Source organism: Carettochelys insculpta, chromosome 3 (assembly GCF_033958435.1).
Source record: "Carettochelys insculpta isolate YL-2023 chromosome 3, ASM3395843v1, whole genome shotgun sequence".
Classification (NCBI taxonomy): domain Eukaryota; kingdom Metazoa; phylum Chordata; order Testudines; family Carettochelyidae; genus Carettochelys; species Carettochelys insculpta.
The window spans coordinates 208,802,616-208,919,304 of record NC_134139.1 but is presented as its reverse complement, the minus strand read 5'-3'; the positions used below and the strand labels follow the sequence as shown (position 1 = coordinate 208,919,304).

Below are 116,689 nucleotides of genomic sequence, written 5' to 3'. Positions count from 1 at the left end.
CTCCCTTCGCCTGGCGTCCCCGCGGGGCTCCCCTCAGGACGTCTCCCTTCGCCTGGCATCCCCACAGGGCTCCCCTCAGGGGCACATGGGCCTGTCATGCCCTCGAGTGGAGAGCTGCCATCTGTGGCGTCTGCACAGCCTGGTGCGCGCCCTGTGCCCGACGCTGAGGGACGCGGAGCTGCCTGCGCCAACTGCCTTAAGCTCCCTCGCCGCTGCGTTGGCATGTGCGAGAGGCCTAGAGCAGCTGCCTCGCCTGGGCTGTGGCTGCTGGCTTGGGGTAGTGCTTCCAGGTGGGGTTTGGCCCCAATGCGTTGGGTGGAGTGGGGAGGGTGGGCTTTTCCCTCTCCTTCCCCTCCACCTTTCATCCCCCGCTGGAAGGAATTTCCATATCTGCTAACCGTGCGCCCCCAAGATTCATTAGGGGTTTAACAAGAAGTCCTGTGGCACCTTATAGACTCAGAGATGTTTTGGAGCATGAGCTGTTCTGGGCAAAGACCCGCTTCGTCAGATGCACGGGGGGGCGCGGGGTGCGGGGGGGATCAGAGGGGTATTTAAAGAGGGGAGGTCCCAGAAAGAGGGAGGACCAGAGCTGACAAGGTCTATTCAGTCAGGGTGGAAATGGCCCAGTATCAGTCATGTACATCAAGAGAGGGGAAAACAAGTCAGATAGTCGGGGGGATGTGGCCCATTGTCAGAGTCTAATGTGCAGTTGTGAATATCCAGAGCAGAGAAGCTGCTTTTGTAGGGGGACAGCCGCTCCCGGTCGCTGGTTAACCCTTGGTTGATGGAGTCGAATTTGCAAATGAATTGCAGCTCAGAGATCTCGCTCTCCAGTTTAATTGTGAAATTTTTTGTTGCAGGACGGCTACTTTTAAACCTGTTACTGAGCGTCCAGGGAGCCTGACGTGTTCTCCTCCAGGTTTCGTACGTTACCATTCCCGCTGTCTGATTTTTAATGTCCATTTATTCTTTAAATACGCCACTGAACCCTGACTCCCCACTCACGCATCTGACGTAGTGGGTCTTCGCCCACGACAGCTTCTGCCCCAAAATCTCTGTTAGTCTATAAGGTGCCACAGGACTTCTTGTTGTTCTCGAAGATACAGACTAACACGGCTCCCTCTCTGGTACTTCTTATGGGTTTAGAGACCTTCCCACTGGGTGAGCATCCTGCTCCTTCTTGGGATCTCAGCCCGGTATCTAACCCCCCCGGGAGCTGTGTTTGACCCTACGGCACCCAGCCCCTTGCGGCACTCAGCTCTGGAGACGGTCTGTCTAGAATCTATCACGTTGGCCCACAGGGTGAGGGGCCCGGGTGGCACCTTCCTCTCTGGGTACTTTGGGATGATATTTTGAGCTTCAGGGTGGGGGCTGGACTTGATGACCTCCTGAGGTCCCTTCCAGCCCTGGGATTCAATGATACGGTCTTGTTATGGCCACACCTGGACTTCTTACCTCAAGTGCTGTCAGATTTTCCTCTTAACCATCTCCCTGTGATTTCCTCTATGCCACGTACCTCATCTCCTGCCGTGGCCTTTTAGCTCACTAAAAGAGCAAGCAGTTTCAGAAACCACCTGTCTCCACGGCCGAGAGCTCTGAGGGGCCCGGGCTTTGGACAGACTTTCGAGGTGGGTCTCTGGGCGTAGCATGGTTTGCTACCACACAGCGGGGGCTGTGCCTCCCCCAGGAGCATAGCGGGCTCGGCCAGATCCCAGGGGCCTGCTGCTGAGTCACTCAGGGACGTTGTCGCGGCTGAGGCCTGTGGAGCTGCTCCGTGGCTCTTGCTAAACAGCGTGCCTTGGTCTGTGCCCTCTGAGCAGTGGGGGCCGTGGCTCTGCTGTGCTCTTTCCAGGCTTGGCCTCCCCTCACCCCAAGGCTGCTCTTCCCTGGGGTGGCATTACCCACCCTGCACGGTACTGGGGTCTTTGAGCTGCATCCGGCGATGGGCGCGCCACGACTCCCTCGCCCCGCTTGGCCCTGCTCTGTGCTGGATGTTGGGATGGAGCAGGACGGGCGGGTGGTTTGCCCATGTGGCCCTGGGTTGCCCCAGCATGCAGCACAAAGCATGGGCCATACGGCCACCGAAAACGTCTGGCCGAAGGCTGGAGAGGCGCGTGTACCCCCAGCAGAGCTCACGCAGGGACGTGGCTCTCAAGGAACCGCCCACGGTGAGAAACCTCTCGGCCAGGTCGGGCACTTGGCTCTGCATTCAGGGCCTCAGTCACCCTGGCCAACCTCCGGGGCCGCTGGGAGCCTGCTGTGCCCGCTGCCTTTGGGGGCAGCCTCTGAAAACCAGGCATTGCCTCTGACCATCGAATGCCAGAATGTGGCAGCTGTCGGCCGCTGGCTCTGACACCTCTGGCCTCAGCGCCGTGAACGGCTCCGGTAACTTCCCCCTGCGGTCCCTGCGCCTGGAGCCGGGGCTGAACACGCCTGTGCCCGAGGGGCTGCAGAACCCGGCTTTAACAGCTGTTTCTCAAATCCCAGGACAGCACCTTGGGCAGTTGGCCAGTGGTGAGCTCAGGTTGTTCCCCTGCCACCCTGTCTGCCAGCCCTGCCCAGCCCTTCCGCTCATGGGTCGGCAGGAGAGGTGTCTGGCTGCCTCCCTCCACGTCACCAGCTGCACCATGAGGCTGCAGCTCAGCTAGGTGCTGGGCTTGGATGGCTTCCCCAGCAAGACAGATCGGCGCGGCTGTTTTCCGCCAGCCCAGCAAGCCTGCTGGAAACGTGCAAAGCAGGACTGGAAAGGGGCTCGTCCCTGCCCCCGGCCAGGCCGGCCGTTATCCTGCCTGGTGTAACCCACACATCTCTGTGAGGTTCACTGTCCCTTGCAGTGGTACCTAGACCACGTCACAGAGGAAGAACTTCCCCCCTACAGCCTAAGCTGAGCACCAGCTGGTTTTCGGCTCACGTTGTGGAGGTGCCTGCAATAAGCTCCAGGGGTCCCAGGTTTGAGCCTGCCTGAGGGCAGTTACGCTTGCACCATCATCTTCTAAGCGCCCTGAGGGCTGGGGCTGGGCGATGTTAGGGGGGAGCTCCTCCGGCAAAACCTGGGCATGGGTGGAGCTGGGTCTGTCCCATCTGCATCCATACAGGGCCAAGCCCAGACACTGGGCAGCTGGAGGCGCCTCTTTGGCATGAGATTTCAAACCAAGGACCCCCCAGCCCCGACGCTCTGTGACAATTGCACTCTGCCTTCTTGCTGCCACGTCCAGCGTGGCGCTGCCCCGTGCCACGGCATGGGGGAAAGCGCTTGGAGGGCCCAAAGGCTGGAGGGTGCCAGGCACGGCCAAGCTGCTGTTCACCGCTGTTTGCCCTCCGCAGCTCGCACGTGCTGCATGGACAGCAGCATCCCAGAGCCTGTTGCCTGCGGTGTGGCACCAGGCGTGGAATGCCCCCAGCTCAGGAGGCGCCTCCGTCTGTTACACAGAATGTGCATCCTCTGGGGAAACGCTGGTCCCTCCCTCGCCCTTAGCAGCCGGGAGAGGCCCATTATGGGCCAGAAATCCAATCCGGCTCTAATGGAGGGGAGGGGCCGTCACGGCACAGATGGCCGAGCTCCTCCAACCTACCAGGCAAGGGGGACTTGGTCCAGGGCTGTAGGGAGCTGGCTGGCCAGCTGCCTTCCAGAGCCACTGAGCGAGCCATGGCTGTGCCGTTGTTCCAGTCTCTGGGCTCACGCGGGGCTGGATCACAGCCCTGTAGGACGGGAAGAGCCCTGGCGAGGTCATTGGGCCAGTCGCCAGCGTCCTTGGAGAAGGATAAGAGGTGTTGATCCATGACACCTGGTCTCTTAAAGTCAGGCCAGTAAACCTATTCACCAGTCTCCCCATGGCCATACCACCCCATCAGACCAGGTCCTTCCCCAGCAGCCTGGGGGGAGCAGCGAGGCCCTGCCCGGGCAGCCAGCAGACCCCTGCACTAAGCACTGGAGCTGATGCGTCTGGGGCAGCTGGCCGGCATGACACGAGCGAACCTCGGCTCAGCTCCCAGCGTGAATCCAGCCCAGGCCGACGAGAGACCCAATGTTACCCCAAGTGCTGGCGTCTCAGGGCCTGGGTGAAGATGGTCTCCACTGGGTGCCCATGGGGCAGGGATGTGCACCACCACCACCACCCCGTTCTCCCTGGGCACTAGCTGCCCTGACAGAGGGTCAGACAGGTCTACAATGTGACCACTACGGCAGGGAAGGAGCCAGCTGCTGTTGGCCTGGGCTAGACAGGATGTGAGCAGCAGAAGGGGACCACTGCATTCAGGCCCAGGGGACAGGGGTTCTACACAGCCTCTGCCTCAGCACAACCGGACTCACACGTCTGTCTGTCTGCAAATGCCCTGGGCTTGGCCAACCCTGGCCAATTCTTTCAGCCTTTCTTCATAGGTCACATTCTCTAGTCCTTTGATCCTTTTGTTGCTCTTTTCTGGACCCTTCCCAACTTCTCCACATCTTTCTTGAACTGCGGTGCCCAGAACTGGACGCAATACACTAGCTGAGGACTAACCAGCGCAGAGTAGAGCGGGAGAATGACTTCTCGTGTCTTGTTCACAACACACCTGTTAATGCATCCCAGAATCATGTTTGCTTTTGTTGCAACAGCGTCACACTGTTGACTCACATTTAACTTGTGGTTCACTATAACCCCTAGATCCCTTTCTGCCATACGCCTTCCTACACAGTTGCTTCCCATTCTGTATATGTGAAACTGATTGTTCCTTCCCAAGTGGAGCACTTTGCATTTGTCTTTATTAAACTTCATCCTGTTTACCTCAGACCATTTCTCCAATTTATCCAGATCCTTTTGAATTTTGACCCTGTCCTCCAAAACAGTTGCAACCCCTCCCAGCTTGGTACCATCTGCAAACTTACTAAACGTACTGTTGATGCCAATAACTAAATCGTTGATGAAGATATTGAACAAAACCGGTCCCAATACAGACCCCTGAGGAACCCCACTTGTTATACCTTTCCAGCAGGACCGAGAACTTTGTGGTTAGGGTCATAAACCGGGCCGGGGGCCAGCCCGGAGCTGGGAAAACAAACACGTGTAACCCTTTGTAAACACCTCCCACCCACCATGCGCTGTATGGGGAGCAGCGTCGCCTGCCTCAGTTTTCCCCGTGCACCGTGATGCTCTGGCAGACCTCTGTCCTGTTCTCACACTGCTCCCTGGCCTCTGCTGCGCCCCACTGTGTGACATCAGCAGCTCCGAATTCAGTGGCACTCACATGGGTTGACCTCCCACCCGGGGGCGGGGGGGAGTCCGATGGGCTGAGCAAGGCCCGAGTTGCTGCCTGCAGTCGTGACACGTTATTGCAATACTCCATTCTGAGCATTCCCCCCCTCCCCGCAACCAGGCCTTAGCGACTGCAGGACTTGGGGCTGTCACTGAGCCGTGGGGAACCTACTGCAGCCTGGGCATCGGCTCTCATGGCCACGCTGGCCCCACGCACTCGCCGAGGGCACCCCCAGGCTCACCAGCAGAGCAATGCAATGGGGGTTGAGCTTCCGCGGTTAACTTAAGAAGCCCAGCTAGTCTATACACTGTCAGAACAAAAAGCAGCCAAGTAGCACTTTAAAGACTAGCAAAATAGTTTATTAGGTGATGAGCTCTCGTGGGACAGACCCACTTCTTCAGCCCAGAGCCAGACCAGACCAGACTCAGTATTTGATTATCTTTTTCTGATTTGTCCTCCTTGCTTACTGTTTTTGGTTCTCTGTGTCTTAAATATTGAGTCTGTTCTGGTCTGGCTCTGGGCTGAAGAAGTGGGTCTGTCCCACGAGAGCTCATCACCTAATAAACTATTTTGCTAGTCTTTAAAGTGCTACTTGGCTGCTTTTTGTTTTAAGAAGCCCAGCGGGAGCCACGCTAAACTGCCCGACTGCGGGTGCGGGGCGGGGTGTGTGTGTGCTGCCGTCGACCCCGGTGTTCCTTGCAGGCGCGAAGAGTAAGGGACGGTCATGGGCAAGTTTCTCCTGTCGCCCTCCTGCTGCAGGAACGGTGGCAAAAATCGATTTTTTTTTTTACTCTGGTGCCATGTATCTTACAGCAGGTTTTCCCCGCGCGTAGCCCTGGTCTAAGGCCGAGCAGCTCTGGCTTTACACCATCCCATCTCAGGCGCTTTAAAGAGCTTCACCCCAGGTGGTAAGAACCCTACCGCCACCCCGGGGAGGGGGTTAATTGGATTTCCTAGCACCGCTGGGCCATGAGGTTCAGCCGAAGGTGATGCCTTCAGCCAGGTGGGGTGTGGTTCAGCTCTGTGGCCCTTCTGCTAAGGATAAGACCATCCTGACCCCTGCGTTCACCCCTCTGTGACTTTAACCCCAGCCAGCCAGAAGGGCTCACGTTGGCAGAGCCGGACTGTCCTGGGCCCCCCCCCGAGGCAGAATAGGCCTGTCTATGTCAACACGTCGGCTCCTCAGGGCTCTGCCCTCCGTTCGCTGCTGGACGTGGGGGCGAGGGCGTTGGGCTCTGCTTCGTCTGTGCAGGGTACTGGATGCAGGGCTGGAGGGCTCTCCCGGCCTCACTGCCGGAGCCGCCACGTGATGGCTGCAGCCCCCGGCAGCTGCATGGCTCATGCTGACGAACCGGCCCTCCGGCGATGAGCTCATGCCTGAGCGTGCCGCCCTCGGCCACTGTGAAACGGGTCTCGCTGGCGGGAACAGCTGGAGGCAATGCCGGCTGCACTGAGCCAAAGGGGCTGAGCTCCTGCCCGGGCAGGGACGTCCTTGCTGGCTGGTGTCAGCCCTGGTGCGCACATGGTCACAGGCACCTCTACAACAGTCAGAGCGGCCAAGGCCGGGAGGGACCTTTGTGATCACCCGTGTCATGCTGGCTGGAGCCCCCCCCCCAAGCAATCCCCGAAGCAGAGCTTCCCAAGGCAGCCCTGATCAGGCCTGTCGATGGGGCTGGGGGTGGGGCAAGGGGCAGTTGTCCCACGGCCCAGCGATTCCAAAGGGCCTGCAGCTCTGGCCCCCATTACTGCAGGAGTGGTGGTGCCCAGAGCCCTGGGCCCTTTCAGTCACCGCTGGAGCAACACACCCCACGCCCTGGGCAGGGCTGTGGGCTGGCTGCCCCCAGGTCTGTCCCTTCCACGTGAGGCCCCACCCCTTCTACCCCAGGCCACTTCCCCTCCCAGGAGTGCAGATCCACACACCCGCTGGCACACCCTGCCCCTTCTACCCCAGGCCGCTCGGCCCTGCCCTAGATATTGGGCATGGTGGGGCATCCCCCTGGTCCCTCAGTACCTCGCTCCAGTCACCAGTGAAGTAGGTTTGCCGTTAAAAGCTACAGTCCTGCTGTGCTCCGCCAGCTGGGCACTGACAGCCTCGGTCGTGCTGCGGGAGTGACACCGCGAGACAAAGAAAGCAGAGGTCAACTCGAGTGACTGGCTGAAATGACGCGATGGCGCCAGGGACCCTCTAGGGAGAGCAACTCCAGGCCTGAATAATAGAGCGGCGCAGCAGGGCACTGCTGACCTGAGGAGTTAGTGCTAGTCTGTATCCGCACACCCACACCCAACGCGACATCCTGGGGCACCTTGTGCACTAACCAATGTATGGGAGCGTAAGCTTTCCGGGGCAAAGCCCCACTTTGTCAGCTGCATGATCTGACGCAGCGGGTCTCTGCCCACGGAAGCTTATGCTCCCATAAATGTCGGTCTATAAGGTGCCCCGGGACGTCACGTTGGTTTTCCAGATACGAGGTGAGCTGGCTAAAAGAGAGGTAACAACACATACAGATAAGTATCAGAGAGGTATCTGCACCAATGCCATCATCACAAGACCTAACATCAACCATACCATCAGGGGCTCCTTTACCTGCACATCTACTAATATAACATATGCCATCATGTGCCAGCAATGCCCCACTGCAATTTACATTGGCCAAACTGGGCAGTCTCTCCATAAAAGAATAAATGGACATAACTCAGACATCAGGAATGGTAATGGACAGAAGCCTGTGGGGGACACTTCAGTCTCCCTGGACACTCAGTGGCAGATTTAAGGGTGACAGTCCTGAAACAAAGAAATTTCAGAAGACAAACGGAGGGAAAAATCTCTGAGCTGCAATTTATTTGCAAATTTGACTCCATTAACCATGGATTAAACACAGACCGGGAATGGCTGGCCCCTTACAAATGCAGCTTCTCTGCTTTGGGTGTTAACACCTCCACATTAGATTCTGACAATGGGCCACATCCCCCTGGAGTTATCTGACTTGTTTTTTTCCTTTTTTGATACCTACTATTGATACTGGGTCATTTCCACCATGCTGAATAGACCTTGTCAGCTCTGGCCCTCCCTCTTATGGGGACCCCATTCTTTAAATACCCCTCTGACCTCCCCCCCACAACTCATGCATCAGACGAAGCGGGTCTTTGCCCACGAAAGTTTATGCTCCAAAATATCTGTTAGTCTACAAGGTGCCACAGGACTTCTTGTTGTTCACGTAAAGATAAACGCTCAGGTTTCAAAACAGAGAAATGACTAGCCATATTCCCCAGGGTCTGCAGTGGGACCAGTCCTATTCCACATAGGTGTAAAGGACCTGGAGAAAGGGAAAACCGATGAGGTGGCAAAGCTCGCCGATGATACAAAACTGCGCAGGGTCATGAAGTCCAAAGCAGACTGGGACGTGCTACAAGGGGACCTCACAGAACGGAGCACCTGATTAAGAAAATGACAGGAGAAATTCAAAGCTGATAAATGCAAAGTAATGCACGTTGGAAAGCACCATCCCAACGCAACATGTAAGATGATGGGGTCTGAATTAGCTGTTACCACTCAGGCGAGTTTCTGGGCTCAGTGTGGTGAGTGCTCTGAAAACATCTAGTCCATGTACAGCGGCAGCCAAAAAGCCAAAAGGACCCAGGGACGCATTGGGAAAGGGCTAGAAAAAGAGCCAGAAACGTCTCCTCCTGCCCTGGGTGAAACTGTTGGCTGCCCACACCCTGTGTGTTGCATGCAGCCCAGTCAGACCGTCTGGAAAAAATACAGCAAACGGCATCACGCATGAGCGTGGGGCTGGAACTGCATCCCTGTGCTGAGCGCCTGGGACTTTTTGGCTTGGAAAAGAGACAACTGGGGGAGATGGGACCATGGGGGGGGTGGGCTATAAAAAATCCCTTATTTACTCCTTCTAAAGACAGTGAAATTACCAGGCTCCAGGCTTAACCCACAGAAGGAAGGATTTCTTCCTAGGTGAACAGACAACCTGCGGAACTCCCTGCCAGGGGATGCCGGGAAGGCTGGAGTATAATGGGGTCCGGGTCCTGGAGGAAGATGGCTATGAGCCAAGCTGGTCCAGGGTTCAGCCTCCTGCCCCTAGTGATGGAGTGAGTTCCAGGAGGGAACCGGGCCCATGCGGACGCTGTGGGGATGAGCCTGACAGGCGATGGGGGCAGGGCTGGGCCCCGTGAAGGGACTGATGCGGCGGGGGTGGGGGCGGGGCCGTGGGCGGGGCCGGTGAGCTATGGGGGCGAGGCCTAGGACCGATGGGGCGGGGCCTGGGGCGGGGAGCGAGGGGGGCGGGGGCGGGGGAACAATGGGGCGGCCCGGGGGCGGGGAGCGACGGGGGCGACCCGAGGGGCGGGGCCGGGGAGCTATGGGCCGGCCTGGGGGGCGGGGCTGGGGGCGGTTCGTAGGGGGGCGATGGGGCGGGCCGGTGGGCGGAGCCGGTGGGGGCGATGGATCGGGGCCGAGGGGGCGGGGAAGGTGGGAGCGATGGGGCGGGGGCGGGGCCGAGGGGGCGGGGCAGGTGGGAGCCGAGGGGGCGATGGGTCGGGGCCGGGGGGCGGGGAAGGTGGGAGCGATGGGGCGGGGGCGGGGCCGAGGGGGCGGGGAAGGTGGGAGAGATGGGGCCGGGGCGGGGCCGAGGGGGCGGGGAGGTGGGAGCCGAGGGGGCTGGCCCGAGGCGGCGATGGGGCGGGGCCGAAGGGCGGGGAAGGTGGGAGAGATGGGGCCGGGGCGGGGCCCAGGGGGCAGGGAAGGTGGGAGCGAGGGGGCGGGGGCGGGGCAGGTGGGGGCCGAGGGGGCGGAGGGGCCGGGGGCGGGGCTGAGGGGGCCGATGGGGCGGGGCCGGGGGGCGGGGCCGAGGGGGCCGAGGGGGCGGGGCAGGTGGGGGCGAGGGGGCGAGTCCGGGGCGGCGATGGGGCGGGGAAGGTGGGAGCGATGGGGCTGGGGCGGGGCAGGTGAGGGCCGAGGGGGCGCGGGGGGGCTGGCCGGGGGGGCGGGGTAGGTGGGGGCCGAGGGGGCGGGGGGGGCCGGTGGCGGGGCCGAGGGGGGCGATGGGGCGGGGCCGGGGGGCGGGGAAGGTGGGAGCGATGGGGCGGGGGCGGGGCAGGTGGGGGCCGAGGGGGCGGGGAAGGTGGGAGAAATGGGGCCGGGGCGGGGCCGAAGGGGGGGCAGGTGGGGGCCGAGGGGGCTGGCCGGGGGGCGGGGCCGAGGCGGCGATGGGGCGGGGCCGAGGGGCGGGGAATGTGGGAGCGAGGGGGCGGGGGCGGGGCAGGTGGGGGCCGAGGGGGCGGGGGGGCCGGGGGCGGGGCCGAGGGGGCCGAGGGGGCGGGGCAGGTGGGGGCGAGGGGGCGAGTCCGGGGCGGCGATGGGGCGGGGAAGGTGGGAGCGATGGGGCTGGGGCGGGGCAGGTGGGGGCCGAGGGGGCGGGGGGGCCGAGGGGGCGGGGCTGGGGCGGGCCGCTCCCGCGCGGTGGCAGCGCAGCCCGGACCCGCGCGGTGAGGGCGGGAGCCGCGGCCCGGACCCACCCCCGGTGCTGATGCCGGTACCGGCCCGCTCGGCCGCCCCCCGCGAGCCCCGCGCCTGAGCCCGGCCCGGGGCGATGCGGCTGCCCGAGCGATGGAGAAACTGGCCGCGGGGCTCGGCCGCATCAGCTGGAGCTCGGGGGCGCTGCCCCTGGACGTGATCGTCAGCAAGTGCCGCCTGCCCACGCTGGTGCGCCCGGGGCCAGGTGAGGGCGGGCCGGGGGCGGGATCGGGGCCGGCGAGAGGCAGGACCAGGATCGGGGCCGGCGTGGGGCGGGATCGGGGCCGGGATCGGGGCCCGCAAGAGGCAGGACCAAGATCGGGGCCGGCGGGATCAGGACCGGGATCGGGGCCGGCGGGATCCGGCGAAGTTCGGTCCCGCGGGGAGCTCGCGGGGGCCGGGCCGAGCCGGGCGGGCGCTGCGGGCCCGAGGACGGGGCTGTGCCCGAAGGCGCACGGGAGCTGCCCGCAATGCTGATGGCAGCGGGAGGAGGCGGAAGGCCCTGGCCCCGGAGCAGGGGCACCCCGGCCCCGCCTGCCCGCAGGGGTCCCCGCGGGCTCCCTGGAACAGCTCGCAGCGGGGTCTCCTGCAGGAAGGCGACATCTGCGGGGCGCTCTGGGCCACCGGGAGAACTCACCCCCCAGCCGTGTAGGACCTACAGTATTATTGTCACAGTTAGTTACTCGCATCGCCATAGCGACCGCGACCGCCTTGGTTTGCCTCCGGCCCGCTGGGCTGGGGCCAGGCCCCCTTTCCTTCCCAGCCAGCGGCTTCCAGCCCCAGTGCTGCGGCTGCAGGGCTCCCGGGTGTGTGCTGTGCAGTCGTGCATGTCCATGTGTGCAAGGGCACCTGTGCCAACGTGTTGCTGCACACGTGCCCGTGTGTTCGTGCACGCACATCCAGGTGATGGTGCACGCGCATGTCCCTGTGTGTGCCAGGGCACTGTGTCTGTGTATTGGTACATGCGTGTCCCTGGGTGTGCTGTGGCACAAGTGTCTGTGTGTTGGTGCACACATATGTCCCTGTGTGTGCCAGGGCAGGTGTGTCTGTTTGTTGGTACACACATATGTCCCTGTGTGTGCCAGGGCACGTGTGTCTGTTTGTTGGTACACACATATGTCCCTGTGTGTTGGTGCATGCACATCCATGTGTTGGTGCGCACATATCCCTGTGTGTGCCAGGGCAGGTGTGTCTGTTTGTTGGTACACACATATGTCCCTGTGTGTGCCAGGGCACATGTGTCTGTTTGTTGGTACACACATATGTCCCTGTGTGTTGGTGCACGCACATCCATGTGTTCATATGCACATATGTCCCTGTGTGTGCCAGGCCACACGTGTCTGTGTGTTGGTACACGCATGTCCCTGTGTGTGCTGGGTCACGCGTGTCTGTGAGCAGAGCCGCTGGTGGGAGGTGCAGCTCGGAGGAGCCCGGCGCCGGCTGCCCTGAGGACTGTGCAGAGCAGATAATGGGCTTAGTGGCTTGGTACAAAGCAGCTGCATCTCTCACAATACTGGGCAGGAGCTTTCTCAGCCGGGTGGGAGGAGAGCGGAGGGGCCGAGCGGGCTGTGGGCTGGCGGGGGGGAGCTGCTTTTCTCCTCGGTAGCTCACTTGGCTGCCAGGTTCTTTCCTTGTGACTGGCTCGCTCCAGAGAATGGCTTCTGTGCCTTTTGTCTGCCAGCCACTCGAGGCCCCAGCTTGCTGCAGGCCGGGCCGGGCTGGGCCAGGCAGGGGGAGCCAAGCCTGCTGGGGAGGGCCCAGATGCCAGTGGTGATAAACAATCCCACCAGTCCATGGGGCAGGGGAGGGACGGCCAGCTAGGAGACTGGAGGAGAAAACGAGCCCAGGGGAATTCAGGCCGTGTCCAGCAACTGGCGACCAGCCCCTTTGCTCCGTCCCTGCAGACCGAATCGGTCCGGGGCCTGGAGAACAGACTCACAGGAGCAAAGTGACCGGGCTGGAGGTGAAGGCTGGTGGGGCTTTCCCAGCTCCTGACGGTGGGGGTTAGCTCAGCCATCTCCCACACCTGGGGCCGGCCTTTGGCTGCAGCCATGGAGTTGGGGGCGGGTGACTCTGGCATGTACCTGTTCAGCTTTGAGGCTTGGCTGGGTACTAGTTTCATGGCAATGCCACGGAGGACTGTGGACTGGTGTGTTCCTTGCAAAGCCCAGGGGCTGCCTGGGGCACAGCTGTGCTGCTGAGCTCCAGGGAATTGTTCTGTCCAGCTTGGCACACCCAAGTGGGGGCCAAGGCAGCTGTGTCTCCCCTGCTCGTCTCCTTCTCTGGTCCCCATAAGAGAGCCCAGTCCCCAGGCTCCCAAGAACCACAGCTGCCTGACAGGAAACTTTCTTGTAGCGCCTCTGGCTGAGGAGACTCACGGAGCTGCCTCGATTGGCTGGAATTTCATGAACTGCCACATTCAAACTCTGCTGCGCAGACACCCAGGTTCTTAGTGGTGAGGTGCTCCCTGGGAGTGCCCTGGGACCTGTGCTGGGGAGCCACCTGCTTGTGTCCAGTGCCCTTAGGTTGCAAACTGTGGCTCTTTCCTCCTGGAGCCAGGTCTCCAAATCCCACCTGCGATCTGAGACAGGCACAGGGCTCTTTCCTGCTCGTTCCAAAGCGACTGGCATGAAGGTTGTGCAGGCAGAGCTGCGTCGTCGGCTGTGGAAAAGTGGGGCTGGAAGGCAGCAGGTAAGCCCGGACCATCCCTGGCAGGTGGGCGTCCAACCCGTTCCTGAGACCCCCAGAGGTTGACATCCCACAGCCTCCCCTGGAAGAGGAGTCCCAGGCTTAGCTAACTTCACAGCTTGAAAGGTTTTTCAGCTATTGGTGAAAATCCCCCGTTGCCGCTTGTCAGGACAGCTGGAGCACAGCTGCTCATCAGCCGTTTCCTAACAGCCCCTCACCTACCTGAAGACTGGGCTGAGGGTCCCGCCGTCTTTCCTTCTCACCACTGAACATGCCCTGGTTTTTAACCTCATCTCTCAGGATTTGCTCCCGTTTGGTTTCTCTCCCCTGGCTTTCTCCAACTTGTCACCTGTTTCTGAAGCGTGGCACTCGGAACGGGACACACTGCACCCGCTGAGGCTCGCCAGGGCTGAGCGGAGGGGAACAGCCTCCGGCTGCGGACAGTCAGCGCGCCAGAATGTTAGCCTTTTTTTGCACCGGCACCACACTGTTGGCTCATATCCCATTTATGAGGCGCTGCAAACCCCGGATTCTGTGCAGCAGTGCGACGGCTTGACCAGTTGGTCCCTGTTTTGCTTGGATTTTTTTAACTTCCTGAGTGCAGTACTTTGCATTTGTCTTTGTCGACTTGCTGCGGGTTGATCTCAGATTGATCTCAGATGAATCCCCCTGTTTGTCAGGCGGTTTAAATTTGACCCTTGTGCTCCACAGTGCTTGCAGTCCCATCCTGCTGGGTGTGAGCTGCAGATGTGATACATGTGCTCTCCACTCCATCATCCAAGTCAGTCATTAACATAGTGAATTGTACTGCATCCGGACTGATCCTAGCACAGACCCATTAGCTACAAGCTCATTAGCCATCATGAGCTACAGATAACTACTCTCTGAGTACCGTCACCAGGGTGAGCACACACCTTATACTAATCCCATCTAGATCACATTTCCTTCCTTTGCTTAGGGGACCGTCAGCTGGGCCAGTGTCGAAAGCCTGACTGAGATCTACAACTCCCCAGGCACTCTCTGGTCCCCGTTTTACAGACTGGTCCTGTGTTTGCCCTTTGCTCATCCCCCAGCACCTCACCTGTCGGCCTGGCGTTCTCGGAGCTATTTGCTACCAGTTCAGAGATTGCTCCACGCATGAATGTCCCCAGGCTGTGCTGACTGGGACCCATATATCGTATCTAAACGTCTGCACTCCTGATCTTTACCTGATTTCGCTTTCTTCCTTCCCTGGTCGTTAATATCAATCGTGGCAAGTGTCTTTGAGCCAAGGCTGAGGCAAAAGAGGCATTAGACACCTCTGCCATCTTGATGCCGTTGCTGGTTAGCGCTTCTGCCTTTCCTCTCCCAGACTGAGCCCTGGTCTACGCCGAGAGCGCAGAGTGTCAGCCTCAGAGACCCGCTCCGCCCTCATGACCGTCCCGCACTGTGGACATGCTGGTCTGCAGGTCCAGGGCTTGGGCTGCCCAGGCCCAGCCTAATGAATATGGGGGCCCTATGCAGGCCAGACACTTCACCCCCATGCGCCACCTGGGAGCCACGCAGCAGCTCTGCAGGGGGGGACTGTGCTTAAGGCTGTGGGGGCAGAAACAGCACAGGGAGGCGGGTGGGGGAACAGGTGGATTGGGGCACTGGAGGTGGGGGACAGTTGAAGCAGGAGACGTGAGGCCGGGGGCTTCAGCTGCTTCGGCTGGGACTGAGGGGCTGGAGGACTGGGCTGTGGAGCTGGGAGGTGGAGCGGTGGGGGCGAGGGGCCAGGGGATTGAGCCACCAGGCTGGGAGGTGGGGCGGAGGCCAGGGGATTGGAGCTGCTTAAGGCAGCGCTGTTCTCGGTGGACCCAGGCTCAGCTTAGGGCACTGCTTAGTGGGGGGCACCGGGGTGCCCTGCGCAGCCACGTACGCAGCTTAAGCCTAGGGATGGCCCTGGGCTTGTTTGGATGTCTGGTACCCCAGAAGGGCTACATGGTCATTACTGGCTTTTGGGAGAGGCTCAGCCAGGGTGCCTGCTCCTTCGTGCATGGTCCAGGTTGGGCGGGGGGGCGCACCTCAGAGGAGGAAACTGAGGCGAGGGGCTGGGAGCACCACACCTGGCCAGCAGGGGCCACTCAGGGCAGTCCTGCACTGCATACCCTGGGCAGCCGGCTGTCCGCGGAGGGTTTGCACAGGTCGACTAGAACTCGGCCCACACCCTGTCAGGCCATCAGGCAAGGTGCAGAGCAGCCTTTGGGGGGCACCCAGCACTGGGAAGGGTTGGGCCCAAAGGGCCCGCTCCGTAGTCCATTGGCAAGCCCTCCCCATCCCCCCAGGCCAGTCAGCTTCTGAGCAGGCCCAATGGGGCAGCAGCTGGGTATAACAGGGGGCGTGAGCTGTGAACCCCGCCGGGCGTCATCCCCAAGTAACGCCTGTCTCGGTGGCCCTGGTGCCCTCTAGCGGCTGCTGCCCGCAGGAAGCCTAAGAGCTGTCCCAGTGCTAGTGTTGGGGCCTGGTGCTCCTTGGGGGAGATGGACCACGTTGTAGCCGATGTTCCCTCTGCTCTTGCCCATCCATGTGAAGAATCAGTTGTGTTCCATGCGCTGAGGTGAGTGCGGGTGTGCACCGCCCGGAGAAACGCAGGCTGCCGGCTGGGGGCGCTCTGCTAATCCGCTTGGGGGCATTTGAGTCCCTCCTGGGTGGCTGCTTCCAGGGAACGCTGGTTGCATCCCTCCCGGTGAACGCGGAGACGCCTTCCAGGCTGGAAGTCGGCTGCTTGACGGGAATGCCTGTGGGCCCCAGGTGCTCTGGGCTGAGCTAATGACAGAGGCTTTGCCTGTGTTAGCAACTGTCACGTTACCGGTTCACTGGTGGATCGATTTCCACTTCCTCTTGGCAGGCAGGGGCGGGGGCTGCTGCTCGCCTGGTGTCTGCACTCCAGCTCCTCGCAGCAGCCCCGCGGAGGTGGCGCAGATTGTCCCGTCTCTGCAGCTGGGATTGGCTGGCACAAGGGCTCAGTGCCCCGTGACGGTGACGGGTGCATGGTCAGTATCCTGATATGTACAGAGGTGGTGGCTTTGTGGGGTTTGCCTTAAAATCCATGACTATAAATAAGTGATCTTGTAACAGGAGTGAATCAGGCAGCAGAGAGTATCTCAGCTTGCCCCTTTCTTTGCCTGCGGAGCACCTGATGTTCTCCCCCTCGCTCCTGGGGGCCCACTGCTGGGGTCTCTTAGAACCGTAGAATCCTCGAGTTGGAAGAGACCTCAGGACATCATCAAGTCCAACCCCGTGATCAGAGCAGGACCAACCCCAACTAATCATCCCAGCCAGGGCTCTGTCAATCCAGACTTAAAAACCCCGAGGGATGGAGATTCCACCACCTCTCCAGGTAACGTATTCCAGTGCTTCACCTCCCTCCTGGGGAAAGCTTTTCCTAATGTCCAACCTGCGCCTCCCCGACTGCAGTTTGAGACCATTGCTTCTTGTTCTGCTATCTGTCACCGTTGAAAACAACATCTCAACTTCCTCTTTCAAGCCCTCATTCAAGAAGTCGAAGGCTTCTGTTAAGTCCCACCTCACTCTTCTCTTCTGCAAACTAGATAAATCCCTCAGCATCTCCTCATAGTTCATGTGCTGCAGCCCCTTCGTCATTTTGTCGCCCTCCATTGGCCTCTCTCCAGTGTGTCCAGATCCTTTCTATACTGGGGCTTTCAGAACTGGACACTCCAGATGTGGCCTCAGCAGTGCTGAATAGAGGGGAATAATCACCTACCTAGAGCTGCTGGCAGTGCTCCTACTAATGCACTCCAATATGCCATTAGCCTCCTTGGCTACCAGGGCACACTGTGGACTCATATCCAACTTCTCATCCACTGTAATCCCCAGGTCCTTTTCTCCAGAACTGCTGCTTAGCCAGTCGGTCCCCAGCCTGTAACAATACTTGGGATTCTTCCTCCCAAATGCAGAACTCTGCTCTTGTCCTGGTTGAACTGCATCAGATTTCTTTTGGCCCAGTCCTCCAGTTTGTCTAGTTCACTCTGGACCCTGTCCCTACCCTCCAGTGTATCTACCTGACCCGCTACCTTAGTCTTATCTGCAAATTTGCTGAGGGTGCAATTCACGCCATCATCTAGGTCATAAATAAAGATGTTGAACAATACTGGCCCTAGAACTGAGCCTTGGGGCACTCCACTTGAAACCGACCGCCAACCAGACACTGAGCCGTTGACCGCTACCCATTGGGCACGTCATCAAGCCAGTTTTCTTTCCATCTTAAAGTCCATGTATCCAATCCGTACTTCCTTAACTTATGGGCAAGAAAGTTGTGGGAGATGGTATCAAAAGCTTTGCTTAAGTCCGGGTAGATCACATCCATTGACTTTACCATGTCCACAGAGCCAGTTACCTAATCATAGAAGCTAATCAGATTGGTCAGGCACGACTTGCCCTTGGTGAATCCATGTTGACTCCCCTCTTCCAAGTGCTCCAAAATGGATTCTTTGAGGATCCCCTCCATGAATTTTCTGGGGAGTGAGGTAAGTCTGACCAGGCTGTAGTTCCCCAGGTTGTCTTTCTTTCCTTTTATAAAAATGGGCATGACATTTCCCTTTCCAATCAGCTGGCTCCTCTGCTGATCTCCAGGAGTTTTCAAAGATAATGGGCCTATGGCTCTGCAGTCACACCAGTCAACTTCCTCAGCACCCTCGGGTGCATTTGATGTGGCCGCATGGATTTGTGCAAATCCATCTCTTCTATATAGTGCTGTCATGGGGTGCGAAGGGTCTCCAGGCTCTGCCCTCATCTGCAGTCAGATGTGACTCTCACTCAGCAAGGAGAACAGGAGGGTTATGCGGTGACAGGGACACAGAGTAGCAGAGGTGTCACCACAGAAACCTGAAGCTGTCAGTACCATTCCGCTTGGGGAGAAGGGCCCAGAGGGTTCTTGGGCTGGGCCCCTGGCCCCTCTTCCTCCCAGACCAGACTGTCCCACTCCACAGCCCAGTTTCACTGCAAACCAGCCAGGCCCCTCCTCCCGCCTTTGTAACCTAGGCTAAAGGTGCCACCTGGTAGCCCAGGTTACAAATAGCCACGGGCCCCATTGCCTACATGTGAGAGATCATCACCACTTTCCCACCACTGCTACGCGCTGGTGCTGTTTCTGGGGAAACTGAGGCACACACCTGGTGTTACTACAGGCCAGTAGGAAACACACACAGTCTAACCAGGGGACTCAAATCCTCACACACCCCAGTTTGTCACAAGTTCGTAACCTGAGGGCTGCCTTCCTCCTCCACGCACTGTGCTACCCGGTGCGGTAGTCTGGGAGCTGACCTTGTGTGTGCAGGCAGAGGCAGAAAAAGCATTGAGTACTTCAGTTTTCCCACATTGTCTGTCGCCAGGCTCCCATCCCCATTCAGGAACGGCCCCACACCCTCCCTGAGCATCGCATCCCCATCAGCCAGTCTCCCTCCCCAGCCCCGGCTCTTTTCTGTGGGTCTCCCTCAACTTCCTAGCCGCTGTCTGCTGGCAAGGAGCCTGGAACCTGGGCCTCCACATCCCCCCCCAGCCCTGCCTGCGTGTCCTTCAGCCGGCGGGGCTGTGTGAGCCCCGGCACATCCCTCACACAGCCAGCGAGAGCTTTCTGCCTGCATGCTCCCTCCGAGCAGCAACGGCACAAAGGGGATGTCTTTGCCGCTCAGGCCTACTTGCCAGCAGCTGCCAGAAGGGGCCGGGTGGATTTCAAGTCCTTGGAACTTTGCAGCTTTTCCCTAGTAACCGTTGCTGAGGTTCATACAACAACAGCCGGGGAGGGCTCCCTGCCTGCCACCCGGCTCAGCACAGGCTGCTGGGGAGCCACAGCCCTGGCCTCCCAGCTGCCGTTCCCACGGGCGCTTTGGGAGGGCACGGACCAGTGAGCAGAGGGTGCAGAGCAGAGCAGAAGAGGGGAGCCAGCCCTGGGGGGATCATGCTGAGCTTTGCCCCTCTCCAAGGAGCTGCCTGCGGAGGTTTTTAAGGGGTGAAGGAGCCCAGCTGGGTGGGACTGGGGGACGTAAAGCTTCAGGCAGTGGGTTTGGACCTGAGCTGGGCCAGACACCACAGAGTGGGACTAGACCCTGAAACTGGCCCGGCTGAGCGTGGGGTCAGGAGGACCGAGCCTGCCCAGTGTGGGGGAAAGGCGAGCGGGTTCCCAACAGCTCTGCCAGCGCCATGCACCGCTGCTGTGTCGTTAGCCACCCAGGAAAGACAGATCCCTGCCCCGGAGTGTGGCCCAGCTCCTCCCCCAAAGGGGCTACTCAGGGCATTTGTATCCTCCTTCCAGCAGTGGCAGGATGTTCCCAGTGTCTCAGATTGGGACAGGCTCTGGTTGTGCTTTCCTGGGAGGTCACAGGCTCATTCCCAGCTGCCTTTGTACCTGGTCTCCTCCAGTCAGGGTGACCAGGGCTTCTCCAGCAGTGCAGTGATTAGCGTCTGCACTGAGGACATTTGGGTGCTGTGCCAAGGCCCTCCTCTGACACAGGCTTCCTGTAGGACTTTGGTCATGTCACTTACTCTGCCAGGCCTCCATTGCAGGGCGGGAGGGTAAATACGTTGATTGTGAGGTGCTGAGGGGACGGTGCCCAGTTACGTGCCTTGGTGTGTATGGGTAGCAAACATAACTCGAATGCGTGTGGTCAGGGCAGCACTGTGTTCTGATAGGAGCAGTCTGTGTGACAGATCTGAGCTGCACAGCAAAGCCTGAAGGGCCAGTGTGCTTGTCACATTGGGCGGCTTCCCTCACACTAGGGGTGTGTGTGTGTGTGTGTGTGTCTGTGCACAAAGTCACGGGGGCACCTTTCCTCAGGCCTGCTGGATTGCGCCGGCCCTTTTAGGGCCCCTGCTTGAAACCCAGCTGGGCCCGAGAGCCGCTCTTGGGCTGGAGGCACATGGCTGCCGAAATGCCGACTGTCCAGTGAGGGGGTGTTCTCCTTGCTGTGGAACCAGTGTCCTATTGCAGCACTAAGGGCTGCTGTGCTGCGGGGGGTGGGGCGCTGCTCTTCTCTCGGTGGCTGTGATAAGACAGACTTTCTGGGCACAGCTACAGAATCACTCCAGGTCCCTTTGATTGGAATTTGCGCCACTTACAGCCCTGGGCTGGGATCTCCTTCTCACTAAGGCAAATCCAACCAGCCTCCACAGCCCCTCCGCCAGCCCCACTGGCCAGCCAGAAGCCACCCAAGCAAATCCACAGATTGCTGTTCTGGTCTGGCTGTGGTCTGAAGAAGTGGGTCTGTCCCACGAAAGCTCATCACCTAATAAACTATTTTGCTAGTCTTCAAAGTGCTACTTGACTGCTTTTTGTTTTGACAGATTTCTCAGCCGCTCTACGAGCCCAGACCAGCAGCCCCCACCTTCATGTGAGAGGCTCAAATTTGACTCCGTTAACCAAGGATTAAACAGAGACTGGGAGTGGCTCGCAGCTTACAAAAACAGCTTCTCTGCCCTGGGCGTTAATATCGCCCCATTAGACTCTGACAATAGCTCACATCCCCCTGTCTGCTCAGACTTGTTTTTCCCTCTTTTGATAAGTGCTGGTTATACTGGGCCATTTCCACCTTGCTGAATAGACCTTGTCAGCTCTGGCCCTCCCTCTTACTGGGACCCCATTCTTTAAATACCCCTCTGAAACCACCCCACCCCCACTCATGCATCAGACGAAGCGGGTCTTTGCCCACGAAAGCTTATGCTCCAAAATATCTGTTAGGCCGTAAGGTGCCACAAGACTTGTTGTTGCTCTTACACCCATTTCACCAAACACCACAGATTCTTCCAGACCCCAGAGGGCCCAGACCCAGGTCAATGGATCTTACCCAAGCAACACACTCACCAATTCTTTAGATCTAATACCTAAAGATTTATTAATACAAAAGAAAGAACAAGGTTGGAGAGAAGAATTGTTAAAGCAATACTTCACATGCATCAGTCACAACTACTGATGGAGGTCAGTGATGTTATTTGCTGATTCTTGAAAGTCTCTGAAAGGTCATTTCAGGTTACATAGATTCAGTCTTTGGAGCCTTGTAGATCCGGCCTGCTGGGGTCCACATGCTGGGACATGGACCCTTGGAGAGCAAAAGACAAAGGATTCAAGATGAACCCCACCATTGTTCACTCTTGTAGTTGTCTCTGGTGGCCGAGATAGTCTGTGCTCCACCAAAACGAAGCAGCAGAAATGTAGCACTTAAAAACTAACAAAATGATTTATTCAGTGATCAGCTTTCGTGGGTCAGACCCACTGCTTCAGATCACGTGCGATCAGTTTCAGAAGTGGGTCTGTCCCACGAAAGCTCATCACCCAATAAAGCAGTCTTTCACATGCTACATTTCTGCTGCTTTGTTTTGGCTCTTCTATGTTCAGGGACAAAGCCCCTTCTTCTTCCCAGAGTCCCTTGAGAGTCTGCTCCTGCCTGACTCAGGTGGGCGGTTGTGGCAACCTGCCACTGGATGGATCCCAGGAGCCAGGCTCAGATTTCTGAGACGGGCCTGTTCCTTTGTCTCAGTTCAGGTCACTTGACCAGTGGGCTGCATCCCATTGACAAGTCCCAAGCACCTGGAATGTGGATTTGGTGTCTGAGCACCTGGTTTCCCCCCTATTGTTCAGCCCGATGGCCCAGCTGGGGGCTGAGTTCACACCCCTATTGTGAAGCTCAGTACTCAAACGCTGCCAAATCTATAACTTTACCTACATACAGGATACAGACACGTAAGTAGCACACAGCGATTCAGGGCATCATCAGCTTTCATTAGACACCTCACACGGCCCCCCGAGCACAATATTGGGGCCCAGTACCCACACTGGGCATTAAAATGGCTTCCAGACCCAATATAAAAATCCAGTCACGTGACAGGGTCAGTGCTGAGCCCGGTGCAGCACTAGGGGGCGCTGTGCTGCAGGGGGGGGAGCTGCTTCAGTAGGGGGCGCTCTCCTCTCAGGGTCAGTGCTGAGCCCGGTGCCCCAGTGCAGCGCTAGGGGGCACTGTGCTGCAGGGGGGGAGCTGGATCAGTAGGGGGCGCTCTCTTCTTGGTGTCAGTGCTGAGTCTGGTGCCCCACTGCGGCACCAGGGGGCGCTGTGCTGCAGGGGGGAACTGGTTCAGTAGGGGGCGCTCTCCTCTCAGTGTCTCTGCTGAGCCCAGTGCCCCAGTGTGGTGCTGGGGGGCCTGTGGGGGCACTTTTCCCAGTGCCCAGCATGGCACCATGGGGTGCTGTGCTGCAGCTGCTCTCTGGCCGGAATGAGGCCGACACTGCTCCCCCCCTCACTGCAGCCCTGCCGCCCCCTTCCCGTGGGGCTGTCTCCGAGCAGAGCTCAGTGGTGGGACTGGGTGTCAATAACGTTGTCGCTCCAGCTGGGCTTCGCGGCTGCTGCTTCGGCTATTTAATCCGAACAAAGAGGCGTTGCCAGGGCAACTTGCCACTCTTGGCAGCGGAGACCTGCTCATCCTTCGGGGCAGGCGGGGGAACAGGCCCCGAGATGGCCTTGCTTGAGGGGCGCCTGTAGGCAGCTGGGGGGAGGGGCGCACTCGCTTGTCCTGTCCCTGCTGCCGCTACTGGACCCGGTGCCCCGGGCCTGACGCAGTGCGCGGATGCAGAGGTGCCTGTGAACCGTGCACCTGCCCTGGGCCCTGCATGCAGTGCTTGGCCACGAGGGTCCTGCTGCAGCCTCAGCCAGAGGGCGAGGCAGGGAGAACTGAGCATCCTGAGAGATGTGGCTTGGTGGGCGGACGGGCGTTTGGAGCCGTGGCTGCGTCCCCCTTTCAGCACCCCGGACTCCGATTGCTCCCTAACCTAGGGGGGAATATTCAGGGGTTCACCATCGGGTTGTCCTGGAACGATTCCTTTGAAATTCCTGTGTCACGCCCAACCGGCCGAGTGAAGGAGCCCGGTTGTGAGGGTGGCCCCCTTCCCAGCCCAGCAGCCGGGCCGCTCAGGTGGCTGCTCATGGTGCAGTCACCAGACGGCTCGCACTGCAGGCTGGGCGGCAGGGTCCCCAGGCGGGCGAAAGTGGCCAGCTGGAAATAAACGAGAGACGCAATGGTTTGGCTCAAACAGCAGCAGTACGGCCCCAGGTCAGAGACTTGGGACCCTTCCCTGCGCTTCTCTAGAGCCTTTCCACCTTAGGCCAAGGGAAGCGGAGGAACTGAAGCACAGAGCAGCGAAACGGAGAGGCCGGCTGCTGAGCTGGGGCTAGGGCCCCGGTGTCTGCTCAGGAAGAAGTGACGGCTGCTGGGTGCATGTTCCAAGTGAAGAGGAAGGCACTGCCCCATCAACCAAAGGGCATTGTGCAGTGGGTACCGTGAGGAGCAGCCCAGCAAGCTACGGAGCTGTCCAAACGCCCGGCTCGCCGCAAGTGTCTCCTGATCCCCAGAGCCGTGTGTCTGACTCTCTCCTGCTGGCCTGGGGCGACATTCAGCCTTTCCCTGGGGGCTGCCCTAGTGCTGGGGGAGTCGGGGATCTTGTGTGGCCTCATGTCCATGAGCTGCTTTGATGAGCTCTGGACACCGGGGACTAGAGCTAACCCGGGTCTGAAGGGAGTTCCTGCCCCCAAGGGCTCTGATGTGCCCTGCAATATGGAGAAGGAGTCATTGTCATAGAGTCACAGAATCCCAGGGCTGGAAGGGACCTCAGGGGGGCACTGAGTCCAGCCCTCTGCTTCAAGCAGGATCAACCCCAGCTAAGTCATCCCAGCCAGGACCTTGTCCAGCCAGGACTTAAAAACCTCGAGGGATGGAGAATCCACCACCTCTCTGGGCAACACATTCCAGTGCTTCACCTCCCTCCTGGTGAAGTAGTTTTTCCTAATATCCAACCTGCACCTCTCCCTCTTCAACTTCAGGCCATTGCTCCTTGTTCTGCCATCTGACACCACTGAGAACAGCCTCTCACCAGCCTCTTTAGAGCTCCCCTTCAGGAAGTTGAAGGCTGCTATTAAATCACCCCTCAGTCTTCTCTTCTGTAAACTAAACAAACCCAAATCCCTCAGCCTCTCCTCATAGGTCTTGTGCTCCAGACCCTGAATCATTTTTGTTGCCCTCCGCTGGACCTGCTCCAGCACATCCGTATCCAAAGTGGTGGGGGTGGGGATGCCAGCGTTCCATGGTGCCAGCCCTGCAGCACCTTGGCTACACACCATGCCCGGTTAAATGGGCGCACACCCAGTGCGGACACGCCACTCCTCCGTGACTTGCTCGGTCTGGCTTAGCTTGCGCTGCAGCCTCCCGGCTGATGCGGGATTCCTGCCAGTTATGTGCTGATTGCTAATTAAGCCGCAGGCACTCCCTGGAAGGGCTGTTCTTGACCTCCACTGACAGACCACAGATCCTGGTCCAGCCCCTGTGCCAAGCTGGGCCAAGGGATCTTTGCTCATCGCTGGCAGGTGTTGACCCAGCCTGGTTTTAAAACTGTTGGCGGGGGGTTGAGGGGGTGGGGAGCCTGGCCCCAGAGCCCAACCACTCATGCTGCCACTGATTGCTGAGCTAGTGGTCTTGGCTTGCAGTGTCTGCTGGTACCGGCCAGGGCTGTGGAGAACAGGTGACCCTGGCCTGGTCAGAAGAGCCTGGAGATGGCTTCGGTCCCCTGCTGCCTGCTTGTCTCAGGACAAAACAAGCCCACCTCCTGCAGCCTGTCCTCCTAGGTCAGAAAGTTAGAAACCAAACATGGAAAGGGAAACGGAGGCACAGGGAGGGGCAGCTGTGTACCCCAGGCCAGCCAAGGAGTCAGGCGTCCTCTGCTCAGCTGTGTACCCCAGGCCAGCCAAGGAGTCAGGAGTCCTCTGCTCAGCTGCTGCCGTGGTCCTGCCAAAACCGGGAGGCTTCTGTGGAGTCTCCTAGGTGTGGGGTGGGGGGGTGAGGAGTCCGGGGCTCTGGTTCTTGCCCTCTGTGTTCCCCGCCTCCCCAGTAGCCCCAGTGAAATGGACCCATGGCAGGTCCAAGGGCAGGGCCTTCTCTGGACTCACTGCATAGGAGGCCCAGGGGGTAGGGGCGGTGGGAGTGGGGCAGCCTGGCCCTGGCACTCTGGGCTGGCTGTGACAGAGGTACAGGGTGCTGGGTGGGAGGTGTGGCTGAGCGAAGGCTGGTGTGGGCTGTTCAGAGCTGGCTGTGACAGAAGCTGTAATATTTAGAGGCCTTTCTGAGCACATCTGAGCGAACCAAACCGAGGCAAAGTGCTTAAACCTGGGCCATTTACAGCCAGGCTGGGGTTTTCGTCTCACAAAGGCCAGCCAAGCCAGCTGCAAAAGTCCCCCTGCCAGCCCCACTGGCCAGCCAGAGGCTACACAGGCAAACCCACGGATTCCCCAGCAGTAACAATGTTCAACTCAGCAGTTTTCCTGTGCAGGCGAGAGCTTATGAGAACCTATTTCCCCAACTCCACACAGGTTTTCCAGCCCCCAAAGGGACTAGCCACAGTCCCAGGTCCATATATACTTAGGTCTGACCCAGACGAGCACGCTGGGCTGATCCTGGACAATCTAACACCTGTAGGTTTGATAACAAAGAGAGGAAGAACAGGGTGAGAATAAAAATTGTTAGTGGTAGGTTATATATATCAGGTGCGGCTATCGCTGCAGGGTGCAGCCGATGGCACGAGCTGCTGTCTTGAAAGTCTCTGGACACACACCCTGTGAGGGACGGATCCAGCCAGATGAAGCCTGGGCCGGGGTTTTAGGGCTAAGGACACAGCTGGCTGCAGCCAGGGTCCTCGTTATAGCCTTGCGGTGTGGAGGAAGGTGCAGCTCCTGAGCTGGCACTCAGTGGAGGATCTCCTGATCAGGTCACCCGCTGGGGCGTTCTGCCACCAGCCGCGGGGCGAAACAGCCTGGCTCAGTCGCCCTCAGCTGTGGCGCCGAAGTGTCTGGGCCTCTGTTCCTTTGTTCAGCCCGTGTCACCTGGCTGGGGAGGTGATCAAACCTTCCATTGTGAATCCTTAGCGCTAAAACTTTTCCACTACAGCCGCGGAGCCAATGGCCATAACGTCACATACAAACACAGCACAGACGTCCAGGTACCACAGGCAGCCTCAGGGCATTGCCAGCGTTCAGTACACACCACCCACCTGGTGCAAACTTAGTGCAGTGGTGACAGAAATGGTTTTATATTACTGTAAAAATCTGGTGACAGAAGTGGAGGGGGCAGCCTGGCGCAGAAAGCTCAAGGCTGGCTGTGAGAGAGGGGCAGGGTGTGGGGAGGTGGGGCACAGGCTGGTGTGGGGTGGTCAGGGCCGGCTGTGAGAGAGGCGCAGGGTGTGGGGAGGTGGGGCACAGGCTGGTGTGGGGTGGTCAGGGCCGGCTGTGAGAGAGGCGCAGGGTGTGGGGAGGCGGGGTACAGCCGGTGTGGGTTGCTCGGGGCCGGCTGTGAGAGAGGCGCAGGGTGTGGGGAGGTGGGGTACAGCCGGTGTGGGTTGCTCGGGGCCGGCTGTGAGAGAGGCGCAGGGTGTGGGGAGGTGGGGTACAGCCGGTGTGGGTTGCTCGGGGCCGGCTGTGAGAGAGGCGCAGGGTGTGGGGAGGTGGGGTACAGCCGGTGTGGGTTGCTCGGGGCCGGCTGTGAGAGAGGCGCAGGGTGTGGGGAGGTGGGGTACAGCCGGTGTGGGTTGCTCGGGGCCGGCTGTGAGAGAGGCGCAGGGTGTGGGGAGGCGGGGTACAGCCGGTGTGGGTTGCTCGGGGCCGGCTGTGAGAGAGGCGCAGGGTGTGGGGAGGCGGGGTACAGCCGGTGTGGGTTGCTCGGGGCCGGCTGTGAGAGAGGCGCAGGGTGTGGGGAGGTGGGGTACAGCCGGTGTGGGTTGCTCGGGGCCGGCTGTGAGAGAGGCGCAGGGTGTGGGGAGGTGGGGTACAGCCGGTGTGGGTTGCTCGGGGCCGGCTGTGAGAGAGGCGCAGAGTGTGGGGAGGTGGGGTACAGCCGGTGTGGGTTGCTCGGGGCCGGCTGTGAGAGAGGCGCAGGGTGTGGGGAGGCGGGGTACAGCCGGTGTGAGTTGCTCGGGGCCGGCTGTGAGAGAGGCGCAGGGTGTGGGGAGGTGGGGTACAGCCGGTGTGGGTTGCTAGGGGATGGCTGTGAGAGAGGCGCAGGGTGTGGGGAGGTGGGGTACAGCCGGTGTGGGTTGCTCGGGGCCGGCTGTGAGAGAGGCGCAGGGTGTGGGGAGGCGGGGTACAGCCGGTGTGGGTTGCTCGGGGCCGGCTGTGAGAGAGGCGCAGGGTGTGGGGAGGTGGGGTACAGCCGGTGTGGGTTGCTCGGGGCCGGCTGTGAGAGAGGCGCAGGGTGTGGGGAGGCGGGGTACAGCCGGTGTGGGTTGCTCGGGGCCGGCTGTGAGAGAGGCGCAGGGTGTGGGGAGGCGGGGTACAGCTGGTGTGGGTTGCTCGGGGCCGGCTGTGAGAGAGGCGCAGGGTGTGGGGAGGTGGGGTACAGCCGGTGTGGGTTGCTCGGGGCCGGCTGTGAGAGATGCCGAGGGGCGGATCAGGCTGGACCCCACCCTCAGGGCTGTCCCTTCCCCTGCAGGAGAGCACGTGGAGGGGCTGAGTGAGCAGGACGTGCTCCTCATTCACTCCTGCCGCCAGTGGACCACGGTGACGGCGCACAGCCTGGAGGAGGGGCACTACGTCATTGGGCCCAAGATCGACATCCCGCTGCAGTACCCAGGTACTGGGGGGGGTGGGGGGAGGATCGACATCCTGCTGCAGTACCCAGGAGCTGTGTTTGTGTGTGTGTGTGGGATCAACATCCTGCTGCATTACCCAGGAGCCGGGGGTGGGGGGGGGGGATGACCTCCCACTGCAGTACCTGGGTACCAGGAGCGGGGGAGGGGGGATGACATCCCACTGCGGTACCCGGGTACCAAGAGCGGGGGAGGGGGGATGACATCCTGCTGTGGTACCCGGGTACCAGGAGGGGGCGGGGCGGGGTATGACATCCCGGGTACCAGGAGGGGGGGAGGGGGGATGACATCCCGCTGTGGTACCCGGGTACCAGGAGAGGGGGAGGGGGGATGACGTCCCGCTGCGGTACCCGGGTACCAGGAGGGGGGAGGGGGGATGACGTCCCGCTGCGGTACCCGGGTACCAGGAGCGGGGGAGGGGGGATGACGTCCCGCTGCGGTACCCGGGTACCAGGAGGGGGGAGGGGGGATGACGTCCCGCTGCGGTACCCGGGTACCAGGAGCGGGGGAGGGGGGATGACGTCCCGCTGCGGTACCCGGGTACCAGGAGGGGGGGAGGGGGGATGACGTCCCGCTGCGGTACCCGGGTACCAGGAGGGGGGGAGGGGGGATGACGTCCCGCTGCAGTACCCGGGTACCAGGAGGGGGGGAGGGGGGATGACGTCCCGCTGCGGTACCCGGGTACCAGGAGGGGGGAGGGGGGATGGCGTCCCGCTGCGGTACCCGGGTACCAGGAGGGGGGAGGGGGGATGGCATCGCGCTGCGGTACCCGGGTACCCGGGCGTGGGGTACAGCTCAGCCAGGCCGTGGCTGAGTGCCGTGGGCAGCCTCGGTTTGCTCAGCTGCGAGCTGCCGCACAGAGGTGAAGGTTTGCGCCGTGCGTTGAGGCCCAGGGAAACGGGGGCAGGGGACTGGCGTCCCGCCGGCGCGACGTTAGTTCTCAGCAGTCAGCCTGCTCGGGAGAGTCCTGGCTCGCCCGTGGCTACGCCGGGCCCAGCTCCCTGAGGTCACCGAGCCAGCCTGGGAAACCACAACTCCGGGCGAGGCGCAGGGCTGCCAGCCCCTTTGCCCTGCGTGCAGCCTGCCTGGCTTCTGCCAGGGCTGAGCTGGACCCCGGGGGGAGCAGCAGCTGCCAGGCTGGGCCCCTCGCGCGGCAAGCGGAGGGGGTGGCCCTTGGACGCAGCCTGCTCAGCGGGGCTTCCCAGAGGGTGCTGGGAGCTCAGGGCAGAACCTGCGGCTCCACGCTGGTGTGAAGGGGAACCCAGATGAGCCAGCGCCGAGCCGGTGCTCGATTTTGTGGGGGTGGGGGATGCCTGGAGCTGTATGTTTAGGTGCTGAGCTGTGGGGGCGGCGGGTGTCTGGTGCTGTACGTTTAGGTGCTGAGCTGTGGGGGTGGGGGTGCATGGAGCTGTACATTTAGGTGCTGAGCTATGGGGGCAGCGGGTGCGTGGAGCTGTACGTTTAGGTGCTGAGCTGTGGGGGCAGCGGGTGCATGGAGCTGTACATTTAGGTGCTGAGCTATGGGGGCAGCGGGTGCGTGGAGCTGTACGTTTAGGTGCTGAGCTGTGGGAGCGGCGGGTGCCTGGAGCTGTACGTTTAGGTGCTGAGCTGTGGGGGCAGCAGGTGTCCGGTGCTGTACGTTTAGGTGCTGAGCTTTTGGGGTGCGGGGTGCCTGGAGCTGTACATTTAGGTGCTGAGCTGTGGGGATGGCGGGTGCCCGGTGCTGTACGTTTAGGTGCTGAGCTGTGGGGGCGGCGGGTGCCTGGAGCTGTACATTTAGGTGCTGAGCTGTGGGGGCGGCGGGTGCCCGGAGCTGTACGGTTAGGTGCTGAGCTCCCTGCAGCTGGCCCGGTGAGTGCCCGAGGGCCTGCGCTAAGCCCAGCCCCCGGTAATGCATCCTGCTGATAAATAAATCATGGGCCATGGACGGGGCGGGGGAGTGACTAACGACCTGTTCCAGCAGGAGCCGGGGGCTGGGCAGGAGGCAGCCCCAGAATGTGGTCACCTGCTTTACGGCCCATTCCCAGGTCAGCGCTGGCGGCCCAGACGCAGCAAAGGGGCTGCAGTGCCGCCAGGCTGAGCCCCAGGGCTGCTCTCCCGCTCCCTGCGAAGGCTCCTGGGGAGTCAGGTTCCATGTTTGTATGTTTCCTCGCTGGGCTGGGTGAGAGGGTGTCCTGCCCCCCCCCGCCCCCCGAGAAAACTAACACTCCTCAGTATTGACCTTCAGCCCCCCCAGCCCCCGACCAGCCCAGCACTGGGCACCCCACAGCTTCTCAATCCAGCTCCCTGCCCCACGGCTCTGCCAGTGCCCCCAGTCCTGCCCGCAGCCCCCGGTTACCTCACTGCTGGGGCCCCCAGCTCTGCCAGTGCCCCTCCATCCAAACCTGCAGCTCCCTGCCCCACGGCTCGGCCAGTGCTCCCCAATCCCGACCTCTTCCCGCCCCCAGGTGCTCAGCTCCAGGCACATCATTCTTGGCCTCCCGCCAGCGACCGTAATGGCGGAGGGCCGGGCTGGGGCCTGGCCGTATCACCGCCCCGCTGGGGCCAGCGGGATTCACTGCACAACTCAGGGAAGGGAGAGCCTCACCGGCACCAGAGGGCCCTGAGCCTGGCCCTAACGGCCCTCAGGGGCTCACGCTGCCCCATGACCCCATGGCTGGGGGTGGAGCAGAGCATCCGTGGGCGGAGCTAGGCCTAGATGTGGGCGGAGCTCCCTTCAAATCTCTCCTTGCACCTCTCTGCCGTGAGGGGTACCAAATCAGGGCGATGACAGGGCCCCCGGTGAGCCCGGACCACTGCCTCTCTCTTTGGCCAGCACTGCCCCCCAAGGTCTGCATCTACCCAGGGTCTCTCGTCTTCCCTTATCAGCGCCCTGCGGGTGGCCACCAGCTCTTTGTTCAGCTCCTGCGTGGCCCGGAGACCGCTCTGCGCTGCAGCCCTCCTAGAAGCAGCCTGGCTCCGTGGCCAGGACGGTCCAGCTTCTGTTCCTCGCCCGGCTGTGAACTCATCAGCCCACCTTGGGCAGGGGGTGTGCTCCCCTGTGTACGAGGCGGGGCCAACCCCCCCCGCAGGGTGGCCTCTGCATGCCGGGTGACTGCTGAGAGCTCGGGGCCCCGGTTTCTCGCGGGGGCCGTTTCTCTGCCGTGGGGCCGGGAGCCGACGGCTGGTAAATCCTGCCTGTGCAAATGCAAAGGGTGTTTTCTACTCGCTTGTGGTGCGGGCTGGGGGCAGATGGTGTTACGTGGGCCTGGGGTCGGGGAGAGGGGCAGCTCTAGGGAAACCCCACCTTCCCAGAGCCTGCTGCTGGGTGAGTCGTGTGCACACACGGCCAGGTCTCTGCCATGGCACAAAACTGCCGGCTGGATGTTGCCCGAACAAAACACACTGGAGATAGGCCAGGTGGCCTCTAAGACGAGACCTCTGGGCAGCTCCTGGCGCAGGAGTAACAGCACCTGAGGCGGGATGAGCCCCAGAGTCTGTGATACCCGTGTGTGGGCGCCCCTCTGGCGGGCCGTGCACTGGGCCTGAGTGAGCACCCGCACCTGTGGTCAGGCTCAGCAGCGGTGGGGGAGGAGAGAATTTCAGCCCCGGGCAAGGCACCAGCTGACCCTCTCCCAGGTGGCTCAGGGAGCCCGTGGCGAAGTGGGTGCGTGGGGATGTCATTGCCCTGGTACATGGTGCGGGTTTCCCGATGCCCTGCAGGTCCCCGCAGTTTCCCTCAGACTCCCGAGGCAGCATCAGTGCTCAGCATAATGTGAGCTCCCAGGGGACACCTTTGTTCCCCGGGAACGGGACAAAGGGGGTAGGTGGGGCTTGGCCAGTTGGAAGGCGGGGAGCCTGGCTGGGCAGGCCCTGGCTCGGGGCCTCCTCTCCCTAAGGTGGATTGTGGTGGCTTTCTGGTTCCTGGGCTGACACCTCTGTACACGCAGCAGCCTGTCGCCTGCTGACCTGTTCGGTGCACCGAGTGAGTCACTCCTGCCTGCGGGTGGGGACAGGCTCGGGGGACCCCCACTCCCTGGCGGAGCCAGAGCAGCCGGGAGCAGGAGCCTTTGCAGGGGAGAAGCAGATGCTCCAGGGTGCACCTGGAGCTGCTCACACCCCGTTGCGTGTGTAGGGTGTGCTCGGCGTCCATCGGTGCGCGTGTGTGCACACACGCACACACGCACGCACGCACGCGGGGGTAGGGGGCAGGGAGGGCTGTGCTCCAGGCCCCGCTCACTACCACCTTCCGTCCGTATTGATCCCATTGATTCACTCAGCTCCTCACATGTGCGTCTCCTGCGGCCGGGTAGCATCAGTCAGAGCTCAGTGACCGGAACATGCTGCTGTCAGCTGAGAGGCGCTGGAAGAGCCGGCAGCCGCAGGCTCCCAGCCGAGCCGTTAGCTGCACCCGAGCCCTGTCAGAGTCAGGAAAGGGGACCTGGCGAGAAGAGCTCTCCACCCCTCATGGCCTGCCTCAGAGGAAGCCCAGGGGCTGGGCCTGGGGCAGGAGGAAACTTTCCCTCCTGCATCACCCCTGGGTTTGGCCAGGGCGAGGAGGCCGAAGAGTGAATGTTTTAAACACAGCGCACTCGGGGGTTGCAACGGAGAGAGGCCAAAGCACCTGAAGTGCTGAGCAAACAGGCAGCCACAGCCCCGGGCTGGGGTCCTTCTCTTACCGGTACCCGAACCAGCCACAGCCCCAGGCTGGGTGCTTCTCTTACCGGTACCCGAACCAGCCACAGCCCCGGGCTGGGGTCCTTCTCTTACCGGTACCCGAACCAGCCACAGCCCCAGGCTGGGTGCTTCTCTTACCGGTACCCGAACCAGCCACAGCCCCAGGCTGGGTCCTTCTCTTACCGGTACCCGAACCAGCCACAGCCCCAGGCTGGGTGCTTCTCTTACCGGTACCCGAACCAGCCACAGCCCCAGGCTGGGTGCTTCTCTTACCGGTACCCGAACCAGCCACAGCCCCGGGCTGGGTCCTTCTCTTACCGGCACCCAAACCAGCCACAGCCCCAGGCTGGGTCCTTCTCTTACCGGTACCTGAACCAGCCACAGCCCCAGGCTGGGTCCTTCTCTTACCGGCACCCGAACCAGCCACAGCCCCAGGCTGGGTCCTTCTCTTACCGGCACCCGAACCAGCCACAGCCCCAGGCTGGGTCCTTCTCTTACCAGTACCTGAACCAGCCTCAGCCCCAGGCTGGGTCCTTCTCTTACCGGTACCCGAACCAGCCACAGCCCCGGGCTGGGGTCCTTCTCTTACCGATACCCGAACCAGCCTCAGCCCCAGGCTGGGGTCCTTCTCTTACCGGTACCCCTCTGGGCAGCATCTATCCTGCCAGCAGCCATCTGTGAGCTGTGCTGCACGAGCAGGGGAGGGAGCCTGGTCATGGGCGCCCCCTGGCATTCGGCCAGGGCTGGGCCAGGGCTGGGCTTGGGGATGGCGCTCTGCTGGGAGCCGGGGGAGGCTGGGGATTGGGGAGCTGCTGAAGAGGAGGAAGGAGCAGGTCTCTGAGGAGCCAGTCAGGGGCCTGTGTCTGTGGCACCTGTTCCTGCTGGGCAGTCTGAGGGCCTGGCTGTAGCAGACTGAGTCCTGAGCGTGTTTGGGGTAAGTGGCTGGGGGGTGCAGCACCCGGGAGCACATGGGGGCCGAGGGGGCTGGAGCGGTGGCCCGCTGCTCCCTGCTGGCAAGGGCTGTGCATGGCTGTACCCGCCCGCGGCAGGGAGCTGACCTTAGGTCGGTGCTAAGTGAGCCCTGGGGACACCCCCCAGCGCCACAGCCTCTGCTGAGCAGGAAGTATTTGGCCGCGGCCCATTGATCCAGCCGGCCCTCCCTCTGCTCGGGGATTTCCTGCGCTCTCGCCGTGCTGGGCTGGGGGTGGCTTTCCCATAAACCAGCTGCCTACTGCTGTCTGCCCCCTCCCCCAGGGCCAGGCGGGCCCCTGTGTGGCGAGGGGGAGGTTTGGAGTCCCCGGGTTCGGTTGCATGGGTTTCCTACTGCCCTGTCGTGACACCAGGTGGGTGCCTCAGTTTCCCTGGGCACGGCAGCAGCGCGTAGTGGGGACGGGCGTTTGAGTGCGGTGACTTCTCACACGTCGGCCAGGGGGCTCCAGGCCATGCAACCGGGGCAAGCCGGTGCTGCCTTTTGCTGGGGAAAAACAACAAAGGTGGGAGGAGAGGCCGGGCTGGATCGGAGCTGGGCTGGGGAGTGGGGCAGTCTGTGCTGGCTGGAGAGGGAGGAGGGGGGCCAGGGCCCGGCTCAGGGACCCCTCTGGGCCCCTCTCCCCAAGAGGAAGGGTACTGACGGCCGCTGGTTCCTGTGCTGACAAGTCTGTTCTACGCTGCGTCCCCGTCAGCTCATACCCGCTGCTCTCCTGCCGAGCGAGAGCCACGGCCGCCTGCGGGTGGCGGCAGGGAAGTGGCTGGGTGGGACTCCGTGGGCTGCGCTGCTCTGGGTTTGGCCCCACAGCCCTGCCCTGCCCCACAGGCCCTTCCCCAGCCCAGCTTTGGCTGTTCGCCCTGTGCCCGCCGAGGGGGCTGGACCACAAGCTGTGTCGTGGCGCCCAGCCCCGGCTGTGCCAGCGAGGGACCCTGGGCGTCTCTGGGCACAGCCGGAGGCGGTCCTGGGCCTGTGCTCCCAGAGGGCATCTCCCACCACGGCTGGGCCCGTTACCCTCCGCTGCTGGCGGTGCTCTCGCAGGGCGGGAGACCCAGGCTGCCCTGGGAACGACCCCCGTGCTTGCGCTGTGGGGACCCCTTCCTGGGGATGCGGCACGCAAGGGCGCGCGGTGCTGTCTGCTGGGGTTCCTCATGGGCAGGGCCCCTGGCTGTACCGGGAACCCCTCCAGGGCTGGCATGGACACCTCGCTCGAAGGCCCACGCTGGGATCCGGGGACGGGGGATCCTGCCTGGGGCTGTGGCTGTGGCTGCTACCGTTAACCAGGGCTTTGGCCTGGCCCTTTGCAGGGAAGTTTAAGCTGCTGGACCAGGACCGGGACGTGCGCGAGCCCGTCCAGTATTTCAACAGCGTGGAGGAGGTGGCCAGCAGCTTCCCGGACCGTGTCTTCGTCATGGAGACCATCGCCTTCAGCGTGAAGGTGAGCGCGGCCGGCGGGGAGCAGGTCCCTGGGCGCACGGGCAGTGCCGGGGATGGGGCAGTCACCGCAGGGGGCGATGCTGGGATCCCGGCCATGGGGAGCCGTGGGCCTGGCCTGGCACAGGTGGTGGCGAGTCCTGGGCATTGGGGGTCCTCTTCCATGGGACCCGAACGCTTGGTTGGTCCACAGCCGTGGCTGTTTCCTGCTTGGGCCTCATGGGCCCCACTCACCCCACGGGCCCCAGTGCCCTGGCACCCAATTAGCCCCCTCAGTGCCTCCCAGTGCCCAGCCCCCACTCCCAGCCCCGTTAACCTCTTGGTTCCCATGACCCCTGGCCCCATTAGCTCCTCAATACCTATGAACCGCCCCGTACCTAGCCCCCCCCTCAGCCTTGTTAACCCCTCGGTGCCCATGTCCTTCCCAATGCCCCCGCCCCCCCCGCCCAGCCTTGTTAACCCCTCGGTGCCCATGCCCTTCCCAGTGCCCCCCCCAGCCTTGTTAACCCCTCAGTGCCCATGCCCTTCCCAATGCCCCCCCCACAGCCTTGTTAACCCCTCAGTGCCCATGCCCTTCCCAATGCCCCTGGCTCCCCTCAGCCTTGTTAACCCCTCAGTGCCCATGCCCTTCCCAATGCCCCCGCCCCACCCCCACCCCCCGGCCCTCTTAACCCCTCGGTGCCCATGGCCCCATTGCCCCATTAACCCCTCAGTGCCCATGCCCTTCCCAATGCCCCCCCCCCCGGCCCCATTAACCCCTCGGTGTCCGTGCCAGGTGGTGTCGGGGGAGTTCAGTGAGGACAGCGAGGTGTACAACTTCACGCTGCAGGCGGGCGACGAGCTGACGCTGATGGGCCAGGCAGAGATCCTGCGGGCCAAGGCGGCCAAGGAGAAGTGGCGGCTGCCCACCCTCCTGCGCCGGCTGGGCAAGGCTGGGGCGCTGGGCGGCAAGGCGGCCAAGGGCAAGGTGCCCTGCCTGATCTGCATGAACCACCGCACCAATGAGAGCCTCAGCCTGCCCTTCCAGTGCAAGGGGCGCTTCAGCACCCGCAGCCCGCTGGAGCTGCAGATGCGCGAGGGCGAGCACACGGTGCGCAGCATCGTGGAGCGGGTGCGGCTGCCCGTCAACGTGGCCGTGCCCAGCCGGCCGGCCCGCAACCCCTACGACCTGCACGCCATCCGCGAGGGCCACTGCTACAAGCTGCTGGGCATCATCTCCAGGACGGTGGTGCTGTGCTGCATCCTGCGCCTGCCCGCCCCGGTGCCCTTCCACCTCCTGCTGCTGAGCGACATGCCCCGCTTTGCCCTGCCCGAGGGGCTGCTCTGGGGCGACCCCCAGCTGGAGAAGCTGCTGCGGGACAGCGCCGCCCTCTGCCGCGAGCGCTTCGACCCCGACGAGTACTCCAAAGCCGTGCGGGAGGCCCGGCCCGACCTGGCCGAGGAGTGCGCCAGCCCGCGGCACGTCCGCCTCTGCCTGCAGGGCTGCGCCCGCCAGGAGCTGGCCCCCGCCCTCCAGCGCCTCTCGCTCTGCCTCTATGGCGGGGGCGCCAGCCACGCCACTGAGGAACCCCCGGCCGGGCCACTGCTGCCCCGTCCCGAGCGTGCCGCCCCAGCCGAGCTCTCCGAGCCGGAGCGGGAGTACGTGACGCCCGACTGGGCCGAGCCGGAGGCGAGGACTGCGGAGTTGCCAGAGATCCCCTACGAGGAGCTCTGGCCCCACCTGGAGAGCTTCTCGGAGCCCAGCAGCAAGCTGCTGGGCCTGGGCAGCGCCAGCAAAGGGCAGCGGGACCTCATCTCCTTCGGCCTCTCCTCTCCGCTGGGCTCTCCGCACCGCCCCCCCCAGCCCGGGGAGGAGCCAGGGGGTGAGGTGCCACCGCCCATCCCGCCCAAGTCTGAAGCGGTAAGTGCTCCCTTGCAGGGCCGCCTCCACGAGCGGATAACAGGCTTGGGCCCTGGTCCCCAGGTGCACCCGATGCCCCACAGGCTGGGCATCCTTGGCACGTGCCACACCCAGGGTCCCCGCGCTCCTCCAGCAAGGAAGAGTATAACCCAGGGAGGTCCCAGGAGTCCTGCCCGGCCTCCAATATCTGAGCCTGGGTCAAATTGTTCTTCACTCCGTGCATTGCATGGCCCTGCCCTGGGCGCTGACCCGGCACCTCTCAGCCACGCCAAGTCCCTGAAGCGTCTGTCAGTGCCCAGGGAGAGAGTGGCTAGGTCAGAACAGCCCGGCGCTGGGTGGAGACAAGGTGGAGCTGAGAGGCTGCCGTACCAGAAGCATGAGGACATGGGGCAGAGTGGGGCGGCCTGGCTGGCCTCAGGCCCCACCGAGGCTGCGTCCCTCAGCTCAGGGGTCGTTCCCTCGGCCAGCGTGGGGCAGAGCAGCCTGGGGGTTGCGGCAGTGGCTCATCGCTGGCACCATTAGCCAGGGGCGGGGCCTGCGCAGACGTGGGGTTCGTGAGCTGCCCCAGACCCCTGTAATCCAAGGGTGTTTCTGGGGCGCATTTCAGTGGAATTGCTTAGAACAGGGCTAGCTGCAGCCAGGGCTGGGGGGCCCTCCCCTCACAGAGAGCACGTCTGCTACCACACCAGCAGTCCCCTGATGAGCTCCAGCTCCCCTTGTGCCACAGCCAGTCCCCTCTTTATGGAGCTGCCCAAGGGGGGCGGGACTCAAATCTGGGACTTCCAGCGCTCAGTGCAGGAGCTGCCACAGTTGGAGCTAAAAGCCAGGTGGCGCTCACCCGCGGCCGTAGAGGAGACGCCTCCCCTCGCTCTGTAAGTGGCCAAGGAGCCCCTCCTTGGGACAGTGCCCCCCCCCCGGTTACGGAAAGCAATCACCCCAAATCCGAACAGGCTTGTCCAGCCCAGGTGAACGTGAACCTCCAACCTGGCCCAAAAGAGCCTGCCGGGCCCTTCCTGTAGCCCCCAGTGTCCAGACAGGTCTGGAGCAGTGGCAAATTAGCCATGTTAGTCTGAAAATGCCTTTATTGTTCAGCCCAGCTCACCACGCTCACCTGCCCAATAGCCACACGGCTGGCGTGCTGGCTGCCCCGGCTTTAGGCCCTAAGAGCTGAAGGGTTACTCGTAAACAGCAAGGCTGTGAGTTGCAGTTGCTACTCAGCTACGCAGCCCCGGTGCAGAGGCCTTGGCACAGGATGTAGCAGAGGTGGAATAACAGGTGGGTTGAAAGTGTGTCTGGCATACGCCCTCTGTGCGGATGGGCCATTCGTCCCTGGGCGTTTCAGTGCCTTGCGGAGCTGCTCCGGCAATGAGGAGCCAGCGTGAAGACATGGAGGCGTGCCCAGGCCCCGTTAGACCCTGGGCCGTGTGGAGGGAGGCCGTTGGGCTCGCTGTGTAACAGGACAGCCCCCAACGGAGTTTGGCGTTGCGTGACCAAGTCTCCAGGCCATGGCTGAGCCAGGTCTTTGCAGGTGGCCACTGTGGGCCCCACCTGGAGGGTAGCTTGGCAGGAAAGTCCAGCCAGTGCCCCCCAGGCTCCATGGCCCAGTGAGGGCGCTCGATGAACCAGACACGCTGGTGCTGCTCCGAGGTGTCACTGCAGGGGCTGACGTGTGACACAGGCACACACCTCATGGTCACATCATCAGCCTGGGCTAAGAGCCTGGGGGGCTCAAAGGCGCAGAGGGGCTGAAGGAACAACCCCTCCTGTTGGCCAGTAGGATTTGAACCCGGGACCTTTGTCACCGCCCCCACTAACTCCAGGGGGAGGGCAGGGCCCAGCCCACGCTGCCTGTGGGTGAGGCTGAGCTTATTCTGTGATGGCCGGCTGCGGGCAGGGGCCGAGGCTGGGGGTGACACGGGGACTTGGGCTGGCTCTCGTGCCTCCCTGGAGCCCAGTTCTCCTGTCTTGGGGAGGGTCTGGCTGGTGTGGGTCTCCACTCCCTGCCCCTGGGGCAGCTGGGGGTGGGGTGGTTCTGGCTGTGCCTCACTCCCAGGCCATGTGCTCCTCCTGCCCCTCAGCTGACGGGCACCCAAGGGGAGAGGCAGGGCCCCCGCAGCTCCTGGGCACCCACCCAGCTCAGGCGCAGCCAGGGACAGCCGCCCCTGCGGGAGGAAACGGGCCAGGCCCAGGTCTGAGCCAGGAAATGCAGAGAAGGTCTGGGAGCAGCTCCGGCCACCCCCTCCCTCCACCGTGCCGCACCCTGGCGCTGCTGGGGGGCAGCAGCTCCGAGTCAAGAGGCCCTGCTGTGGGGAGTGGGGGCTGGGCTCTGGGAAGAGGGCAGCTGGGTGTCCAGCCTGCAGCACGGCCATGAGCCTTGCCTGGGGTGCAGCACCGGCAGGGACAGAAGCAGGCCCGAGGCCAGAGCTGGGGGGCGGGGGTCATTTCCCTCGACCAGGCCGGTCCCGGGGGTATTTCTGCCTGGTGCCAGCAGCTGGGCTCGGTGTAATGCACCTGGCAGGGCTGATGTGGGGGCTGATGAAGAGGGCTAGGCAGTTGCGGGGGGGGGAAGGGGGTGTCTGCATGTGACCAGGCACCCAGGGCTGGGCAGGGGCGTGGCTGGGCCCCCTCTAGCCCCAGCGCCCCGTGTTTTCCAGGTGAAGGAGGAATGCCGCCTGCTGAATGCACCCCCCGTCCCGCCCCGGGGTGGCCGGCCCCACGCCACCGCCAGCCCGCCCGTTCCCCTGCGCATCCCCAAGCTGCAGCCGGCGCCCTCGCCCAGCCCCAGTCTCTCGTACTACTCGGCCGGGCTGCACGATGCGTGAGTGAGCGCGGGGCCCTGGCCGGGCGGGGGCGGGGGAAGTTTACGCCAACCGGGGCGGGGGCCCTTTTCGCCATCACCCCTGTCCTGGCCAAACGCCCCCACCTACAGCGCCCGGCTCTGCTCACCGGCCGCTGCTGCGGCCTGCAGCCTCCACTGCCTGCAGCTGGGGAAGGCCTAGCGGCTCATACCAGCACGCAATGCTATTGAGAGAGAGAGAGAGAGTGTGTGTGTGTATGTGTGTGTGTGTTACCGCTATAGCCCTGCCCTCGCCTAGTGAGACCCCGCCTGTGCGTGGGTAAGCCAGTCACACCCAGGCAAGGCTGCTGTTGCCTAGAAATTAGGCACAATTGGGCCCCCGTCAGTGTGGGGCCTGCTCCTGCCCCAGTGTGCCATCCAGTCCAGTCACTCAAGGCTGGGTGGTGGGTGGGTGGGTCTCTTATCCCAGCCCTGGGAGATCCCCCGCTGCCCCCTAGGTTACTTGGGGGCTGGCCCATCTAGGAGCTGGGGGGGGTCTGGCCCTTAGCCCCACCCTGTAGCCGAGCTGGTGTGAAGCAGCTCAGAATCCCAGTGCTGGAAGGGACCTCGGGGTCATCGAGTCCAGCCCCCTGCATAAAGCAGGACCAGCCCCAACTAAATCATCCCAGCCAGGGCCTTGTCGATCCTGGCTTAAAAACCTCTAGGGGTGGAGATCCCACCACCCCCTCAGTAACACATCCCAGCGCTTCACCTCCCTCCTGGGGAAATACTTTTTCCGAATAGCCAACCTCCCCCTCCCCCTCTGTAGCGGCCATCCAGCCATCCAGCCCTGGCGTTCTGCCCGTCTGGTGCGCGGCAAGGCCCTGCTCCGGGGAGGCTGGCAGGGGTCCTGGCCGGGGGCAGCCCAGCGGCATTCCGGCCGCCAGGCACCGGGATGAACAGGACCCGAGCGAGGATGGCTGCGGCCGGGCCGGGGCACTGGGGCGGGCGGTTTAGAGCCAGAGCAGCTGCCGGCCGCGCTGCCACTCTCTCTCTTCCCCGCAGGTCAGGGCCGCGGAGCGGGAGCTGCTCACCCTCCCCGGACTCCTACTCCCTCTACTGCTACCCCTGCACCTGGGGGGACTGCAAGGCTGGGGACTCGGCCCTGCCGCCCAGCGCCCAGCCCAGCCAGCCGGCCTGGTCGGAGCCCTGGACCTACGCCGAGCCGGGCCCCAGCGTGGCCAGTGGACGCTCCACGCCCCTGCTAGGGGGCGACGCTGCCGCCGCCGTCAAAACCTATCACAGCTGCCCCCGCCTCAAGGCCCCCCACCCCCCGAAACGCTTCGCCCCCTTTGGAGCCCTGAACCCCTTCGCCAACCCCGCCTACTCCCCCAGCCCCTCCTCCTCCGCAGAGTGGCTGGAGGTCCCTGCCGTGCCAGAGCCCCTGGACCCCTCGGAGAACGCCTCCCCTGAGGCGGAGCGGGCCGGGGCCTGCCCAGCCCCCCCACCGCGCCCCCCCAAGAGCCTGGAGCCGGAGAGCCTGGTGATCCGCAGCGCAGCGCCGCTCTCGTCCACCATCGTGCGCGGGGCCGAGGGCGGCGTCACCCGCGTCTACCTCACCCAGGGCGTCATCGAGGTGCCGCCGGCCTCGGCCCCGCGCAGCGGGCCGGGCGAGAGCACCAGCCACGTGCCTGGCGCGCCCCGGCCGAACGGCGACGGCTCGCCCTGGCAGCCGCCCGCCGACCTGGCGGTGCTCTCCGTGGAGGAGGTGTCCCGCTGCCTGCGCTTCATCGGCCTGTCCGAGGACGTGGTGAGCTTCTTCGCCCGCGAGCGCATCGACGGCAGCATCTTCGTGCAGCTGCCTGAGGAGATCCTGGCTGACGACTTCCGCCTCACCAAGCTGCAGGTCACCAAGATCGTGCAGTTCATCAAGGGCTGGCGGCCCAAGATGTAGCGGGACCTGGGACCTACTGACGGACTTGGGCCAGGGATGTGGGGCCCAGCTGATGGACTTGGGCTGTGGGCATGGGGCCCAGCCAACTGACTCGGCCCGTGGACCTACTGATGGACTTGGCCAGGAGGCGTAGTGCCTGGTTGATGGATTTGGGCTGTGGACGCGGGGCCCAGCTGATGGACTTGGCCCGTGGACATGAGGCCCAGCTGGTGGATGCAATCTGGCAGGGGGAGTGAGGTGGGCTTCATACAACGCCTCAGTGCCCAGGCCAGGCTTCATGGGTAGACCTGGCCTGTCAGTGTGGGGCACTGCACAGCGACCCAGCCCATGGGGTCCAGGCCAGTGGGCATCCCCCTGTGTAGACAGGCCTGCCCAGGGACATGGGAACAGCTCCCTGGACCAGGGCCTTAAGGCAGGGGAGCCCCTGCCCACCTGGGCCACGCCGCACGTGGGCACGCACATGGGCACATGACCAGCACACACGTTCCCACTGCCCACTCGGGCTGCCTTTGTGTGACCCTCCTTCACCCCACCCCCAGCCTCGTGGCCATGGGCAGGGGCTCCCCTGGCTGTGGGCCTCCATGTGCCACAGGGGCCACAGTCCCATCCCCATTACCCCTGTGTGTACAGCAGGGGACCCGTGGCTACCTCTGCCCGGCACGCTGCCAGCCTCTTCCTGTGTCCAGAGCCCCAATGGCTGCCCTGTCTCCTCTCCCCAGCCAGTGCCTCCCGCAGGCCATGGAGGAGCACGTGGGCGGCAGGGCTGGACATGGAGCCAGGACTGGGCCAGCACCAGGCAGGAGGGGGTGGCTGTGGGCACAGGGAAGCAGGGCGCAGTGCCCCTCAGAAGGGCTCACAGCCCTAGGCAGGAGGGATTCTGGCTGTCTGGCAGGGCTGAGTGGGGCTGGTCTGACTATTAGTCCGTATACACCCGGCTCACCCCAGCCCACCCCACCCTGTCAGCCAACCAGAGATGCCTAGTGACCCCCCATGCCCAGCCCTCCCCGCTGCAGTGCCAGTTTGCTGTGGGATGTCTCCGGGGCCCCAGAAAGCCCCTGCATGGCCGGGCTAACACCCTCGTCCCCAGCTCAGCCCGCAGGCAGCACGGTGGCTGACGGGGGTGGAGCTGCACCCCCATGGCCCAGGCCCAGCAGCTCCTGGCATGACGGCGTCACCCACATCTCCCTCAGGCAGGGCACCTCCCTAGGAGCTGCAGGGCGCTTCCCGGGGGGCACTGTAGGGGTGTCTGGTCAGCTGGCAGGGTAAGGCCGGACCCACGCGTGGGGGGCAGGGAGAGGTAAGCCTGACATACACCGTCTCGGCCCAGTCCTGGCATGGGGGCAGCAGCCCCTCCCTGCTGGCTGGAACTGGGCTGGCAGCTGCCCCTCCCCCTCCCAGCAGTGCTGGTGCCAGGTGCCTTACCCAGCCCTTCCCACTGCACTGCTGCCCCTCCCCCTCCCCCTCCCGGCAGTGCCGGTGCCAGGTGCCTTACCTAGCCCTTCCCACTGCACTGCCGCCCCTCCCCCTCCCCCTCCCAGCAGTGCTGGTGCCAGGTGCCTTACCCAGCCCTTCCCACTGCACCGCTGCCCCTCCCCCTCCCGGCAGTGCTGGTGCCAGGTGCCTTACTCAGCCCTTCCCACTGCACTGCCGCCCCTCCCCCTCCCCCTCCCGGCAGTGCTGGTGCCAGGTGCCTTACCCAGCCCTTCCCACTGCACCGCCGCCCCTCCCCCTCCCCCTCCTGGCCGTGCCGGTGCCAGGTGCCTTACCCAGCCCTTCCCACTGCACCGCTGCCCCTCCCCCTCCCCCTCCTGGCCGTGCCGGTGCCAGGTGCCTTACCCAGCCCTTCCCACTGCACCGCTGCCCCTCCCCCTCCCGGCAGTGCTGGTGCCAGGTGCCTTACCTAGCCATTCCCACTGCACTGCCGCCCCTCCCCCTCCCCCTCCCGGCAGTGCTGGTGCCAGGTGCCTTACCCAGCCCTTCCCACTGCACCGCTGCCCCTCCCCCTCCCGGCAGTGCTGGTGCCAGGTGCCTTACTCAGCCCTTCCCACTGCACTGCCGCCCCTCCCCCTCCCCCTCCCGGCAGTGCTGGTGCCAGGTGCCTTACCCAGCCCTTCCCACTGCACTGCCGCCCCTCCCCCTCCCCCTCCCAGCAGTGCTGGTGCCAGGTGCCTTACCCAGCCCTTCCCACTGCACCGCTGCCCCTCCCCCTCCCCCTCCCGGCCGTGCCGGTGCCAGGTGCCTTACCCAGCCCTTCCCACTGCACTGCCGCCCCTCCCCCTCCCCCTCCCAGCAGTGCTGGTGCTAGGTGCCTTACCCAGCCCTTCCCACTGCACCGCTGCCCCTCCCCCTCCCCCTCCCCCTCCTGGCCGTGCCGGTGCCAGGTGCCTTACCTAGCCATTCCCACTGCACTGCCGCCCTTCCCCCTCCCCCTCCCAGCAGTGCCAGTGCCAGGTGCCTTACCCAGCCCTTCCCACTGCACTGCTGCCCCTCCCGCTCCTGGCAGTGCCAGGTGCCTTACCCACCCCTTCCCACTGCCCCTCGCCCCAGCAGTTACTGGGGTCCCACAAAATGCCGCTAGCACCCTGTGGTCTTGGTAAGGCCCCCGCCCATGGCCCTTCGTACCAGTGCCTGAGGCTCAGAGCCACATCTTCTGCTTCCCACGCACCCCCCCAGGAACAACGGTTGCCAGCAGCCGCTGCTGGGCTCCGTTGTCAATTCCCGGGGTGCTTGGCTGGGGCTGCACTCGGCCACATGACCTTAATCCTTGTGGATTAGTGAAATAAAGGTGAAACGGGAGCCCTGGAGGGGTGTCTGCAGGGTGGGGGCCCAGGGGGTGGCTGATGGAGGCTGGATTGGGAGGGGGCCAGAGGCACGCCTGCTGTCCCAGCCAAGCCAGGGAGCGGAGGCACATGGGTGCATCGAGCCTGCACGCTTGGCCTGGAGGGCCTGACCCTAACCCTAACCCTAACCCCGCCCCACTAGGCAGGAAGGCTGGGGCCAGAGCACTGCCCCTCAGCCAAGGGCCCCAGATCCCTAAGGCCCACGCGACAGGCTGTAACCTTGGAGCATCTGGCAGCTCCTCTGGGGGCAGGCCTGGTCCTCAGACCCCAGCAAGAGAACAGAGCCAGGCTCCAGCAGCACGAGAGCAGAGGTTAGAGCTCTGCCCCAGGCTGAAGGTGTGGGCCCTTGAGGGATGCAGGCTCCCTCCAGGCAGTTGTGCTGGGAACTGGCTGGGGGCAGAGCGGGGAAGGAGGGAAGTGTGCCACTCAGAAGCCAGGGTCTGACTTGCAGGATGATGGGTGGGGTGGGGTGGGGTGGGCACACCCCACACACAGCTGCCCACACCCCCAGGGAAGCCAAGGGGACATGACTTCAAAGCAGAGGCCCAGGGGAATCCAGCTGGGCTGAGGCTGGAAGCAGCTGGGGACAGAACAGCCCAGCAGCAGGCCAGGGTGAGGACCAGCGAAGAGGAGGAAGCATCAGAGAACAGGAAACGTCTCCCTGAGGGCAGGTGAGGCTCCTGGCAGGGGCAAGGAGCAGCGGGCGCCCTGTTCTCACCCTAGACAGGCAGCAGCTGCGACAGGCACAGGGAGTGGGGCAGGCGATCACTGACAGGGCACAAGGATTTACAGCCTTACCCTTTAAATTACACTCCTCTGGGGCAGCCCCTCCTGGCCTGCGGGGGATGGATCTGCAATTACCAATTACCGGAGGCTCCATCTGCCACTCTCACCCTGGAGGGGGCCACAGCCAGCTGGGAGCCTGCAGCGGCTCTCAGAACTATGGAGCAACACAAGGCAGCTGCATGGGCAGCTCCCCTCCCACCCCCATTAGGGCCAGATCCCTTCGGCAGCTTGCCACGGCTCAGCAAGCTGCCTGCAGAAGGGGGCTGCCCCAGACAGCCGCAAGCGGTGCAGGGTGCTGTGTCTGCCCTGGGAGCAGCTCCTGCCTGCTGCACGGGACCGCCTTGGACGGGCCCTGCGGCCTCATGCCCCCATTCAGCAGCCAGAGGCCAGAAACAAGAGATCAGCGCTTTATTTTTAAACACTTGCCCTGCACCCTGGGAGGGAGCGGCGGCCCTCGGCACAGCACGGTGGGCTCAGAGGCTGAACGCAAAGCCTTCTTCCATCTTCAACCGCCAGGCCCAGGGTCCAACCAGCCTCGGCCCAGCGGGTGCCTGAGACAGCAGCAGCTAAGGCACTTGGCAGGCTGCAACCCTGACAGTTCAGAGCTCCCCAGCCCGATGCACGGAGCTAAGCCGAGACGCGAGCGGCTCGGGTGGCCAGCAGGCTCTGGCCTGGCTCGCTCTGCAAGTGCAGCAGGCTGGAGGCAGGGGACAGGCTCAGTGGTGGAACTTCTTGCTGGGGTCATTGGCGTAATCCAGTAGCAGCTGGCACGGTGTGAACTGGTTCCCGTAGACGGCCTCGTACTTGCGCAGCTTGTCCACCAGCCACTTGGCTCCCACTGTGTCTGTGTATCTGAAGGGACCTGCCCAGAAGGGGGGTGAAGTCGGGGGGCTGCGCTGTGCCGCGCCCAGCCGGCAGATGGGAGAACAGGCTGGACTCGCCCCTCAGGCTGTGCCCTCGTGCGCAGCTCTGGCTGCCCTGCAGGGGCACCCGGGGCCGGGCCGTACCCTGGCTTTTCAGAGGCGGTTGTGGTTGAACCACAAGACTGGCCAGGCTGGCCCACAGCCCTGCACCCTGGAATTCCAGTCTAACTCAGACGCATGGCCCCCGCCCGACACGTCCTGCGTTGGCAGGCGACAGGTGGGACCATGGAGCTCGGCCCCAGGGCACTTCAGCAATACGACAGGGTCGCTGTGTCTGCAGCCAGGTTTCAGCAGCCCCCCGCCCGGCCCTGGCAGGCTCCAGGCGTGTGGCTTGGCAGCATCCTAGACACCACCTGCGGTGAGCCAGTTCCCGCACAGTGCTGGGTGCTTACCGCACCCACTCTGCATCCCAAAGGCCAGTTCAGGGTGCAGGCAGGGCTGGCAGCAGAGCCAGGGGGCAGACACGGCACCTCTCCCCGTGACGGGCTCCAGCCATGGGCGCGGGCACACAGACTGCAAGGGCGAGTCGCTCGTGAGAAGGGTCGTGTGCACGCTCCAGCCCGGCTGGAGGGGCCCCCTCGGGGGGGGGGACGCAGCGTCAGGTACCGGAAGCTTTTCTGGCCAGCACAGCTACCCTGCCAGCGGCGCAGGCACACACGCTGGGGCCCAGCGAGCACAGCGCCCCTGGCTGGGGCTGGCAGGCAGCACCAGCAGCCACAGCCGTGGGGCACGGGCTGCGCCCTAGGCCAGAGCTAGGCCTTGGCACTCCTGCCACACAGCTTCTTCCAGCCCCAACCGAACTCTCACCTCCCAGACAGGGCGGGAAGCCCAGGCCAAACACGGCCCCCATGTCGCCTTCCACCGGGTTGCTCAGGATCCCCTCCTGCAGGCACATCACGGCCTCGTTCACAAACCTGGTCACCAGGCGCAGCTGGATGTCCTCCTCCAAGCAGCTGCAAGGCAGGGATGTTGCTCAGACCCCAGAGCAGCCCCTGAGCAGGGCAGAGGGGCAGCCTGGGGACCGGCCTCAAGAACCAGCCCAGAGCCCCAGGGCAGGGCAAGAGAAAGCCATGTCTTGCGGGTGGCCACCGACCAGGTCAGGTGGAGTAGCATTAGGAGCTGCATTGAGACCACAGGAGACTGAGCACCCAGCTGACAGCCAGGCCAGGGGCCCCCACGCCAGGGCAGAGAGCCACCAGGCCCACCTCCGGCCATGCCATGGATTGGAGTCAGTGCAGCTCTCCTAGAGAAGCAGCAGGGCCCCCCCGTGAACTAGCACCAAGAAGCCTGGGCGTGGGGGTCAGGGGATGTCCTCTTGAGATGCAGCACACCCCCACGGCACTGAGCACCCACAGGGAGACCCCCGCCGTGCTGTGCTACCAGCACTCCCCGGCACGTAGAGCCGAGAGAGCAGCTCCCCCCACCCCCCAGACTGCCCCCAGCTCCTGGGGCTGCTCTGCTTGGAGGCCCAGCACAGCCCTGGTGACCGCAGCAGATGACAAGCTTCCATGCTGGCAGTGCCTGGGGTGCCCACAGCCAGCCCCGCTCCCCTCCCCACCAGCCCAGCTCCCCTCTAATCTTTGCCATGTGCAGAATAAGTTTTGTTGCACCCAAGGCATGTGCGGATGTGCACCACCAGAAGAAACAAAGCCCAGCCGTGGGCGCACTGCTGATCAGCTGGGCACCATTGGAGCCTCTCCTGCGCCCCCGCACAGCCCACAGGGAACACGGCCCCCGGCCACCAACTTACACCTCGGGCTTGGAGGGCACTTTGAACTGGGCCAAGAGCTCATCCATGCTGGAGTTCACGCTCCTGTTCTTCACCCCTGGCTGGTACACGTAGAATCCCTTCCCTGCCTTGCGGCCTGCCGGGGAGGGGAATGTCAGTCACTGAGCCGCCTCGGCCACTCCCACAGGCTGCTAAGCTGGTCTGTTCCTCTGCCCACACAAGCAGCAGGTGCCTGTGGGTCAAGAGGTTTCCCCAAGCTCCAGTGGCACTGGAGAGCAGCGAAGGGAGGAGGCTGTCTGGAGACAGGGGAGTGCAGGCGATCAGAGGGCGGCCAGGCGGAGCTGCTGGGCCTGGCTGAGATGCTCCGAGGCAGGAGAGGCTGGGTGCCGGCTGCACTGCTCTCCCGCCAGCAGATCCTGCCAGTAACAGTCCATCAAGGTACAAGCAGGAGCCTGCTGGGGTCACGAGACAGCCCCAAAGTACAACCAGTGACCCGAGTGCAGCCAATAGCCCACACCCACAAGCCAGCTGCCCTCCCCCTACTGCAAAGTTGTGGCTTGCCCAGCCTGCAACACTCTCCCCCGGGTGGGCACAGCTCAGCAGCGGTTCTGTCCGCTGCAGCCTGCTGGGCCTTTCCTTGGCGGGAGAGTGGCCTTTGGTGGCCACGTGCCAAACCCACGGCTGGCCAAGCAGCCCCCATTCCACCGCTGGCGAAACGGAGGCAGGGTAAAGAGCTTGCCAAGGCCTTCTGTCAGTGGGGCGGCCGGAGCTGCTGGGAGCCTGACCCAGGGAGTTGGGGGAGGCACGGCTGGCCGCTCACCTAAGAAGCCCTTCTCCACCATGCGCTTCAGGAGCTCCACGTTCCCGCCTCCGAAGCGCGGGCCAAAGGCCTGGCCCAGATCCTCTGCCACGTGCGCAGCCACGTCCACGCCCACTTCGTCCATCAGGGTGGCGGCACCCACGGGAAAGCCGAAGCTGGTGGAAAGCGCGTCCACTTTCTTGGGGTCCGTGCCCTCCTGCAGGGGGCAGAGGGGGAAGCCCACGAGCATTCAGGAGAGCCCTGGCTTGTGGAGATGCAGAGCCTGCCCCATGGGCCCTGGGCAGAGGCAGGCCCAATCCCCGCTGGTATGTCACAGCTTCTGGCCAGTCTGGAAGGGACCCAGGCCCAGTGGCTCACACCCCCTGCTCAGGAACCAGGACTGGCCCAAGCCGAGGGGGCTGCCAACAGCTGGGGCGGGCCAGGCCCGAGGCTGCAGCCAGGCAGAAGGTCCCTTCCAGATCTCACCCCACAGCATAAGGGCTCAGTGCTCTTTACCGTATCAACGGAGCAGTGAGGAGCACGGGCCCCTACTGGGCTAAGGTGCCCGGCCTGGGCGCACGGAGCTTCCGTCACGCCTGAGCGCAGGTGTTTAAACCTCCTTGAAGGAAAACGTTCGCCCTCTTCCCCCCAGCGACCTCCAGGCGTTACGCAGACGGGCAAACAGCCCCCGTCACGCCACTGGGGAAACTGAGGCGGGGTAACAGGGCTGCCCAAGGCCTTCCAGCAGTGCTAGAGACGGGACCAGACCCGGCTGCTCTCCCAGCTCAAACCCTGCTCTGTTCAGGAGGTATTTCGGCCACTCAGTCCCTCCTGCCCGGGCTAAGGACTGCCCTGCCCCCTTGCTGTGTAACGCCGAGTCCTGCTCTAGGGCCGGCCAGCCGTGGGCTGCAAGTGCTCCGTGAGGTCTACAAACCCTGCAGGCGGCAGCTGACCCAGCTGAAGGGGCGTGGGGAAAACAGCTGAAGGACGAGGCGTAAGCGACTTGCTCTCACCCATGCGGCGAGCATCCCAGGGCAGGTCATTCCCCCACCCACCTCCCCCGGTCAATCCCTGGTTAAGGTGCTGGGGACAGGGAGCTGCCCAGCACTCAGCTCTGTGGCACTGGCTGAGCGGCCTGCCTGGGGGGGTGCCCGGGCAGGAGAGCCCTGTGGCTGGCGGCACGTCCGGGCAACAGCCCGGCACACTAGCCAGGCACGGGGTGGCGGAAGGGAGTCTGCTCAGAGGGTAAGGCTGACGTGAACCCCACCTGAGGAGCAGATCCCAAGTCAGCGACAGTCAGGGCTCACTTTTTTCCACACCCCCCGCTCCTTTATCACCAGCTGCTGGGCTGGCGGGGGTCCAGGGCATGGTGGGCACGTCCTCAACCTCCCAAAACAGGCACTGGGGTGGCTACTGCATGCCAGGCCCTCGGGCACAGAATTCAGGGGAAGCCCAGCTCCGGCTGGCAGGGGCCGGGACCAAGTGCACCCAGGGCCCTACACTTGTGCCAGCTGTAGGCTGTCCTCCCCAGGCCTCCACACACCCCCTTCCAGGGCCCAGCTGGGCTCCAGGCCAGCCCGGCTTTGTAGGGAGCAGCAGGGTGGATCCCTGCCCCAGGGCTGTCTCGCAGCACACACTTCCAATACACACCTGGAGAACCCGGACCACCTCCGCCAGCATCGGCCCCAGACAGCGGGTGGTGTAGAAACCTGGTCCGTCCTGGGAGGGGGCAAACAGGATGCGTCACAAGCACGGCAAGGCCCCGGACGCGGCAGAGTCCGAGCTCAGAGAGAATGCTCCAGGACCAGCTCCCAGCACGGCCTGAGGCTGGCGGAGTCCTGGAGCTGCACCACACGCTTTACAAGGCTGCACTCGGCACTGGGGGCGGATGGGGCAGGTAATCCACGGTCCCCGCTGGGGACCCGACAGGAGGGGAGATGTCCTAGCCCAGGCAACAAGGTGGCACACCCCCAGCTCAAGGCAGAGCGCTGCCCCCACGGGCGCAGGAGCTGGGCTGCAAAGGAAGGAGGGGCAACGAGGCCCAGGGCTCGAGGGCTCCGGCTGGCAGCCGAACCCGCCGCCCGGCCAGGTGACAGCCTAGGACAAGGGCGGCGTTGTGACGCAGGGCGTCGTGTGGCAGCCCTGGCACAGGCACATTCACCAGACCACTGCCTTTCCCTGCTGCGTGGCTCCCCGCAGGTCATGCCCATCTGCCTGCTCCTTTCTCGGGCCGCTGCGGCGGGTTGCACCTCTTCCGCAGCCCAGCTCCGCCCTGGCCTCCTGCACCGTGTCCGCCCCATGGAACTGGAGCCAGGCCACTCTGCCCAGGTGACCTCCCGACTGACAGACGCTCACGCACCCGGCCTGCACCTCGCGGGCTGGGGAGCGGCTGCAGGAGGTCGACCCAGGCACCGGTCCCTGCTCGGGGTCTCACTGTCGGTTGTAGCCTCCACAGAGGTGTAGGAGATGCTGGAAGCCCCCAGCCCTCCAGCAGCAGGACAAATGGAGCCCTCTGCCCCTCCGCTCCAGGGAGAGACTCCAGGGCACCTCAGACCTGCCACTTCAGCACCAGCCAAGTCCCAAGCCTCTGCCATTAGCCTGGGAGCAACTCAAGCCCCAAAGGCTCCACACGCCCACCTAACCTCGTGGCTCACCCAGCTCCTGCCTCTGGCGCCAGCTGCCGCTTGGGACCCCCGGGATCTCCCGCAAGAGCACGTTACCTTGACCACAATGACGACCTTGCCCTGCTTGAGGCCGACGGCTACGGCGGAGGCAGCTGTGTGCTGGGAGGTTTTGTCCGTGGTGATGATTTCCAGCAGCTGCATCTTGTCCACCGGGGAGAAGTAGTGCATGCCGATGACCTGCCGGGCCAACAGAGGGGTGTGAGGGTCCGAGTGCTGAGAACGAGGCACTGACTGTGCTTTGCAGCCGCTAGCCGCCATGCTGAGCCTGGGGTCCCTTCCTGACAGCCAACGTGGGGCCGGCTCTGCTGGAGGACCCTGGCAGGGCCAGACTACAGAACTGAGCTATTTGTGACAGCCAAGGGCTCGACTCCACCCCAGGTTTTCCTGCGGCGGAACTTCTTCCTCCCTCCAATGGCTGGAGGTCGCCGGTGGTCAGAGGCTCCCAGGCCCTCTGAGGAGCAGACCTGTGGTGTCAATGGGCTGACTCGTTCCCCTGGGGTAAGGGACACGACCTTCCCCAGGGCAGAGCGAGGCGGAAAAGCGCCGCCTGTGCAGAGCCCTTTCCTCAGCACGTCGGGCCAGCGAGCGCAACGGAACCAAGCACACGCCTGCCTGAGTCTGCGTCCTGCCAACTGACGGCAACGGCGAGACCGGCCACGCGGCTTCCGGCTGTGCCTGCAGCACGGTGAGACCGAGTGCGACTGACCCGCAGCGTCGCAGTGCCAGCCAGCCCGCAGCAAGACTCTCCATCAGCGCGGGCAGCACGCCCGCCCTGCTGGGAACGAGCCCTGCCCTGGGGTGCCCACCTTACCTCCGTGTGTGTGCGTGTGTGTCAGTCAGACACATGGGCACCTACGACCCCCCACCCGTGGGCAGCTGGTGCTAAGGGGGGGCCGTACAGTGCTCCCCAGGTGCTGCCACAGACCCCTGAACCCTGCCAAGGACGGGAACGGGCCAGGAGGCGTTTCCGGAAGGGCCGTTTGTGCAGCGGTTTCTACCTCTGCGCTTCCTGCTAAGGATGCAAACGGCTTCAGGGAGACACGAAGCTGGGGGAGGTGGTGGTGGCCTGGGAGTGGGGCTGCCTGTTTAGCGCACCACGGATGGGGCCCAGCTGGGTTTTAACACTGGGGGGTGGAGCAGGTGGTGGAATCTGCGCTGCCATCCCAACAGCAGTGGCCAAGCTCGGATCCCCCACAACCCCCCAAGAGACCCAGTTTGACCCTGCCACCGAAGCGGGGGGACACAGCTCCCCTCAAAGGAGGGCGCCATCGCTGCCTCAGGCCGTCTGCAGGGGTTCAGACACTGGAACCAGAGCAGCCCCAGGCGCAGAGCAAGGGTCCCGCTAGGCTCCTGCCAGCTTGTGAGGATTGCGCACGTCATGGCGGTTTTCAAGCGCCCGCATCCCCGCTGGCCCATCAGAGGTCGAGGGACACAGGCCGTGGGGTTGCGCCCTGCCCTTCGCTACCCGCCACAGAAGGAGCCACGTTGGGGTGTTAATCTCCACTTGGCCAGGGGGCAAGTCACGGCTCTGGGAACGGGAACGGCACAGCGGCAGCAGGGAAAAGCCGCCAGCTGCTGAGGGGAGCCCCGGGCTGTAGTGGGGGTTTCCTGCAGGCGCTGCTGCAATGACCTGAATTATAAGCACAACCCCTTCCGGCTCCAGGCACTCAGAGGTACGGCCAAGCCCCCGCAAAAGCTCTCCGCTCCCAGGCCCGTCCGGGGCCCCGCTCAGCGCTAACGTCTGCCCAAGGCAGAGGCGCCTCGGAGAGCGGCAGACTGCAGCGCTCGTTAAACAGCGTTAATCAGTCCCCTGATTTCCCACTGGTTGTCCACAAAGCTGTTCCACTGGCGAGTGAGCCAGCAGGAGGAAGCGCAGGCGGAAGCTCATTTGCAAGTGTGAATGAACAATCTGCATTTCAGATGAGCTGGTATTGTGGGGAGCGCAACTGGGCCGCCCTTGGCACAGTCACTCAGCTCCCCTCCCCTGACCCCCCCCAGCTGGGCGACCGGCTCAGCCCGCTCCCACTGACTCCGGCTTTGTCTATGCGGCTCGGCCGAAAGGGCAGCCGTGGTCGCGGCACGGCCGTGGGGGAGAGCTCCCCCAGCGCGGGGGGCAGCCTGCTCACATATGCTTTACAGGCTGTGCCTTGCTGTGCTTGGGGTTCAGGCCGAGGGAGAAAGGTACAGGCACATGGACCTGCTGGGACTCTGCTGCGCACAGGCGGGTGGGCAGGGGACGGGGTGAAACCATCTGAGCAGAATGTCTCTTTGTCGGGGAGCTCAGCCGGTACGTGCCCTGAGAGCGCTCGACACGTCTGTTTCCTCAGCGCCACGGCCTCCCTCAGCAGCGGGCTGCTCTCGTCAGGCACACCCTGCGCGCACGACGGTACCTGCGCCTGCTCCCCCCGGCAGGCTGCTGAGCTCCCCGCTAGGGAAGGGGAGCCCTTGCCGTCAGCCACAGGCTCGTGTCAGAGCAGCCTTGGCTGGTGAGAACGGCTCCCAAGGACTCAGAGCCCGGCAGTTCACTCACCCGCCTGCTCGCCGCGGAGCGACAGATGCGAGGGCGCTGCTCAGACCGCGGCAGTCTAGGGAGCAGGGCACCCCAAGCTCTAGCCAGAGCGGGCATCACCTCGCCCAGAGCATGGGGTCCAAGCCACCAGCCAGACACCCACAAGCCAACTCTCTTCAGCAAAGGGGGGAACCTACAGCCCACGGCCACACCCGGCCCCAGCCTGCTGTGATCCGGCCCCAGCTGGCCCAGGAGTAAGACGGGCTTATTCCGCAGCCAGTGGCCTGGGCCAGGCCATGGGGGTGGCTCTGTGCACTGCCATTTCTCCCTGTCACCCGGGGAAGCTTTGTCCCCTGCCCTGCCCGCATCCCCGCCCCCCCCAGGCCCCACTGGCCAGGAAGCATGGAGAACAGTACCTGCAGGAGCTGCCCCAGCACCCCAACTCGCTGCTCCAGCCCTGAGCTGCCTCCTGCACCCTAATGTCCACCCAGACTTCCACCCCTGAGCCCACTCCCCCGGGGCCGCCTCCTGCAGCTCAACACCACCGCCCCTGAGCCCAGTCAGACACACCACCCCCCACCTCAACCTGCCGCCCTCCTCCCACCGAGACCCTCATTTTGGGGCCCACCCTGGAGCCTACAGGACACCCCAGAGCCTGAGCGCTGCGAGGCGAGCCAGCGCTCCCGCTGAAGCCCTGCGAAAAGCCTTGGCACCCCTCTGCTGGCTGGAAGGCAGGCAGAACCCCGGCACCGCGCCAGCGAGGTGAAGAGGCCAGTGTCTAACATGTAATTCCCCTTTTTCCGGCTTCTCAGCTGGGGCCCAGGCCAGCAAGGTCCAGTTTCATGCCCCGCCTTGTGTGTGGCCCCCAACGGATTTTAATGTAGGTTAGTGCCACGCCCCCCTCCCCATCCCGCAGCTGAAAGGAGGTTCCCAGCCTCTGATCCACAGTAACTCAGAGCCCTCCCCCCGAGTGCCCCACCTCTGGCCAACAGCAGGCCTGGACATAAAGGGCCGGCTGTGCCTCCACACAACACGAGACCTGGGGTGCCCAGCGGCGTTCCCAGGCGGCAGGTTTAAAACAAACAGGAAGAAGCGCTCCTCCTGCCAAGCTGCAGCCGGTCTGCGCAACCCCTGCTGGGGACGCGGCAACCACCACAGCATAATGGCGCCCTAGAAAGAACTACATCGGCTCAGGGAGGACGGGTCAGGAGTGGCTCGTAGCCAACACGGTCAGGGACAAACCACGGAGCCTCGGTGTCCCTCAGCCCTGACGGCCAAAGCTGGACTGGGCGAATGTGGCTGAGCACGGCTCTGCTTGGTCCCTCTGCAGTGACTGGCAGCAGACGGGCCACTGGGCTAGACAGCCCATCAGACTGGCCAGCGTGGCTGACCTCATGGCACGGTCTTGGACACTGAAGGTACTTGAGCAGTGAGGCCGCCCCTGCCAGCTCTGTCCACATATCGATACCCCATCACAGGGACCCAGCTGCACCAGCCACACCATCAGGGGCTCATACCCCAGCACATCCACCACGTGCCAGCAACGCCGCTCCACCCTGCACACCGCGCAAACCTGACAGCGAAGGGCGAATGCACACAAATCCAACAGGCACCGGCGCGCGCACAAACCCGAGCGTAGGGGGACACCAACCTGCCCGGACGGCAAAAATGGCCCTGAAACAGGCCGTCTCCACACGCAGGGATTTTACCACCAGACTATAAAGGGAGACATCTGAATCGGAACCCGCCGGCGTAACAGGGATCTCCATTATCTTACGCACGAGACGGAGAATTTCCCCAGCTTTGATGCTCACAGGAACGGCGCCCGTCCCACCTCTCCTGCAGGGCTTATTAATGACAGGTGACCACCCTCCTGGCGCCTTTCCTTCCTCCTTTTCCTCCCCTCCCTGGCTGTACAAACCCTGGATTCTTATTGCTGCTCCAGGTCTGAGGAAATGGGTCTTACCCAATTACCTTGCTTACCCAACTAACACATTTGTCAGGCTTTAGGACTGCTCGAGTTTTTGGAGAAGCTACAGGCTGACCCACCGAGCCCGGTCTTTGACCAGCCAAACAGCCCGGGCTGCAAACCCGGGTAAGGCACCCCTTCCAGCCCGCAGAGCACTTCTGTGGCTCTTCTCTGCCCCCTCTCCAATTTCTCGGCACAGTTTTCGAGTGCCGGCACCAGAACCGGCTGCGACATTTCTGCACTGGTCTCGCCCAGGGACGCTGAAGACAATGTCATCTCCCCGGCCCCAGTAGCCAAAGGCTGGAAAAAGCGAACATGAGCGTCCACGTTCCACGCAGGAAGTGAGCAGTCCTGCCTGTGCGGCTCTACGGCTCCCTGCTTCCCACAGCAAACCCCGACTGGAAAGCTAGCCAGCGGCTGCCGCTCTGTCCTAAGTCGCCACCCGGGAACCGCAGCAGCGTCCTGGGTACTCACCTTTTCCGGCCTTTTGCTGGCAGCAGCAATTTGACTGATTGGGAGAGCAGATGTGTTACTGGCAAAGATACAGTGAGGAGGGACCACCTAGGGAAACAACAGGCACCAAAAATCATGTGTTCAAGCACCACCAGCAACAAACTCTGAAGCAGGTAGTTTGGCTTCAAGGCCTTGGCAATTTGGCCAGGACTCCCAGGGCCGATTGTGCGTTTCTAGCACCAGCCGAGAGCTCTTTCAGAGCACAGCGAAAGGAGCCTCTCAACACCCCATGAGGCAGGACAGTTTTACAGACAGAGACTGAAGCCAGAGATGTTCAGCAACTCCAACTCAGTGGCAAAGCCAGTTCTGACATCCAGCCCTGTGCTGGGACTGCCAACACCAGGCTCCTCCTCCAAAGGGACTGATCCTGCAACCTGACAAAGTTATTCCAGTGCTGGGCCCATGGGATCTGCCAACACACCCCCAGCGGGTGGTCAGGCACCACATGGGCCCAGAGAGCAGTTCCTTTACCACAAGGAGCACTCGGCGGGGGGCAACGTACAAGGAGGAGGGAAGCAGTGAGCTTGTATGAGAAGGTAAACAAGGGGCTGGGGGGGGGGGGGGGCGGGGGGGATGGTGTCACTGAGACGCCTTGTTTGTGCTACAACACCCCCAGAAGGGAGCTGAGAAACTTTTCAGCACCTCCCAGAGGGAGGCGGAAAGTCAGACAACAGCAGCCACAAGAGACAACACCCGCCTCCTTCCTGGTGACTAGCGAGCTAAGGTGCATCTCTGCCAGGCAGCACGAATGGCGCCTCTCAGAGCAGCCTGGGCAGAAACACCGAGGTGGGGCCGGGCGAGCTCTGCCAGACACGGAGCAGGAGCGAGGTGAGGTGAGGTGCGGGCTGTTTGGACATGGCAAAACTCACCGCTTCCACCTCCTTCAGCACTTTGTGCTTGATGCTGAGGTCCTCAAAGACGGCTTCGATCACCATGTCGGCCTTGTCGAAGCCCTTGTAATCCAGCTGCCCTATCAGGTGACTGAGCATCATGTCCCTCTCGAAGGAGTTCAGGCTCTTCTTCTTCACCTTGTCATTCAGCCTGGGGCGGAGCAGGAGCTCGGTTAGAGCCTGGCCGGCAGTGCTGGGGAGTGCACCCTGTGCATCAGTCCCTCCCTCCTGCCCAGCCAGCTGGGGGTCTCTGACTCCTGCATCGAGTCCCGCCCAGGGTCCTGGCCCACCTCTTGGCTGGCAGAGGGAAGCTCTTCTGGCAAGCGGCCCCCCATGCAAACAGCGACACTTCATCAGCCTGCAAGGGCTCGGGTGGCACAGCCAATGCTCAGGGCCTCACCCTAATGCTCCAGAGGGCAAATACGCATGCATCCATCTCGGGGCCCACGGGGCAGCGAGGAGGACCTGGAAATGAGGCTACACAGCCCCCTCCGTGGCACGCCGGTCAGGGCAGGCCAGATTTGTCCCAGCAAGTAGCCGGGCGCTCCCCAGCTCACAAAGTGGGCACGGCAGGGTGGGGAGTGGGGAAGGTGAGTGGGAACAAGTACCTGCTAACCAACTCCCTCCGAAAGGCCATGGGGCTGCGCGTCACCGGAGATACTAAGGGGAACAAGGGTACAAGCCCCATTCCCCCCGGTAAGCGGAGACCCGGTGCAGCTCACCTTGGCAAAGCGCCCTTTTACGGGTAGGTCAACCCTGGTTCTAACTGCTCCCACCTGAGAAACAGGCGCAGGGCCTTCCTACAGGCCTGCTGCCTAGAGTCCCGCCGGTCTGGGGACGCGTCAGTGCCCAGGCACTGGGATGCTTGTGCCAAGCCAGCCTTTAACGCCTTCCCCCAACGGCGTGCACAATTAGCGGTGCTCTGCCTAGCGCGGGGTAGCTCATGAAACAAACACCCCCTCTGCCGTGGTGACTGGAAATGCCCCTTCACATGTGGCAGGCTCCAAGGGATGGACGTGCCCCTCACTCCTGCTCCATTAGCAGTGGCAGAAGTCCCGCCCTGCCGCTCACGTACCCTTTGTAGACCTGCTGCTGTCCCCTGCCTAGCCCTTGTAGCGTCGTGTCCTTCAGAATGGTCGTCACGCCCTTGTCCACAGACACCTGGGCAATTCCAGCTCCCATCAGCCCTGCTCCCAGCACAGCAAGGGTCCTGCAGCAACAGGGGAGGACACATTAGAATTTGCTTTATAGTTTGTTAAAAAACTGACCCCCGCCACCGGTAAATCTTACCGTAAGCATAGACGCCCCCCAAAACACTACACTGCAGAGTACCAGTGTGAGGCCTTGCAGCAACTGCTCTTATGACTGCTGTCCACTTAGCAGCTCCCTGTAGTTTGTAACCTATCCCTTAATCCAGCTTTCTGTACCAGATGGCTGGAGCCTAGCTAATGTGATGCCAATTTTTAAAAAGGCTCCAGCGGCGATCCTGGCAATTACAGCCTGTTAAGTCTGACTTCAGTATGAAGCAAACTGGTTGAAACTACAGGAAAGAACAGAATTGTCAGACACAGAGTTGAACAGTACTCTTTGCCAGCAAGTCAACGTGGTTTCTGTAAAGGCAAAATCATGCCTCACCTATCTACTACATTTTCCTGAAGCGGCCAAGAAACATGTGGACAAGGGGATATAGTTTATCTAGATTTACATAAGAATGGCCACACTGGGTCAGACCAAAAGTCCATCTAGCGTAGGGTCCTGTCTTCCAACAGCAGTCAATGCCAGAAGCCCCAGAGGGAATGAAGAGAACAGGTGATCAGTTGATCCCTCACCCGTAGTACATTCCCACTCAATGTCCAGCTGCAATCCAAAGAGCTGACAGACTATAGGAATTGTTAAGAAAGGATAGAGAAGATGACAGAAAATATCATATTGCCTCTCTATAAAACCCAAGCTATGTCTACACCTTGAATACTGTGGGCAGATGGGGCTGCTTCATCTAAAAGGAAGATATTTTGGCAGTGGAAAATGTTCATAAGAGGGCAAGAAAATAGGTTAGGGGTATGGAGTGGCTGCCATATGAGGAGAGGTTAATGAGACGGACTTTTCAGCTACGGGGGTATGAGAGAGGTCTATCCAAGCATGACTGGGATGGAGAGTAAACAAGGAAAAGTTTTTTACTCCTTCCCAAAACACAAGAACTAGGAAGTCATGCCATTAAATTAATAGGTGGCAAGTTTAAAACAAAAGGAAGCATTTCTTCATGCAACGCATAGTCAACTCGTGGAACTGCCTCACAGAGGGTGCTGTGAAGGCCAAACAAGGAGCTGGATAAATTCATGGAGAGTAAGTCCACTGATGGCTGTTCGCCAGGCTGGGCAGGGCTGGTGTCCTTAGCCTCTGTTTGTCAGGGCTGGATCACTTGCCAATTCCCTGTTCTGTTCAATTCCTCTGAGACAGACACCTGGCACGCACTACTGTTGGAAGACAGGACACTGGGCTAGAAGGGTCTTTGGTCTGATGCAGTATGGCCGTTTTTATGTTGCACAGGGTGTGCCTAACTGACCCAGCTTCTCCATACAGCAGCTCCCTGGTGCATTCACCCTGCACGGGACCCTTGTGGACAGTAGCACCCGCACTGTTGTACAAAACACTCGTGCCCAACGCTGCTATGCCAGGCATGCAGGCCCGTCTAGCCACCACTAAAGACTGCTTCTGGAGCAGCTAGCCCTGGGACAGCAAGGGACAGGCAATTCTCTGCGGTGCACAGGACCTCCCCCAAGAGGTGAACACAGCTGAATGGCTTGTTAATAGCAGCCACAACGTGATTCAGTTCAGCATCCCTATGGTGGGGAAGGGACAAGACACCCCAGAAACCCACCACACCAGCAATCGACTTCCAAAGGGGGAATGACACAAATGAGGCTTGTTAAACAGAAATTAAAAGGACAAAACTAAAGCTACAAGAATGAGATGCCTGCAAAGCCGCACTGACACTGCTAAACACACCTACCAGGCTCCAACTCAAGGCACAGAGCACAGACACGGCAAATTAAAAAACAACCGCCACAAAAACCCCAGAGAGGGTCAGAATACATCCCACAATGCCTAACTGGAGTCGTTAGAGGCAAAAAGCCATCGGAAGTCAAATCCTACAGAGGAAAAGAAAAGGGAAGAAACTCTGGCAAGTCAAGCGTGAAAGTGTGATTAGGCAGGCCAAGAACAATGTCATGAACGACTCTCAGACACACATACTAGCATTGACAATTAAGCATCTCAGAAGCAGGAAGCCTCAAGACAGTCTGTGGGGCCACTGGGCAGTAAAAGTGCTACGGAAGCACACAGAGACATGACCTGCAAACTGCACGGGGTGCGTGACTCTGCCAGACCAGGCACCAGCTCATGCTAAGGCCTCCAAGCCTCACGGACCACTGACCAGGGCATTGCTGGGAACCAGCCTGCCGGCGTTCTGCATGGGACTTTAATCCTCCTCCTGTTATAATGGCAATGGGTCCCATGGGACCCCAGTCCTGCTGCAGGGCTCTACGCCATCCCCAGAGGGGCAGGCGGGGGGGCTCTCCAGTTTGACTCACTGTGTGTTAGGCTTGGTAACAAACAAAGTATTACAGCTAGAAGGGTGAGTTTAGATGTCATGGGATGTGACAACACAGAGCACAGTCCAAAGCCTATTTAGAGCTGTATCCCATGTGGTAAGGGAACATTTAAACATTTGCCTTGTACTGCACAAACCCTGAGTGCTGTAAATTCCTCCTAGTGAGGGCAGAAACCTCGCCTGGCACAAAATGCTAGTTTAAGTGCAAGCAGAGTCTCTTCTCCCTGCTGAGAAGAAAGGCTGCTGAGACTGGGCAAGCCAGAGGAGACAGAGGACTCTGCTGATTGTGTCTCCCACACCACCGAGGAGGCCATACACACAAGCCCACATCCCATCACAGCCTGAGCACTGGGGGCAGGGAATAAAAATGCCTGGTAAGGAGGAACTGGTCTCTTTGTGCTGTCTGGACTCTGAAGGGTGAAGATTCCTAAACATACGCTGCCTGGGTTGGGCCTAAAGGACATAAAAGTTCACATATTATAGTGGCTTCTTTTATCTTTTGAACTTTAGATTGTACCTGGTTGACCCTTGTGAGTCTCTCCTTTATTTTTGCTAGTTGATAGACGCTTCAGTTAGCTACGAACTTCGTCTCTGGTTTGAAATCTGAGCACAAGCGACCCGGGGGCGACCGCTGTGGCTTTTGGCGTAAGGGACCGCCTGTCCCAAAGTCAAGCTTGCCTGGGTGGTGACACAGACCAGAGTCCCACGGGATCTGGGACTCACTCCTAAGGCGGTTCTAGTACCATACGAGTTCAACCGAGTTGCAAGCATGGTGACGTTTCTGTAGGCACACTCCCAGCGTGCGGGCTGTGCCTGGTTTGCCGACAGTCTGCCCGGAGGCTGACCCTCCGAACAGCGCCACCCGCGGGGTCTTCCTTAATCCGGGAGTCTGGAGTACAGCAGGCAAACTTTTTGGCTAGAGGGTTATGTTGGACAGGGCAGTGGTAGGGAGGGAAGGCTGGGGCAGGCTGTGCCTCTCTAAACAGCCAGGCACGGCCCAGCCCCTTCCCACTGTTCAATCTCCCCTGCTCCCCACCCCAGAGCAGGCAGCACTGTAGCTGCAGCAATTGGAACATCGGGGCTGACACTGCCCAGGCACTGGGGGAGCAGAGGCCATGAGGGGAAGGGAGTACAGGGGAGGGGCCTGAGGCTAGTCACCTGCGCTCACACACTGCCCGGAAGTTGGGCCGGCTCCTCCTAGCCGAGCTGTCCTTCACCTGTGGGAGCTCAGGGGCCAGGCCGAGGGGTCCCAAACGTTGGCTATGGCCTGCATGTCAGTTTGCCCCCTTGGGTCTAGGGCACAGGCTCAGCCTGCAGCTGATGGCTGGAGGCACACCCGAAACGAGAGCACGTGACAAGAACCTGTGTGCAAATTTCACTGCCCTTGTTGGAATCATGGCAATCCAAGAGCAGAAACGCTGGGAAGGCCAAGGGCCTAACAGGGCAGATCAGCAACCTGAGCGCATTTCGTCAGGCAGTCATTACCCAGCCAAGCCCCACCGAGAAGACCCTCCTAGCAGGCGGGGAAACGCTCTGTGCTGGCGGGAAGTCAGACCTTTCAGGAGGCCAGGGGAGCTCCAGAACTGCCCTGGTCTGCACTCAGGATCCTGAAGGCCAGAGGCGTATGGCTAGGCCCAAGGTTCTCTTTACTGCTCTGACAACTGTCTTTACACCGGTCGGCGTTCAACTTACTTGACCTCCTGATTTGGTGCCCCAAACTTGTTCTTCTTGCACAGCGTCTGTCCGTGGTAGAGGCCCATCAGCGCCTTGGATTCTGTAGTCATTGCAAGTTCCCCGAAATGCTGGAGGAGGTGGGACAGGAAGTCAGACATTTTGGACTTTAGTTTCAACAGCTCCAGCATTTTTAGCAAGGGTGACAGGACAGAGGAGACGTGCAAGCAGCCCAGAACAGTGCGGACGATCCAGAGCCGCATGCTGCTGCCCAATGTTCAGAACTGCACTGAGTACAGAATAACCACCCCTATAGAGGGAGAAATCAACAAGGGATTTCCGTGACCCCTCCCAGGCACACAACACTGGCCTCCTCCCCACTGGGGCTGCTCTTTCAATGATAGCATTTCCTGTAATTCACATTACCTATGGCTCCTGAAGAGCACGTCTCTCTCCCCACCCTTGGAAAATGTTCATCTATTTGATAGCCAGAAGGAGCCACAGACCTTCTAATCTGGCCTCCTGCAGGACACAGGCCATAGACCCCGTCACGGTCACACCTTCTGGCTGGCAGTGCTGCCGGTGGGATGAACAGGGTACCCGCTGATGCCACGCCCCCGTGCCGCTGGGGCACTTGATTTCAGTCAGTTCCTTCTCCTGCTCTAACCCTCCACCCCAGCTCTGAGTTTTTGCTTTCTGCTTATTCTGCCTCCCGTCCCTGCACGCTGCTCACAAGACAGGACGGTTGCTTCTGGCTCACATATACTCCAGCTATGTAGCAGAGCACCAGAAGAGCACGACACAGGCCGCTCAGCTTCTCCTGTGGCCAGCCTGCCACTAGGTGAGAGGGTATGTTAATCCCAGGGCCACACGCCTTCCTGCCCCCCCTGCTTCCTAGGCTAACAGGAGGATCACCTAGGGGACCACCACAGTTTGTGATTTGAAGATGCTGGTGTCCTAACTCCACAAGCTTTGGGTGGAATAATTTCAAGCCTTGCCACTGAAGGAAAGCAAGAGGGAAGCAATGCCAGTCTGGTTAAACAGCAACACTCCTGGCAGAATTCAAGCTGGAAATCCAGTGCCAGGAAAGCAGCACTACTGCACACGCTACATATTGCAGCAATGTGGAATATTTACTGTGCAGAGCAAAGAGCCAGAGACAAAGCACAGGAAACATTTAAGTGTATTAGCAAGAGGAAGTTGGTAAGTGAATCTGCAGGGCTGTCTCTCCCCAGGGGGCAAGGAGAGCAACCAAATAAAAAGCCATTGCTGATAAGTGATTTCCTCCCACTCCTCAGAGGATGCTGGGAAGATCTACCCTGGACTACTGGTCAACGAGGAATGGTCAGACTGAAGTGCAAGATGTTTGTCTCAGCATGACCTCAAAACTTAGGAGGGCTGTGTGGCTAGCAACAGACAGAATCCCACCCCACCCCAAGTCCTGCAGAAGCCTACCAAAGCAGCTACCGTGTCAGAGGACAGGAGGGTCAAAAAGGCAGATGGGCTGTGAGACTTATTTCAGTACCAGGTAACAGGGCACAGAACAAACCAGCAAAATGTCACAGAATCATAGAACTGGAAGGAAATTAGACAGGTCATCAAGTCCAGTCTCCTACGTTCCCGGGAAGACCAAGTAGCATCTCCTTGGCAGGTGTTTGTCTAACCCACTCTTAAATATCTTCAACAATGGAGATGCCACAAACTCCCCAGGCAATTTATTCCAGTACTCAATTCCCAACTGTCGGGTGGTTCTTTCCTAATGTCCAGCCTAATTCTCCCTTGCTGCAGTTTAAGGCCATTGCTCCTTGCCCTATTAGCAGAGGCCAAGGAGAATAATTTTTTCCCTGCTCCATGCAACAGTCTTCCAGGTATTTGAAAGGTTTCGGCAAAGGAAACCTGAGCCTAACTAACCTATTAAGATTTGTTGAGCACGTCCATAAAACGGAGACCTGAGTAATCTGGACTTTCAACGAGACTGACAGAAATCCTCACGAGGCTGTTAGGGGAAACACCTACCCATTGGATGGTACATGATAGAGTCCTGACCCACATCAAAAACCAGTGGAGACAGGAAGACCAGAAGTGGCCAGTTTTCAGGATGGCAGAAGGCTAACAATGGGATACCCCAAGGGTTTGTGTTAGGATAGATGCTACATATAGCTCTTAATGGTTCTCAATCCTGCTGGAAAGGTATAACAAGTGGGGTTCCGCAGGGGTCTGTGTTAGGACTGGTTCTGTTCAATATCTTCTTCAACGATTTACATATTGGTATAGAAAGTACCCTTATTAAGTATATAGATGATACCAAGCTGGGAGGGGTTGCAACTGCTTTGGAAGATAGGGTCATAATTCAAAATGCTCTGGATAAATTGGAGAAATGGTCGGAGGCAAACAGGATGAAGTTTAATAAAGACAAATGCAAAGTGCTCCACTTGGGAAGGAACAATCAGTTTCACACACACAGAATGGGGAGAGCTTGTCTAGGAATGAGTACAGCAGAAAGGGATCTAGGGATTACAGTGGACCACAAGCTAAATTAGTCAACAGTGTGATGCTGTTGCAAAAAAAGCAAACATGATTCTGGGATGCATTAACAGGTGTGTTGTGAACAAGACACGGGAAGTCATTCTACCGCTCTACTCTGCGCTGGTTAGGCCTCAACTGGAGGATTGTGTCCAGTTCTGGGTGCTGCATTTCAAGAAAGATGTGGAGAAACTAGAGAGGGTCCAGAAAAGAGTGACGAGAATGATTAAAGGTCTAGAGAATGTGACCTCTGAAGAAAGGCTGAAAGAATTGGGCTTGTTTAGTTTGGAAAAGAGAAGATTGAGGGGAGACATGAAAGCAGTTTTCAGGTATCTAAAAAGGTGTCATAAGGAGGAGAGAGAAAACTTGTTCTTCTTGGCCTCTGAGGATAGAACAAGAAGCAATGGGCTTAAACTGCAGCAAGGGAGATTTGGGTTGGGCATTAGGAAAAAATTCCTAACTGTCAGGGCGGTCAAACACTGGAATAAATTGCCAAGGGAGGTTGTGGAATCTCCATCGCTGGAGATACTTAACAACAGGGTAGATAGATGTCTATCAGGGATGGTTTAGACAGTACTTGGTCCTGCCATTGGGGCAGGGGGCTGGACTCGATGGCCTCTCGAGGTCCCTTCCAGTCCTAGTGTTCTATATTCATGACCTGGCATATGGGATGCACAGCGCAGTGGAAAAACATGGAGATGACAAATTAAGTAGGCTAGCCAGGACTAAAGACTGAGGGTTGTTTCCAACCTAGTATGTTAAAAGAAACTACTTTGCAACAAGCCTGTAGAATGCATTGCCACAGGACAGGGCTGAAAGCCTCAGCGGGGAGGCAGTCCATGGGAGGGAAGCCCTTCCGCCACAGGGCACGAACCAGCCACCGACAGGGCCTAGGGAGAAGCTTCTTTATGGGCAAGTTATTCTACGACCGTCCCCTCAGGGCCTTCTTGAAACCCCCCTTTACACTGTACTCCCAGGGAATTTTGCACCATTGCATAATGCAGAATTTTGCAAAATTTAAGGTGTGCACACCCTTTCCTTTCACCAACAGAAATGGGTTGCAGTGCTCCTAGCTGCCACTGGGGGGTCACTGGACTGGGCAGAGCCCAGCTTGCATGCAGAAGGCAGGAGTTAGTTCCTGACTGCTACAGGTCCCAGCATGCCCTGAGGAAAGGAGAAGGTGGCAAGCAGGGAATGCCTGGCCCAGCAGACTGTTTGTCCACTGGATCCCTGGCTTCTGTGGAGAGAGAAGGAGGCAGGCAGCTTGGCTGAGGTGGGGGAAAGAGCTGCAACTGGGGTGCAGTTACCTGCTAGGGGGACATGCCATTGGGCTCTGAGAGGAGGGCATTGAGGTGTACTGGCTGGGGTGAAGGGTCGTGGGTGTCTGGCTCCCCTGCTACGATGGGAAACAGGAACTGATTGTCCCAGGGGTTTTGTTAAGCTCTGCTCCTGGGGAAACGCGTGCCCACATGCACGGTTACTGACACGTTGCTGACCAGTAACTGAAAATATACAGCTGCTTGCATTTGATGGCATGGTTTTTGCCCACAGAAGCTTACACCCAAAAAAACCTGCTAGCCTTTCGGGTGCCACAGGCTGCCTCATCGTGTTTGCAAGTACAGACTAACATGGCAACCCCTCAGACAAAACAATGGGAACTGGCGCGAGCATGCACCCTTCTTTTGACAAAGAACTCGCAGAAGTTTAAAAATCTGCTGGGCAGAATTTGATGGTACCACCGAACGCCCTAGGAGTGAAAGCATCTGGCACTGGCCACAGCCAGACAGACACTGGACAAGACAGAGCCCGCCTCTGACGTGGTCTGGAGCACCTGAATTTCAGCCCAGCGCTCGGGGATCTCACTGGGCAGTACTTGGCTCCGGAAAGGTTCTGCATGACTAGAGGGCCGCAGAAAGGCTGCCCCCACAAACAGTGACAGGGAAGTGGCTCTGGGTGGTGGTGGTGGGGGAGGGCAGTGAATGACAATAGGTGTAGGTTTTTTGGTGGGGACTGCACCCCGCCCTCCCGGAGGCAAGGCATTGGGGGTGGGGAACCAGAACTCAGTGTCACTGCCCCACTCATTTCTACAGATGCAGAAGGTGGTTGCATCTCAATACCACCTCCTGGGTGCTAGTGCAGTGTGCTGGGAGCCTGTTTTCTGTGCAGCAGTGAATGCTGGCGGTGGGATCGGGGAAGAGAGCGAGAGGATGTGGAAGAAAAGCAACAGAGGAACTGCAAAGGGAAGCAGGTGCCTGGATTGCAGCTTCCTTTGGGCAGCAGATGTGGCTCCCCTGATAAGCAGGTCACTGAACTCTCACCATGACAAGCTTTGCCCCTCCTGCACCCCCCCACTGAGCCTGAAACAACTACCCCTGGTTCCCCAGACCATCAAAGTCTCCCTCTCTCAGCACCCAGGCCCCATCTTCACCTGGATTCCCAGGAGAAAGGGGGTGTGGATGCATTGGAGAGGGTCCAGCAGAGGACAAACAAAATGATGAGGGGGCTGGAGTGAATGACCTGTGAGGAGAGGCTGAGGGACTTGGGCTCATTTAGTTGGGCTTCAGAGACCTCAGGAGATCATCAAATCCAACCCCCAGCTCCAAGCAGGACCCCAACCAAGTCACCCCAGCCAGGACTTTGTCAAGCCGGGACATAAAAACCTCTAGGCATGGAGATTCCACCACCTGTGTTGGTAACACATTCCAGTGCTTCACCTCCCTCCCGGGGAAAGTTTTTCCCAATATCCAACCTACACCTCCCCGACTGCAACCTGACACCATTGCTCCTTGTTCTGCCATCTGTCCCCACTGAGAACAGCCTCCCCACCCTCTTTGGAACCCCACCTTCAGGTAGCTGAAGGCTGCTAGCACATCCCCCCTCACTCTTCTCTAGACCGAATAACTAAATCCCCTCAGGACTAGCTCCTGCCTACTCCACAAGCAGATCCCAGCACTTAGGACCCAGGAATAGGGGCACCTTAGGCAGACTTGCGAATAGAGGACTACATTAGCTCAGTGGCGGAGAACAAAAGTGTATGTGCTGGGAGTGAAGGCACAAACCCAGCCACACCCAGAACGACAGCCACAGGATGGGGCCAACATTCCTCCTTCCTGGACTGTCTCCTTAAGACCATTCCTTAGGCAAGGTTAAAAGCAACAGGTCTGAGGCAAATACGCAGAATTTGTGAATAAACCGGAGTCCCACAGTAGCGTACCTGGGATTCAGCAAGGTAGCCGGCTTCATTCCCCTGCTCCAGGCCAGTCTTCACAACCTAGATGCAGATGAGACACAGCGAAACCAGGCTGGTTCACACATGGTGCTCACTTTGCTCTTCCAGCCCACTTCTACGCACCAGATTCTTTTAAAACTCATGTGCCTCTGTTCCAAGTTATTCCAGACAAGCTCATGGCAACAAACTCAGACTAGATACCAGGATGGGGAGACTCGGGTTAATTCATGCACTAAGTGCTTAGCGTATGGAATTACGTCGGGTGGTGCATGCCTCAGGGGACAGGCTACTTGGTACCAACCAGCCAGCCCGGGCAGCTTACAGCCGCTCCCAGAAAGGGGGCTCTACCACTGAAAGTTTTAAAAGAAGAGGATATTGTAAGCAACGTTTTGAGATGTACCCAAGTGACTTAGGATCTGAAATGTAATTGGTTCAATGAAATATAGAGGCCTAAATCACTTACTCGCTTGAGATTTTTACCCTGTGGACTTGGGTGCTGTACAAACACACTGCCAATGCTCCCAAGGATTTGTAACCGTGTTATCTAGCTAGAGACGGAGGGGCAATGGCTGATGGACTGCAGCTGAAAGGTCCAATGGGTGAAGCATACACTCTCTCCTCAATCCTCCTTCCCTTTACTGCGGTGCTGGCTCCCGCCCCCATATCGGCAGGCTTGCACCTGAGTGGGGATGGTGAAACACTGGCCATCCCACTGAACCAGAGGTACGAAGCTGCCTGGGCCACTAAATGGACAGACATTTGATACATCACTTATCTAAATCCTTGCAGCCATTTGTGGCTTCGTTAAGGCAAGGGGAAGGCCAATTATTCACATTACCCTCGTCCCCAGGAGCCCAGTCGTGAGCCAGGACCTGGTCCTGGGAGGTGCTGCCCAGGACAGCTCATTGATCTCACCCAGATGCACAACGGGGGTTACCTCGATGATTTTCAGGGGAGCAGGGTAGAGTCCTTTGGTCTGCTTCTGCACCCTCTTCTCCACTGTTCTGTACACCTGCTGCCTCACAAAGGGAACAGACAGGGCGTAGTCCGTCAGTTCTGCAGGACACCAAGCAACACTTCAGTGAGCCGTCCCACGCCCTCGCCCTGCCCGTACGCCCACACGGACGGTTGCGGCAGCCAGGGGGAACGCTGCAGCTCTGACTCACTAACTTCCCACGAGAGGTGAAGAGAGGTGCTCGCGTAGGCCCCATTAGACACGGCCAGCGCAGAGCTGATCGGAGGCCCAGCCATTTAAACAGCTGAACTTTCACACTGCCCGCGGCAGCGTGATGAATTCCATGCGCAGCTAAAGGCGGCGGCTGCAGCGGAAATCGATGGCAAGCACTCCAACTTACTGCAGCTGAGCAGCACCACAGCCAGGTTTAGCGGCTTGCCAAAGGAGCCACGGAGTCGGGAGAGGGACCAGCACCCCCCTCGTGCTGCACTGCCTGCAAAGGGGGCGCTAACCACGGCTAAAAGGGGGTCCATGCTCAGCGGCTCCCACACGAGTTCCATCAGCGCACCTGGGTCCTAACGCCTCACCCCTCCCATCATGGGCCCTTCCACACAGCTCTGCCAATGCACCTTTGCTCCAGTGTGCTGCAGCCTCTGCTCCTGATCAGCGACCCTGCCACTTCATGGGTGACCCCAGGTCGGCTGCTGCTGGCTAAAAGTAGGCCCAGTTCATTCAAGAGGGACTTCATGAATTAACCCGCTGAGGCTCTGTCACCTGCGACCCCCGCACTTACTCTGAACTAGCCCTTTTTCCCTTCTGGGGGACACGGTTTTATTGACTAGTCCTCTGGCAAAGTCAATCGCTACCTCCTCCAGGTACTCAATGGTTCGTTCTTCTGGTGCTTTGAAGCCTGGTCCTGGGGGCACAGAAAAGACGGGTCAGTGAGGGGCAACGCAACCCCCAGGATTATGCAACGGGGAGGCGGTCTGTTAGGAATAGGTCTCTCTGTCAAGTGGACACACCTCTTGTGATGGGGTTTGGGGTCCCCCAAGCTCTGCACCCCATCTGCAGGCAGGAGTGACTCTCACTCAGCAGGAGAACAGCAGGTTTATTAGCTAACAGGGCACAGCATCGTACAGAGGAGTCAGTGCAGCAGGCAGAGACAGCCAGTCAAATCCATGTCAGGGAGAGGAGACCCCGAGGGGCCCCCAGAGCTGAGGCCTTGCCCCCTCCTTTGTGTCTCTCCTCCAGCCCAGGCTAACTGCTTCCCAAATCCCAGTTCCAATTCAAACCCCTTAGGATCCACCTCCCCCTTTGTCTGCATTACAAAGGTGTCACCTGGTCGCCAGGTTACCCTCAGCAGGAGCCCCACACCCTCTGAGACATACACCCATCCCCCACTCCCTCACACCTCTGCTGAGCTCTACAGCACCACCCCAGTCCACAGAACTGTTTCAATGTCAGGTAAGGAAATGACGTCCACGGAGTTGAGCAAACAGCTTTTGAGGGAGCTGTAAAACTGTATTTTAGCTTCCGTAGTTTGGCATTTTCTGACACGCACCAGCGCAGGTGAGCTAACCCCTTACAGGGTGTGATGGAGTGGGGGATACCTCTGTGTGTGTGTGTGTGTGTGTGTGTGTGTGTGTGTGTGTGTGTGTGTGTGTGTGTGTGTGTGTGTGTGTGTGTGTGTGTGTGTGTCTCACAGAGGGTGTGGGGCTCCTGCTGAGGGTAACCTTGATGACCAGGTAACACCTTTGTACTGCAGACAAAGGAGGAGGTGGAGCCTGAGGGGTTTGAATTGGAACTGGGAGTTGGGAAGCAGTTAGTCTGGGCTGAGGGAGAGAAAGACAAAGGAGGGGGCAAGGCCCCAGCTCTGGGGGCCCCTCGGGGCCTCCTCTCCCCAACATGGATTGGACTGGCTGTCTCTGCCTGCTGTACTGACTCCTCTGTACAATGCTGTGTCCTGTCGGCTAATAAACCCGCTGTTCTCCTGCTAAGTGAGAGACTCTCCTGCCTGCGGACGGGGTGCAGAGCTTGGGGGACCCCAGAACCCCATCACACTGGTGTCAGAAGTGGGATGTTCTGCACCCCGAGGATGGAGCATCCAGCAGTAAGTGACCAGGGCCCTGGAAGAAGTGGGGCCTGCGAGACCCAGGTGTGCTGAAGGGCAGTGAGGTGCAGTTCCCCAAGGTGGAGGGGCCTGCGGCCGAACCCAGGCAACTGCGGTTGTGGTCCTCAAGAGGGGGTGTCACACCTGAGGAGGGGTTACTCCTGGGAATCTGTTGGAGTCGGTCCCAGAAGGTGGAGGGGCCGAGAGCCCAACCCCCAGGAACAAGTGACCCCTGAGGAGGCTGACGCTGAATGAGTCCTTCCCAAGACAGGGTGCTCATGGTCCCTGAGAGCGGGTGTCACACTGAAGAAGGGGTTCCGCTGGGAGTCTGTTGGAGTCGGTCCCAGAGGGCAGAGGGGCCTACGGCCTAACCCCGGGCAGCTTGTGACCCGCAAGAAGCCTGGCACACTGAAGGGATTCTTCCAGGAATCGTGGGGTGCAGAGGGCATCAGCCTGAGAGCCAGCAACCACGCTGAGCAACTCCACTGTGAAGTGGCAGCACCTGGAAACCGAATCGAGATTAAAGAAGCTGGACAAAGCAGCATGGATGTGCAGTGGCAGAGGTGAGGGTTAAGGAAAATCCTGCAGAGGTGAGCCCGGATCGGGGCAGGGAACCCCGGACTGCATGGAGCTCTGAACCGAGTGGCCTGCCACAGCTCAAGGAGGGAAGGAGCGATTCCAACCCATCATCTACTAGTGGCCAAGACAGACCTGCGAAGAGTTTTCCAGGCCTGGGCCGAGGAAGGTGCCTGTGTGTCTGTGCAGGAAAGCAGCTGATCCACTGGGAATGGCAAGTTGTCTGTGAGAGAAGCTGCTTCACCTTCTGTGTGTGTGTGGAGACCAGCCGGGGGGCTGGGACAAAGGAGAGAGTGTCTCCCATTGTCTGTCTGTGTTGAACAGCAGCAGCAGCAGCCTGGGGAGAGAGCAGAGCCTGCGTTTGGAAAAGGTGCCAATGAGGAAACTAGCCCATTGTCTGAGGAAGACTTCACCAGCCTGGGGTGGCTGGAGAAGGATCCACCAGAAAAGAGCATTCCAGGTGTGTCTCTGAATCCAGCCATGGGGGCTGGAGCAGAGGGAATGGCTCTGGGATGGGCAGTGGTATCACTGCTCAGGACACTGGTCCTTGGTGCAAGAAAAGTGCTTCTGCTTCTGGGGAAGTGAATCCTTTGCCTGAGCCTGTGGGGGCTCAAGATGGAGCCAAGAGCGCAGAGCTGGATCTGAGGGCAGCTGAAGCCCAGATGGGAAGTGGGCCTGCCTCTGTGTCTCTCAGGGGGGATGATGCTTTAACTTGGTCTAATCCAGTTAGGATCATCAGGGAATCCCAGAGACCAGACGATTCTGGTACTTGTTCTTTGCCTGATGCTGAGGTGTTACTGGGAGGGGTGAGAGGACTCTGTCCTACCAGAGTCATCCTCTCGCCAGGACACAAGAACAGATGGGCAATGGAGTTGTGCTGACTGATGAAGATAAAGGAGCTGGTAGCAGAAGGGAGGAAAGGGATCCTAACCTTCTGTCCGGTGGTACTGGCTGTCTGCCTGGAGGGGGATTACATGGGAATCTGCCTGATGGGCCAGAAGTGATCCTGGGTGTAGGTGAAACACAGGAGCTGGTTGTGGCTCAAGGGAGCAGTGCCCCTGTGGAGCCAGACAGGGGTGAGTTGTTGTTTGGGGGAGCTCTCAAGGAAGAAAATTTCCCTAAAACTTTTCCTGACCCGTCTGTGGGGACTGCAGAAAATGGGAGTGAGGTGAAGGAGAGTGAACAGGAAAGGTGCTTGCCTGTAAGCACCAGAGCCAGCCCTTTGCCTGGGGAGAAGTTTGTTTCAGCTCCTGACGGCCAGGACCTGCCTGAGTGTGAAACCACTGGCTGTGCTCTGCAAGGGTCCAAAGCAGGCAGGGTAAAAGTTTCTCAGGAATTGGAAGTTGATGCAAGTAAAGTGAAAACTATCAGGTAGTGTGAGCAGCCCTGTGAAAACCAAGTAAAACAGCTGCACAGTCAGTCTCTGTAGGATGCAGGAGAGGGCCAGCAATTCCCCATCTCCAGATGGTGGAAACACTCATATTCTCATACTGGATTTGACTTCTGATTCCATGGGGAGGCAGTAGTTGGAGGTGGAAGGACAAAGGAGCTTTGGGCCTGGTGGGCCAGTAAGGGATAAACAGGAATTCCTTCATGTGGATTCTGCGTCTGGGACTCACAAAACAACTCTCAGAAAGCAGTTTGGTTTGCAGATTTCCAGACTGGCTGGAAGGGGGCCGTCTCCCTGAGATCATCAATGGCCCAGCTCTTGTTAGAAGGGAGGGCACAGCCAGAGAGATCAAATTTCCACCCCAGGGGGCAAGGGAGAAGATTAGAACTTGATGGTGCTAAGAAAGGCCTCAGCCATTTATCCCCAAAATACCAGATTCTCAAGGATGTTGCACAAAGGTTGTGGTCTACCAAAGAGCAACGTAAATGTACAGTTGCAATGGGTTTGTTCTGTTACTCACGCTGACTGCTGTAACCAAGGGGTGCTGCTACCAAAAGCTGTACAATTGTACCATGTACTGAATGTTTGAAAAGAGCCATGTAACATGATGACATTGATGTAGAAGCATGAATTGTATGTTAAAGGAGTCTGTAACTCTGAAATGTCACCATTGTTCCCTGTAACTAGTCTTGCAACCTCTGACATGAGAAGGAACATTCCAAACCTATTGTGTGGCATGGAAGGGGAAACTGAGGCACACAACCATTGTGGTGGTCTGGCTAAATGCCAAGGGTGGAAGCATTTGTACCTTCCGTTACTGGACTGTAACTGAATTCCAGACATTGGCTGGAGCAGCTGTATGGACTGGTGGTCAGATGGGGCAGGACCCAGACCACAAAAAACCTGTTTGATCTGTTGGTGCTGCAGCATCTGTATGGGCTCTGCCCGCCCGACTTGAGAACGTGGCTGACGGACCGGGGCCAAAGCAGGGAGACCAACCAACCCAAGGGAACTAAAGGGACTTGCCCGGCTGCATCACATGAAAAGGGCCAATACCAAGCTCCTGACTTGGAGCCTCCCCCAGCAGGACTATGACGTGGAGGTGGTGCACATCGAGGGGAGAACAGAGGGTACAGCCGATGCCCTGTCACAAGGGGAGAGCCCTGAACTTCCCCAGGTCACCAGTTGAGTGACCCCGCTCAGTTCGGTCTGGAAGGGGGGAGAGATGTGATGGAGTGGGGGATACCTCTGTGTGTGTGTGTGTGTGTGTGTGTGTGTGTGTGTGTGTGTGTGTGTGTGTGTGTGTGTGTGTGTGTGTGTGTGTGTGTGTGTGTGTGTGTGTGTGTGTGTGTGTGTGTGTGTGTGTGTGTGTGTGTGTGTGTGTGGGGCTCCTGCTGAGGGTAACCTTGATGACCAGGTAACATCTTTGTACTGCAGACAAAGGAGGAGGAGGTGGAGCCTGAGGGGTTTGAATTGGAACTGGGAGTTGGGAAGCAGTTAGTCTGGGCTGAGGGAGAGAAAGACAAAGGAGGGGGCAAGGCCCCAGCTCTGGGGGCCCCTCGGGGCCTCCTCTCCCCAACATGGATTGGACTGGCTGTCTCTGCCTGCTGTACTGACTCCTCTGTACAATGCTGTGTCCTGTCGGCTAATAAACCCGCTGTTCTCCTGCTAAGTGAGAGACTCTCCTGCCTGCGGATGGGGTGCAGAGCTTGGGGGACCCCAGAACCCCATCACACAGGGCTAGGCAGTAAATACAATACCCACTGCTGGTTGCCGTGCTGTAGCGGTTCTGGTCCCAGTGTACTGGAGACCCAAGATGGGTGAAAATATATTGGATTGGATTTTTGAGCTCCATTAAGCTCTTCTTCAGGACTGGGAATAGGAACCAGAGTCACAGCTAAATATGAGGGGGGAGCAGGCTGCTTGGCATAAGAAGTGACATTCAGAGTACAACATGTCATCTCCTGACACATCAACATCCCTCATGGTTGTTGCCTGCCTCAAATACCTACAAGACAATGGACCACCCCCCCCCCCCAAACCATTTCAAACTCATCCATTTCATCCTCACTTTATATCTAACAAAGCCCTTTGTCTACATCCTGAGAACAGCCCTGGGGACTAGGACGGCTCCTCAAAAAACACCTCTTCATGGGCCACCCCAAGGAAGAACATCTGGGAAAAAAATGCATCACAAAAACGATTTACCTGAGATACATCAATGGTATTTTCATCATCTAGACAGACTATTTCTATCGATTTCAAAGACCACTAACCATCTCCCAAATTTTGTGGCACGCTCCTACACCAGCACCAACTTCCTAAACACCATGATCAGCATTAGCAATGGAGCCCTACAGACAACCCTGGCAAGAAACCCAGGGAACACCAGACTCGCCTTCATAAATTCAGCATCCGCCCCAAGAAACCTGCTCTCTACAGCCAGGCATGGAGATAGCACAGACTATCACAGAACACTGGAACTGGAAGGGACCTGAAGAGGTCATCAAGTCCAGTCCCTTGCCCTTATGGCAGGAACATGCAACTTTCTACATCACCCTGCTCAGGATTTATCCAAACCGTTCTTACTTATCGTCAATTATGGAGATTCTACAACCACCCTTGGCAATTTATTTCAGTGCTTAATTATCCTGACAAGTAGGACACTTTTTCCTAATGTTCAACCTAAACTTCCCTTGCTAAAATTTAAGCCCATTGCTTCTTGTTCTATCGTCAGAGTTTAACGAGAATTTTTTTGTCCCTCCTTCTTAAAATACCCTTTTAGGTACCTGAAAGCTGTCATTGCATCCTCTCTCAGGCCTCTCTTTTCCAAATTAAACAACCCCAATTCTTTTAATCTTCTCTCAGAGGTCAGATTTTCTAGACCTTTAATCATTTTAGTTGCTCTTCTCTGGACCCTCTCCAATTATGCTCCAGGGAGAAAGGACACTCCGCCAGAGAAGTATATTACACCGTGGAATGGGCCACCCAGATATCCCAAGAGAACCTGCTTCGGTATATAAAACAGTCTGATCACCCCCCATGTGCAGTATTAAATTATTACAACCCAGATTCTATAGGGACATTCTAAAACAAATCTAACCCAAACCCTACCATAGAACTCCCCTAACCTAACCGATGTCCCCATCAGGAGAACACTCCCACAGACCAACTCAAAGTAACACCACGGCCTGCTGTAACAAATGCAAAGCCTGTAAGCACATCTGCTAGGTTACAATGATCAACACACAGTCCCCACGCACCTTTCGGGAGCCATGGGCCTTGCACACGCCTATCACAACACGCAACATACCTCATCCAGAGCACTAAAAATGCCCAACAGCAGCTATGAGGGTGAAAGCAGACAATCGCTATGTGCCTGAATGAACTCACGGAACAGACAGACAAAAGCACCTCTTTGGCCAGGGGGCAAGCACTTTTCACAAAGCGATCACTCCATATCTGACCTCTGAATCCTCCTTCTCAAAGGAAACCCTCAAACACCACCTTCCAGAGGAGCACGGGAGGCTAAATTCGACACTTTCCTGGGCTCGGGAGAGGTCTGCCCCACAGACCGGTGAGAGCGTGACGGTGCTCAAGGGACAAGAAATCCACATGCCAGAACGAGTTATGTCAACCCTACCGCCTGTGCGGGCGGCGCTGTGTCAGCAGGACAGCGTCTCTAGTTGGCCTTGCTCTCACCTTCTGCCGAGGTGGATTAACTACGCTGGCAGGAGACGCTCTCTCCTGCCAGCGTAGGGGCATCTTTGCTTCCACACAAAAGGGGCGCAGCTGCATTTTTACTGTAGCTTTGCCCTTAAGCCCTACACCCACTGCCTTTATTATCTCGATCTGTAACGCACTAGCCCCTCCTGTTTTGTCCTGTGACTGCAGAGACATTAACTGGCCATGTCACCGGGAACAGCCCCTTTCAGTGGAAGTTAACGCCTGATGCTAAACAATCTGCCCTGCATTTCGCTGGGACACTCCTGAGGGCTTGTCCACACCTGGAATTCCCTGGGGCACTACCGCAGCGCTTTCGCTCAGACTCTACACACACCGGGGAAGAGGCTCTCCTGTTGGTGTAGGCAGCCCTCCTCCCTGAGAGGCTGTACCTGGCTGATGGAAGAACTCTCTCCTTGAGCTCATGCTGTGGGTCAGGCTGGCTCACCTACGTCCCTCACGCGGTGGATTATTCACAAACCTGAGAAGGGCTGGCAATGGGGAGGGGGCTCCGAGTCCCTCAGAAGGGGCAAAGCCTCAGGCAGAAGGGGCAGGGCTACGGGTTGGCAGTGCTCAGCGGCACTCGGACTGCGTCAAACCTCCTGCAACCTGTCCTCAGCGTCACACAGGCCAGCAGTGTGGACTTAAACAGCCTGGGGCTCCAGCTACAGCAAAGCGGCCCAGAGCCCCAGGTCCTTCTATCACCAGGCATCTGCCCCCCTTGTCCTCCCCACCACCCATGGCCCCGTCCCTGAGCAAAGGAGTTAAGCTGATGTAAGTCACCTTCGCAGACCAGCCCTGAAGAGCTCAGTGTGGGCTGGAGGCTGGTCTCTCTCTCTCTCTCTCTCTCCCCAGTAGAAGTTGGTCCACCAAGAGACATTACACCCCCCACCCCATCTCCTTAAAATTCATGGCACTTTCAAAACAGGCCAAGAGAATTTGGAAGTACAGCAAGGAACATTGCTCCTTTTTAAGAGGCAGCGCTATGCGGGGGAAGTGACCATACATGGGTTACACTGAACTCGGGTACAGGCTGGGGCACTCATAAACGTTAGGTTACTGACCAGCAAGAATGCTGACAGCGTTCAGCCGGACGAGCCAGGGAGATGCGAGATACAGGAGCAAGGGGACTTATCCACTGCATTTCCGGAGGGCACAGAGGCTGTCTTTTCAGGTGAGAACTTAAAAGGCGTACATGCTCCCTTTACCGGGCTTTGGCCCATGAAAATCAGCACAATCGTGGACTATTATGGCAGGATCAGCCACCAGAACTTAAAAGCGCCCCATTATTTCCAGTCTCAGCCCCGTTTCCTGAGGCTGAAAGCTATCTCAAGTTTTCACCTTTTGGGCTGAGGTTCACCCTCTCCAGTAAGCCCCAGACAGTCACTCAGTACAGGAGTAGCAGAAAGCAACAGGTTTAGCACTTGGGATCAGGACTGCAACTTGCAAGTCATTTTCCCCGTCTAACAAAGTTAATTAGCAACTCCGAGAGCACAGAGTTCTGAGGGTCTCCTGCCACTGGAGAAACAGAAGACCACTTATTTGGCAGAGTACAAACATTGTCCAGAAATCCAGGCCTGCGGATTCTCATTTCATTTAATCACAGGCTGAACCTCTCTAGTTTGGCAACATCTGTGGTCTGGCATGATTTGAGTTAACAGGACAGCCACTTATCATGGGTGTGGCCAGGTTTCCCATAGTCCCATAAAGTTTAACAGCCACCAGCCCTGGGTCCCGAAGTTCTGTTCTGTTATTTAGCTGGAATTTCTCTCTAAATCTTTCCTAAGAGACCAGCAAGCAGTAGAGTGTTGGTAATGCTGCTAGACAATATTGGCCTCCTTGTAGTTCAGCAAGCTCTCTGGTTCAGTACTGGACAGGTGCCCAGCGTGCCAGACTAGAGAGGTTGAACCTGTACTACATATCCGAGCACGTTTGTTCAAGAGCTCCTGCTAAACAGTAACAGACAGGACCAAATTTGGCAGGCAGCTTCCTCCAATCAAATTACAGCCAGGTCAGGGTTTAGGTGCCGGGACAACGGGACATGCCTGGAATGGGATTGTTTCTCTTAAAACAGAAAGGGAGGGCTGTGCTCTAGAATGATCATAGCGAGGCAGCAAGGGGCCAGCTCTAATGCCACTGGGGAAGCAGGCCACAGAGATGGAGAAAGGGACAGCTCTCTACTACACAGTTCAGTCAGTTTGTGTGTTGGTCTGTCCCCCAGCCGAGGGAATGGGCACCTCTCCCCGGGCTGCACCTGCTGCACCAGCCACGGAGAGATGCTTCTCTCCTGGCACCAGACTGCTGTGGTGAGAGGACGGGGATAAGTCTCTTCCTCCTAAGCAGCCGCATACTGAACCCTCATCCCCAGCTCCACTCCAGAGCAATTATTTAAATGAAGAAAATAAAAAACGGAGTTAAGGACTTGAGTAACTCTGGGTAAGTCTTTTAGTAAGAACATATGAACAGCCACACTGGGTCAGACCAAAAGTCCATGTAGCTCAGGATCCTGCCTTCTGCACGTGGCCGACATCATGCGCCCCGCCCCAGAGGGAATGAACGAACCAGGTGATCCCTCCCATCCCCTTTTCCCAGCATCTTGCACAGAGGCGCTAAGGACACCAGTCCTGTCAATCCTGGCTAACAGCTATTGACAGACCTATCCTCCTTGTATTTATCTAGTTATTTTTTGGACCCTGTTATAGTCTTGGCCTTCATAACACCTTCTGGCAGGCAGTTCCACAGGCCGACTGTGCATTGTGTGACAAAATACCTCCTTGGGTTTGTTTTTTAAAACAGTTGCCTACCAATTTATTTGGTGACACTCTAGTTCTTGTGTTATGAGGAATGAATAACACTTATTTACTTTCCCACACCAGTCATGGATTTATGGCCATATCCCTCTTTAGTTGTCTCTTTCCCAAGCTGAGAAGTCCCAATCTGACTAATCTCTCCTCAAATGGCAGCTGTTTCATACCCTTAGTCATTGCATTGCTCTTTTCTGAACCTCTCCCAATTCCAATTTATCTTTCTGGAGATGGAGCGACCACATCCGCAGGCAGTACTCACGGTGGTTCAACATTGGAATAAATTATCTTGGGAGGCTGTGTAATCTCCATTGCTGGAGATACGTAAGAGCAGGTTAGACAGACACCTACTGGGGATGCTCTAGATGGTGTTTGGTCCTGCTGTGAGGGCAGGGGACTTAGACTTGATGACCTCTTGAGGTCTGTTCCAGTTCTAGCGTTCTACGATTCTGTGTGGGAATACCACGGGTCTCTCTCTTGATGTGCTCATGATCGACAAAGAATGCAAGATCTTACCCAGATTCATCTGCTCGCAAAAAGGGCGACAGAGCCACCCTGTTTTCTAAACCTGGCAAATTCACCTAGCTTACATAAAATGTGTGCCCACCCCGCAAACACACTACACTGCAATTCTTGGTTCCTCCTCCAAAGCAGAGACTCTGGAAAACAGCACCCAGCCCAGATGATTAACGCCACATCCTATTAGGCAAATGACAGCCTCAAGGCCTTCCCTGCCCATTTAGTCAAATTGGAGGATTTAACCCCAAGAGCACACATTAGTCCCCTAAGTAGCTTTAAGGCCATTCTTGAATCTCAGCCTCTGACCTAGTGGCTCAACCAGTTGGTCGACCAACCCCATCCTCTTGGCTCTGTCAGCACGAATGCTCCTCCCAGTCAGCATCATGTCAAAGGCGGCAGGGAGTCCCACCTGGAAGGCAGACAGAGGGTGTCAGACCTGGGGATAGTGAAGTGGAGGAAAGGGACTGGTTATCCTCTCAACTTACCATCTTTGGCAGCCGCTGGGTACCCCCCGCACCTGGCAGTATCCCCAGTAACACCTCAGGTGAGCCTAAGATTGTCTTCTTGTCCTTTGTTGCTATTCTGTACTGACAGGAGATGGCACACTAGAATAGGAGACAAAAGATATCCAATGGAAAGCTTGCGCTTCCGTAGCGGCTTGCTGGGGAAAATGCAAGGGCCCATCAAAACACACCACAACCATTCATTACGCAAGCACAGCTGCCTGGGTCTTCCACCTCTGGGGATGGACACTGGGTCCCATGTAGTCATGCACACCCCAGCCAGGGAACTTTTACGTATCACCTGGTTCTTACTGGCTAATCTAATTAAGTGCAATCAGAGCATAATCTTGTTTACACAGTAACACTGTGGCTCTGAAGACGGCATTTACCACCCACAGATACCAAGCCCAGCCCCTGCCCTAGGTGGCTGAGGTTAAACACCACAGAGACAAGCCAAGGGACTAACACAATCCCCAAGAATTCATTCCTAGCAATCATAATCTGCGTGTAGACAACGCCTTTCATCCAGAGACACAAGAAAAGCTCTGGAGTTTACAAGCTTCAGGCTATGCACTTTCTGCCACCCCCCTAGGCTAGATCCGAGGCCCACTGGGGTGTGCGGTAGCTACTTGACAGTGCATAACACTAAACCATTCCGAGTAGGAAGTAACACTGTACCCACGTGATATTACAAGGGACTGGAAGATGAGTAATTGTATCCAGCCTAAGGTGTGATTTGGCCAGGAAACCCATTTTACATCCCGGCTGTAACAAGGGCTTGCTCAGGCGCACAAGCAGTCAGGACCTGAACCGTGGTCTCATCTGAAAAAGAGCAGCTGCAATAGCATGCCCTCCAGCACAATGCTCAGGGATCCCTTCCACCCCAGGAGAGATGGCCATCTGTCACGTCGCCAGCATCTCCTGTGGCAGGTCTGGCGCTTTCCCTGCAGGCCTCCCATCCAAAGACTGGCAGAGTCCATCCCTGCACTTTGAGCTGAAGGTCTCACCAGGTAAGGAGAAGGAGGATTATACCAGAGACCTGAAGCACAACCACCATGCTATTTGTCATAGAGAGAATTCTGCAGATTTGCTGGGCTGTCACGAGGCCTGAAATCCCACTTGCATCATCTTAGCACTGCAGCTGGATTCTCCCAAGTAGCCCAGAGACCTCAGCTGCTTCATGCCAGAATAACAGCACCATCAGGCCGGCAGCCCTACAACTCCCTCCAGTACCTCTAGTCCTCCTCCCAGGCAGGAGCCACTGATGGCAGCAACTATGGGCTTTGGAGATTTTTCAAGTCTCTCAAACATCTTCTGTCCTTCCTGAGAAAGCTGAGTCACTTCCTGAGCAGTCTTGCAAGATTCGATCATACTGCAGGAGGGGAGAAAGGTGATCAGCTGTGCCTGGCAGTGCAGAGAAAGCAGCACTAAAGGGGGAGCACTTCAGGCTCTTGGTTGCCTGCTCCCCATAGCTCTATTACGAGAGATGCAGGATCAGTGTAACCCCCTAGTCCCAGCTTGCCAAGCAATGCATGAAACCTGCTAAGATCGGTGGGATGAATCACTGCATTAGAGAGCATCTGCAGATCAAACATAGGGGAGGGAGTGCTGGGAGGAAGGGCTTTGCAAATGCTAGCCTCCTCAGGAGGGTGGAGGAGAGGAGGACAGGTTTGTAAGGCAACACTCTGATTTCACACTCAGCCATAAGAAACAGCACCACCTGGAACAGGCCCTGTTGCCAGCCAGGGCCATCTTCATGCTGAGACCCAGGGATATCTACATTCAACCTGTTCTTTTCCAAAAAAAGGGAAAGAGCTACTACCTCTAGCTGCTGCCACCTCCATGATACTTTATACTGAGTCAGAGTTGGGAAGGGAGTCTGTGTTAGAGCACAGAGGTCACCCTTTCCCTGGCCACCTAGCTTCTTCCTCCAGATGGAAAGCTGCACTATGAAATCCTGGCCCCAGAAAGAAGCTCCCAGGGTACTCTGAAGTCTACATGTGCTAACTGGGCTGGCAGAGCTTAGCAGAGAATAAACTAGAATTCACCGTTAACCCTCTGGGCAGGGCACCAGGATGCAGTTTGTGTTTAAACTTCTCAACAGTAGGGAGCTCCAAAACCGGAAGCAAAAAGCGGCAACCTGCCAGTGCAAGGAACCTGAGGCCCAATTTGATTTGCATAGAACACAGTGTACCTGCTCTTCCGATTGCACCTCTGCAATCAGGGAAGTGCTGTCAATGTGTTAGAATTTTGTGAGCCAGAAGGGACTGAGAGATCATCTAGTCTGACATCCTACACAGGCCAGGCCAGAGAACCTCACTTAAATAATTCCTAGAACACATCTTTGTCAATGCTGAGGAACCCACCACTCTAAGCCATCAGCCCCAGACCCTGCTAAGCCACTATCTATTGAGATACACAGGGATAGCTGTGTAGTAACAGAGAGATAGCTGTGTTAGTCTGTATTCTATCAAAACAAAAAATGCAGTCTAGTAGCACTTTAAAAAGACTGACAAAATAATGTATTAGGTGATCAGTTTCCGTGGGACAGACCCACTTCTTCAGATCAGAGCCAGACCATAAAAAAGTGGGTCTGTCCCACGAAAACTGATCACCTAATACATTATTTTGTCAGTCTTTAAAGTGCTACAGGCCTGCTGTTTTGTAGGGATAGACGTGGTGATCAGACTGCTGTCTGACTACGGAGGAAGTAAGCTCATGTTATGTAATCTTTCTGCTGGGCTGGGGCAGCTCCCACCAGTTAACTGTAACCAGGGGGTGAGGCTTACCAAGTCAACATGGGCCCGGCACCAGCCAGCAGGTGGATTTTATGCCCCACCACTTACTTGATGTCAGCCCCAGCAATGAAGCAGCCTGGCTTTGCGGAGATCAGGACAGCGCTTTTGACAGCCTCATTGGCCCAGACTTCATTCATTATCTCGGTGAACTCAGACTGCAACTGTTTGGACAGAGTGTTGACCTGCAGACAGCAAATGAACTCTAAATACTGACTAAAGGTGGAGGTAGAGTTTAATCCCTTGTGGAGCACACACCTTTCTATTGCCCCACATTCAAAAAAGATTTCCCAGGGAGAAGATTTACCTATGAAACTGCCCCAGCTGACAGCAGGGGGGAACAGACTGACCCACTTCCTCCTCTTCACCTGGCCGGAGAGCAGGTAGAAACAGGAGCTCTCTTGGGCTCTACCTGCCTACATTTGCTTTATGAAGGGGAGGAGGACAGTCTGGCTATACCCAGGATAGCAGGGTAAACCTATCACCTGGCACAATTAGAATTATAGCCCTGAAAATCCGTGAACATCCACAGCTTTTTCTTGTGGACATGGACACGGCACCCACAGGGTTCTAATTACAATGCTGTAGTCAGCCAAATTCCACAGAGCAGAGTTCTGCTAGAAAGTCTGATCATCTGAATCTGTGCCACAGGACTTGCACAGCAGACCCCAGCCAGCCTCTAGCTCTGGGCCTGCTCCAGATGCTTCAAAGGCGAAACCTCATCACGTGCTCTTATGAAATAATCTGCCTCAACACTCATCCATTAGTGGTTGGCTCATAATCTAAAGCAAGAGGATGTCTGAAGCAATTACCCATGCTAATCTATATGCCATATCTAGGGATGGTCTCATTACCCATACCAATGGATCACTGATGTTGAAGCCTAATAAGTTCTTGGACTCGGCGATCTTGTGTCAAAATTCCACAGCTTACTTTACTAAGTACAGAAATGTCTTATGTAAATATATTTCCCTGAAGTTTCAGTAGAGCTCCTCTTGGTCTTGCCAAAGAGTAAATGGGGCACCCAACACACCTTCTCATGCTAGTGCATACCCCCTCCAATCTAAACCATGCGCCTTTTCGGACTCTAGACCTTTAGTCATTGTCAATGCCTCCTCTGACTGCTTACATCTAGTCCCACTATCCTTTCTGAAAAAGGATGGTCTGGTAGTCCTTGGGATTAAATCAATACCTTTGAGTTTGGCGAGTTGAAACGGACAACAGCAACATCTCCTTTAACATCGTAGTTAACGTGAGTTCTAGCTGCAAACAAGAGACAAGAGATCTCTCAGACACAGGTTCTCACGAGGTTTCAGCAGGAAATGTTCCAAATCACTGTGTATCTACACTCACCCCGAAGAGATGAAGAGGTGGTAACATTCCGGCAGGCATAACCTAAGAATGAGAAGTCAACAGGAGTTACAGGCTTAGCCAAGCAAACGGTGCAGCCACATTTATATGAACCATCTTCAGTGCAGCCACCGAGTGAGATTTTCACTTTGTCACCCACCCATCTATCAAACAGCTTCTAGAGATTTCCTGTTTGACCGACCTTTGGGCCACAGACCCCTGCAGGTGACTCTCCAGCATTGCGAATGCCAATGCAAGAGGCCCACAAGGCTTGGCAGGAGCCACCCATGCTGCAAGCAGAGCAGAGCTTGCGTCTTTGCTGTCAGGGTGCATAATTCAACATTGGCTTATGGATGTGTTGCAAGTACAGAGCTATCTCAGACTGCAGAGGTTCCATGACATGGCGCATCCTGGAGAGCTCTACCCCTCAGAATCAGAGATCAAATACCTTCTCAGACACAGCAGCCCTGTCCTAGTAGAGTGCATTCTCCAGCCTCATTCCACGCATGGACGAAGGCTATCACTGCTTGCCTTGGGGGATTAGTCTGAGCAAAAGGAATGCATGAGGCACCACAAACCAAGTCCCCATAAACACATTTCTTCTCCCGCCCACCTCTATGCTAACAAAATTTCAGTCACCACCCGTGCAAACGTCTTCTTCTGGTGCAGTCAGAGAATCCACAAGCAACAAGCAGAAAGGGACAGTTAAGCTTTCACTTGCAGAACCATCTCCTGTTAGCCCCAGTATAACTCTAAAATCCTTCCTGCTTCTATTCAGGTGAACTTCACCTTGCACAAAAGCTTCATCCAATGCAGTTCTGGGCTGCTTGTAGCTATTGCAGCCAGCAACTGCTTCCCCCGTCTGTGGGAGCCCCTGCTACGAGCTACTGAATCAAACAAGCCAAGAAGCTGTTCTTCAGTATCTCTCTGTTGGTGTGCTGGCAGTAGCCAGCTATTAGATTACAGGGTACTACACTGACTTATTCACAGGTGCCAGCCCATGAGACAGACCATCCCTATTCCCAAAGGCAAAACAATGGGGCAAACCAGGAGAGGGACCACCTGGGGGGAACCAATCTCCAGCCAGACAATAGGGTCAGGCAATGATTAATCAGACACCCTGCACTTTGCTTTACAAATCACCACTTATCTTCTACCCCCCAGCCACGTCATCTTGTCTTAGAGCTGCTCCATGCACTTTGCCCTACATTTCTGAATGATCTCCTTCCCCTGGCACGAGAAACTAACCTTTGTCCTACATTTGGGGAGGATGGAAAACATGCATCACATTACCACTGCCTGGGTGGCACTCTCCTAGAGAGAAATTCACCTCCTGGTTTTGCTTTCCAAGTCTGTGCTTTTAAGAGGGTTTCTGCCCAAGTTTGAGGCCCAGATTACAAGCCTCAGCTGAAATCGTTAATAGCCTTACGATTCCAGCCCGCGTAGGCTTCACCGAAAGGCTAGGCTAGCCAGCCACACGTGATCAAAACCAAGTGCTTGCTTTGCCAGTGCTGCACAACTGCTGCAGCACATTAAGATTAGCCACCTGGTCATTTGGTGTAAAACACACCATTTCACAGCAGGGCTTCAGCAGCCTACATTCCAGTGCTAAAGGGCAGTAACGCACTGCCTTCAGAATTGCTGTTTACCCCTCGGCTTGCACCACACTAGCAGATGCAGCAGGAGAGAGAAATGCAATGAACTGCTGAGAATGAATTACAAGACCCCAGCTTTTAATGCCCCCCACCGTCTCCCCAAGGAGTCTACACTACAGTCATAGGAAGATTATGGCAAAGTCTGGGGAGAGTGACAGGAGTCACTAACAGCTGTATTTTTGTTTGTAGAAGATGACTTTGCATTTGGATATGCTGACAATTTTCTACACTTCACTTAACAGGCCTGTCTTTTCAAAGATTCAGAATCTCTTAGTTCACAAAGTTATACAAGTAACTGACAGCATTCCCCACCAGTCCCTACCAAATTCCATGGTCTAATGGGCATTTGCTTCTCTTGAGTTCCGCTTAAATACTTTCTGGGAAGTTCTTCAAACTCTGGTCCCTACAACTATCTTTAATAAGCAAAACAGACTAAAGGTGCACAAAGCTAAATCTGGGAGGAAAAAAAAAAAAAGCTCCACTTCATCACCTCACCCTTATTTTGCCTGCAGCTATATAGCCTGTAAGCTCTCTGGTTGCAGGGAGCATATCATTTTTTTTGTCGCAAGACATCTAGACATTTTGGTGACTGAGAAATAAATATACAAAAAGTAGTGAAATACTTTTGATACAAGGTATCTTGGGAAATTTATCTTTATAAAGTTACAAAGGCCAGAGCACTCTTGGATCGTAATAACCAGGCTTAAAATGCAACTACAATAAAATGTGGCTTATAGGTAGTTTTTAGTAACAGCAAGTCTTTTACAAATGGCAGCATGATTTTGTACAACTCAAGGTTATAGATAAGATCCTCTTATTTTTAAAGGAACATCAACAAGCCCCCTTATACATTCTCAACATTATACTGGCACCGAAAGACAAACCTATATTTAGTTTTGTGACTTGTATTTTATTGTTCACCTTGCTTGGGCAATGAAAAGAGATTGATCAGCTTCATTTCTGCCGATAGTTTCTAGTCAATTGCACTTTTGAATGGATGTCCAACATTGCAGGAAAAAAGTTTTGTTAAGAACTGTTTCGATTCTTTAAACCAAATTTAAAAAATAAAAATAAAAAAACTAGCTTGTTTGGTTCTGCAAAAAATGAGCTTTGGAGGGGAATGGACTTCAACTTTTGTAGTACTTTGCATTTCTGTAGCAGTTTCCATTATAGGATAACCAAAATTTTACAATCCAAAAAAAAAAAAAAAAAAAAAAAAAAAAGCAGTCTTTAAAGTGCTACTTGATTAACAAAATAGTTTATTAGGTGAGCTTTCATGGGACAGACCCACTTCTTCGGTCTGAAGAAGTGGGTCTGTCCCACGAAAGCTCACCTAATAAATTATTTTGTTAAGTCTTTAAAGTGTTACTTGACAGCTTTTTTGTTTTGATAGTATACAGACTAGCACGGCTCCCTCTCTGTTACTACTCAAAATTTTGAATTCAAGCATTACCACAGGGACGTAAACAAGTTATTGAAGGCAGAATTTAACCAAAGCTACCCCTAATGAGAATGAACAAGAAGGAACACAGCCAGCCAGACCTGGGCACTTTGATACCAGAAGAAATACCCACTTACTTATAAAACGAGCAACATGAACTGAGTGCTACTGCTATTTTTGCAGAACAACTGAAGTTTTACAGATGGGGAGACTGAAGCAGAGAAGTTACCCACCTTGCAGTGAGCACTATAAGGGCAAAGTAGTATTTTAGCTCACCTGAACTTTCCCCATGTTTGGTGGAGCCCCCCTTTCCCTGGCGATGAACTGGAAGATGAACATTGCTGCCTCATTTTCTCCTGTTTTATTCACTTTCGGTCTCTTTCTGTGTTCCCTTCCCTACTCTGGAACTCACCAGGAGACTGCATGCTGCTTGAGGTGGGGACAACAGTACCCATGGGTGGCTCCATAAGGCCAGGCCTCTTGCGATCCAGAAGTAAGCAGAGCACCAAGGGAGCACAAAAAGAGAAGCCTGGGATGACAGGCTGTTGCCCATGTTTCTACCCTACACCCATGAGCTGAACTAGGCGCCACAAGGGTGCAAGGCAGAAAATTTTCACCAAGTTGCCTGTTTTACGAGCAGCTGTGGGAACGTGTGCACTAGGGATGGCACCAAGATCGTGCAACTTTACTTGTACGCGCTGCTCTTGTCCTCAGTTTTTGCCCTACCGCTGATTTAGGGGGTCTGTAAAACACAAGACTGTTTCAGGCAGATGGCTGTCAACTATGAAGATTACAGGGTTCCAAACAACACATATTTTTAAGGGAGGAGGTTATTGGCAAAGGGAGAATCCTGAAAACAAGGAACAGCAAAACAGACGAAGGTCTCTGGAATTAAAGGTGCAATTCCTTTTTTTTTTCCATGTCTCTTCATGGCTTGTATACTCATGTGATGCTGAGAGAGTTACAATTCTAAATTCATAAGAAAATCTAGCTCCCTTCAAACCATTTAACTTTATGTACAAGAGGAAATCCTCTCTGGTGACCTCCCAAGGACAGGTGTAAATTGGTGTCTTGGGCACCTCTGCTGAGAGTAACAAGAAAGGAACAAACTAATGAAAACTGCAGTGATTCGTTCACTGGATTAGGAGCCCACAATTTCACAAACTGATCAGAGGTCTCTTAATTCTTCTAACTATTGATATAGACAAGTTATGTATGGTGAGCTAGCCTCTGGCAAAAGACCTCCCGGATGCCCCCAGCTGCGCTACAAAGACGTTTGCAAGAGAGACCTCAGGGAAGTAGACATCAAGCCAGACAGCTGAGAGGAGCTGGCAGACGATCGCAGCAGATGGAGGCAGGAACTATAGAAGGGCCTTCAGAAGGGTGAGCTGAGGATCAGACAGCTAGCAGAGGAGAAGCGAGCCCACAGAAAGCACAGCAAGGACCTGCCACACACCCATTACATACAGATGCAGCAAGGACTGTCACTGTCATGTGGGTCTTCACAGTTACAGCTGATGCTGCAAATGAGGATGCCAAACGGAACTATGAAGGGCGCGATCCACAGTCTACGTAGACTGAAGGATGCTACTACTAGACAAGTTATGACTCAGACTAAGGGCTTCTCTGCACTGTCACTTGAATCTGCTGTAACTTTCTTGCTTAGATGTTGTGAAGAAACATCACCCCAGGGAACAGCAAAATGCACAGCTGTAAAGTACCAGTGTAAACAGGCTCCCAGGGATGTTAGCCACTCCCTTCAAGGCAGTGGTTTACACACAGCACTGGTGGTGTGACTATACTGCCCCATTAAAGCACTGCCACAGCTGTACTTTAGGCAGAATTAGACAAAGCCACTTCAATTAGTGTAAGTCAGTAGCCACTCCAGTTAACTGAGATCGCATCATAGGTTTGCATGAAATTTAGTGCACTCTTAATCCAGTAGACAAGTTTTACAATGACATTCTACATACAACCATACTCTTGGATAGTCTCAGAGGAGTAGTCATGTTAGACTCTTGCTTCACAAAAAACAAGCAGTCCATTAAGTATCAATTATCTCACGCCAAACTGATCTATTCATTAAAGCCCAACAACAGAGCTCCAGCACCAAGAAGGTCATTGGTTTAAAAAAAACAAAACAAAAACAAACAAATGCAACTATGGGAGATACAAAAAACAACAAGAAGTCCTGTGACACCTTATAGACTAATGGATATTTTGGAGCACAAGCTTTTGTGGGAAAATGCCCACTATGTCAGATGCGTGAATGTAGCTTCCCAGAGAAGGGTCTAATTATACAGGCTCATGAAACGGAGGGAGTCCAATTACCACAAAGGACAGAGTTGATTAGGTCTATTCACTCAGGGAGAATGTGGTCCACTTTCAGCAGCTAACATGGAAGTGTATGACAAACTCAGAGACTGCCATGCCAGAGATTTAAACGTCTTTAAGGGCCAGATACTGAAGTACACAGGGGATCATCAGTAGATGCTGCGTGGCCCCCACAGCAGCAAGATCAGAAAAAACAAGTGATGTGGTCCAAGCCCTAAACAGAGGCCCACTGGCAGGGCAGTGCTGCCACCTTGACAGACACAGCAGCCAGGGCCTGCCCATGGGCATGAACAGCCTGGGACATCCCATCCCATGCAGAGCATGAACTAAACCAGACAAAGGCAGCTACGGAAGACAAAGACCCCACCCCACAGAGCAGCCCCTCCTCCCCCCATAGGCAAAGGAACAGCTCCAACCCCACAGACAGAGTGGGCCTTTGCTCTCCCCCCACCCCAGAGCGGACATCGCCCCCCACAGCACCAGCCTCCCAACACAGCAGACCTTTCAATGCACCGGCAGAGGATCAGACCTGCCCCCCCACTAGGGCTAGTGACACCCCCCACCCCCCAGAACAGCAGATCAGCCCCCACTCCACCCCACCCGCGCTCCCCCGCGGCTCAACCCTCCGCCCCTCCCCCGCAGCACTAGCGACCCCCGCCCCCTCCCCCGCCGCAGCACTAACGACCCCCACCTCTCCTCCGCAGAACTAGCGACCCCCCCGCAGCTCAGCCCCTGCCCCCCCTCCCGCAGCACTAGCGACCCCCGCCCCCACCTCTCCTCCGCAGAACTAGCGATCCCCCCTCCCGCAACTCAGCCCCCCCGTCCCTCCCCCGCGGCACGAGCGCCCCCCGCCCCCACCTCTCCCCCGCAGCACTAGCGACCCCCCCGCGGCTCAGCCCCCGGCCCTCACCTCGGAGGCCGGCGCGGCGGGGCGGACTGTACTTGGCTGCCGCCGTGAAGCGCGTCAGGCTCCCAATCGCCCGCACCGCGGCCGCCATCTTGCCCAGGGAGGTCGAATGGGAAAAGGACCCGCCCGCGAGCGGAGCGGGGGGCTTTTCACATGCCGGGCCTAAGGGGCTGTGCCCGGTTCTGCCTGATTCACTCACCCGTCACCCTCAGCCTGGCCCGCCGCTCCGCTCCGCATCGCGCCGCCCCGCACCGCGTCTCCAAGCTCCCCCTTCTCCTCTGCCGTCCCAGGCGAGACGTGGGTCCCAGGCAGCCCGAGGCGCTGCGGCCTCCCATCAGGCAACGCCGCGGGCAGCTATGGGGGAAGCAGGAGGGGTCTTTCCATGGGCGGGGGCGCAGTGGGGAGGAGGGGCGGCGGGAGAAGGGCGCTGCGGGCGCATAGCGACTGGAACGGCTGCGGCGCGAGCCCGCAGGTGAGACCCGGCGCGCGGCCCGACTCGCGCCTCGCTCTGACGGGACGCTCCGCTAGCGGGACCCGGCGCCGACGGGCAGCTCCGTGGGAAGCCGGGCGCCGTGGCGGGGATCGTGGGGGGCTGGTTACGGGAGGGGCTGGTCGGGGGGGGCGAGGGGCTGGTTACGGGAGGGGCTGGTCGGGGGGGGCGAGGGGCTGGTTACGGGAGGGGCTGGTCGGGGGCTGGTTACGGGAGGGGCTGGTCGGGGGGGGCGAGGGGCTGGTTACGGGAGGGGCTGGTTGGGGGGGGCGAGGGGCTGGTTACGGGAGGGGCTGGTCGGGGGGGCGAGGGGCTGGTCGGGGGGGCGAGGGGCTGGTTACGGGAGGGGCTGGTCGGGGGGGCGAGGGGCTGGTTACGGGAGGGGCTGGTCGGGGGGGGCGAGGGGCTGGTTACGGGAGGGGCTGGTCGGGGGGGTGAGGGGCTGGTTACGGGAGGGGCTGGTCGGGGGGGTGAGGGGCTGGTTACGGGAGGGGCTGGTCGGGGGGGTGAGGGGCTGGTTACGGGAGGGGCTGGTCGGGGGGGTGAGGGGCTGGTCGGGGGGGGCGAGGGGCTGGTTACGGGAGGGGCTGGTCGGGGGGGCGAGGGGCTGGTTACGGGAGGGGCTGGTTACGGGAGGGGCTGGTCGGGGGGCGAGGGGCTGGTTACGGGAGGGGCTGGTCGGGGGGCGAGGGGCTGGTTACGGGAGGGGCTGGTCGGGGGGGGCGAGGGGCTGGTTACGGGAGGGGCTGGTCGGGGGGGCGAGGGGCTGGTTACGGGAGGGGCTGGTCGGGGGGGGCGAGGGGCTGGTTACGGGAGGGGCTGGTCGGGGGGGCGAGGGCCTTGCGGAAGGAGGCGGTGGGCCTGGCTACAAGCGGTTGTGGGGGGGCAGGTTGCGGGGCCGAAACCAGCTCGAGAGCTGCGCTCCCTTGCTGGGAGCTGCGAGCACAGGCTGAGCAGTGAGGGCGGCCTGTGCTCCTGGCTGGGGGTTGACGCGCTGGTGGGTTGCAGGGAGTGGAGCTCAGGGGCACTGATCCCAGCTTGTCCTGCTGGGCCCACATAGTTACAGTTATAGAAAGCAGCTCAGGAGGGCGGCTGGTCAAGAGCTGTTCGTGACTGACTAGGGAGAAGGTGGGCTTGAGCAAAGGCTGGGTGTTAAGGATGTACAAACCCGCAGCAAGTTTAATCCGATGTGGGGTGGTGGCGGGGTGTGTGTGTGTGAATGAATTTTAAAATGCACATGTGTTCAGGTCTCCTTGTAACATACTGTACAGCCTTGATCCTAGAAGAGAAAAGGTTATTATTTACTGGTGTTATGTCACACCTGAGGCTTCACAGTTAGGCACCGCAGAAGTATACCACAGAGCATCTCTCCCTCTGTAGCAGCTGACCTGGAGAGATCTTCTTTATCTCCGTTTCCTGTGGCTTCATGTGAATTGGCTAGCTTTGCCTATCCTGACACCTCTGAACAAACTAATTGCTGTCTTTCCTTTCCTTTGCTGATTTAGATTTCAAAATGACTTCCATGTTGAGCTGTGTTATCAAAAGCCTCCCTGCTACCTCCACATGGGCTTACAGATTTCGTAAGTGTTTTTTCTATTGCAAAAAATTAAGTTGATGCCATGTAAAAGGCTACTGCTATTTAGTTGTTTTTTTAAAAATGGGTTAAAAGTAGATTTGTGGTGTCATCTGTACCCAAGTGTCTTTGGCACTTCGATTTTTTACAATCACTTTTCCTCTTTGTAAAGTATTCCCTCCCCTTCCCCCAGTGCTGTGGAAAAACTCACAAATTAGTTATACACCATGTACCCAACATTTTTATCAAAATGTACAGTTACCATAAGGTACTTGTCAAAAAATTCTTACTACTGTATTGTAACACATTTTTAATTATTACAGGTAACTTTTGTCAGTAATTGTTCTGTCACTGTCTTTTGTTTTTCAGCTGTAAGAGCCTTCAGTTGCTCACCTCTGTCACAAGCTGCAGGTAAAGTGAACTCAATAAAAACTTCAATGTTAAAAGATTTAATTTTCAAGGTGCTTCCCCATCCCTATCCCAGGCAGATACAGAAACATAGTGTAATCTTCCCTGTTTTTTATCGTATTTAATTAAAGGTGTGCACATAGAAATATGTTGCCAAAAATACCTTTCCAGTACCTCATATCTGGTCTGTGAGGAGACAAGTTTGCGATGTGTCTGATTTTTTTTTTTTCTTTTACCAAAACGTATTTCACAAAGCAAATTTGCTCATCTTACACTGTTTTATTGAAATGAGTCCAATCTTTATGTGGTAAGGTTGCTTTATGAAGAATTGTTCCTTAATACTCCTTTTTAAATTTAAAAAGTGCCAACCCTTCATACTGTAGAACTTCTTTATATTCAGTCTGGATGTAAATTCCTTTATCCTTCTCATTGTTTAGCTGTAAGATATGGCTCCTGAGTCCTAACCTAACAAATGTCAAAGTTTGAAATAGTCTTAAATCTTAATACCTAGCACATGATATATTTCTAATACGTCTATTGAAAACATATGGAGTACAGATCCTACTGAGTGCCGGTGGCAGGCAGCTGTAAAACTGCATGATGCATCTGGATATCTGATACCTTCTAATGTTCAGTAGAGTTTATTTCTCTGGCAATGTCCATATCCCATTGATATGCAATATGCAACAGGTGAATGAAGAAGAGCTCAAAGGGCACAATTCAGAGGAGATAGACAGTTAAGATTTGGCCCATTTCGTAAAACCGATGACCAATGGAAGTATATTTGGATTTTAAAACAAAACTTTTTCTTTAGTTTTTTGCAACTCAGCCATTGCAGCATTTGAAACCTCACAGCAAAACTTACATAATTAGTTTTCCTCATCTAACCACAGAGAAATTCAGAAAGTGAGAGCCAGATCTTCCCTTGGGTGTGGGAATAGACCAAGCTTGTCTGGCTCCAGTACTGGAAGCTGAGATGGTGTTTGTGCAGTCAGTGGCACAGACACTAAGGATCCTGCTCTGTTGTTAGTGGCCGCTGCACAAAAGCATCCAAAAAGACTAATCACAGCTCAGAAGGAAGACGTGAACTAGAGCTCAGAGCCCAGTAGCTGAGTGTGTGTCCTATCTGGAGGATCCACACAAAGAGAGGTTAAACTGGAATGGCCTAGGCTTGATAATTATAACTAGGTCCTCCTGCCTACAAAGAGATGACCCGGGGCCTGAAAAGGCTTGTTGTATTAAGTGTAAGGTCCAACTGGTAAGGAGCTTAGGCATTAATGTGGATGTATGTAATTAGATACTAAACCTGGGCTGCTGGGTTTCGTAAGTGCCACTTCATTTAGCTGCTTTAATCCTCCCCGAACCACTTTGGGCCTAGTGGCTCCTACCTGGAAAGTGCTCCTGCTTGCCCTTATCTTTGCTCAAATAACCACTTATATAGCGCAAGTCCTAAGCAGAATCTTTGTACTTGCACCTTTCACTTGCTCAAGCTGTCATACTTAGCTGGATGTAAGCAGCTTTTACATCCCTTGGCCCTTTACAGTCTTCTCAATGCAGCCACTTTGTCTCTTAACTAACCAGGAGACTCCTAGGATTGCACTAGAAATTTGACCTATTGAGTCTTTTTATTTATTTTATTTTTCTGAGACCAAGTCCAGAATGCCTGCTGGCTGCGATCAGTCAGATGTTGCTGCATCGCAATATATGACTTTTTCTTACACTAAGGGATGGGAGGTGCAGGGTGAATTTGGTGTTCAAGTAGGTCTCTTTCTGTTTTAATTACTGTGATCTGGCATTTCAGAAGCACTTGTCAGAATATCCAAGTGCTAACTGGGTATGGAGTCGGGACCTGAATGTCTTAGACCACTTTACAGATGAAGAATCTGAGATATGGGGAAGTTAAGTGACTTGCCCTAGGTCAGCCTGCTTGCCATGTGGGGAGGCAAGAATTCAATCCACGCTTCCTAGTTGCTTGGTGTGAGACTTTAATCACCAAAGAACATTTACCCAAACTTCCTGGTAATATTTAAATTGTAAAAAGAGTCTTGCTGCAGACTTGCTCAGATTCTGATCAGTAGCTGTTTAAATATTCTTTTCAAACAGTCCAGCCTAAGAGTAAGAAAACTTTAGCCAAAAGCGGTGTGAAGAATATTGTGGTGGTGGATGGGGTCCGCATTCCATTTTTGCAGTCTGGCACTTCGTGAGTATGAAAGCAAACCACACCTCTTTGCTTTGGTGTATTGTGTTGAATCATTTGGGTAGAATGGGAATGGAAATGGAAAACATTAGGTGCGGTATATTGGTACCTCTCTAACTGCATTCTGTGCCTGGTGCTTGCTTGCTCACTGTTCCTATATGTGTAGTTACTCTTACCATAAAGGAAAGAGTAATGAATGTAATACCTGCAAGGCATTTAACAACTTGTTTTCTGATCTTTACCAAGTTCATACACTTGGTGGTTTGTTTTGGTCCCCTCCTCTTTATATTGTGTTTTAATCTTGGTGAGATCACCGGGTTCTGTTATACACATACACATGAAATTACATATGAGCACCGCTATGGACAAGTTTGAAGGGTTGGGCTTTCCATAGTTATTTGATTTTTCTCCAGGAGATAGGGTACATATCATGCGACTCCAGTGTTCCATGACAGGAGTTAGCGCTGCCCAAAAGACTGCAGTTAACCGAGGCTGTGGCTGCAGCCATGCTGTACCTTATGTTCAGCAGTGGTGAACAAAAGGAAAGTGGCTTAGTCAGTGTGACAGGTGGGTGTGGGTAAGAGAGGAATTATTCTGATGAGAACACAGGATGAATTACTAAAGAAGAAAACCTTGAGTATATTGGGATGTGTACGGGCTGGTTTGGGACATATGTCCCGTGTACATAGATCTGCTGGGCTGCATGCTACTTCCTGTTTTCACATGCTGTTCATGTGTCTGCATTGGTGATGGAAAACAGCGTTCAAGGCCAGGCATAGTCCACCAGCAGCAGCAGGAGTGAATAGCCTTCGAACCACATCGGGTGGTTTTGTTAGAAATCAGTTGCTTAATGCCATTATACATTCATAGCTGAATCAGGACCATTACTAATATGTCCCTAGGGTAGATGAGGGGCAGAGTTTAGTTTTTCACTGCTGCTGTGTCTTATTTCAGGGTTTTCCATAATACGGTAGTTATACATTGATTTTCTTTTTGTTTTTGTTTGCATATGGACATACTAGTCTCCACAAAATAAGGCTGTGAAATGGCCATTTTGAAGTCAAGTGGTTCTGGGATTGCTCATGAGATGTCATGTCCTGTCTGTTCTATTAATATATGCGCTGAATGATATCTCTCTTGACTTCCAGATACGCAGACCTGATGCCCCATGACTTGGCCAGAGCGTCACTGCAGTGAGTAAACAAGAACTGTGTGAAAGAGCAGCTCGGAAAACCAGGCAGCACAGGGGTTTTGTTATGGAGGTGTTTAGTCCAGTGCTGGGAGTGCATTCCCTGGTGTGTCTTGCAGCTTCTGTGACCAAGGACAAGTTGTGTCACCTTTCTGCCTGAGGTTACCTACACGCAAAATGGTGATGTGATTGAGTGCTTGTGAAGGATTTTGAGAGCCTTGGATGGAAAGCACTGCCCAAGAGCATATCAAGGGCATATTGTGTCAGCCTTCTAGCCAGCTATGCTTTTAGCGATCCACTCCTGAATGTGCTTGGCAACGAATAATACAAAAAAAAAATCTGTGAGCAAATGGGGCAGGGAAGGAGACCCCGGGAAAGCTACCTTAGTACAGTATGTGTTTTTCTTCTCTTGCTTCATCCTTCTTCTGTGTGATGCCCTCTCCAGCCTGCGGTCTGACAGTCGTGTGGGAAGGGAGAGTCCCTAAGAGAGATCTGAACAGGAAAAGAGATGGGGTCCTGGCACATGAGGCTGCGGAGGTCGTTCTGTGCTTATCTCTGCAGGCAGCATGGAAGGTGTGAAGGCAGGAGCTGGGTTGGGCGAGGAGTTAATCAAAGCTGGCATTTGTGATGGGCCGTGGGGACATCAGAGGTGTTGAGGTCAGAGCTGAAGGCTGGATTGGAGTCATGCAAAGCCTTGGTTCTGAGGTTAATGCAGTGGGTGAGGGGGAGCCGGAGGAGGGATTCAAGAGGCGTCAGTCTGATGGGCACCGTTTGCATGCTGCCATTTGTATTCATTGATTGCGTGCTACTGCCACTGCCAGGTGGTGTACACTGGCTTCTAGGATTTGGTCAAACCATTAATAAGCTGCCACAGAGCCCTCTGCCTGCATCATGTTTTGTTTTACCTTTTCCTTGGTGGTTCGAGGGAGTTAGAATTCAAACGTTGTTTTATTTTAGATTTATCTGGATCCCAGCAGTGGGGCACGGAGGTGTATGGGCTTGTTTGTGTGGCCATCTGGGAGATGTGTGTGGTATCTGCTATGGACGTATGAAAATGTTCTGCTGTCTTCCGTACAAGCCGTAGGCATTCAAACATGGAGGGGTAGGCTGGCTTGACATCTGGCTTCCCTGTCTCTCCTCTGTTTTGGCTCAGGACTGCCCCAAGCTGAGGCAGAGAGGCAGTAACCACTTGTGCATTGGAGCAGAGGTGGAGTTTCCCTTTTTTCTCTTAGAGAGTCTGCGCCCACTGGATCGCAGCTCTTCTTGTGGGCAGCTATGGATGCAGCCTTCTCTGTGAATTAAGGACGCATGCTCACTGTCTCTGTTTTGCAGGCTAGCTTTTGAAACTGGGCTCTTGGGGACGTTGGCAAAGTTACCGCTCTATTCATTGGTGCAGATTTTCTTGTTTGACTTCCTCTCACAGGGGGCTGTTGCACCGGACCAGCGTCCCGAAGGAAGTTGTTGATTACATTGTGTTTGGCACAGTTATCCAGGAGGTGAAAACAAGCAATGTGGCTAGAGAGGTGGGTTAAATGAAGCAGGTATTTGGTAAAGCTTGTTTAAACAGCTAAGCTGAGAGAACTAATCTTTCCAAAAGACTCAGTTCCTCACTGTTCCTTGTGGTTTGGGAAAGCAAGTCATTCGTGCTCTGCTGTGCAGCAATTAAAGGGCATTCCCATCCCGTTAAAATCATAAATCTGCCCTGTGTCATTTGAGTTGAAATATGAGCACCGTGAAAAAAGTAAAACAAAGGGGGGCTCCTTTGCCGCCTTTCTTGGTGGCAGATTGAAAGAGAGAAGGGACTGCACTCTTTCCCATGTGTCTCGTATTATAGAAATCTCTAATTGTAAAGGCAGCTCAGTAACTCCGTTGGTGTGCTACTTAGCAGCCAGAGACATGCCCTCTGAAAGCACCCAACCTAAAAGATGTTACATAATTTCTGCTAAATGCACGTGTTATTATCAGTACTTTTCCAATTCGGTCAGCAGCTTATTTTTGTATGTCCAAGTGTTGTCTTTGGCTCCTGTCAGTCAGCTGAGACTGTGGTTTAATTGTAACTTCCAAAGAAGGTTTGAACTTTAAACTAGTTGGCCCAGTGTCAGTTAAGGTGTCGCCCTATGGCAACATGTATTCCAGAGTGCTGCTCTTTTGTGAGTCTGTGAAAGCTCCCATTACACATCTTCATGCCAGGAAAACTTGGTCTGTGGCAAACATCTAATTTTCAGTTATAGGCATATTAAGCCTGTAGTCTGCTGCAGTGTATTCAACTTTTCCAGCAAAATTACATTCGTTTTCTTAACTAGAGGATCGAGTGAAACAAAAGTCTGCGAAGTTTTCAGAAATACCATGCAGTGTTGCACAAGAGGAGTTTGTCTGTTTCTTAGGGTCTGCCAGTGGCTGCCTGCGTAGTTTAATAAAAGGCTTTGTGAGGTTTGCAGCAGGACAGCTCTCTGCTTACACCAGAAGGAAGGGCCCTACCAAATTCACAGTCCAATCTGGTCAATTTTCCAGCCAGGGCGTTTGAAATAGGTCAGTTTCACAGTTTCAGGTGTCTGCATCTGAAATTTCACAGTGTTGCAACCATGATGGTCCTGACCTAAAATGGGGTTGGGGAGGTAGCAAAGTTGTAGCGGGGGTCCCAAGATTACCATTCTGCAGTGCAAGGAGGTTCCCAGTGGTAGAAACAAGTAGGTTCCCCTTCATGTTGCTGGGCGCACCCTAGCCAGGGGCTCCTAATTGCTAGTTCATGCCAGGGACAGATTAAGGCAGGCACCTCTATCCACTCTGCCCCCACACCAGGACAAATGGTTGCCCCAACCTCAGGGAAGAAGCTCTTATCACAGGATTGCACAGAAAAATGCATTGGGAACCACATGCAAGTGAGAAGTGGAAAAAACAAAAGACCTTCACCAACGGCGGTGGCGGCAGCCATGAGGATGTGGTCCCCCAACTGACAAGGAGAAAAATCCCCATGCACCTCACTACACTCAGGACTCAGCTGGAGGTGCAGGAGCTAGGTGGGGATGAGAGGTCAGGATGGGAGGTAGGGTGCAGAGTGGGGGCTGGACAGGAGAGAAGGTGCATGGGTGGGGGGCTAAGGCTGGCATTCCAGCCTCACTGCCTTTCTCCCCCTCCTCCTGTGTGGCTGGAGTGTGAGCACCAGCACACGCCCTGCCATGTGGGAGTGGCTGGGGGGAGCCCCAGTACTCGCAGGCTGTAGTTTCCCCACCCCTGCCTGAGCAGGTCACCCCAAGCCCTGGCATGATCTGCAGGTGAAGAGTCCCCAAGCCTGGGTACCCTGAGGCTGCAGCCCAGACTCTGGACTGCCCTGAGCTGCCATTGGAGTATCAGGGCAGTGGAAGCCCTAAGCTCACGCTGTCCTGGGTGGAGCAGCTGTGGAATGCAAACCCTGAGCCTGGATGGAGCAGAACAGGGGTGACAGGGACTGGAAGCCAGGAAGCAGCTGTCACAAGCACATGCCCCAGCCCCGGGAGGAGGTGCTGGATTACGAAGCCCACAGCTCAGCACTTGGGGCTGGGGGTCCGGAGCCTATGATACACTGGTTGGGTTTCCCTGGCGTGAGGAGGGTGGAACAGAAGCCGCAAGGCTGCACTGCCTGGTGCTGCAGCAGGAGCCCCGGAGGTGGGAATGAGAAGAAAGCCTGGAGCCCAGCTCCTGGGCTGCTGCAGCATGGAAATGAGGGTGCACTGCCTTTGTCTGATCTCCCCACCAAGAGAACAACAAGAAGACTTGTGGCATCTTATAGACTAACAGATATTTTGGAGCATAAGCTTTCGTGGGCAAAGACCCGCTTCGTCAGATGCATTGGCTACCTGCATCTGATGAAGCGGGTCTTTGCTTCATCAGAGACTGCTACCTCTCTGATACCTGCCACCAAGAGAGGGGCTGCAGGAGAAGAACAACCTCTCCTTCCCCAGCGTTGCCAGAATAGCAGCTGGGAGTTCTTGGCTCCCCGTAGCAGGGGAGATGGGTCCTACTCCTAGTGACTGCCTGTGGAACGACTTGCTCCGCTGTGTAGGTAGAAACTTCACACATTTATGTATTTGTTCGATGACCTCTCAAGGTTCCTTCCAGTCCTAGCATTCTATGATTCATACTTAAAAGTCGGCAAAGATGTCTGGCATTTAATGGTTCAAGACACAAGTACTGCGAGGTAGAGCTGGTAGCAGGTTTTAATCATGATCTCATGTTGCCTATAGGCTGCCTTGGGAGCTGGCTTCTCTGACAAAACTCCAGCCCACACAGTCACTATGGCTTGCATCTCTTCGAACCAAGCTATTACCACAGGTATGTTGGCTGAAGGAACAGGTGGTAGGTTAGAAGATGGCATTAGGGGCCTCTCCATGTCCCCTGTCCTACCTTAATCAACATGTGTCTGGAGGAGGTTTAGGTGGGGGTGGAGGTCCCACTGAACCACTGGTTCAGTCAAATTCAGCAGATTTTTTTGCAGTACGTGTTCCAGACCTTGAGGCGCTCTTGGTCCTTAGCTTCATTCAGGAGCAGTCTCCCCTCAGATTTGGAATTGCTCAGAAAAACTGTAAGGGAAAGACTTGAACGTGACAAAATTGTAGCCTTTTATGGTAACATCACCCTCAGTAAAGTCCAAACCAAGCAAAAATGGAAGATCCGGGTTTCTGTCCCCCAGATCGTTTGAGGGATATTGTTGCCCTGATTCCTCGCATGAAAATAGGGGGATGTAGAACCAAAATTACAGAGGACTGGAGATTTCAACTTAGAATGTTGCTAATTTTGTCAAAACCAGGAAAACTCACAAACTTATTGAAATGAAACATTTCAATAGACCTGAAACAAAGGTTTTTGGAGTTTCATTTTATGAGAAAATTTGAATTTTTGGCATTCTGTCCGATATTAGGACACCTTTTTGAAAACAAATCTCTACTTTTCACTGAATGGAAAATCTGTTTGCTGACCAACTGTATAAATAAGCACAATGTTCTCGTTAAGAACATTAGAGAGGTTCTGTTGGTTGCCTCCTAAGAAATCCTTGATTCATAACTTCAGCAAGTGAAAGTACTTCAGCCTTTTTAAAGATGCCCACTCTTACTTCTCATCCTCTCCGTTGCTTCCTGTAGGAGTTGGTCTGATTGCATCTGGCCAGTGTGATGTGGTGGTGGCTGGTGGCGTGGAGTTAATGTCGGATGTTCCCATTCGTCACAGCAGGAAGATGAGGAAGACTATGCTCTCCCTTAACAAGGCCAAGACCTTGGGCCAGAGGCTGGCGTTGGTTGCTAAAATCCGCCCTGATTACTTTGCCCCAGAGGTAAATCTCTTTTCTGTCCCTCAGTAGGCATCTAAGGTTCTCAAACTGTTCTCCTTTGTGTAGCTCACCATTTGATAGCTGCTTATAAAATTGCACACAGCTTAAGGAAAGGAATTTAATTTTGCTCTTATGGAGAGTTCCACATGGTGATGGTTAACTGGAAGTGCAGACTATGGTTCTTCTGCATCATGCTGCCTGTGTAGGTTTAGACTGGGATTTTAGTGAAATAGCCTGTTTCCTAGAATGCTTGCTTTCGTGGGTCTCTCATCATCCGGCCAGCACTTGATGAGCTTCGACCATTTCAACTTCAGAATATCTCTTTTCCCAGGTCTCTGGACTTGTAGCATAGGGGATTTACTGAAGACATTACAGTCTATAAAGTGTATATTTACCCTACGAGCCTACATACTCTGCAATTCATCTTAACTCCCTGAAGCGCTTAGATCCAAGAGTTTGTGAGACAAAATGAATTAATTTTCAAATTAGTAGTCGCAGAGAGGTAGCCATGTTAATGTATATCTTGACCAAAAAAAAGTAGTCCTGTAGTACTTTAAATACTAACAAAATCATTTATTAGGTGATGAGCTTTCATGGGACAAACCCATTTCTTCACATCTGGAAAACTCTGATAAATGTAAACTGACAAAGAATTTAACAAAGAGAAATGAAATGAAAGTGAAATGAAAACTGAATCGGCTACATAGGACAGAAAGGGGGTGGTGAGGGGGAAGCAAATTACTTACTGCAAGTGTCTATTGGGTAGATTGCCTGAAATCACTATGAATATCAAAGATGGGGAAACTGTCCTTGTGATGCCTAAGGTAATTTATTATCTTAATTGAGTAATACTACTATTGCTTCACCCTTGTACTCCGGATGGAGCACAGGTCATCTACAAGTCTCCTCCACTTCACTCTGTCTTGGGACAAAACTTCTAGCTGGCTTCAGGAGTGCCCCAGTTGTTGTCCTTCAGTCTCAGTAGATCTTCTCCACATTGTCCGACGTCTTCTGCTTTTGTGCTTTCCTTGCAGGTTGCGTGTGAGAGCTTGATGGTCTGTGCTGGATGACGGTTTTCTGAGCGTATGGCCAACTTTCTTCTCTTGATTTCAGTGTCAATTGGTTCTTGTCCTGCTCTGTTCCTAAGCTCGTGTGACAAAATCTTGCCATTTAATGTGAAGGATGCACCTCAGGCTTCTGTTGGTGAATGCCTGTAGCTTGTGATTTGAAGACTTTCTAGTACTCCAGGTCTCACATCCGTACAAGAGCACACTCGTCACATTCGTGTTGAAGATCCGCAGTTTCCTCTTTGCAGATATTATTTGTGAACTCCATATGGGATGGAAGTCTTGAATGCAGCTCTTGCTTTCCCTATCCTGGCACTGATATCCTTATCTGTTCCTCCATCTCTGCCCATAATACTCCCCAAGTACATGAACTGCTCCACATCTTCCAGGTCATCCCCTCTCAGTGTGATGGTGATGGGGTGGTTCATCCTCATTATCTTGATCTTTCCCTTATTAATGCTCAGTCCAGTCACTGAGGCAGTTTTGTCTAGTGTTGTGAGCTTTTCTTCCATGCTTTCATGTTGGTGTTAAAGGAGGACAACATCAGCCAAATCAGCGTGTTCTAGCTTTTTGAAAAGTGTCTAGTGAATACCTCATTGATGGCCATCTGTCCTATTCATAATCCTGTCCATTGTGATCAAGAACAGAGAAAGTGACAATAGGCACCCTTGTTGCACTCCTCAGCGTACGCTGAAGGATTCTGTCAAAATGCCATTGTGAACAACTTGGTGTGTTGAGGGGTTGTACGTTGAACTAATTAAGTTAGTAATTTTGGATGGGACGCCATGGTGTTGCAGCAGTTTCAACATAGTGTCTCTACCACCACTGTCAAAGGCTTTCTCAAAGTCTGTGAAGGTTACCTATAGGGCGAGTTCCACTGAGCTGTTCTGTGACCACTCTGAGCATTGCTATTTGGTCAGTACAAGATCTCCTGCTTCTGAAGCCGGCCTGTTCTTCCCTGAGCTGGCTGTCAATTTGTCTTTATTCTCCCCAAGAGAATCCTACGGAAGTCCTTTCCTGGAACAGACAGTAATGTGATGCCCCCCACTTCTTGCATTCCTTCAGGTTGCCTTTCTCTGGGAGCTTGATAAGGTAGCCATGTTTCCAGTCTTGTGAGATCTCTTCAGTGTCCTAAATCTTCCCAAATAAACTATACATCATGTTGACTGATGTCTCCCTACCTGCCTTGATTGCTTCTGCGGGGATGTTGTCTGCACCAGGTGTTTTTCCACTTTCCAGCTGGGCAATGGCTTTTCTGATTCCTTTTTTTGTAGGTCTGCTGTGGTATATTTGCAGGTGGTAACTCTGGAGGTTCCATGTGGGTAGCTCTTCAAAGTGTTCCCTCCATCTATGGAGCTGCTCGCTTGGGTTTGTTAGCACACGCCCCTCCTTATCCTGCTGTGGCTGATCCACTGTATGCCATGACCCAGCTAGCTTCTGTGTGATGTTATAGAGCCTTCCCCGTTTCTCTGTCCTGCAGCTTATTGTGCACAGTTTTCCACAGAGTTCTTCTTATCTCGTTTTACAGCTGTTCTAACTTCTTTGTTGGCTTCTGAGTACAGTCTCTGAGCTTCTACCTTGGCTGCTCTTGTTTTGTCGTTGTTGACCGCTGCTTTTCTGTCCTTTTGTTCCTTCACTTTTTCTCAGCACTTCTGCTGTGATCCATTCTTTGTGACGCCTTGTCCTCTTTCCCAATGCGTTGTCTCAGGTTTCTTTCCAGGCTGTTTTGGCGTCTTCCCAAATTTGTTACACAGTCGCATCTCTCAGGTAATAAACACTGATGAATAATGGAGGAAAATTAAAATAAAAACTGAAAATGAAGAGCCCTAATAAGAACACATCCAGCAGTGTGGGGGTTTTGGCTCGTGCGTGTGGATGAAATTCTCAGGACCGTCAAGGACTAAATCCTGAATAAGGGGTGACTTAAATGTGGCCCACGGCATAGCACGCTACTTCCTGTGGAGGTGTGGACCTTGGAGGCAGCAAGCCCCTGCATGCATTGCTCCAAGCAGCCTGCCTCACTTTGCTTTGGGACCCATTGTCTCTTGGTCTGCAACTTCATATTAAATTACGAAGACAACTGCTAACTGCCTTATCGTATGCAGCTTGGGAGTCGTCCTCAAGCCCCTGCCAAGTGGCCAGGCTGGCTGTGACTCTAAAGTTGGAGCATTCCTGCGTTGTCATCTGTGGTTCAGAAGTGGGGATTCCTCTCATTCATTTGCTCTGAGTGGCTCTTAGGATGTGCATTGTTTGTATAAAGCCAATCATTGCTCTATGTCATAAAGGGGGGGACTTGTAGGGTGTAGGTGTATGAAACAAAACTAACTATTGAAGTACAATGGTGTAGTATGGTTTGATGCCATAAATACCATCATTGGAACAGCTGGTATTTCTGTTTGCTTACCTTGTGCTTCCTTCTTTAGCTCCCAGCTGTAGCGGAGTTTTCCACCAGTGAGGTGATGGGACACTCAGCAGACCGGCTGGCTGCTGCCTTTGCTATCTCCCGTGTAGAACAAGACGAGTATGCCCTGCGTTCCCACGCACTGGCCAGGAAGGCCCAGGATGAGGGGCTGCTCAGTGACGTGGTAGCCTTCAAAGTGCCAGGTAAAAGCTCTGTTCACTGCTAACACAAAATGGAAAAGGGGAAGTGACTCAGGCTAGACACCTGTCTGGCTCAGCAGCATCCTCTTTCATTTACAGCCTGTTTCTGCACTAGGAAGTAGTGATTGAGGCATGTGTCCTTGCTGCGTCTGTGATGTACTCCATATCCCTGCTTTCTGGATGATTTATTGCCTGAGTGCTGGGCCGATCGGGAGCTCACAGGTGGGGCTCTCTGTATCAAACACTTATCCAGCAGCAGCGTATCCCATCAGGAAGTGTGTGCTTGTAAAGAACAGTAAGTCCAGTTTAGAAACAAGCCTAGTAAAAGTGCCGGTGTGGTGAGCACAGCTGGCATGTGCTCCTTAGAGAGCTTGTTTCAGAAAATTAGTGATGTGACAGCATCACAATGTTCTCGATATTCATTACTGTTCCCTTAACACTAGACTATTCTGGTAAGAAATCAAATCAAATGGGGACAACTCCCTCCTATTCCTGCGCTCCTTTTTCCATGGAAAATAAAACTCTTTGTTCTTGAGTTCTGAGCTGCAAACTGATATGAGGCCCGCTTCCTTTTGAGACCAACGCTCTCTCTTAACAGGCAAAGATACAGTTCTTAGAGATAATGGAGTCCGTCCTTCCTCAATGGAGCAGATGGCGAAACTGAAAGCTGCTTTTATTAAACCCTATGGGACTGTGACAGCTGCCAACTCCTCCTTCCTGGTGAGCTCCACTCCCATCCGTGTGTATCACAATATGTGAGAGTGATCCATTTTTCCGTCTGCTGCACGTACCTAGACCCCCTACTGTAATATTAACACGACTGACTTTGGTGGCTTTTCCACAATGTCACCTGCTTTACATTGCAGAATGACACTTGCATTGTCTCATTTCAACTTGGCAAACAAAAGGTTCATTATATACTTGGGGCTGCTTTACCTGCTGGCTGCATTATACCTGCCCTCCGAGAGGACAGGAAAAGGTTTCCCATGATACCAGTAGAAGTTACTTTGAATGAAGGTGGGTGCCTCCCTGTCCTTCTGCCTTAGTAGGTCTCCCCAGTGCATAAGGTACACATCGTGTCCCCAGGTGCAGCACAGAGGAGATGGTCTCGTTTTTAGATTGCGATGGGCCTGAGGGCCAGATGTAATTCATCAGGGTTAGCTCCTGGCAGGTGGCCAGATGGACACCTTATTTCATCGACAGGCATGTCTGCTTGCAGCTCCTGTTGGCCCAGATTTGCCATTCCCGGCCTATGGGGGCTGAGGGAAGCAGTGCAGACCAGGCCATCTGGTGCCGCGCGATCGGCCCATGGGTCACTTGTTGCCATCCTCAGTAGGTCCTATTTACACTTGGCAATAAGTGCTTCTTTCTTTGTGCTTTAAAGGAACACTGGAGCTTCATACAGCAGGAGTATTTTCTGCCTGGGGTTCCTGGGAGCTTGCTGAGGTACCCTAGTCCTGTAGGACTGAGTCTGCTGCAAAGTACTGAGGAAGAAGGGACCCAGCTCCCAGCAGAGCTGGAGATTAACTGTATTGTCCTCGTACAACATCATCAAATCAGTGCATCAAGGACACTGTGTTGTAAAACACAAGCATTTAGTTTTCTGTGTGTGAACCAATTGCCGTGCTGTGAAACAGACTGCGAAAGCTCTGTACCTGCAGGAATGGCTCCCTCACATGAAATTCACAGACCAGCCCAAAACGCCATGGCAAAAGAGCCACCTCTGTGCACACAGGTCCTGTCCCAGCAGCCTGACTGGTGTGGCCAGCCCTCCCATAGATGGTGTTCTCCGTCTGCCTCAACCAGTCCTGCATTGTTCCCTATGGTGTACGTTAGCTAGTTCTTTATGCCAAATGATGAGGCTTGTGCCAGTTTTCGTGGGACCTTGTCTGTTTCGCAGCCCAGGAGATAACAAGCGGAGAAGTGTGACTTGCAATGTAACTTTTGGGTGGATGGTTGCAGATCAGTTTGTGGAGCTGTGTAAGTGTTGATGCTCCCGTGTATTTTGTTTGTACTATGACTGTGTGTGCCCCAGTGATGGGCACCCTGTGCCAAAGCTTAAGGACCCAGCATGAGTGCACTCTGAGCAGTTGCTTGACTGAGTTTGTCTGGCCATTTCAGACAGACGGGGCTTCGGCAGTTCTGCTTATGTCTGAGGAGAAGGCTCTGGCCATGGGCTATAAACCAAAGGCCTACCTAAGGTAGGAGGAACCATTCCCTCTAGCCTCTGACACCTGCTTCGGTTTTCTGTTGTGGTACTAACGGCGCTTTTCTTGTGCAGGGATTTTGTGTACGTGTCCCAGGACCCAAAGGACCAGCTCCTCCTGGGGTAGGTGGTGGTGTCTGGCCAGCACGGTCAGGCACTTAGCTTTGCTGGCATTACTTCCTGGCGCTAAACGCTTCACTGGCTGTAGAATGGCTGAGCGTTCTGTTGGGAGTGTCACGGCGAGGCGGAGACCTGGGCCGTGCCCCAAAGAGCAGAGAGAGACCCCATGTAACAGGTGGAGGTGATGGGAAGAGGTGAGGTGGAGATTACAGCAACGGGTACTCGGGCATGTCCGTGTTGTGGGGTTACCTCCCATGGTTGTATGTGTGCCAGTGGTGATAGTAGGTGGCCTTTTCCACCTTACAGGTCAAAAGACAGACCTATACTTGGGCCGGAATAAATTGCCCGGGGCGGTTATGAAGTCTGCATCACAGGAGATTTTTAAGAGAAGGTTAGATGGAAGCCTACTGGGGATGGTCTAGATTGGAGGTTCTCAGTCTTGTTCCTTCTGAACCCTCACTCACCCCCTCCGCACGCCAAAACAACCCTAGGGCCCAGCTTGCCACAATAGCAGTTCCTCTGCATGTAAAAGCCAGGGCTGGCATTGAATAACGAGCAGGGCAGTTGCCCAGTACCCCATGTCATGGAGCACCCTGCAAAATAAGTTGCTCAGGCTTCTGCTGAAGACCTGGGTTCTGGGGCTGCAGACCCTTAGTTGAGAACCACTGGTCTTAATGGTACTTAGTCCTGCCATGAGAGCAGGAGGCCTGGGTAATAGGTGCTTTGGGCTGAGGTTGCTCTTGCTGTGTGAAGGCATGCCCGAGATGGGGCATGTCACATGAGCAAGTCCCCTGTCCATGTCCTCCTTAGGCAGTCAGCCATTGCCTATGTGCTGGTCTGGCCCTTCACAGCAAAGTTTCTCACATGTGGACTGACACCTATTAAGGCTCTTTGTCAGTCAAGTACTGATTCTGTGGACCAGTAACCATTTCACAATAGGTTGCCAAGCCTCCTGTTGGGATCTCCCAGAAATAAACATGAAATACAAGTACAGAGTCTATACTCATAGCCTCAAATACAAAAATGATCCACATTCATATGAGCAGTATAAACAGTCAGCAAATCAGCTGTCATTAGAGTGCCTGCTTGGCCCAAGAGTTGGTGCAAACAGAACAATGATTGCAACTGTGTTTTGCACGTTCAAATCAGAATCCAATAACGTCACAACTGGACCAGCTGAACTCTCAGGGTCCCATCCAGTCCTACAGTTCCATGAGTCTGAGTGCTGATGTTAACGCACATCTCAAGAAATGGCAAATTTCACAGAATGATAGAGCTGGAAGGGACTCAGGAGGTCATCTCATGCAAGCAGGATCAACCCCCACTAAGTCATCCCAGCCAGGACCTTGTCAAGCCGAATTTGCGTGTGATTAAAATCCCTCTAACTGGACTTGGTGTCTGGACTTCCCAGATATGCGCACGCGCATGCACATGCACACGAAGTCTGTTAACTTGAGAAATGGAGTGAAATGCTCGTCTCAGCCTGCCTACGGCATCTCTGTGTAGGGAGGTGATGACTTCTGGTTGTACACGCATTTAAACATGTGAGAGGCTGAAAGCTCCAGGAGCCCTTATTTGCATGTTAAACACAGCAGCTCAGTTTTGAGTGGGAGGTGGGATGTACTCGGGATCGTACTGAAGGAGTGGGGTGAGTCCAAGGAACACTGGCCTTAATGCCACTTGTTCTTTTCTGACCCTTCAGCCCAACGTATGGCACTCCCAAAGTGTTGGAGAGAGCGGGTCTCACCCTGGCTGACATTGACGTGTTTGAGTTTCATGAAGCTTTTGCTGTAAGTATCTGCACAAGAACACAGCAGGGGAAGCCAGGCACCAGTGGGTCTTGGGTTGCAGATTTGGCTTCTCCTGCCTAATAGCTACAGCAAAGATGATTCGTTTGGTTTCATGTCAGGTGTGCAAAAAGCCTGGTTGTTTCTCAGAACAAAAAAGCAGTCCAGTAGCACTTTAAAGACTAACAAAATAATTTATTAGGTGATCAGCTTTTGTGGGACAGACCCACTTCTTCAGCCCACAGCCAGACCAGAACAGTCTCAATATTTAACGCACAGAGAACCAAAAAAATGTTATCAGGGTTGACAAATCAGAACAATTGTTATCCAAGGTGGGCAAATCAGAAGAGCAGAGGGACGGCAGGAGGTGGAGAAGTCAAGTTAGCTAAAGCAAAGTACGTAAAAGAGTCCTTCTAATGGGCCAAGTAATTGCTGTCCCGGTTCAAACCACGTGTTAATATGTCAAATTTGAATATAGAAGAGAGTTCAGCATCTCTCTTTCCAAGCGGCTGTGAAAGTTCCTCTGCAGTAGAACACAGACTTTCAGGCCAGTAACAGAATGGCCCCGCTCCATTGAAGTGCTGGCTGACAGGTTTGTGATTTAGGAGTTTTTGATGCCTGTTTTGTGTCCATTTCGTTCTTCGTCAGTGTTTAAAGTCTGTTCTCTCTCAGGTTCTCCTGTCGGATGTAGGATTCACATCTGCACATGCGGAGGTTATACGCTAGCAGCACCACGGTGCTGAGGCTCTCTGTGCAGGCGCTGTGCTCCGTTAATCAAACAAACCAGTAGTTTTGTAGCACTTCAAAGACTAGCAAAATAATTTATTAAATTAAATCACTTAATCCGGCAACTTTTTTCTCAAAGGTGTCCTCTTCATGAACCAAGGCTCATGCAAAAGAAATTCCTTGAGCCCTTTGTACCTCCAGCTGCGTGATCCTTTTTAGTTACTGCCTTAGTGTGAGGAAAGGAAGACAGCCCTGACTTGTCAGTACTCCTGCATATACTCATATATTCTGAGTCAGCCTCTTTTCCTCTCCCTCCTAGGGGCAGATTTTGGCTAACCTGAAAGCTATGGGTTCAGATTGGTTTGCACAGAACTACATGGGCAGAAAGTCTAAGGTAAGGACGTAATCTAGAAGCGGTGTTTAAGGCCAGTGTTACTTTTGTAATTACTGTTCCCAGCTGTAGAAGCTGACCTGACCTGCCTGAGGATTGAGGCTCCTCTTGTGTTTATACAAGAGAGAAATTCTGTTTCCTAACAATCGTTAGTTTGGTTCAGTCCCTAGTTTGAGGCACTGTAGTTACTCTGCCATGGCCTCTGGCCCTTGAGCCCAGAGAAGGCAAAGACCCAGAGCTGGGCAGCCAGCGTTTCTCTGAGCAAACAATGGGTGAGATTAAAGCACTGTCCTCTACAAGCCAGCTGGCTCCAGTGGCATCATACAACCATAAAGCCTCGTACATTTGCTTATGTTACCATGAAACACATGTAAGCTGTATGGAGCCCACCAGCAGCAGGGACTAGCTGGCCTAGTAGGTCTCCTCAGTCCATAATCTCCGTGCTGTCTTGTGACCCTCTGAGCCCTTCCCGTGGCAGGTGCTTTCTGGGCAGGGTTAGCACACCTGTTCCGCTGGTTTGCTCTCGCAGGTCGGAGCCCCGCCACTGGAGAAGTTCAATACCTGGGGGGGCTCCCTGTCGCTGGGCCATCCTTTTGGTGCAACCGGCTGCCGCTTGGTAATGACTGCGGCTCACAGGCTGAAGAAGGAGGGAGGACAGTATGCTCTGGTTGCCGCCTGTGCTGCAGGAGGACAGGTAATGCTGCCTGTGGTTGCTGGCATTGGGTTCTGTGCAGAGAGGGCAGGCGTTCCTCTGGGTGTCAACAGTCATCTCCCATACTGGTGCAGCTCTGAGCTTTGCTGCCATCAGGTGGCCTAATACTATCCAGGCAGCTGTGCTAGGGAGCCAGCCAGCCCTGCCTGTGCAGCACTTCAGTGCTGTCCCTTGTTTGGTGGCCAGAGCTGTCTGTTGCTGTTAATATTGTAGGAAGGGTGGAAAGATTTCTCCCTCTACCCTTGCCTGCAGCTTGGGGGTCAGGGCGGGGGGCACTGTCTCAGGAAGCCAGAGGATCCTCCTGAAGTCTGGCTTGTTAGCTCCCATCCACCACATAAGGAACAAGCCCTCGGAGTGCAAAAGGCAGATCCCAGCTGCTCTTCAACGGCACTAGGCAATCTCGGTGTGGGCAGCACTCCAGTGGTACTGCACCAATGGGCCCTGTAAGCTGCGCATGTAGGCGTCCACTCAGGAGCGAGTCAAATGCCGTCCAGCTGATTAGCAGAGCACCCGTCACTGGGGTTTGTTTCTGCTGGTGGTGCACATTCATGAATGCCTCAGGGCACATACACACGTTCCACCCATGGATGGAAGAGGTTATAGGGAACGTTGAGTACAGTGACTCTGCGAAAGCTGTGTGACTGCTGCTAATCGCGTCCCCTGAAAAGAATGCGCTGCCTCCTCTAGCACTTGGGATCGGCACCACGGGGTCTGCAGCAATCTGCCACTGGGCTGACTCCTCCCATTTATCTGCCCCCTCCTGTTTCTCCAGCATGACTAGCCTCTGTTGGAAGCGCAGCTCTTGCCTAGCAGGTTTTCCTAGCCCATGCCTTCCAGACTACAGTAACTGCCTCACTTCTCGCTTTCAGGGCCATGCAATGATTGTGGAGCTTTACCCCCAGTAACAGGACAAGGACCTGCCATGTGGATTTTGACATACCCGGTTCCAGGCAATGCCATTTCAATCGCTAGCAATGCATCTGTGATCCTTCTTGGAAAGGATTTCTGGTGGCCTTTGTAAATACCCTCCTGTTACCTCGGTCAGTGATCTGGACCCAATTAACACTCTGTCCAATACACCGTCCAATAGTTAATGTGACTGTTGGACCTGCTCTTGGGTCCTGCAATTAACCAAAATGTAGAGAACTGCACAGTACTTAGTGTTCCTCCATCTCTTAGGTGGGCCTGTCTGGTTAGGGATGGGATGTATTAGGAGAGCTGGAAGCGGAGTTGGAGGAGCTAGTGTTCAGGAGCTGAGCTGCAGAGTCTGAACAGTACTGGGAAGTGACTAACTGCTTTATGCACTTGTCAGCCACAATAAACCAGAGAAGAGTTTGAAGATGGGACAGGGTTTTTTTTTTCCTTCCCTTGATTGTTCCCATTTGCCCTGACGATTTCAAGTGCTGCATACTCTGAACTGCTTGGAGGCGGCACACAGCGTTCTGGGCTCTTGAAAGCGGCAGCATGCAGTTTGCCACAGGATTCATGCTGTGCTCCAGAGTCTCAACGATAAGAAACAAAACTGTCCCTCTCCATCTTCCAAGCTCCCCCAGGGCAGCTTAGTTCCGTGCTTTCATACAGAATTCGGTGGTACAGAGAGTCATGAAGCGGGGGAAAAAAGCGTAAGAATTTGAACTTGGTGTCACTGTTTCTCAGTTACGTTGTCTGCTGTCAGCTGTGCTCTCCCACCAAGGTAAGGGAGGACTCCTCTCGCATCAGCCTGTTTCTAGGGTTAGAGAGACAAGCTTTTGAGTCCTCCAGAGTTCAACAGTCTTTCCACTGTGTGTTTTGCTGAGGCTGGGAGTATCTTCCCCTCACTGTGGGGCTTGAATGCCTCTTTCTGTCACAAACAGATGTTGGCCCACAAAGAGATTGCCTCACCTGCCTTGTGTGTTGAATATCCTGGGACCTACATGGCTACAGCTACCTCCATGCATCCCATCAGCCTGTGACTTCGGGCTTGTGTTTTTTCTGCCTTTATGTGCAAAATTCCCCAGCGGGTAAACAGAACAGCTTTTGCTAAAGCAAGTTTGAGTAAACTTAGCAACACTTGCGCTAGTTTCCTTGTGTAAAAGCAGCATGTGCTACTGCTCCGCCTTTGAATGGGGAATGTGTGGGATTGCTGGAGGCAGAACTGAGGCTGAGGGCAGCATTCCCACGTGGTTATTTAAAACGCCAGTCACACACTCCTGGTAGTTTTGGTCACCTTTTACTATAAAGACATGAATACGGCTCCTGTTCCCCAAGTCCAGGGCCAGCTGCCCAGAAACTGCCTCTAAAGAAGCGATGCTCCTGTGTGGGGGAGCAAAGGCTTATTCTGTACAACCGCTTCTAAATGTAGCGAGCGTCCCTTACATTCTCTGGCTGAATTAACTTCAAAACACGTTCACCTTCTGTCTCTCAAGAAAAGGAAGAACTGGAGCAGTAACCTGCCCTTCATGCTAATGGCTGGTAAATTTTCCAGCTTGGTAAAAGCAGCCTGCAGAGGCAGCTTCCCTTTGCGTGTGTATTGGGGGAAAGTTATACCAGAGTTACGGTGAGAGAATTAACATTGACAGAGTTCTTGTGCACTTCTCCAGCACTACATTTGCTTTTGTAACCTTGACCTCCAACTGGCTCCAGTCCACTCACCCAGTGTTGGTGGTTGCCTGCTCTGTCTTGTTGCCTTTCAGCCGTGGACCTCCAAGCACCTCGCCAATATTACTTGCATCTCTTTCCCCTGCCACGAGGGGACATGACAGCTGTTGTGCAGATGTGCACAACTCTTGGTTCTGATACTAGGCTGAATTGGGGGGCTGGAGGGGAGCGGAATGAGCTTTCTGAGCACTTGTGCCCTTACGGCTCGGTTGTGTGACGTACAGGGCTTGGAAAAGCCCACTGCAAGCTCTGCTTTGCAATCTGGGGGGAAGTCAGGGCCCTGCCCTGCTCTTCCTGGAGCGGGACGTCTCCGGGGCAGCTGGAGGTGGGGTTTCCATGCTGGTAGAGGCAGAGGCACTAGCTCTGAGTGAGCTGGAGAACTAACCAGAGCAGTGTGGCCCTAGCGACAGGCGCAAGCTTCTGGGACGCGTGCCTAGGCTCTTGGGCACATTTGCCCAACTCCAGGCAGCTGCTCTGCTGGGTTTAGTGCGGAGCTTGACCAGAGCATCCGTGTGTACGTCAGCCCCAGCAGGATCCAGGCTGAAAGGAGGGCAGGCCAGGAGATTCTGCAGTGCTGTTCCCCTCAGGCTGTATGGTCCCTTAGATCCACCCCTGGGTTCTCGCCTCCCTGCACCTGCCCCTGGGCTGGGGCTGGTGGGCAAGGGGAGAACTAGAACCCCAGGCCTAGAAAGGCCCCAGGGATCCTTGACTCCGCTCCCCTGCCGAGCTGCAGCCTGCCCTGTCGGCACCATCCCTGCCAGCTGGGCCGTGTGCTCCATTCGCTGCACAGATGCTCTGCAAGGGGTTTGAGCAAATTAACAGTCCTGGCCCCTCTGATGGAGTGGGGGGAGTGCAGGTGTGAGACTCGGGCTGGGTGTGCGTGAGACAAGCAGAGCAACTCCCAGTGGCTAAGGATGATCCGTGGACTATAACCTAGGCTGGCAGGTAAAACCTCTGCCCTGAACAAAGAAGAGGGAGGAGCCGAGCTGGGTTTGATTCTGGGGTGGCAGTTAGAAGCTGGAGGGGAGAGGGAGCTGGAAGGCAGCCAGCCTGGCGAGGGGAAGCTACACCCCAGAGGGGCCCCCCTCGGGCTCCTCTCCCCAGGACAGGTTGGAATGACTGTCTCTGACTGCTGTACTGACACTTCTGTGAGAAACTGGGCCTCTGTCTCTTAATAAACCTCCTGTTGTACCTGCTGAGTGAGAGTCACTCCTGCCTGCGGACGGGGTGCAGCGCATGGGGACCCCTGAACCCCATCACAGCCCCGCTTCCCTTCTCTGCTGTGCAGGACAGGCAGCTCCAGCCTGGCGCCAGCCCAGGAGGAGGAAGGTGGGGACGTGGCTGCTCTGGGAGCTCTTATCTCAGGCTGAGGGGGAAGCACACACTGCTGCAGTGGGTCTCAGCGGAGCGGGGCGAGGTGTGCGCCTCTGATCTTCCAGAAAAAGGTGGGGGGGCACTGCAGAGAAGTGCTCAGGCAGCTCCCAGTGCGGGCCCAGCCCACACCGACTCGCCCGCAGGGACCGCCGGCCGCTTTATTCGCTTGGGTTCGACTCCGAGCTTGCACTGCGCTCTGAGAGCCAACGGAGAGACCCTGCTGGCGCCTGTAGCGTTTGCACAGCAGAAAGCACCAGCCAGCCCCAAGCCAGGGCTCACTGGAGCCTGGAGCGTCCAGGCAAGCTGGCAGGGCTCTTGGCTAGAGGCTGGGAACGTGGGGGCTGAGCGTTAAGCCCGCTCCCTCCTGCTGATGGGCAAA

The 116,689-nt window shown here is 56.7% G+C and overlaps 3 protein-coding genes across 4 annotated transcripts; 2 read left to right on the top strand and 1 right to left on the bottom strand.

The window, feature by feature from the left end:
- Positions 1 to 10,849: 10,849 nt before the first annotated feature.
- Positions 10,850 to 42,010, top strand: GAREM2 (GRB2 associated regulator of MAPK1 subtype 2). The gene is made up of 6 exons (XM_074989073.1): positions 10,850 to 10,961; positions 27,935 to 28,075; positions 35,040 to 35,170; positions 35,942 to 37,066; positions 39,721 to 39,884; positions 40,908 to 42,010. Exons 1-6 carry the CDS (start codon positions 10,850 to 10,852, stop codon positions 41,794 to 41,796), a joined length of 2,562 nt encoding a protein of 853 aa, XP_074845174.1. The 3' UTR covers positions 41,797 to 42,010.
- Positions 42,011 to 45,815: 3,805 nt separating this feature from the next.
- On the bottom strand, positions 45,816 to 91,654 carry HADHA (hydroxyacyl-CoA dehydrogenase trifunctional multienzyme complex subunit alpha). The gene is made up of 20 exons (XM_074991518.1): positions 91,537 to 91,654; positions 85,200 to 85,241; positions 85,039 to 85,109; positions 83,898 to 84,031; positions 82,285 to 82,423; positions 81,034 to 81,153; positions 80,855 to 80,957; positions 70,220 to 70,342; positions 69,409 to 69,527; positions 68,457 to 68,513; positions 62,741 to 62,850; positions 58,514 to 58,648; positions 57,418 to 57,589; positions 56,510 to 56,596; positions 51,594 to 51,734; positions 50,524 to 50,592; positions 48,895 to 49,090; positions 48,096 to 48,210; positions 47,153 to 47,298; positions 45,816 to 46,284 (listed from the first exon to the last, which is right to left on the bottom strand). Exons 1-20 carry the CDS (start codon positions 91,622 to 91,624, stop codon positions 46,139 to 46,141), a joined length of 2,313 nt encoding a protein of 770 aa, XP_074847619.1. The 5' UTR covers positions 91,625 to 91,654; the 3' UTR covers positions 45,816 to 46,138.
- A 273-nt stretch (positions 91,655 to 91,927) lies between these two features.
- Positions 91,928 to 116,132, top strand: HADHB (hydroxyacyl-CoA dehydrogenase trifunctional multienzyme complex subunit beta). Of its 2 annotated transcripts, none has more exons than XM_074991519.1 (16): positions 91,928 to 92,005; positions 93,529 to 93,603; positions 93,966 to 94,007; positions 96,108 to 96,204; positions 97,350 to 97,394; positions 98,814 to 98,913; positions 101,611 to 101,698; positions 102,505 to 102,692; positions 106,180 to 106,360; positions 106,956 to 107,077; positions 108,479 to 108,558; positions 108,639 to 108,686; positions 110,386 to 110,473; positions 111,516 to 111,590; positions 112,117 to 112,281; positions 113,169 to 116,132. In XM_074991519.1, the coding sequence occupies exons 2-16, from the start codon at positions 93,537 to 93,539 to the stop codon at positions 113,202 to 113,204; spliced, it is 1,422 nt and encodes a 473-aa protein (XP_074847620.1). In that variant the 5' UTR covers positions 91,928 to 92,005; positions 93,529 to 93,536; the 3' UTR covers positions 113,205 to 116,132. The 2 variants fall into 2 exon arrangements, with proteins under 2 accessions (XP_074847620.1, XP_074847621.1); XM_074991520.1 differs by lacking the exon at positions 91,928 to 92,005 and adding an exon at positions 93,131 to 93,151.
- Positions 116,133 to 116,689: the final 557 nt, after the last annotated feature.

What these genes read in the sequence shown, in the direction of transcription:
- GAREM2 (XM_074989073.1), top strand. Translation starts at nt 10,850, where the DNA reads ATGGAGAAACTGGCCGCGGGGCTCGGCCGCATCAGCTGGAGCTCGGGG. An exon ending in GCTGGTGCGCCCGGGGCCAG is followed by an intron (nt 10,962 to 27,934) that starts GTGAGGGCGGGC and finishes CTTCCCCTGCAG; the next exon opens with GAGAGCACGTGGAGGGGCTG. An exon ending in TCCCGCCCAAGTCTGAAGCG is followed by an intron (nt 37,067 to 39,720) that starts GTAAGTGCTCCC and finishes CGTGTTTTCCAG; the next exon opens with GTGAAGGAGGAATGCCGCCT.
- HADHB (XM_074991519.1), top strand. Translation starts at nt 93,537, where the DNA reads ATGACTTCCATGTTGAGCTGTGTTATCAAAAGCCTCCCTGCTACCTCC. An exon ending in TTTTTGCAGTCTGGCACTTC is followed by an intron (nt 96,205 to 97,349) that starts GTGAGTATGAAA and finishes CTTGACTTCCAG; the next exon opens with ATACGCAGACCTGATGCCCC. An exon ending in AAGGACCAGCTCCTCCTGGG is followed by an intron (nt 108,687 to 110,385) that starts GTAGGTGGTGGT and finishes CTGACCCTTCAG; the next exon opens with CCCAACGTATGGCACTCCCA.
- HADHA (XM_074991518.1), bottom strand. Translation starts at nt 91,624, where the DNA reads ATGGCGGCCGCGGTGCGGGCGATTGGGAGCCTGACGCGCTTCACGGCG. An exon ending in CCCAGCGGCTGCCAAAGATG is followed by an intron (nt 80,958 to 81,033) that starts GTAAGTTGAGAG and finishes TCTGCCTTCCAG; the next exon opens with GTGGGACTCCCTGCCGCCTT. An exon ending in GGAAAAAGGGCTAGTTCAGA is followed by an intron (nt 69,528 to 70,219) that starts GTAAGTGCGGGG and finishes GGTGTCCTGCAG; the next exon opens with AACTGACGGACTACGCCCTG.